Source organism: Microtus pennsylvanicus, chromosome X (assembly GCF_037038515.1).
Source record: "Microtus pennsylvanicus isolate mMicPen1 chromosome X, mMicPen1.hap1, whole genome shotgun sequence".
NCBI classification, from domain to species: Eukaryota; Metazoa; Chordata; class Mammalia; order Rodentia; family Cricetidae; genus Microtus; species Microtus pennsylvanicus.
Genome location: NC_134601.1, coordinates 37,747,133 through 37,875,846, shown reverse-complemented (window position 1 = coordinate 37,875,846; position 128,714 = coordinate 37,747,133). Strand labels below are relative to the sequence as shown.

The window sequence follows — 128,714 nt, the reverse complement described above, 5'->3', positions numbered from 1 at the left end:
TTTAACTGTGACGTGGCTTAAAATTGAAAAATAAACCCTAAACACAAGCTGACTACCAATCCCGTTACCCCCCAGTACACCATGAATTTCTCCTTATTAGACTTAATTTTAAAAATTGTGTTACATATCCTATTTGTATGTGTGCATGGATGCATAAAGTCAGATGACAAGTTGTGGAAGATGATTTTTTTTTCCTTTAGGGACCTGGGGATCAAATTCATCCTCAGGATTAGTTGCAAATGCCTTTATCCACTGAGCCATCCTGACAGACCAGATTTAATTTTTAATTGACAAATCAAAACTGCCCTTATTGACTTACACATTAGGTTTTTTTCAAATACATATGTACTATATAATGGTTAAATGAAGTCAGGTAACATAATGCATTACCTCACGTACTTACAATTTTGTGTTGAGAAAGCAGAAAATGAAATTTTTAAAGAACACACCATTAACTATATTCATCATGTTACATGATAGATCCTTAAGCTTATTGGGACTACTAACTTAACTTTTGGATCCTTTGACCAACATCTCTCTATTTCTGGAAACCACTATTTTACTTTCTGTTTTTAAACCATTTTAGATTCCAAATATAAGTGAGCACATGAAGCATTTAATCTTTTATGTCTGGCTTATTTCATTTAACATAATATTCTTTAGAACCACCCGTGTGGTTCTAAATGATATGAACTATTTCTTCATTTGGGGCTGAATAGTATTCCATAGTTAATATATGCCATATTTTCATTATATATTCATTGGTGGACACATAAATCATTTACCTATCTTGGCAATTATGAACCGTAAATATGGGATATGCACTGCCTCCTTAGGAGTTTATTTGAAAAAACATCTAGTCAGGATGTTGCTATATTCCATGGTAGTCCTATCTGCAAATTTTGAGACATCTCCACACTGCTTTCTACAATGGATGTCCTAGTTTACCTTCTCACCAAGAGAGTTAAGAGTTCCATTTGCTCCGACATCTACACAGCAGTCGTTATCTTTTCTACTTCTGTTAACAGCTGTTCTAACATAGTCCTTCTACATACACATTGTTAGAAAAAAGAGTTTTTTTCTTAATATCCGTTATTTAGATACTTATTGTTTGTAATTTATTTCCTATCTCACTCTTTAAAATTCCCATCTCTATGAAACAGATAGTTGTACTCTCTAATTAAATCTCAAATGCCTAAAATAGATCAACTGCTTCTTAAATATGTTTTAATTGAATTAATGAATCAAAAAAATCACCGTGGGAGATACCAAGAATATGTGGTTGATACCATAATGTATTTCATTACTCTCAGTTACCCGAAGCTCATAATGATTTTACAATTCATTCAGTTACATGTTACTACTGGGTATCATTTTTATTTATGTGTTCATTTAAAAATAGTAATTCACTGCTTCCAAGCTATATAGTACATCATGCATATAGACATGACTATTTGTGTACATGACCACACATGCATTATTTATAAGCAAGACATGCATACAAGAAGCAAAGATTTAGAAGGAAAATAGGAGTGAAATGAAAGTACTCTGAGTTGTCTCATGGAGTGCTAGAGTGCAAGTGGCTGATGGAGCACTGATGAGAGCATAAAGCAATCCCGGAAAAGAAATAAAAGTTGGCATAAAAGGCTATGGGGGAAGATCTCACCTGGATCTCTCTATAGTGCCTTAACTTTGATCTGGTACAGAAGAAGGTCACCCTCACTTAAGTCACTCCTCATTCCTTGGATTTCGGTTCTCCATCCACTAAAACTGATGTATCTCCCAAAGTTCCACATGCCCTTGGCTTTATAGGACTGCTAGGGTGCATTTCCTGAAACTAAAAGGGTGTGGGGGAAAGGTGTTCAGTTACTTTCCTTAAAATAGAACTAAAGCAGGAGAATCAAGCTTTTCTGGGTATCAGTTTTGACTTCTTGGGAAATGAGCCACACAGAGACAAGGGAGCTGCCCCACTGGATTCCCTGCAATGTTTTCCTTAATCATTTCTTATCAATGAGTGAGTTCCTTTCAAGTATATTGGCTGAAACAAGAACAAAGAGAATGCTGCCACTTGAACTTTAAAGAGCCATTTAGAAATTTCTCTCTCCCCCTTTCAAAAAACGTGTAACACAGCACATTCATGGAAATCATTAATGTTTTTTGAACAATTGGAGGAAAGTGTCAGCAATGTACGGGCCAAACTTGCCAAAAGTCACTTATCTTAATATTCAGGACATGCCTACAACTTTCTCCCTTGTAATTTTTTTCCTTGTTTGTTTTTATTTTATGATACCATGCTTTCCAAATAAATAATATAGGGACAATATTAAAGAGTACTAATGTGCCATAAATATTCATGGCAAAAAGACAAATTTTTAATTTTGTATTTATATTTGTATTAATGAGTTTCAAAGAAATCATTGGATTAGCTCAAACTTCTCAGCACGAAAAAGAAAATAAAGTGTATCTTTCTAAATCACATAACCAAGCTGGGGATGGTGGAATGAAACATTCCTCTAAATTGCTCATTGTCTAAAATAATTCTGGATATCCAACTCCTTAGTATGTTTGTAAATTGCTTATGAATTTATACATTCATTTAGTATATACAAAGGGAGCAATTACTGCTCCCCCCAAAAGAGTTACATTCTCTAGGAACAAAGGTAAGACAATTTCTCTCACATGGGTGTGTGTGTGTGTGTGTGTGTGTGTGTGTGTGTGTGTGTGTGTGCATGGGTGTGTTCGTATGTGTGAAGAACATAGAAAAGAAATGTAAATATATATTACATCACTACAAAGGTATTAGTATCAAAAGTTTTTCAATAATATATCATGCCATGTTTGTTATTTTAAACAAATTCTTGCAGGATACCAACATTAGTTTATAAATTACATACATGAACTTTCTTCACAATGAAAGAAAATATCTTTACCCATAAAAATTTACACTGAAAGCCGGGCAGTGGTGGCGCATGCCTTTAATCCCAGCACTCGGGAGGCAGAGGCAGGCGGATCTCTGTGAGTTCGAGGCCAGCCTGGTCTAGAAGAGCTAGTTCCAAAACAGGCTCCAAAACCACAGAGAAACCCTGTCTCAAAAAACCCAAAAAACAAAACAAAACAAAACAAAATTACACTGTAGATACAATTATAAAGCGTATGATGCACAGATTTATGTCAAATTTACACAAGGTAAGTCATTTAAGAGATGGTAATCTCAATTAAGAAAATACCTCCATATGATCAGGTTGTATGTAGAGCTGTATGGTATTTTCTTAATTACTGGTTTGTAAGAGAGGTCCCAGTGTGTGGTGCCATCCTTTGTCTGGTGGTTCTGAATGCTAAAAACAAGAAGTCTGAGAATCAAAGCCAGTAAGCAACATAACTGTATGGCCTCTGAATCAGCTTCTTCCTCCAGGATCCTTTCCTGTTTGTGTTCCTGTCCTGACTTCCTTAATGATGAACAGCTATATGAAGTGCAAGCCAAATAAACCCTTAACTCCCTCAGTTGCTTTTCCTCATGGTATTTTAGCACAGCAATAGAAAGAAGACACAGATCATAATCATTAAACAATTCTTGGAAACATTTTAATTTGGAGGAAATTTTACCAGGAATCATTGTGGTTTGGGGATATGGTCTGTATTTACCTTAGTAATGTAGCTGACCAAGGATGCTGTCAATTGACTCTCCATGTGTGCTTACATTATTGATAACACTGTCAATATTCTTTGTGAGTACTTTTTGAGGCAATGGCCTATGTATTTATTTCCAACTAAGTAATGACACTGAGAAATATAATCAGGAATATATACATGACAATACACTTTAAGATGTTGAAACCGAATTAATAAGTGTTTGTGTCCACACTGCCATACATTTGTAGCAAGATACGCCTTTATCCATGTTGAATAATATCCCATGTGATTTTCTGACAAATTACAGATCAAATGCTGGTAACCTTGTATTTAGATATGTATATGTATACAGTTATTATGCATATTTAATTATATGCATAAACCCTGAATTCATTATTTTCATAAAAACAATACAAGCAGAATTTTTTTTTCCTCTATTTACCATGTCTTTATCCATCTGCGCAAAAACCTTAGACCACAGATGTCTAAGTCTGGACATCATTGCTTCAGTCTGCCCAGTGGTCAGAATATAATTTTAAGAATTTTAAAGATTGTTTTTTTCAAAAAGTAATAACTGAGTTAGGACTGGAGTACAGTTATAAATTCATTGCTTATCATATGTAAAAAACCTGGGTTCTATCTCCAACACCACAACCACCACCATAACATGAGGTTGTAAGTTGAGAATCACAGCACCCATGTAAGAAACAGGGTGAGGGCATGTAATTGTAACCTGAAGACTAGAGAGTGAGACTGAGAAAGATTCCTAGGGATGAATAGCCAGAGAGTTTAATCAAATCAATATGATCAAGAGTCACTGAGAGATCTCATTTCAGAAAATAAGGCAGAGAATAATAGGAGACTTTTAATACTGTCCTCTTACACATACACTCACACACACACACACACACACAATAATTGAATGAAGGAGTAAATAAACAAACAATTAAATAAATAAATATGACAACATTTGTTTCTATTACTTTCTGGTGCCTAATCAGAAACTCGAGTAGCCATGGCATCCCAAATTCAATCACAAAGCTGTCTAGTGGAGCTTTATTGTATTTCCTCTATATTTTTTTTAAGATATCATTGAAACAATATAAGTGGAGTTCATTAGTTCATGAGTTGAGGTCAGTTGGTTCCAAGTTGACTAAGATTACATAGCTCCTGTGTAACTTTATTGAGAGATTTACTCAGTTTCAAGTGGCCACACTTTGCTCTGATTCATAACCTCAAGATTAACAAACATGACATATTAAAAGAAACAGTTTAATTTTTGTGAAAATATCATACATGAGTAATTTATTTACATAAGTCTACCCGTCTCTCTCTTATTTAATTCCTCCCTTGTCTCCTTATACTCTGTAAAATTCACTACCTCTTCTCTAAACACACACACACATGCACACATACACATGCACACATGCACACACACACACATACACACGCACACACACACACACACACACGAGGGTGCTATACATAAATACATGCCTTTAAGTACATTAGTGTTGTTTGTATGTGTATATGATTAGGCTGACCACTTTGTACTGGATGATCTATCGGGGACTGCTCCTTAGAGAAGAGTGAGTATCTCCCTCTCAGCAGTTATTAATTGCCTATAGCACTTCATGGTTGTGATCTGTGAGATTTCCCCATCAATGATATTATGTCAGTTGTTATTGTCATCTTTCAGATCTTGCTTAGGCATTCATATCACTGAGATGTCATGGGTGGAGTTCCCTCTCATACATAGGATAAACTATCTTACAATAGATCACCTGGTCTTCTTGCTCTTAAAATCTTTCTACTGCAGGAGCTTTAGGTATAGGGGTTTTGATGTAAATGTTATCAATTGTGGAAGGGCACACCATGGCTAGTTCTCTGCATTTTGACCAGTTGTGTCTCTCTGATGATCTCTAAATGGTGCAAAAAGAACTTTCTTTGGTGAGGGGTGAGAACTACACTAATCTATGGGTAGAGGGCAAGTATTTAAAATACAGTTTGTAATCATACTGATTTATTAAAGTGGCAGTAGTACATTCTCCTCAAGAATCCGGGGCCTCAGTAGGCACAAGGAGTTGGCTGCGTTTATACTACCAGAAATTAATTCTCTCCTACTGAATGAGCCCTAAGTCCAATTAGGGGACAGGTCATTTACCCCTAATATCTACGTTCCTCTGTTGTAACCTTGGAAACACCCTGACAAGGTGGTCACTGTTGTAGTTCTTAGGCTTTATGGATGGGACAAACTGTTGATTCTTTTTCTCCCTTGACAGCTTTCATAACACCTTAATACTGTGTGACCTAGTCTTTTGACAAGTTTTCAGATCAGTGGGAAGAAGTTTCCAGATCAGTGCCAACTTGTTTCTTTGAAGTCCTGTGCCCAAAGTGTGCAGTGGCTTCAATAATAGAGTATTATCTTAATGTTCTGGTAGGGTAACAGCAATAGCCTATATTATTTTGGGAGCCTTTTGTATTTCTCTAACCAGCAACCAAAATGGAGGTTAGTCATGTATATCACTGGGAATTTTATCAGCAGCACCACTGTAAATGTATAACATATATATATATATATAATATTTCTATATATAATATTTTAAGAAATTATAATATGATTGCTTCTCTAAAGATTTTTTAAACATCCTTACTCTTACTTACCTCTCCTCTATCCCGCTCCTTCCATATTGGTTTTTCTCTTTTCCAGTTAAATAAACACACACCCATTTTTTCTTATTTCCCCACAGAAATCATCAAAGTAAAAACACCCATGGTGATGTTGAGAAAAGAAGCTTTAGCAGTAAGGTGGCTGGTAGACCACAGGTTAGAGATGAACAAAACATTGCTTTAAGGCAGCAAATATATTAGGAAGTTTTAATGTCAGACAGGCTTCTCTCCCTCTCCCTCCTTATACCCTTTTCTCTCTTCATTTCTCCTCCTCTCCCCATGGGCTCTCTTCCAGATTAGGGTGGTGATACTAAAAGTCCTTCCCAGAGCGAAATTTAAGTAACACCCACCCCTTCTAAGGTCACAACAACAAAGTGAGGCACAATTCCCACCAAAGTTCTCTCTGGAGAACCAAGGAGTTAATTGGGTTCTTTTACAGAGGTGAGGGGTTACTTATAGGGTTGTTGACACTCTTCCCCTAACAGGATACAATGAAAAGCCTTACCCAGCATGGATGAAGACATTCCTGTAGCAGTATAGATGGAGAATGACCTGACTTTGTATATGCTCTAGTTCCTAGCCCAAGTCACCTGAAGAATTGCCAGTTGGTAGCGAGAAGTTGTATATTGGGAGAGCACAGGAACAGAGGCATGAATCTCAAACAATCCCAGCTGACATGAACTCTTGCAAACTGGGACTAGCCAAATGTTCCAAGATGATAGTGGCTTGACTCAGGGGACAGTCACTCACAAGACCACAGTTGGAAAGCCTTTAATTCACAAGGGGTTAGGGCTTTGGCTTTGTTAGAGCAGCAAAATGGAGCTCCCAGCCCCTAGTATTTCTAGGTTCTAGACCAGCAGTTCTCAACCTGCGGCTTGTGCCTTTGGGGGTCAAAAAAAAATCTTTCACAGGGATTGCCTAAAACTGTCTACACATCAGATATTTACATTATGATTCATAACAGTAACAAAATTACAATTATGAAGTAGAAATGAAAATAAATTCATGATTGGGGATCACCAAAACATGAGGAACTGTATTAAAGGGTCATAACATTAGGAAGGTAGAGAACCACTGACCTACACCTTCCAATAAGACCATGAGAATCTAAGGCAGGGTTGCACAAAACTGATGGTAGGGAGCCACTGGTAGCTCAGACATGGGGTTTATGATCCTGCCCTGCCTTCATCCAGGGGTGTCAACAGTCAACAAACCCTGCCGGCATAATCCTTTAGCAAGATAGTGTTTGCTTGACTTGGAGGGCAGTCACATACACCAGATGGCCTTAAAAAATAAAGTCTCTATGTTCTCTCTCTGCTCTAATATTTTTCAGAGTTATCCTGGTTCTGCCGGTAGTCTATATAACAACAGAACATAGGTGTTTGCACCACAAATATATATATTCTTTCCTTGCAAAATGGAAACTAGCTGGTTCTTAGAGAAAACACACACATGCACACATGCACACTCAAGTGTGCATACACACACAAGATTGGGGGACTGATTTGCTGAAAATTTGGTAGAACTCTTTTTTTGGAAAATAAAAGCCTTTCCAAGTTTGTTCCTAGATATGATTATAATATTTCTCTGAAAAAACATTTGAAGGTATGCTACCAATTAGGTATGGGAAGAATTTTCACAAACAGAAAGAAAAATCATCTTTTCCTAAAAGCAGAGTTCCCCTGGGAGAAAGGACTTTTGCTTTTTGTATCGATTAGAAGAGTCTCTATTCCTTATCATTGGAGTTCTGACACTCAAGGCTTTATACTTCCTATGAAGGCATGGATGCATATATATGTTTGGACATTCCCCTTAGCAGATATATGCACCATCCATTACTTGGCTACCCTGATGAAAGCACTGACATCTTCTACAAAGGCACTGACTACCACAAACAATGGCTGATCAGCCTGGGGATGCTGGCAGAACAACATTTGAGAAGGCGGTAGATATGAAAGTGAGGAGTAGTCACCCTTCTGAACCTGGAAAAGTACATTCCATTAGGCCATTAGTAATTAATCTTTCCGGCCTAAAAAGCATTCCAGTCTCAGAAAGCTTCATGTGCCCATTCTGGGAGAGGACAAAAACTTTTAGATAAGCCTTCTATTTAGTCTGTTAGAGAAAATAGTTAAGAAAGAGAAGATTGCTTAAGGGGGAAAAAACTCAGTCTGAAACTAAATGGAGAGATGAGCTTCAGTGGGATGGTACAGGTAGGAAGAGGTGGAAGAACAAAAGGTCAAAGGGCAAGCTCTTGAGTAGGATGTGATAGCATACATCTTCCCAGCTCACAGAAGACTGGTCAGCAGGATTGCAAGTTAAAGACAAGCATGAACAATTTAGCAAGACTGGATTATTTTTGTTTATTTTGTGTGTGTGTGTGTGTGTGTGTGTGTGTGCTTTAAAGAGGTTATGATGACATTTCTAACTTTTTATTATTCTCTTTCTTTTCTTCTTCCTTCCTTTCTTTCTGTTTCTCTTTCTTTCTTCTTTTTTTCTTTCTGTTTTTTTTGCAGCTTCTTCATGTTATGCTTGCTATGCATATTATATATTCCTTGACTCCTGATCCAGATTCAAGGATGACCCTGCAGATTAAAAAAAAAAACATAGTTAGGCCTAAGGTAGTGAATCACCATGACATAGCTGGAAATTAATAGAAGAGGTATACTAATGTGGAAAGGCAAATTGTAAGGAAAGAAAATACAGATAAAGAGATGCTGTGTCTCTTCCTGTTTGCACACTTGCTTTATAACTAAAATAAGTATCAAAATCAACATTACACCAGAGATTCTGTAGAACAGGGGGAAATAAGGAGGTGGTCTATGGGAGAACACAACAGTGATAGCATCTAGGCATTTGTTCTACCAACCCCGGCTATTTTACAATCTAAACACTAGAACTAGACAGTACAATTTCTAAAAGAAGGAACTTCCTTTAAACTCCTGAATATTCTAGGACTCTGGAAGTATTAAAGTTTCATGACCCCATTATCATCTGTAAAAATAAAAAAGTTCAAAATGATCAACACTATGTAGCTTAAAATTTCCCCCACTTTCCTAGGTATATGGACGGTGACTTGAAGAACCCTAATGAAAATACAGATTTTGTTACTGACACCTTCTCTAGCCTTGTTAAAATGCTGCACATATTATATTATTCATGGACGGCTCAGATTGTGATCATAATTGAGGAAATGTTCCCCAGAACCCAGTTTCCTTGGGTGTTGTTTATTAGTATGTAGTCAGTCGTACATGCTGCTCCTTGTCATATGCTGGCTATTTTCTCTCTTTGTTTCTTTTTATGTTTTTCTCTGCCAGAGGACTTATTTTTAGAATCTATTGAAATTAGATAGTTCAGTGGAAGTAGATATAATCAATAAAAACGGCTTTGACATGGAAACAAAGAAATTTGAGGGAAAAAACAAAATCCTTTATTTATTGTTATTGGAACTGCTTTAAGAAAGAGTTGGTTTCTACAGAAAAACAAACATCTTACCTAACCAGCCCTTGCAAATCCTTAAAATTTTGGAGGTAATTAGGGGGTAGACTGCATTTATGTGACTAAGAAATTAAGTAGGCTAAGTCATCTCACAACATATATAAAAGAATAGATATACAAGTTGAACTGGAACAGATATTCCTTTGAATTTTAACACAATTTTGCTTAGATATTTTAAGGACAGACTGTCAAATGTAGCCCAGGAAGTTACTTGTTACTGGTCATTGTTAGGTTATATTTTTGTCTCACCCTTGACCTGCAGCTTGTGTGCTGCTCATTTCAATCTATTAACTTTGATCCAAGTACATAAGAAAATGGTACATGGGATGTTTCCTTAGGTTACTAATTGTCATCACCATTAATGCTGTGATATAAAAACATCACAGAATATTCTTTTATCCCTTTTATTGAAAATAGATTTTTTTTCTCATATAATATATTCTTATTTGGTTTTTTCCTCCCTGTATTCCTTTCAGTTCCTTCTCAACTCCCCTCTCACTTGGATCCATCTGCCCCTTTTCAGAAAACAAATGGTATCCTACCATAGGAAAAGTACTCCAAAAAATACAGTTCATGAAGCCAGGATAAGTCCTGGTCCCACTGCCAAAACTCCTCAAACCACATAACTGTCACCCACATTCAGAGAGCTTAGCTTGGTCCCATGCAGGATCTCTAGCTGTCAATCCAGAATCCCTAAGCTCCCACTAGCTCAGGTCAACTGTCTCTGTGGTTTTCCAAATCATGATCTTGACCTCTCTCCTCCCTCTCTTCAGCTAAGCTCCAGGAGCTAGGCCCATGGCCTGGCTGTGAATCACTGCATCTGCTTCCGTCAATTACTGGGTGTAGGTTCTACAATGACAGTTAGGGTAGTCACTAATCTGATTACAGGGAAGACCAGTTCAGGCATCCTCTCCACTGTTGCTAGGAGTCTTATCTGGGGTCATCCTTGTGAATTCCTGGGAATTTCCCTAGCACCTGGTTTCTCCCCAAGCCCATAATGGCTCCCTCTATCAAGATATCTATTTCATTGCTGCCCATCTCTGTTTTTCCCCCACTTCTGCCATCTTGAACCCTCATGTTCCCATCTCCTATCCCATTCCTTCAATTCCCCTTCCCAGTTTGCTGAGCCTTGCTTGATACAGGGGGGAAGCTCTTGGTCCTGCCTCAACTTGTTATAACAGACTTTGTTGACATCCCAAGGGAGGCCTTACCTTTTCTGAGGAGTGGGTGGGGGTGGAATGGGGAGGTTTGGGTAAGGATAAGGGGATGGAGGAGGAATTGGTGCTAGCATGTAAAATTAAAAAAAAAATTCAAATATAAAAGAAGAAGAAGAAAAAAACCAAATTGTCTTTTAATGGATAATGACAAAATGGAATAGAATACAATAATATAAAACAAGAACCAACATAGCAGAGTAAGAAAATACAAACATACAGAAGGAGAAATGCTCAAGAAAATGTACAAGAAATAAATAAAGATATGGAAACACACTCATTCATAAAAATGCTACATACAACTGGAACCAAAAAATATGTACAAAGGGTTTGTATGGTAAAAGATGGGAGAATATGTATTAATACACATTTTATAATTAATATATAATGAAATGAAACAATAAAAACCCCCAAAAATCCTGACATGACCTTATAAGAAAAGAAACAAGCAAGTTGAGTTTATTTTCTGTTCGACATCTATTACTGGGCATGCTGCCAACGCTTAAAAGTAGTTTGTTTCCCCAGTGAGACGCTTTTTGAGATAACTTCTGGGTTAGGGATGGGGGCAATAGCCTGGGTTGTTTAGGGAATCCCATGAGATCCCTTTAGCCAACAACTCAATTAAATATAACCCAATTCCAGTACTGGGAGGTTCATTTGTTGACAAGAAATGGCCAGTTGGGACTGTCTCCCTCATTATTTGGCAATTTCATTTAGATTTCCTTCACTCACACACACACACACATACACACACACACACACATTAGGAAACTATGTGTAGACTAATGTCTAGGGCTTTGATTTGATTCCATTGATCCATTGATCGACATGTGTGGTTTTAGTGCCAATACCATGCTCTTTTTATGAATATAGCTCTATAGTAAAATTTGAGGTCAGAGATGGTGATACCTCTGGCAGTCCTTTTGATATTCAAGATTTTTTTAGCTATCCTCTCTCTCTTTCTCCGCACTCTTTCTCCACATGTGTATTTCCACATGAAGTTAGAAGTTGTTCAAGATCTGTGAAGAATTGTGTTGGAATTTTGATGAGGGCTGCATTGAATCTATAGATTGCTTTTAGTAGAACAGCCATTTTTACTATATTAATCAGTAGTAGGCTTTCTCAGACCAACAGCCCCTGAACAGAGACTTATTGTTATGATTTATGGACGTGTGTGTGACCCTGGCAGGTTCCACTGAAGATGGCAGAGACTGTGGTGGGTAGGAGACAGATAGATTAAGTCATGCAAAGATAGCTTGAGTATAGAGTTTATTTAGTGGGTATCGAGAGGATATAATGATAAAGGAGTTATGAAAAGGAGAGGGGGGACAGAGAAAGAGAACAAGGAGGAAAGGGGGAGGAAGGGAAGACAGAGGCTACCTTTTCAGAAGAACAGACAGCAAAAGGATGAGAGGAGGAGCCAAATCAGCTTGCCTCAGTGGGAAGGGGGAGATTGAGAGTTAACAGAACTTGTCTCTTAAAGGGACAGGGTACCCAGGTGACAGGGCAGGCCCACATAATTACAATTATACATTCCGGTCTTTTTCTAAAAAGGTAAGGAGTTAGGCATCACAGTTTAAGGGGATGAAGGCATCAAGTTCTCAAGACTGCTTCTGGCTGACTTTTGGGGAGAGTCTTGGGGGACCTGAGAAAACTAGGATATTAGTCATGGGGTAGCTGGTTGCTTAACTCCTGTCCAAGATTTGTGGTGTGGAACTGCCTGGTGTCTCTTGGACCTGGTGAGCTGTTGGCAGAGCAGAGGACTAGATTATGTTTAGGTAGAAAAAAAATTCTTTAGGTACTGGTAATTGAGGAGGATGGTGTCAGGACCAGGGAACTGATAGAGAGGTGTATTGATAGAGAGAGAGAGATTTTGAATAGGAGCGAGAAAAGGAGCATTTACAAGTGGTTGTAGGAGGCAGCCCAGTGGAGGGAAAAGCAGATGGGCATGGTATACTGGCTGGACAGAGTTTAGTATGGCTGGATAGAAACTTCTCCATCTGCCTGTTCACTGTTAGAAATTAGAAAGCTCCCATGTTGGGGTCTGCCATTAGGTGGCCGTTTTAGGTTGTTATTTAAGGGGTATGCAGGTCATTTCCCAGAGTTGAGGAAGGGATGAGAGACAAGATTCAATAGAAAATTTATTTTAGGCATCCCTAAAACAATGCCAGGATCGAGCAGATTGGTTCAAACCAGTACAAGGTCTATCGGCACAAGGATTGGGGACTAGGGCCACTCTGAGTGGCCTGAAGGACAGCAGTCTGAGATAAGAAATGATATCCCAGTCCTCGCCATGGGAAATTACCAGAGATGAGTATCAGCGAAAACTGTCTTGGAGAAGTGGATCTTACCATTTAGTCTACTTTGTGAACTCAGCGGACAGGAAGTTGGGAAATGGTCCGGGTCTAGGATCCCTGAGTGCCTCAGCCTGTCCACCTGTTGGTGGGAGCAAACATTGAGAGAGCCTGGCCAAGTCACATAACAATGTTATAAATTATAGCTGCACAGGCGACCCTTAAACTCTAGAAAACCTTTATTTCTTCACCCACTTTTCATTCACTAGTGAGTTGTTCAGTTCCCATGAGTTTGTAAGCTTTCTGTTGTTGATGATATTGAAATCTCCCAGTATGAGTGTGTGACAATATGTGATTTAAAATAGAGATTTTTTTTATATAAACTTGAATGCATTTGTGTTTGGTGCATAGAGGTTAAGAATTACAATGTCTTTTTGGTAGACTTTTCCTTTGATGAGTATATGGTGCCCTTCCCCATCTCTTCAGATTAGCTTTGGTTTGAAGGCTATTTTTGTCAGATACTAAAATGAGTGTATCAGCTTGTTTCCTAGATCAATTTGCACAGGATGTCTTTTTCCCATCCTTTTACTCTGAGGTGATGTCTGTCCTTGATGATAAGGTGTAAAGTTTCTTGGATGCAGCAAAAGGATGGATCATGTTTTCAGAACCGTTTTGCTAGTCTGTGTCTCTTTATTGGGGGCACTTGAGACCATTGATGTTGAGAGTTTTCGATGAGAAGTATTATTGATTCCTGTTAACTTTTTGTTCTCTCTCTCTCTCTCTCTCTCTCTCTCTCTCTCTCTCTCTCTCTCTCTCTGTGTGTGTGTGTGTGTGTGTGTGTGTGTGTGTGTGTGTCTGTGTGCCTGTGTGCTTTCTTTCTTTTGATTCACTGTGTTTCTCCTCTTGATTTTCTGCATGTAGAGTCTGGGCTGGCATTTGTAGTTTCTTAAAGTTTATAGATCTTATAATGTTTTCCTCTAATTTTTCTTTAGTATTTTAAAGTTTCCTTACAGAGACTTTTCATATCCTTGGTGAAGTTTATTCCAGGGTGTTTTCTGAGGTTATTGTTAAGGAGATTGTTTCTATGATTTTTGAGTTTGTCTCATTGAATAGCCAGAACCTGGAAACAACCTAGATGCCCTTCAATTGAAGAATGGATAAAAGAAAGTGTGGCACATTTGCATATTAAAGTACTGCTCAGCAGTAGAAAACAATATCTTAAATTTTTCATGCAAATGGATGGAACTAGAAAACAGTATTTTGAGTGAGGAGGTAACCCAGATCCAAAAAGATGAATATGGCATGTACTCACTCATCAGTGGATACTGGCTATAAACAAAAGATATTGAGCCTATAGTTCATGATCCTAGAGAAGCTAAGTAATTAGATGAACCCAAAGAAAAACATATAGATCCACTTGGAAAGTTGAAACATACAAGATCGCCTGATAAAATTGGGAGCATGGGGGTCAGGGTAGAAGGGGAAGAGGATGGGAGATGGGGAGTAACGAGGCGAAGATGAGGGAATGGGATATTCAAGATGGAGGAAGGAAGGACAGAGACAAAAGCAAGGAAAGAGATATCTTGATTGAGAGAGCCATTATGGGGTTAGCAAGAAACTCGACTCTAGAGAAATTTCCAGGAATCCACAAGGATGACCCTGGCTAAGACCCTAAGCTATAGAGGAAAGGGGACCTGAATTGGCCTTGCCCTGTAGTCAGACTGATGAATATCTTAAATATCACCATAGAACCTTCATCCAGCAACTGATGGAAACAGAGGTAGAGACCTGAACAGAGTCCAGGGCACTAGACTGAGCTGCCAAAGTTCAATTGAAGAGTGGAAGGAATGAGGATATGAGCAAAGAGGTCAAGACCATGTTGGATACAACCATTGAAACAGTTTGCCTGAGCTAATAGGAGCTCACCAACTCCAGCCAGACTGGGAAGGAACAAGCATAGGACCAAACTAGTCTCTCTAAAAGTGGTTGTCTGTTGTATGGCTGGGGTAGAATGAGGGGCCACTGGCAGTGGGCACCAGGATTTATCCCTACTGCATGTTCTGGCTTTTTGGGAACCTATTCACTTTGGATGGATACCTTGCTGAGCCTAGATATAGTAGGGAGGACCTTGGGCCTTCCACAAAGCAATGTGCCTTACCCTCTCTGAGGAGTGAATGAGGGTAGGGTGGGTGGGTATGTGGAGGGAATGGGAGGAGGGTAGAGAATGAGAACTTGGATTGGTATGTATAATGAAAAAAGATAGTCTGTTTTCTTTTTTAAAAAAATCTCTCTCTCTCTCTCTCTCTCTCTCTCTCTCTCTCTCTCTCTCTCTCTTAATTTTGGTTACTTTGGTAAGAGTGTTTATCAGTCCCAAGAGTTCTTACACATTTAATATCATGTTGACCAGAGGTTTGTCATGTAGTCTTTATGTCGAGACATACTCTTTCTATTTTGAGTTTCTTTAAGACTTTTAAATATTTATTTATTTTTAATTATATATACTTGTGTGGGGGATCATTGCATGAGATTAGAGACATCAAATTCTCCTGGAAAGAGAGTTAAAGACAGTTGTGAACTGCCTGAATAGGATGTTGGCAACTGAAGCTGTGTACTCTTCAAGAACTGTATGTGCTTTCAATTAGGTTGTTTTCTAAGTTTTTTGAATTTTTTTGTATGTTCTAGAAAGTAAAACCCTGCCAGATGTGTAACTGGTGAAGTTTGTTTCCCATTCTAGGCAGTCAACTGACTAGAACTATGGTGTCTTGATGAACAAAGAGGCTTAGTATTATGAGGTTTTATTGATTAATTGTTGCTCTTTTTTTTTCTTATTTGGTTTGGTTTATTTGAGACAGGGTTTCTCTGTAGCATTGGTGCCTGACCTGGAACTTGCACTGTAGACCAGACTGGCCTCAAACTCATAGAGATCTGCTTATGTCTGCTTCCTAAGTACTGGGATTAAAGACATTTACCACAACCGCCAGGCTAATTGTTGCTCTTTTTTTTCCTTTTTTCAAATTGATATTTATTGATCTCTACATTTTTCTCTGCTCTCCTCGATGTCTTAATGTCTGCATGACTGGGGTCTTGTTCAGAGTCCCTTTCTGTACCAGTGAATTCAATCATATTCCCGGCTTTCTCCTCTGTTAGTTTTTCAGGTTATTGGATCTTTTATTAATATTCCTGACACATTTGGGGTTATGCTTTGTGCAGCATGAGAGATAGGGATATAGTTGTATTCTACATGTATTCTATATTCCAGCCAGTTAAGCTAGCACCATTTGAAGGTGTTATCTTTTCTCCAATGTGTGTTGTTTACCTCTTTGTCAAACAATCATGTGGCTCTTGAAGTGTGGGTTTAATCATGAAACTGAAGATAAATAGATGGAGTTCAAAAGTCATTGTTAGAAAATTAGCCTTAACCCAGAAAGACAATTGTCACATTTCTCTCATTTATAAATGTTAGCTTTTAATCTTCAGATAGCTGTTTCATTTTCAAATACTCACAGAGGTCAATTAATTAGTAAAGGCACCACAGGAGTACTTTAAACTGACAGTAGATATATCACAGTGGTATAAAGGGTTGCTCTGGAAAAATGGATCACGAAGTGGGTAAACTGAATAGATAATATGATGAGAACAGGATAGATGAGGAAGTGGGGGCATAAACAGCACTAAAGGGTTTGAATAAAACTCATGGTGAGCTAATAATGTTCCTAAAATACAGACATACACATATTGCAAAAAGAATATAAATGGAACTACTTTAGTAGGGTCGCATTGCCCCTACTAGACAACATGGGCCAACAAATAAAAACCCCATATACATATTCAGGCTTACACAACACATCTGCAAGGTATAATTTTAATTACTATATCATAAGTCATTATTTTACATTTTTTTACATTAGAAATTAGTGAAGGATCTGAGTAAAAATTTTAGCAAATGTTATTTGTTTTTGAAAATACGTTTTATGTATTTACATATGTAAAATCTTATCTATTTCTCACCTACTTTTGTAGCCATGTAATTGATGTGTGTCAATAGAATACAGTGAAAATAAATAATTTTTTCCTGCCATTAAGTTGCAAATCAATAAAATTTATATATTTGAGAAACAAATAAAATATTATAGATTTAATAAAGGAGAAAGTAAGTCTAGTGCTTTGTAAAGATCACCCAAAATTCCGCAAGACACTTGGAATACTTTAAACCTCCTTTATCCAATAGCTATGTTCTCAAGAACTCATCTAAATGTGTAACTTTAAGGTAACTACAGCAATATTCTCTTCAACAGCATCTGGCAATATATAAATGCTCTACAATTAGGGTAAAACAAAATTATAAGCAAATAATAGTTACTTCAATAAAATATGTGGTTTTGGATTTATTTTTCGAGAAGATGTCTCATTATATATAGAAGATTGTAGTCCAACTCATTGTAATCCTCCTATCCTGAGTGAATTAAAATGGTGAGCCACAATGCCCAATTAAATATGAGCATGTTTAGAAAAATTACAATTGACAGTAAAAGAATACATTTCTTATAATTCTGTTGTATATGAAGCAGTAAAATGTGCAATAAAGCCATCACATAATGGTCTTCTCTATATGTTGTTTTAAATAAGTTTTCTTTTGTCAGAGAGCTTATGTCATACATTGATAACATTAGATTGAAAAAAATAGCTTAATAACTTAATATTTCTTAAACAAAATTGTCTTGAAAATAACATAGTGTAAAAACAATCATGAGCCTTACAACAATCTACTTCAGCTTTTGATATATTTGTTGCTGCTGTGCTTTACTTTCTGAGACAGAGTCTCACTTATTTGTTAGGCTAGCCTTACACTGCTGCCTTCAAGAGATGCTCTCACTTTAGACGCCCTAGGAAGCAAGATTCTAAGTGTACCACCATGCCCAACTAAAACTATATAGCTTATCAAAGCGTTGTTTGTTTAGTCAACAGTGTGCTGAGGTGCACTTATGGAGCGTAAGAACATGGGAAGCCACAATGAAAGGACAATTTGCAGCTTTCAGTTCTCTTCTGCCACCATGTGGGGCCTTGGAGTCAAACTCAGGTTGTCAGACTTCACTCACTGAGCACCACTACCAACACTCACAGAAGGTTTGAATATCCACCAACAGTAGGGACCACAGACACTAACTATCGAAGACTGACCAAAGATATTGATAGTCAAAGCGACGCTAAAAAGGAAGAAAAGGAGCTCCAGCTTGGATTGTTTTCATTTAATTTTATCCACAGTTTGCATCGGTAATATACATTTAGTGTTCCATTTTTTTAAATGCATCAGAAAATCAATTATGATAAATCTGTGACTAATACAAACATTTCTGAATTCTTCAAAAATTCAGTTAGAAAAGTCATTAAACTAGCGTTCTATAAAGATAAGTATTAAACAAATGGTTACGCATTTTTACTCATTTCAATTCAAACATATCCAACATCACTTCTTCCTTGTGCCAATGTGGTCATAGCGTTTAACAGAAGTAGCTATCTCGTGATGTTTTGGGCCCGATAAGATATTCTTCGATTATTCAATCCTCCTCAAATCACAAAACCATTCAAATAATGATATCCATTCTTAATTCAATAACTGATGAAGTAAATATATAAAATGCCATAGAAAACATTTAGGATAAAATTTACACTAAAAAGTTACTAACAGAAATATGGCAGGATCTTGGTATAAGGTTGTCATTGTGGACTATGCTGAAACTGCATTATAAGTGATATTGGTATTGCCTTTTGGCACAATAATAATTGAACTGCTGTGTTACAGGCCCCAAGGGGACCCATCTTGAAAAGCATTTTTATTTGCTATCAAGTATGAGCACTGAAGTTCGGGTGTGTTTTCTCTATAAGGTAATAGGTAACTGACAAGTGAAATGTAGTAAGAAGAATTACCTAAAGTTTCACAACTATTTCAATAATAACAAAGCACAAAATACTTGGAAAATAACACAAGATTGATTAATAAGAGGAATTTTATACCACAATAATCATGAGAGAAGTATGAGTGATTGTTTTGGTTGTTAAACTTTTTGAAATTTGTAATGCTGTCAACTGTCTAAATTAAAAATTCATCAGCTAAAGTACTTCCTAAATTACTTATATTATCCAAATTTCCGATAATGAGATTCATTATGTCAATGGGGATATTTTTCAGATCTGATGACTTAAACTTATCTAATTAGATCAAATATTTAAATAATAAATTATCAATACTTTATTTCTTAAAACTTACAGTAATAAAAACCTTTCACTCTTCAATAGTTCCAATTTGACTCATGGGGACTAAAAAGAAAATAGCTATATTCTGAAGCCAAGATTAAAAAATATGGCTCCATGACAACTGACCAGAATAATGTAGAATTATTCCTAAAATCAATCCTTACCATAGTATTTGGCACATGACATTTTACATTTTATAAATTTCCTTTGAAATACCCAGGCCAATGTTTTTATTAAGTTGCATCCATATTAAGAGGTAACAAGTGCAAATAATCACACAGTTAAGAAATGATACTTGTTTGGCTACTGCAAAAGTGTATATGAAGGCTCTTCTATAGGAAACTGAGTTATTCATCACAGTAATGTTTTGGAAACATTCCTGCACTACTATCACCATAAGTTTATCCATCTTCAAATCAAGCAAGGACTTTACTGAAAATACTATTTCATGAAACAGAATGTGTTTAATTCAACATCAATTTACTTGAGGATCATAAGAAATGCATGATCCAGAAATGGCCAAATTTTGAATCAAATCTTGCTTCTCAAAGGCCGCTCTTTTAATATGGAAGGCAGCGCTTATGTACTTAATGTTCTCATAAGTCAAGATATAAACAGGAACACTCACAGTTACATCAAAATGTCCTTGACAATTAGTACTTCCCTAGCCCTCCAAAGTCTTACTGCTTTGTGTAACGTTTTCAACACTGAAATAAAATACTCTTCAGATAAAACAATTAAAAGATGATTATGCTTTTGCAAAATTAAATAGCATAAATTAAGCATATTAACATTTTGACAACATGAAAGAACCAATTTAAGAAAAAATTGCAATGGGTTAACTAAGAAACCACTAATGTGAGGTAATTTAAACCCTCACATATTATTGACCGTACAAAACCTACCAAAATATTTTAAAATCCCATTGATTCTATTAATACATAAAAAGAAATTGCAAAATTCTTAAGACTATTTGAGATTCATCAATTACACAGGCACTTCACATGTAAACAACCTACAATATAAATGAAAAGATTTTGGCACCAACTGATAATACTAAAAGAATTGAATAATGCCAAGGTTTTGTTTGTTTCATTTTTTCCTGGGAAACAAAACAAAATATTGAAGAAATTGTGTACAAAGTAGGAGTATATGAAATAACTCAAATATATAATTGTTTTCCTAAAATATTACTTTTACCCAGATGATTACTTGTATACAGTGATGTAAAAATATTCAACTTAATGTGATTACTAAATTCAAAGCATGTTTTAAATTTTGTATCAATTTGCATTTTGAAAATCAGTCAAGGTTCTTGAATGACATAATAAAAGGAGAATTTCAATTTATCAAAAACTCCTATAAATTAATCCAATTTTCCTCAAGAAGTTATTTGGACAACTCAGTTTAAATCTGAGATCTTAACGTAATTCTGAAAAAAGAAACCTAAGGCAAACTATTTTTTTACTGGACATTCTTCATGATTTTGAGATATCTGAAATCATTTCAAATACATGAAATTATACATGTATGTTTTTTTCTTAATTGTCACATCAAGCCATAGAAAGCTGAGATGCCTTGGTAGTAGGCAATTCAAGGAGTGCCTGAACCGTAACACCAACTTTCACAAGCCCTCGTTCTTCCAAAATATGGTGAGGCAAGCAGAGTCTCTCCTGGGGAAAGAGAACAACAATATTTTAAGTCTGGAACAGATTTTAAAATTTTGCTTATTAAATTATTTATTTTATTTTTTGAGATTGCAATTGCACCATTTCATTTTCCCCTTCTTTTCCCTTCCTTCAAGCCAATCTACATCTCCCTTCTCTTCAACCCAATAAAAAGAGTCTGGTTAATCAAAATGTTTTATTAATTTATGAATTTTATATGGAGAAATGTTTTATCAGCTGTGCACCAGAAGAAGTCAATGGATTTCATGGGAATACAGTTATAGACAATTGTGAACTGCTATGTGGGTACTAGAAATTGAACTTAGGACCTCTGTAAAAGTAGCTGGTGCTGAGCCATTTCTCCAGTCCCAACAAGCAGATTTTTATATTTTTCTATTCAAATGAAAGGAAATTATATAATAATTCAACATTTTTCTTCTTAATTATAATATAAAATGTGAGTCACCATGTGGTTGCTGGGACTTGAACTCAGGACCTTCGGAAGAGCAAGCAATGCTCTTAACCTCTGAGCCATCTCTCCAGCCCCCTATAAATATTCTTTTCTTCTTTCCATTTGTGTGTTTGTGTTTGCTTGTTGAGGCAAGGTTTCTTTCTTTCTTTCTTTCTTTCTTTCTTTCTTTCTTTCTTTCTTTCTTTCTTTCTTTCTTCCTTCCTTCCTTCCTTCCTTCCTTCCTTCCTTCCTTCCTTCCTTCCTTCCTTCCTTTCATTCTTTCTTTCTTTTGGCACATTGGAGCACCGGACTGAAATCCCAAGGTCCAAATCAGGAGTAGAAGAAGAGAGAGCACGAGCAAGGAACTCAGGACCACGAGGGGTACACCCACACACTGAGACAATGGGGATGTTCTATCGGGAACTCAACAAGGCCAGCTGGCCTGGGTCTGAAAAAGCATGGGATAAAACCGGACTTGCTGAACATAGCGGACAATGAGGACTACCGAGAACTCAAGAACAATGGCAATGGGTTTTTGATCCTACTGCACGTACTGGCTTTGGGGGAGCCTAGGCAGTTTGGATGCTCACCTTACTAGACCTGGATGGAGGTGGGTAGTCCTTGGACTTCCCACAGGGCAGAGAACCCTGATTGCTCTTTGGGCTGATGAGGGAGGGGGGCTTGATTGGGGGAGGAGGAGGGAAATGGAAGGTGGTGGCGGGGAGGAGGCAGAAATCTTTAATAAATATATATAATATTTTATATAACATAAAATGTGGTTAGGTTCACAATTTAGGCTAAGGAAGGGATTCTAGAGATTAGCTTTGTTTCTAACGCCATCAATGTACTCTACTCAGAAGCAGGTTGTTGAGGAACATGTCACTATTACTCAGTCTCTACTATCTTACTCCTGCTTCTGAGGGATCTGCTCACTAAAGATGCTCTGTTAAAAATCACCACCACCTTCATAAATATCACAAAGTACCCATACATATTCGACTACTGTTACATTAATCTTCAACCAGTGCTTTCCTTGAAACCTCATCCCTGCTTTCTTCTCTGTGATACCGATCTGTTTAGTTCTTCAACTTGCCTATGCAATTGAGCTTTGAATTACAGTAGTCTTTACCCATTTTCTTCTAAAGTCCTACATATTTTCAAGAACTTTACACTCACTCTTCTCTTTTTTCACTATACCACCCCTTAGTATTGTGTCTAATAATTTTAACTCTCACTTCCACCCTGAATTCCAAATCTTTATTTCTACTAAAGGTACATCAAGCAATGCTAGTGAGTCATGACCACATATATGTCCTACAGATACATCTAAATCAACATATCCATGAAAGAACTGCTTCAAGAAATAAAATTATCTTTTGGAATTTGTATCTCAGGCATTTTTCAAAATACACTGATATAAAAATATGAAGTGTAAAAGACTCCTCCTTCATTACTTCTATAATTAAATTAGTATTCACCAAATACTACTAAAGATAGCTAAAGCAGGCTCAAAATGATATTTGTATCTGAAGTTTCATTGTTACAATTGGTGTTCTAGTATTTTACTCAAAAATTCAAATAATCAATATTATTATAAAAAAGTTTCAAAGTAAAGACAATACCAACATTCATAAGAAACTACAAAAGGAACATATTAACCCAATGTGGAACAACTTAGGTATTCTGCATATATGTTACAGTTGTATAGCTTGGTCCTCTTGTGGGACTCCTAACAGTAGGAAAAAGGGACTGTCTCCAACTCTTTTCCTGTTTTTTGGGACCCTACTCCTCATGCTGGAATGCCTTGCCCAGTCTTAATATGAGGGGATATGCCTAGTCTCACCAAGTGGTGGGTGACGTACACCTTAAATCCCAGCACTTGGGAAGCAGAGGCAGGCAGATTTCTGTGAAACTGAGACCAGTATGGTCTATAAAGTGAGGTCCAGGACAGGCATGGTTACACAGAGAAACCCTGTCTAGAAATAAATCAAAAACAAACAACAAGAAACTAAAACAAAAACAACCAGATCACAATGAAAGAAGAGGTTCTTTATTTTTTTTTTTGTCCTCAAAAGAGAAATATGGTTTATTCTGGAACATATAGGCTTAAACAGAGCCCAGGGACATACATTTAGTTTCCCAAAATCTAATATTCCACATGGAATCAGTTTAGTGTAGTCTTACAGTAATGGGTAACTTTCAAATGCAGTGGTGGGTGCATCAGAGAGGCAGTGAAACAAGGTGGGAAAGTCTCTCCAAGAGGCCTCAGTGCTGTCTTAGGGCAGTGCTTAGTTTGGGGTTGGTGGAAGCTAGTGGTCTGCTAAGTTAATAAATTCCAGGCTTTAAATCTAATAAACATGGAAAATTAGTATCACCAGAGAGGCGGGGAATGCATTACTGTTGGGGAGGTGAATAAAACTAGAAGAGTTTATTTCTATTCATAAAAAATATGATCAGAGGAAAGGGAGTGGGAAAATTACATAGTAAGATTGTAAATTCATTGATAAATATATGTTAGTAACAAAGGACCAGATTTTAAATTAATATCCAAATTAACTGTGAATGAAATTCAAGAAGACTCTACTAAGGACATACATTGTACACAGAAGTTAAGAAAAATATTGTTTTATTAGATATAATTTTATTTTGTTCCATTAATTTAACAAAATTTCTATAGTAATTTAATTAGGTTTTCTTCTTTTTCTATATAAGTTGATAAATCACTCTAAAAGTATATGGAAATGCAAACAACTCAGAATAGCTAATACTGCATGATTTCAAAAATCTATAAAGAGAAACAGTGATTTACTAAGGCAATTATGGAGCAAAAATGATTAATGAAACTAAACAATTAAACAAAAAAATGGATTTACAGACACACACACAGAGCCCGTGATACAGAAGAAAAGTACAGAGAAAATGGGATTTCATGCAAGAGACTGTACAACTATTAGAAAGAAACTTAGGAAAATGCATCAAGTCACTGGATGGACAGCTATGGTAGACACATAGATCACCCGGTGTGATTTTTGAATAAATCAGAATCAGGGTTTAATAAAGATATCTTAGTACCTAATGATATCATAATAGATGATAAAGGACCTAATACTTTCTCTGAAATAAAGACAGAAAAGACTTCTGATGGCACAACCAGTGTTCCTCATATGAGTGAACCCAGTCAAAACACTTAGACAAGAAGAAATGAAAAATGTTCAAACTGAAAACATTACACTTAGGTTATAAAACTATATCCTACTTGCAGACAGAAGTGAGTTTGGCAAGACTGAAGAGAAAAAGGTCAGGTGTATCTCTACATAATAGTAATAAAATTCTGAAAAGTTTTCAAATTAAGATAATAATTGCATTATAGCAGAATATAATGCCAGACTTAATTTAACCAAAGAGGCATTGTCCTCACATGATAAAAACTATAATGCATTGTATATATTCATTTTAGAAGGTATCAATTAATGAAAAGACATCTCAGGTTCCTGGACCAATAAAAATTTTAGAGAAAATAGCATAATCTACAAAAAAAAATCTAAGGTGGCCATTTTGCAGAACTTGGCAAACTAATGCTAACATTGATATACTGGTACAGAAATGCAAAAGAACCACTACAGCCAAAATAACCTTAAAATCGAATAAAACATGAGCATCCACACTGTCTTTCAAATGTCCCAACAGACTATAGTCACACAGGGTGGTGCTGCCATAAAGAAATCAGTGTGGAAAACGTGAAGCATAAAACTAAAGCCTTCCATTTATGAATGACAGATTTGTGACAAAAGAGTCAAGACAATTCAGTGGAGAAATATCAGCCTTAGCAATAACTTGTGCTGGGAAAAGTAGATACTAATACCCAGGAGAATAAATTTGTAACCCTATCACACATCAAACACAAAACTGACATTCAAAATGAAGTATACACCTAAATAACACTGAAGAATTTTTCTGAAAACATATAGATATAAATAAATACTTACGCCTTTGTATTAGGCAGTCCTTTTTTTAGATATAACATGAAAGCTATAGGGAACAAAAAGTGTGGTTGGGGACTATACTTCATCACCCCCCCCCTTTTTATGATTTTTCAAGACAGGGTTTCTCTGTGTAACAGCTCTGACTTTTCTGGATTTCACTGTATAGACTGTATTCAGCCTCAAACTAACAGAGATTCTCCTACTTCTGCCTCCTGAGTGCTGGGATTAAAAGTGTGTACCATCACGAACTGGACAGAATATTTTTTAAAGTATAAAGCATCAAATTTTATACTTTTATTTATGTGTATCTTATTATAGATTGGTATTATCCCAATAGAGATTTTAAAAATCAGAAAATGTTCTAGAGCAAGCAAATAATAAAACAATAACACACCATTAGTGCCAAGTTCAGGATAATACACATCAAACATAAATATAAAACTCCCCAAAACAAAAATGGTAAAAATGATGTGTGGGAGGAGGGGGAGAGAAATGGGAAACGGGGAGGAGGCGGAAATTTTTTTTCAACAACTAAAAAAAAAATAAACAAAAAATAAAACCAAAAATGGTAAAAATAAGAACATGTAATATCATATAATAATAGCTGGGATAAAACATCCTCAATTTTCAATTCCGTAAGAAATTATAAGCACACAAAAATAAACTTTAAGAAGTAAAATTTTAAGGCACCATATATAAATCACAGATAACAAAAGGACAGCGAGTAGTTAACAAAGTACACATGAATTCACTGCTTCTTTTAAACAAAAAAATGGTGTCTATTCAGTTGAGGACATGGGCTAAAGTCGGATTTGAGGGTCAGTTAATAATGTCACCTTTTAAAAGAGAGTTTAACACAAAGTAATTGTCGTCTAAAATATCATTTTTCTTAGTAGCCACATTAAGATTAGGTTCCTGAAGTCTTCAAAATTGGCAACATTTATTATACATATTAAATCTATTGACAGTACTGATTTGATTTTGTAATACTGCAATTATTATGTAAAATGTAATCCAATTTATACTCATTTGAAAGTTTGTTTATTACAAGATATTATCATATATAATACAAGTGTTGTGGGATTTCAATCCATTTAGCCAATGACTTTTGGGGCAGCAAGTCCATGGTCTTGTCTGCCTATATAACATGAAAAATTATAAGCTGAGGGTAATGGTCTCTTGCTCTCTCACTCACTTGGGTGGTAGAAGCAAAGCAGGCAGCCCCTGGGCAAATGACTGGATGAAGGAAACAGGATTAGCAATGACATCTAACCAGTTCTGTATCAGTGAATGCCTACCACTACTTTATACCTAAATTCTTGAGAACCATTAACAGACTCCTGTGGATTCACGCTACAACTAAGATTTATATTTGTTATATATTTTTATTTTTAGTGATTTACTTATTGTTATTTTATGTGCATTTTTGTATTCCCTTCATGTGTGTCTATGTGAGGGTGTCAGCATCTCTGGAGCTGGAGGTCCAGTCGTCTGCTGTCCTGTAGGTGCTGGGAATTAAACCTGGGTCTACTGGAAGAATAGCTACTGCTCTTAAGCACCGAGCCATCTCTCCAGCCCGGAACCAAGATTTTTTCAATTTGGCAGTCTCATTGTTCTAATATAGTTATACTAATGTAAACTTTCTTTTTTTAAATTTTATTACTTTAAAAAAGTATCAATCCAAAATCCATCCCACTTCCTCCTCTCCTCCCACTCTCTCCCACACCCTCCACACATGCTTCACCCAACCCCTCAAATCCTGAGAGAGGCCAAGGCACCCTGCCCTGCAGAAAGTCCAAGGCCTTCCCCACTACATTAATGTTGAGCAAGGTATACATCCAAAAAGAATAGGATCCCAAAAAGCCAGTACATGCACTAGAGATAAATCCCAGTGCCATTGTCATTGGCCCCTCAGTCTGTCCCAACTGTCAATCACATTCAATTCAGAATCGACTCATGAAGTTACAAGAGAGAACTAGAGTAATTATAACTAGTTAAGTGGTAGATTGTGTGCCTAGCATGTACGAGGCTTTGGGTTCAATCTCCAGCATGAAAATAAACAACAACAAAGGTGTCAAAGAAAGAAATAAACAACAACACAATGGTGTCACCATCAAATTTCAGTTCTCATTATTACATCCTGTTTACTCAGTGGTATCTACAATCCACAGACTTTGTTCACAAAGGCTTTATAAAGGACTTTTTGAAGTGTTTAAAAAGCACTTACTAGATAAATGCTACAGTTACATGAAGAAGCATAGGAGAGGAACAGAGAGAAGAAACTCAAATTTGTGCTCACAAAGCATGACTCATCCCTCACTATGAAGATGCTTCTACTCATTCTACTTTCCACACAATAGATTAATAACTAAGTGATGATGTTGTTAGATAATTACCTGGGAAACACCCAACTTTTTGCAAGCATCAAGAAAATTTTCTACATTTCTTCGACATTTCGCCATGCTCAGCTTGGGCTATAAAGAAAGAAAAGAAAGACAAACGTTTCTAGTATGTATATGCCAAACAATTTGATAATGAAAACTGTATTGCTTAATTGCAATAGTTAAGGACATTTTTTTAAACCTTGTGCTCTCCTTGGGAGAAAGAGTAATCTTTTGACACTACTTACCACTGCTGGTGATGGTACATGAATACTAGCTACAGAGCGTGGCCTTATGTGATTGGCCAAGTGGCAAAGAACAACCCCATCCATCAGTGCAGCTCCTATGTCATCAGGCAGAATTACTTTTAATCTGGACTCAAGGTTCTATAAAGACATGAGGATAAATTTTCAGGTCATATCAAAACGTATAGCATGCATTCATATTACCAATTATATGATCAAAATTTGAAAGAGCATTAGGAAACAAAATTACTATATGAATTTGTGAAATGAAATCTATTTCTGTAAAGCAGCTGTGCAAGGTCATCGTGACTTACATTGCGAAGCTGCCGTATCTGTTCACGCTCTTCCCGTAAATGCTCCATCTTTCTTCTCATTGTAAACCCTGGATCTGCTGCCCCATATTCTTGCCGAGATGCACGACTAAAGGCTGTATAGAAAGAGAAATTCCCTAACTTTTTGTAAAAAAAGAACAGACATCCATGGAAAAAGATGTATGATAAAAATATCAGTAGATAATTACGGAAGATATTTTTAATAATTCATTACAAATATTTTAATTACATGTAAATGATCGTTAGTTGCATGGATGAAAAGCAACAGGCAATTCAAGTGCAATGATTTCCAGCACTTACATATGTTCTTATTTAATTATATATTGTGACAAACTTATGACCCAGGTTAAAAGTGATGATACAACATATGACAGTTTTCTAGCTTTAAAGAAAAAAGGAAATTATTCTGGAAGGTCAAGGTGGTTATTCACTACTAAGACTATAATTCAATACCTTGCCAAGTAAAATGGATCCATTTTCTTTGGGGCATGCCAAATGCAAAAAGTTCCCTGTTTTAAACCACAATACAATGGAATGCTATAATTTCAAACATTTGTGTGCTGGCAGAGGGCTCATTCTAATCGCAATCACAGCAGGGGAGAAATAAAACTGCAGGATACCTAAGGCAAAAAGCTGAGGTTACAGGAGCTTGAAGGTAATGGGAAAGACAGAAATGGTGTTGGGAATTGCAAAGATAAATATGATCAAGAGAAAATTGCTTCTAGAAGAGGGGAAAGGATCATTGTATACATAAAATTATGGATTCTAAGTCATTTAAGCTGGGAAACTCTATAATGAACAAAGAAGACACCAAATTTTATTTGAAGACTATACTATATATTTACCTGATCTAGGCTTCAAGCCAAAGGGACCATGTGAAAAGCCATCAGTCCTGTCATATTCCTAAAAGAAAAAAAAGCAAAACCCTTGCTGTTCCAAAATTATCAAGGCACCTTTTCATACCTGTTTCAATTTTGAGAAATCTTTATTTCCAATGTTTTCTTAAATAGTGAAACTCAACCTAGATTTCAATTCAAGTTTATATATTTCACTGTTTAGAAGTCAATAAATATTCCTGATTTACCTGGGAATACAACTTTAAATCTTTATTTCACTTTTAAAAAGTAAATTATGTATGTTCACGTGTGTGTGTGTATGTGTGTGTGTGTGTATGAGAAAGAGCCAGAGGTGGGGAGATGGAAGTAAGAGAACAACTTGGGGGAGTAACTTCTTCAACCATAACGGTCCTTGTGATCAAACTGAGTTGGTAAGGCTTGGTGGCAAAAGCCTTTACCAAGAGAAGTATCTTACCAGCACATAATATTTTCTGATACTACGGAAAAAAAGGAAAATAATTAACAAGGTATGTAAGATTTTTTAAAAAGAAGAATTAAGTGAAGGTTTTTAAAATAATGAAGAACAAATCAATTAAAAGATAGATCAACATGGACTCTGTATGTACTACTGACTTGATACTTAGTGGAAAATTTGAGGCCAATCCACAATTACAGGAGTTTTAGAATAATAGATGAGAGCAAATCATTATCTCTTCCATCTGAACACACATTTTTTTAAAGTATTTCAGCAAGTCATGGTGAGCTATGGAAAGATACACATAACATTAAAGAAATTCCCAATTGGTACAAAAAGCCTAAAGTATGGTGTAGGAGGTCCTTCTGTCTATGTGTTGCTTTCAATGGTTAATAAAGAAACTGCTTTGGGCGTATAGCAGAGATGTACGAGAAGAGAGATAGGTAGTGAAAAACTAAAGGGGATACAAGAAGAAGATGGAGTCAGGGAGATGCCATGGATCCACTGTTAGAGGTAGACATGCTGAAAATTTCCTGATAGGCCACAACCTTATGATGATATACAAATTAATAGAAATGGGTTAAATTAATATGTAAGAGTTAGCCAATAAGAAGTTAGAACTAATGGGCCAAACAGTGATTTCATTAATACAGTTTCTGTGTGGTTATTTCGGGGCTAAGCTAGCTGGGCAGCTGGGATGAACAAGAGGGCCCTCCTCCTCTTACAAAAGTATATTTGAGTAAACATTTCATTTAATGTGATTAAGTCCATATACTTCAAATGGATTTAAATGAAGTAACTAAAAGTGTTTTATAAATTTTATAATTTATAAAAACATATAAATAAAACGCAGTTGTGGCAGCACCTTATGACTCTGGGTGACAACTGCCCGAAACTGTTAGGGCAAAAGTTTTAGTTATTTCTCTGCCACTTACTGTCTAGGCTTTTGGGGAAAGCTACTGGATTTTTCAGCTACAAAACAATAAAGGCACATTAAAATGGGACTCTATTTATGCTGAAACAAAACAGAGAGACTCTGTTAATGTGGTACACTAACAGGTTTTACCATTTTCTTCTCACATGAAACTGTGGCAGTAAGAATTCTGTACAGTGTCTAAATGTTCTCTAGATGTGCTAGACAGCTCAGTGTGAATGTGAGTGGAGCTAGGAAAACACGTTCAGCATCCCACCCATAGACATCCTATGTTTGGTCTTCTTTATGTTGTTGAAATTGTTATAAATTACTGAACAAAGTTCTACTTATCCAAATAAAAACAAAACTCATAAAAGCAGTAGAACTTACCTGAGAAAAATAGACATTAGTACACTTCCTGGTATACATAGGCCATAACATCACACAAAGCAGCAATGCAAACCAAGTGGTAGTCATGTCTATTCTTTCAGTTGTTATAACTTACAAAGAAAGGATTTAAAAAGCATTCAACTATGACTAATTTCAGGATACCATAATTAAAATTGTTTTCTAACACAATATATATTACTTTGTTTTCCATATAATTTAGTAATATTTTTATTAAACTCATGCTCATGGTCATAGAAAAGTTTTATAATACAAATCACACAAAATAATACAGAAAAAATCTCAGTTTTCTAAAAAAAAAATCTATGTACATATAATGAGAAAAATCTATATAATCAAGTTTATACAATAAATTCAGGTCAATCAAAAATTTTAAGATGTGAATTCTCCAAATGAATTATTGTTTTCCTACTAATAAAAATGGACTTTAGAATACTAAATAAAGTGATCAAAACTAAATGAGATAATATTTAAAATATTTAAAGTTCTTGTGGTAAAGCAATAAGATTAAGTTACATGAACTCATCATTCAAACAACCATAGTATTTAAACAAAATTTCAGAAATTATGACTTTCATATAACAGCTCTCCCATTATCCTCTAGATCTAAGATGCCAGGAAACGTGTGACCTTCTGTCGATAGGAACAATCCACTACAGGATTGTTTCTCGTGGAAAAAGGACATTTCTCTTGCATTGCTTTCAGACCTTATTAGTTACAAGGAAAACCAAAGGCCATTGCACAATGCTTAATGCATTTTTAAAATTAAAATTCCAAAGCTATTGTTAAAATCCAACACTTATTTTTAAATATAGAGGAATAAGAAGGCATACATCTCATAAATTGACTTACATTCAGTGATGTAGAAATATGTTCCACAGAAAACCACAACTTAGTGAAATTTACTAGGGATATTCATACACAGGAATAGTATTCAAATTTTTTTACAGATGAAACTTGTACATAGTAATCAACTACTGATTTCAAAAAGAAGTAAATAGATGACTTTGTATAAAAAAGATGAAGTTTTAGAAAGGAGGTAAGAAAAAACTCTTTATAAAACACAGAAAAAATACAAAGCATTAAAACAACTTGTACCTCGGATGATACTGGAGACTGTGGTGACATATGAGCATTATCACTCTCTTGCTAAAATATAAAAATAAAAACATGAAAGATGAAATTAAAACACACAATGATGAATTAAACATACAAAAGGACAATGGAAAATTGTTTTGATCAACTGTCAAAAGAGGAATTGACAATGTACAGTATGGCATCTTGCTACTTAAATGTTCTTGATGAACCACAGTACAGACATTGCTGGGAAATTTTAGACATAAATGATCCCTGGCTACAAGTAACAATGAATCAGATTTTATGTAAGAGCCTCTAATGATATATAAGAATTTTAAAGACTCAAAAATACAATCAAGGCATAATAGGTAAGATGTATTTCCCCTTCAGACACAGCAATGAAGCCTGGCAAGAAATCATCACGGTAAATAAGAAACTAACTAGGAATACCTGGATTAAGAAAGAAATAAAGAAAGAAATTAAAGTCTTCCTTGAATTCAATGAAAATAAAGAAACAACATACTTGAACTTATGGGATACTATGAAATCAGTCCTAAAAGGAAAGTTCATAGCACTAAGTGCCCACTTAAAGAAAACAGAGAAAGCACATATTGGAGACTTAACAGCCCACCTGAAAGCTTTAGAAAAAAAAGAAGCAGACTCACCTAGGAGGAGTAGAAGACTGGAAATAATCAAACTGAGGGCAGAAATCAACAACATAGAAACACAGAAAACAATCCAAAGAATCAATGAATCAAAAAGCTGGTTCCTGGAGAAAATCAACAAGATTGACAAACCCCTATCCAAACTAGTCAAACGGCAGAGAGAAAATTTGCAAATTAATAAGATCAGAAATGAAAAGGGGGACATAACCACAAACACAGAGGAAATTCAGAGAGTCATTAGATCTTACTACAAAAGCCTGTATGCCACTAAACTGGAAAATGTAAAAGAAATGGACACTTTTTAAGATAAATACCATTTACCAAAATTAAACCAGGACCAGGTGAACAATCTAATCAGGCCTGTCAGTCGCCAAGAATTAGAAGCTGTTATCAAAAACCTCCCTACCAAAAAAAGCCCAGGACCAGATGGTTTCAATGCGGAATTCTACCAGAACTTCCCAGAAGACCTAATACCTATACTCCTCAATGTATTCCACAATATAGAAACAGAAGGGTCATTACCAAATTCCTTTTATGAAGCTACAGTTACTCTGATACCAAAACAACACAAAGACTCAACCAGGAAAGAGAATTACAGGCCGATCTCACTCATGAATATCGACGCAAAAATCCTCAACAAAATACTGGCAAACCGAATCCAAGAACACATCCGAAAAATTATCCATTATGATCAAGTAGGCTTCATTCCTGAGATGCAGGGCTGGTTCAACATACGAAAATCTATCAATGTAATCCAGCATATAAATAAACTGAAAGAAAAAAACCATATGATCATTTCATTAGATGCTGAAAAAGCATTTGACAAAATTCAACATCCATTTATGTTAAAAGTCTTGGAGAGATTAGGGATACAAGGGTCATACCTAAATATAATAAAAGCTATATACAGCAAGCCTACAGCTAACATCAAATTAAATGGAGAGAAACTCAAAGCCATCCCACTAAAATCAGGAACACAACAAGGCTGTCCATTCTCTCCATACAACTTCAATATAGTGCTGGAAGTTCTAGCAATAGCAATAAGACAACATAATGGGATCAAGGGGATTCGAATTGGAAAGGAAGAAGTTAAACTTTCGTTATTTGCAGATGATATGATAGTGTACATAAGCGACCGCCAAAACTCCACCAAAGAGCTTTTACAGCTAATAAACAGCTTTAGTAATGTGGCAGGATACAAGATCAACTCAAAAAAAATCAGTCGCCCTCTTATACACAAAGGATATGGAAGCAGAGAGGGAAATCAGAGAAGCTTCTCCATTCACAATAGCCACAAACAGCATAAAATATCTTGGGGTAAATCTAACCAAGGAAGTGAAAGATCTATTTGACAAGAACTTTAAGGCATTGAAGAAAGAAATTGAAGAGGATACCAAAAAATGGATGGACATCCCTTGCTCTTGGATTGGGAGGATCAACATAGTAAAAATGGCAATTCTACCAAAGGCAATTTATAGATTCAATGCAATCCCCATCAAGATCCCATCAAAATTCTTCACAGATCTGGAGAGGACAATAATAAACTTTATATGGAAAAACAAAAAACCCAGGATAGCCAAAACAATCCTATACAATAAAGGATCTTCTGGAGGCATTACCATCCCTGACTTCAAATTCTATTACAGAGCTACAGTAATGAAAACAGGGTGGTACTGGCATAAAAACAGAGAAGTCGACCAATGGAATCGTATAGAAGACCCGGACTTTATCCCACAAACCTATGAACACCTCATTTTCGATAAAGGAGCTAAAAGTATACAATGGAAGAAAGAAAGCATCTTCAACAAATGGTGCTGGCACAACTGGATGTCAACCTGTAGAAGAATGAAAATAGACCCATATCTATCACCGTGCACAAAACTCAAGTCCAAATGGATTAAAGACCTCAATATCAGCCTGAAAACACTGAACCTGATAGAAGAGAAATTGGGGGGTACCCTACAACAGATGGGCACAGGTGATCGCTTCTTAGGTATAACCCCAGAAACACAGACATTAAGGACAACATTGAATAAATGGGAACTACTAAAACTGAGAAGCTTCTGTAAAGCAAAGGACACTGTCACTAAGACACAAAGGCAACCTACTGACTGGGAGAAGATCTTCACCAACCCTGCAAGAGACAAAGGTCTGATCTCCAAAATATATAGAGAACTCAAGAAACTAGACTTTAAAATGCTAATTAACCCAATTAAAAAATGGGGCACTGAACTGAACAGAGAATTCTCAACAGAAGAAGTTCAAATGGACAAAAGACACTTAAGGTCGTGTTCAATTTCCTTAGCAATCAGGGAAATGCAAATCAAAACATCTTTGAGATATCATCTTACTCCTGTCAGAATGGCTAAAGTCAGAAACACCAAGGATAGCCTTTGCTGGAGAGGCTGTGGAGGAAGGGGTACCCTCATCCATTGCTGGTGGGAATGCAATCTTGTGCAACCACTGTGGAAGTCAGTGTTTCGGTTTCTCAGGAAATTCGGGATCAACCCACCCCTGGACCCAGCAATACCACTCTTGGGAATTTACCCAAGAGATGCTCTATCACATGACAAAAACATTTGTTCAACTATGTTCATAGCAGTATTATTTGTAATAGCCAGAACCTGGAAACAACCTAGATGCCCTTCAATGGAAGAATGGATGAAGAAAGTATGGAATATATACACACTAGAGTACTACACTGCGGTAAAAAACAATGACTTCTCGAATTTTGCATGCAAGTGGATGGAAATAGAAAACACTATCCTGAGTGAGGTATTCCAGACCCAAAAAGATGAACATGGGATGTACTCACTCATAATTGGTTTCTAGCCATAAATAGGGGTCACGGAGTGTACAATAGGTGAACCTAAAGAAGCCAAGTAAGAAGGTGAACCCAAGGAAAAACATATAGTTATCCTCTTGGATAAGGGAAGTAGACAAAATTGCCGGGGAGAAAATTGGGATCTTGGGGGTGGGGTAGGATGGGGGTAAGGGTAGATGGGGAGAGAAAAGGTAGAAGGGAAGGAGGGGGGACTTGGGGATACAGGAGGATCGGGATAAAGGAAGGTTGGATAGGGGAGCACGGAACCACAATTCTTAGTTAAGGGACCCACTTTAGGGTGGGCAGGAGACTTGACCCTAGAGGGGCTCCCAGGTGCCCAAGCTGAGGTCCCCAGTTAGTTCCTTGGGCAGCTGAGGATAGGGAACCTGAAATGACCCTGTCCTAGAGCAATACTGACGAATATCTTGCATATCATCCTAGAACCTTCATCTGGTGATGGATGGAGATAGAGACAGAGACCCATACTGGAGCACTGGACTGAGCTCCCAAGGTCCCAATAAGGAGCAGAAGGAGGGAGAACATGAGCAAAGAAGTCGGGACCACGAGGGGTGCACCCACCCACTGAGACAGTGGAGCTGATCTACTGGGAGCTCACCAAGGCCAGCTGGACTGTTACCGAAAAAGCATGGGATAAAACTAGACTCTCTGAACATGGCGAACAATGAGGGCTGATGAGACGCCAAGGACAATGGCACGGGGTTTTGATCCTACATAATGTGCTGGCTTGGTGGGAGCCTAGCCAGTTTTGATGCTCACCTTCCTAGATATGGACGTAGGGGGGAGGACCTAGGACTTACCACAGGGCAGGGAACCCTGACTGCTCTTTGGACTAGAGAGGGAGGGGGAGAGGAGTAGGGGGAAGGGGAGAGGGGTGGGAGGATGGGGAGAAGAGTGGGAGGAGGGGGAGGGAAATGGGAGGCTGGGAGGAGGTGGAAATTTGTTTTTTTTATTCTCCTTTTATCAATAAAAAAAATTAAATCCCAGAGGTACAGATGGCTGAGGTGGAGAAAGAGGCAGAGAGGACCCAGGTGTTTCGGTATCCAAAGTCTTGTTTCTATTCTCAATTATAACATCATGTACTTCCCAAATGAATCTTAAGCATCAAAAGATCCATCTGTAAAATAAATATCAAAGAATGCAAAGCTGAAAGGAGGACAGGAGATAAGTATATGAGGACCCTACGCTGAAGATTCCTATTGCAATTACATTTGACAGTTATGGAGTTTCCCAGTGGTCAGGCAAAAATAAGAAATTGGTATGAAACTGTCTGGTAAGATCGACTGAGAACGCTATATAAGTTCTACAAAAAGAGACATTCTTCCACCCTTCTAAGCAGAAAGGCATGTCTGAATTGGGTACTTAGCTGGATCTGTGTGGCAGAAGACACAGTCTGGGGTCAGGAGAACTGTTAAAGGCTGGCTTTGATTGAGCTTCTGTAGAAGTCCACATTTCAGCCATAACATCACAATGGGCTCTTTGAGGATAATGAAATATTTCAAACAATAAGTGAAGTGAAATTATTGATGTCTGATTGTTGATGAGTACCCAAAGTGATGAGGAATCAATCTTGTGTTCTACAGCAGTACACAGAGCTGAAGCACAGGGTTGGGCACAGAGAAGGGAGTGTCTCTTCTCTTCCACAGAAACTGGACTCCTAAGTAATTTTAAAACAATTCTGCATCATTTCTCACTGGAACTTGATCTTTCTAAAAGTCACACTTTCTCCTACTATTGGAGAACTCATAACATGGTATTATGATATAGGTTTTTGAGGAGTTAGCTGTCTGGAATTCATGCTAAATAAAAAAATACATAGTGAAAAAAAAGAAACTAACTAGAAGATTACGCATATAGTGTAAGTAGAGAAATATTTATGAATTTAATGGAATAATATCAATAAATGGTTTATGGTATAGGAATGAATTAATGACAACCAAATGAAAGTATCTTGACATTTAACCCGAAAAATGAATACCACATTAAGCATGCATTCAACTGACAAGTGATTATTTCTCAGATACTATTCTAGAGACTAAGAACGAGGAAATTTTTGTTATTCTGTTTTTTTTGTTTGTTTTTCCATATGAAATTGAGTATTATTCTTTCAAGGTCTATATAGAATTGTGCTGGGCATTGCATTGAATCTGTAGACTGCTTTGGGTAAGACTGCTATTTTTATTGTTGATCCTACCTATCCAAGATCATGGAAGTTCTTTCCACTTTCTGATATCTTCTTCAATTTCTTTCTTTAGAGACTTCAAGTTTTTGTCATACATGTCTTCCACTTGTTTTGTTAGAGTTGCACCAAGATATTTTATGTTATTTGTGGCTATTGTGAAGGGTGATGTTTTACCACTTTCTTTCTCAATCCATTTATCATCTGTATATAGGTGGGGTACTAATTTATTTTAGTTAATCTTGTACCCTGCTACATTACTGAAGGTGGTTATCAGTTGTAAAAGTTCCCTAGTATAATTTTTGGGTCACTTATGTAAACTACCATAACTTCTGCAAATAGTGAATGTTTGACTTCTTACTTTCCAATTTGTATCCCCACGATCTCATTTTGTTGTCTTATGGCTATAGCTAGAACTTCAAGTACTATATTGAATAGATATACAGTAGACAGCCTGTCTTGTTCCTGATTTTAGTGGAATCACTTTGAGTTTCTCTCCATTTAATTTGATGTTGACTGTTGGCTTGCTGTATATTGCCTCTATTATGCTTAGGTATGTTCCTTGTATCCTCTACCTTTATCAAGAAGGGATGTTGTATTTTGTCAAAGGCTTTTTTTCATATCCAATGAGATGACCATGTGGCTTTTTTCTTTCAGTTTGTTTATATTGTGGATTTTCACATTTGAAACATTCCTGGATCTCTGGGATGAAGATAATTTGATTATGGTAGATGATTTTTTTCTGATGTTTTCTTGGATTGGGTTTGCCGGTATTTTACTGAGAATTTTTACATTAATGTTCATGAGGGAAATTGGTCTGTAATTCTCTTTTTCAGATGCATCTTTGTGTGGTTTGGGTACCAGGGTAACTATCACCTCAAAAAAAGAGTTTGACAATGTTCCTTCTGTTTCTATTGCATGGAACAACTTGAAGAGTATTGGTATTAGCTATTCTTTCAAATTCTGGTAGAATTCTGCACTGAAACCCTCTGGCCCTTGGGTTATTTGGTTGGGAGACTTTTGATGACTACTTCTTTTTCCCTAGGTGTTATAGGTCTATTTTAAAGTGTTTATCTATTCTTGTTTTAATTTTGGTATATAGCACAGAGAAATTTTTCCATTTTCTTTAAATTTTCCAATTTTGTGGAGTATAGATTTTCCAAGTATGACCTAACGATTCTATGAATTTTCTCAGTGCCTGTTGTTATGTCCCCTTTTTCATTTCTGATTTTGTTGATTTGCATATTTTCTCTGCCTTTTGGTTAGTCTTCATAAGGGTTGTCTATCATGTTGAGTTGGCTCATTGATTCTTTCTTTCTAATTTACTGATTTCACCCCTCAATTTGATTGTTTTCTGGCATCTACTCCACCTGGGTGAGTATGGTTCTTTTTGTTCAAGAGTTTTTAGGTGTGCTGTTAAGTCGTTAATGTGAGATTTCTCCAAGTTCTTTATGTAGGCACTTAGTGCTATGAAATTTCCTCCTAGCACTGCTTTCAAAGTGCTGTATAAGTCTGGGTATTCTGTGTACTCATTTTCATTAAAGTCTAAGAAGTATTTAATTTCTTTCTTTATTTCTTCCTTGACCCAGGTGTGATTCAGTTAAGCACTGTTCAATTTCTATGAGTTTATGGGTTTTCTGCAATTAGAGTTGTTATCGAATTCTAACTTTAATCCATGGTGATCTGATAATATACAAGGGGTTATTCCTTTTTTTAAAATATCTATTGAAGTTTGCTTTGTTACCAAGTATGTGATCAATTTTTGAGAAGGTTCCACGAGGTGCTGAAAAGACGGTATATTCTTTTGTGGTGTGTGGAATGTTCTATAGATATCTGTTAAAATCATTTGAGTCATAACTTCTGTTAGTTCCTTTATTTCTGTTAAGTTTCTGTCTGGTTGTCCTGTCCAGTGGTGAGAGTGGGGTGAGAAATGTACAAGAAAGGAACTTCCAAAGATATCCTTATCCCTGACTTCAAGCTTTACTATAAAGCTCTATCAATGAAAACAGCGTGGTACTGGCACAAAAACAGAAAGGTGGACCAATGGAATAGAATCGAATCAAAGATGCAGATATCAATCCACATATCCATGAATTTCTGACAAAGAAGCTAAAATTATTCAATGGAAAAAAAAGAAAGCATTTTCAACAAATGGTGTTGGCATGACTGGATTTCAACATATAGAAGAATGCAAATAAGTCTTTAATTTTCCTTTATTTCTTTCTTGACCCATTGATGATGCAGATAGAAGAGAAAGTGGGAAGTATACTTGAACGCATTGGCACAGGAGACCACTTCCTTAATATAACCTCAGTAGCACAGACAATAAGAGAAACAATTAATAAATGGGACCTCCTGAAACTGAGAAGCTTCTGTAAAGCAAAGGACATGGTCACCAAGACAAAACTGCAGCCTACAGAATGAGAAAAGATCTTCACCAACCCCACATCAGGCAGAGAGCTGACCTCCAACATATACAAAGAACTCAAGGAATTGGTTATCAAAAGAACAAATAATCCAATAAAAAATGGGTTACAGAACACTAAACAGAGAACTCTCAATAGAGGAATCTAAAATGACTGAAAGACACATAAGGAAATGCTCAGAATCATTAGCCATCAGATAAATGCAAATCAAAACAATTCTGAGATTCCATCTTCACCTGTAAAAATGGCCAAGATAAAAAACATTGATGAGAACTTATGCTAGAGAGAATGTGGGGTTAAGGGAAAACTCCTCCATTGATGGCAGTAATGCAAACTGGTACAGGGACTTTGGATATAAGTATGGTATTTTCTCAAAAAATTAGGAAACAACCTACCTCAAGACCCAGCAATACCACTTTTGGGTATATACCCAAAGGATGCTCCATTGTACCATTATGACATGTGCTCAACTATGTTTGTAGCAGCATTGTTTGTCATAGCCAGAACCTGGAAAGAACCTAAATGCCCCTCTATCAAAGAATGGATAAGGAAAATGTGGTATATTTACACAAACAGCAGGAAAAATAATGTCATCTTGAAATTTGCGGATATATATATATATATATATATATATATATATATATATATATATATAAAACATCATAATAAGTGAGGTAATCCAGAACCAGAAAGACAAATATCATATGTACTCACTCATAAGTGGCTTTTAGATATAAAACAAAGAAAAAGCCGCCTACGATTTACAATCCTAGAGAACCTGGACAACAGTGAGGACCCTAAGAGAGGCATACATAGATGTAATTGACATGGGAAGTACAAAAAAACAAGATCTCCTGAGTAAATTGGGAGCATGGGAACAATGGGAAAGGGTAGAAGGAGAGGGGAGAGAAGAGAAGGGATTGGAGAATAATATATAGCTCAACAAAAACAATAAAAAATAAAGAATGCAAAGATCCATATCTATTCCATGTATAAATCTCAAGTTCAAATGGATCAAATACCTTAATATAAATCCAGCAACACTGAACCTAACAGAAGAGAAATTAGGAAGTAGCCTTGAACGCATTGGCACAAGAGACCACTTCCTGAATATAACACCAGTAGCACAGACACTGAGATAGACAATTAATAAATAGGACTTCCTGAAACTGAGAAGCTTCTGTAAGGCAAAGGACACAGTCAACAAGACCAAACAGCAACTTACAGAATTGTAAAAAAATCTTCACCAACCCCACTTGAGATAGAGGGCTGAACTCCAAAATATACAAAGAACTCAAGAAACTAGATATCAAAATATCAAATAACCCAATTAAAAATGGGGTACAGATCTAAACAGAGAATTCTCAATAGAGAAATCTCTAATGGCCAGAAGGCACTTAAGGAATTGCTCAACATCCTTAGTCATCAGGGAAATGCAAAGCAAAATGACTCTGAGATACCATCTTACAGCAGTCAAAATGGCTAAGATCAAAAACACTAATGACAGCTTATGCTGGAGAGGACACAGAGTAAGAGGAACATTCCTTCATTGCTGGTGGAAGTGCAAACATGTACAACCACAAACATGTACTTTGGAAATCAGTGTGATCTTTTCTCAAAGAATTGAGAATCAATTTACTTCAAGACGGAGTAATACCACTCTTGGGTATATACCCATAGGATGCATACCCATACCACAAAGACATTTGTTCAACTATGTTCATAGCAACATTATTTGTAATAGTCAGAACCTGGAAACAACTGCGATGTCCCTCAACTGAAGAAGAGATAATGAAAATGTGGTACATTTACACAATGGAGTACTACTCAGTAGTGAAAAACAACATCTAGAAATCTTCAGGTAAATGAATGGAACTAGAAAAAAAAACATCCTCAGTGACGTAACCCAGACACAGAAAAACAAACATGGTTTGTACTCACTCCTAAGTAGATATTAGACATAAAGCAATGGATAACCAGCCTAGAGTCCACAACCCCAGAAAAGCCAAGAAATAAGGAAAACCCTAAGAGAAACATACAAGGATCCCCCAAGGAAGGTGAAGTAGTCAAGTTCTGCATAATCAATTGGCAGCATAGCAGTAGGGTGGCAGGGGCATGGTGGAGCGGAGAATGGGGAGTAGGGAGGAGAACATGAGGGTTCAGGAAGATCAAGTTGGGTAAAAGACAGAGATAGAGAGCAAAGAAAGCGATACCTTGAAAGACGGAGCCATTGTGCGGTTAGCAAGAAACCAGGCATTAGGGAAACTAAGGAACCTCATTAGGGAAACATTAGGAAAACCAAGAAAACCACAAGGATGACCTCAGTTAAGAATCTAATCAATAGTGGAGAGGATACCTAAACTGCCCTTCCCCTGTAATCATGTTGATGTCTACTTTAATTGTCATCATAGAACCATTATAGAGGAACTGATGGAAGCACATGCATAGACCCACAGATAAGCACTGGACCAAATTCCTGGAGTCTAGTCATAGAGAGGGAGGAGCAATATTATGAGCAAAAGCTCAAGAATATGATGGGAATACCCTCAGAAACAGCTGACATGACCTAAAAGAAGCTCATTGACTCAAGACTGACAGCTAGGAACCCAGAATAAGACTGAACTAGGTCTACTGAATGTAGGTGACAGTTGTGTGGCATGGGCAGTTTGTGGGGCCATTAGCAGTAGAACCAGTATTTATCTCTAGTGCTTGAACTGGCTCTTTGGAGCTCATTCTCTATGGAGGCATATCTTGTTCAGCCTACATACAGGGAGGAGGGTCTTGGTCCTGCCTCAAGTGATGTGATAGACTTTGTTGACTATTCATAGGAGGCTTCCCTCTGAGAAGTGGATGGGGGTAGGGCTAGGAGAAGGTAGTGGGAGTGGAGGATAGGAGAAAGAGGGAACTGGGATTGCTATGTATAATAAGATTGTGTTAAAAATAAAAAACGTTGGCTGGGAAGTGGTGGTGCACACCTTTAATCCCAGTACTCAAGATGCAGAGGCAGGCAGATCTCTGTGAATTCGAGACCAGCCTGGTCTACAAGAGCTAGTTCCAGGATAGGCTCCAAAGCTACAGAGAAACTCTGTCTCGAAAAAACAAATAAACAAACAAACAAAACAAAAGTTATAAAAAGAGAAAGATATTAGGAAATTTGGTAAAATATCATGCTTAAAGAATATCTCAGTCTAGAGAGTAGACGAAGTTAAGATAACATTTCCAGTCTATATATGGATCACACAGAAACTGTAGAGAAAAGGAAGGAGTGGTGAAAAATATAAGCTTCTTGAGAAAGTAAAGTTCAGTAAAAGTCAGGTAAATTATAAAGATAAGAACAGACACAGAGTCCATCCAATGGGTTATGACATAACAAGGAATAAAATGTAAGGGTCAAACTGATATAACAAAGTGCAACAGAAAGCCAGCAGCAGGTACACAGGAATTGACTGCAGTCATGAACAGCAACCTAGAAAACATCCCTACACAAAAACAAAAAAATCATTTACCACAGATACTAATGGAAATAATAGAAATAATGGAACATTTTGGAAACAACTGTCTTAATTTTTTTTGGAGGGGCTCTCCATAAATACTATCTGATAGACATGAAAAGATAACAGCATTTGGGTTAGGCAAAGGTAATTCACATAGATTACTTATTTTGCCAAGTGTAATTTTATTTCCAAGAAAAAAATTGTTTTCAGATGTAAACAGATGGGTTACAGGTCCAAAACAAATGATAAACCTCTAAAACTCTTAAAAATTGTGTTCTAGAAAACAAAGGGTTAAATTAATAACTATATGACAATGCTCAGAAGTTTTCATTATTGTAGAAAACTGGTGCTCAGTAGCAAAGAAAACAACAGCAGGTCTGCATTAACTCTCACTAAGCCAACTCAATATGAAAGTAAAGAATTCAAATCAATATTACCCTTAGTCTCACCTCCTCATTTTCATTGCCACTTGAATTCTTCCTTGCTGATTTGTACTGAAAAAACATTTTAAAAGAATACTTTATTCTTCCATAAACATGTGAATATTTTGTTCAAAATGACACCTGAGGCTTATTACTATGTTGGTACTTTTATTAAATTATCTGATATTAAACTGAAGTACACAGTCAGTTTAAACAGTCCTCCTATTCACACGTACAATGCTGTGAGTAACACTATTCCTTCCTAAGCCAGACCCACTTCTCATTCTTTCAGGTTTGCAATCTGTAGATTGTCTTAGAACAGCGGTTCTAAACCTGTGGGTTGCAACACGTTTGGTGTCAAATGGAACTTTAACAGAGACCGTGTATACAGATATCATGCATATCAGATATTTATATTGTAACTCCTAACATTAGAAAAATTATAGTTATGAAGAGGCAATGAAAATAATTTTCTGGTTGTAGGTCACACAACATGAGGAACTGTGTTAAAGAGTCTCGGCATTAGGAAGGTTGAGAACCACTGTCTTAGAGTCTTTCTTTTTCTTAGTTCACTGCATTCAACAAATCATCAAGTCAACTTTTTGTCAATCTCTCCTAGACTTGCTTCATCTGAATTCTTACAACCACCATCCTATCCAGGGTTCTTATCATTTCTCACATGGTTTGTAATTTCACTATACTAAGACCATAGCAATTGTTTTAAAAACTGGGCTGGAGATGTGTTTCAGTGGTAGCATGCTTTCTTACCACCTATGAACCCCTGGATTCAATCCTCTGCACCACAAAGAAGTAATCTTCTAATTTCAGGCTATGTTAAATGCATATGGCAAGTACACAATAATGGTAATAGTGCTGACAGCTAACATTTAGAACTATCATTTACATTACAGTAGTAATGATTGAAGTGCATTGCATGGATTGAGAAACTTAATCTTTATAACAACAGAATAAGTACTTTTATCCCAGTTTATAGTGAAATATTGAGAAAATGTGTACAACCTAAAGAATTTGAATATGTGACAAAGTGATTTTTAGAATCAAGGAGAATATACTGTGACAATCAGTAGAAGTCTTATTTTCTTATTCCTTGCCCAAAACTGCTTGAATTATTTTGCAAATCAATGATAGAACCAAACAGGTGTTCACAGAAGTTCTTTTTAAAAAAAAAACTACTAATTTTCAGATCATGTCACAAACTATTTTTCCTGATGTCCAGGGTTAAATTTAATTGCCCCCTTTATGTAACTCTGTCTTCCATACCCTGAGGAAATAACTTACCTAGTATCTCAGTCACAAAGTAGGCTGTATTAGGAACTGCAGACAAGTCACATATGTTCCCCTACTATAGTTTATAGCTGTGACTAATGTACTATTAGTTCCATTGCATATCTTTTTGTGTTGATGTTCAACAGCCTTTAGTATACTAAGCAAGTGCTGCTAATAATGAGCTACACTGAAGCCCTATACAATTTTATATTTTCCTAACTTTAAAGGAATAATTTGATACCGATTTTTCATGCAATGTCCTAACAGTGACATCTTCTGACAATTGAGAAGAATTACACATGTCCTTAACCTATTTCCCAGGGACTGAAGATTATATTTACACCCACTTTATCATGTATGAAAGAAATAAACATTTACTGACTGATGGTTACATAATAGTCATTTTATATATTATTCTATTTTATCTTTTAGCAACTAAATAATATAATTGATACAGTAGAAGGAACATATATGCCATGAAGACTAAATTTTTGAATGAACAAACGATGGTTTTAAACCGAGTAATAGTTGACTATGATAAAGATTCACAAACACCTCTATTAAGTTCACTTGAAGTATTGCAAAATATTTTGAAAAAAAAATGAAACTCTGTTAATGTTAATGTTTATCCCTTTCATATTATGCTGTCCACAGGACAAAGACACAGCATTAAAAACGCTCTGAATTCTAATCTCAATTTTATGATTAGCACACTATTGACTTTCTGGACCTTAATATTCTCATATGTAAAATACAAATGATAACTGCATTTTATGCTACTGAAGTTTCCTGAAGGACAAATGGACTAAAAATATTTGGCAAGGTTTCTGTCAGTTAATAACTCCAATACAAGTGTTTTGATAAATATAATCAGTATGATATTATTATATTAGGATAAAGGAAATCAAAGAAATATAAAGTACATCCTGTTGCTTAGAAATAACACATCATAAGTAATTCACCAAGGTTCACTTATAAAAATATTTTCAATCAGTACCTTTCTTTATGTTTTCATGACTTAAAAAGGGAAACTAAGATGAAGGCCAGATGTAAACCTAACTGCAGAGTTGCAAAGGGTTCTGATCATTGGAATGCCCTGCCCTTTTCCTTCCTATGTGTTTTTTCTTATTACCCAATTAACTCAAAATCCACTGGCTAAAAATAATCAGTAATCATTTATTCAAAGTTTAAGGTGATTACATATTTGCTAAGGCATATACCATTCTTATTTTGACCATATGCCACTTTCAAACACATATTGATTTCCAATATATGGATAGAGAAATATGCAGATTGAAAGAAAAACTGCCAAACACAAAGGTAAAAAATAAATTCTATTTATTAGTGGCATAAACTTGAAATAATGTGTAACTTAGTTGAGTATTACATATTTAGAGAAAATGGTTTTCTGATGAGGTTTGTGGGAGGTATGAGACAACAGAATTTGCTATTCATGGTGGAGGACAAAATTTGTACTACTCATCTGAGTCAATCCCAAGAGTAAATGATGATTAAAAATTATTCTAAATTTTGATCACAGTCCCCTTCAAATGTAACAAACTTGAAGTACAAATAAATAATTATGTAATAGAAAGTTATGATAATTTGCAAGCTCTATTATTTTATTATGTATTTATTTTTTATTTATGTTTTGGTTTTTCAAGACAGGGTTTCTCTGTGCCTTTTGAGCTTGTCCTGGAACTAGCTCTTGTAATCTTAGGCTGGCCTCGAACTCTCAAGTGTTGTAATTAAAGGCATGCGCCACCTCTAGTATTTTAATTTAGCTTTCATCTTAAGAAATCTACTGAATCATGTGTAGTGAGGCACAACTGAGAGTTGGGCAGATCTCTGTGAGTTGGTGGTCAGCCTGGTCTACATAGAGAGTTACAGGACAGCCAGACCTATATAGTGAGACACTAACTAAAAATAGCTCTGAACTATTTATTGAAACAAATCCAATGAAAATCTTTTTCTAAACTAGGCCTGGTTGTTCACTTCTGGAATCCCAGCTTATAGGAGACAGAGACAGGGGGTAGGGATTTGAGGCTAACCTGGGCTATATAGTGAAACCCTACCTCAAAACCAAAAGACCCACAGAATTAATTGCCTCAATCGGCGGTGTAACACACACACACACAAACATCCATCCTCCTTTGAACCATTCGAAAAATTATGATGTATATTGATGTACTCTTAATTTAAACTACTGAAATTTTGTGGCTATACTTACAAAGCATATCATTATCCTATAAACCAGGGCAATCAACATGAACAGAGTCGTGGAATTTAACTGGAGAGTTATATGTCATTTATTTAAAACAAACTTAAGAATAAAAGTAAAAACCAAACAAAATTAAAAATTTCTTAAGGTACCTTGAAATATTCTTTTCTGATCTGCTTACTCCGTCTCCTTTCTTCGTTTTGCCAGATTATAGGCTGAGATTCTGGCCACTGTTGTTCAACTATTTGGTCCTTTTGATTTTCTAATGGCTTTAATGACAAAAGTTCTTTTTTAAACTAAGCAAATGACAACAACAAAACAGTACAGGTATTATTATTGTTGTTTGCTCTTACCTGCCATGCAAGGGGTGATAATGGTGAATTCCCTTCATCTGCTGAGACACTAAAACATTAGAGATGCTTTAATATTACTTAAGGTAATATTAATCCTTTTGCATACTTTAAAAGTGGCAATTTTGTCTTTTCATTGTTTTAAGACAGCAATGTAAAGACTATTCATACCTATATGTTTCATTTTGTTGTGTTGTTTTGTGTTATATTGTGTTGTATTCTATTGAGACTGGGTTTGCTATGTAGTTCTGGATGGCCTGGTACTCACTACCATAGCCAGCCTCCCAAAAACTGCAATGGCAGATATTAACCACCACATGGTTGACTAATATTATATAAATTAAAGTTGATAAAAAACAACCAATAGCGAGTGCCTACTAACTATTGCACCACATGAAATAACAAAATGAGTTTATTTTATATTCATCATATGCATAACCCAACCCTATTTTGTAGAGGCCAAAAGGCATATCGTATATATAAATATATAGTAAAATAAACATAATATTATAAAAAACAAGTTACTCTTTCTTTCAAATATCACAATGGTATCAGTGAGATGAGTGAGCATGTAAAGGTACTAGCTTGCCAACAAGCCTGACAACCTGAGTTAGATCCCTGGGATTCACATAGTGGAAGGGGAGAACCAAACCCCTGAATTGTTGACAGTTGTCCTCTGACATCCACACCTGTGCCATGGTAACATGCATATGCATGCACACACATAATAAACAAACAAACAAATAAATAAGCAAACACATAAATTCCTTCATCTACATGCCAGAGTTCAGAAGACAAATACATTATTTCCTGTTGAATTGCGATCATGAACTTCAGTTGTGATGTAAGAGGGCCTACAAAGGACTGAGTTCAACATTGACACATGCTTCTTCTAACTCCAAGGGATCCAACATCTTCTTCTGGCAACCATTCACACACAGAAACATGTGGCATACACTTACACAGACAGACAAACACATACACAAACAGAAACACACTAAAAAGTTTAAAGATTAAATGAGAGAGGGGGAAGAAGGAGGGAGTAAAGATGAGTGTCGTGGCTCATACTGGACATCTTAGCACTCACAAGGTGGAGCCATCACCATGAGCTGGAGTCCTGATTGGTATCCACAGATAAGGTAAAGGTCAGCCCAGGCCACAGAGTAAGAACTTGTTTCAAACAGACATAAAGGATGGAGAGGAGGAACAAGAAAAGAAAGAATAACAAGAGAGAAAATAGTAAAAATTTATAAGAGTACAAGGAATATCCCTATCCTCGGGAAGTAAAAAAAAAATGTACAAAAATGAAAATATAGTAACAACATTCCAGAATTTTTAGATATTTTTCAGTGGAAGATAGAGTACATTTTTTTGGTACAAAAACTTATGGTACAAATGTATAGAAATTGGAGATTATGTAGCAAGTAAAATATAAACAATATAATGAGTACTTGTAAAATACAGAAAGAAAGAAACAGCAAAAAGGGATGGGTAAGTAAAAGAAGGAAGAGTAAAAAGGAAGACAAAAAGCCTGCATCCTAACCTCTTATCAATATACAGAAATCTATTAAATAAATTTATTTTAAATGTAAATAAAGAATCATAGAAGTGGATAATGAAAGAAGAATGTCATGCTTGTCCCAAGTTGCAACATGGAGAGCATTTCCATGTCACAGACCAGAGAGAAAAAATTCAAGGCAGAGTCCAGACGGTTCCTCATTTAGAAGTAAGAGAAAAAGTGGCATACATAGTCCACAGGATAGTATAATAAAGAAGCAGGTTATCACATAGAATAGCATCCTGGGACTCTATATGGTTTGGTAATGCACACAACCATACAACCACACACAGCCACACACATACACACACAGATGGAGGGAGGGAGGCAAGGAGAGAGGGGAGAGGGAGAGAGAGAGAGAGAGAGAGAGAGAGAGAGAGAGAGAGAGAGAGAGAGAGGGAGGGAGGGAGGGGGAGAGAGAGAGAGAGAGAGAGAGAGAGAGAGAGAGAGAGAGAGAGAGAGAGAGAGAGGGAGGGAGGGAGGGAGGGAGGGGGGGAGAGAGAGAGAGAGAGAGAGAGAGAGAGAGAGAGAGAGAGAGAGAGAGAGAGAGAGAAGAGAGAGAGAGGGGAGAAAGAGAGGAGAGAGGGAGAGTGGAAACGTGCACAACACTTCTAATAATTATCAGTCCAGCTCTTTCACTTTCCCATACCATACTATGCACACACACCTCCCTGGACAAACCATCTAATAATAGTCTATAACCCCACCTTCATTGGACTACACATAGAGCCCTCTCGGAACAATGGGATAGCATTCTACTCTTCTACTGACTATCAACACTTTGACAATTTCTATACAAACATACTCTCAGTTTTTTCAGGAACAAAGGAGTATACGCTGATCTGACCTAAAGAAATTTTTAGTGTCTGTACAATAAAGCAAAACTGTCTTCCCCACGTAAACTCTTGGGGGAAATCCATGTTTGCCACCTTATGCCTGTGCACAGTTGGGTGTGTAGAGAGCAAGATTGACAGAAGTGGAGTTGGTAAGATGTGATCAGGTCTCACTAGTCAACATGATTTGGTAATGGGTTAGCTATGGGGTTTGAGAGAAAGTGACAAACTAAGGATGAAACTTTTTCAGGTGTTGTACAATAAGAATGGAGTTAGCATTTTCTGAAATGGGGAAAAATCCAGAAAAATCATGCTTGAATGTGCAACAATACTGAGTAGAAGTATGATTTCCGGAAATCAGACATTCCTACTATGCATCTAAATGGAAAGTAAAATAGAAATTCCACCATACTGTGGTAAATATCAATGCACAACATACATATAAACAGTGTAATATATATGTACAACTTATATATAAACATTGTAATATATTTATGCACACTGGTATATAAATGCTGTGGTATGTATCAGTGCACATTCCTATATATATATAGTGTTGTATATAGTGATGCACACACCTAGATATATAAACAAATGCAAATACTCATATGTACATATAGAAGGGTATACTATACCTTCCATACAGTGTGTTTCCCACAAGGTATATATTTAAAAAATGGCTTGAAGCGTGGTGGTAAAGAAGTGGTGAAATCAATAGGAGTAGTGCTCAGTACAATACAATATGGTCATTAAAAAGCCTGGCTTTGGAAGAGATTAATGTAGTTTTCTAGGAGCTCCAGTGGCTTCTATGAGAATAAGTTGCATTATATAAAACCTAAAAGTGAACTTGATTATTAAATCCTTCTGTCTTCCTGTCTTACTGTGTGACCTCTTCTATACATGCTCCCAACACTGTGCTGCTGTCTACTATGAAGCTCTCACACAACTATGCAGAATTGATCTGACTTCTAAGAGACGATGCAAAGGAAGGAAGAAACATGGGCAGTATGAAAAGGAGACCAAGATATAGAATGTAAAAATAGGGAAGCAAACGGAAGTAAATAAAAGAGTTATGCTTCTAAACTTAAAGGCTGTTACTCTATAGAGTGCAAAGATGAGGCTCTGAGCTGAGATTGAAGACAAGTAGAAGCCCATTTCAACTCTATGGTTAATTTCAACATTTTGTCCTTTATCATAAAAGGTTAGAAAATAAGAAATAGGGGTTGTATTGGCTGATTAAGTTTTAAAAGCCTCTGTTCTTTAATAATACAGAAAAGAAAGGAGTTATGTGTGGAGGCTGTCACAGAAACTCAGATGGAAAACAATGGGAGCTGAAGCAATACAACTAAAATAGTAATGGAGAGGATGGAAAAAGGGTTAACGGGATATTCATGTCGCAGGAGGAAGACATAAGAGTAAGGTGTTTCCAAAGTTGCTGGCTTAGGGGACTACATAGTACCTGCACATTCACTAGGGTAGATGACACAGGAAAAGAGGTTTGGAGAAACAAATCTGCACACTCTGCAGAAATATATCGAGTGATATGCATGGATCTGAAGTAAATTTACTGTTACTATATATGAAGTCTTCAGGTTCTGCAATAAGACACACCTAAGTATGAATCATGACTCTCCCACTTACAATGTGAGCTAGTTATGAAAATTCTTAGCTAGTTATGAAAATTCTTAGTTTCAGTTTGCTCATGTGTAAATGAGTATAGCAAAAGTAACAACTTCACAATTTTATTGTGATGACTGAATAAGACAGATCAGTTACAGAGCTAAAAGAGTACACATATACACAGCATCCAATAAATTATCCTTCAGTGTGTGCCTCTGTACTCCTATCTTTGAAAATTTATACCCAGGACTTGGGTAAAACCAATGAAGAACAATAAATAGAAATTTTCAGATCTAGTAGTTTGAAATCCATATCTGTAAACCTATGTTATTTAACAAACAGCTTAGTAAAACTCAATTAAAAGAAATTAAAATGCAAACAATAACAAAGAATAACCATAACCAGTGATAAAGAAATACATTATTAATGGTGGTCATATCAATTGGATAAACATTTGTGAATGAATCAAGACAAACCACAAGTATAAACAAAAAGAATCAGAATTGGGGCGTTTGTTTATAGAAAACCCAATTGGACACAAGTTTTGACATATTTGATCTTTAAATTATCTACCTATATGACATCTGCATCATATATCAACATAACATCGTTTGAGGAAAATTGCTATAAGAGTATCAAGTCTCATTTAAGATACCAAATATTAAAATGACTATGATATGTTTATACCTCTTTTCACATTCCACAGTTTGTTTCAGCTTATTTCTCATGACAGAAGTTGAATGATTAAGAATCCTAGAAGTAAATCAACACATTAATTACAAGCTATACTGAAGATAACATTGCACACTTATGTCCTAAATAAACTGCATCTATGTCATGAAGATCTTGCTAGAAAATAATATTTCAGTCCCGTTTGGACATAAGTGCCCATCAGCACATCATTTATGAATGATGTTCACAAAATGTGTCTTGCATCTTGTTTTAGAAACCACTCATTAAGTGTGGGTATTTCCTAGCCAATGCATGATTACTCTGTGTATATCTAATTCTAATTTACACAGAACATAATGAAATATTTTAGGTATCATTTTGAGTCATTTCCTTGTTTCCAGGACAGAAAATGACAGGAGATATGTTGGTACTTCATAATCACTTTGACAGAAGCCAAATAGCAAACTTTAATTATAAATGCAAAAATCAATTTTAAAGGTCAACTCCTTTTTTAAAAAAATGAAAAAATTCTTAAAGCTTCAATAGGAAAGAGTATTATAACAAAAATAAACAAAAATATAATAATTTCCTATAAAAGAAAACTATTTGTTTAAGGCTTTATCTAATACGAAGTATTAACCTCAATATCAAATGTGGTAAATTAGTAACTGTCTTTCATTAAAAAAAGTAATTGTACATATTATAACATTCTTATTAATATACATATAAATGTAACTTAATTCTACAAATAGTGCTACAATGAATAAAATATCTACTTTTTAAGGAATACTTTAGACATCAACAATCTAAAGACTATAAAAAATAATTTAGTGAGTTTAACATTAATTAAATACACACTGGTTGCTGGGCGGTGGTGGCGCATGCCTTTAATCCCAGCACTCGGGAGGCAGAGGCAGGCGGATCTCTGTGAGTTCGAGACCAGCCTGGTCTACAAGAGTTAGTTCCAGGACAGGCTCCAAAACCACAGAGAAACCCTGTCTAGAAATACCAAAAAAAAATACACACTGGTAATTACTGCTCTATGGTGAAGATAGAGCAGTCAGTTGATGCCGGGCTCTCTTCCTTACTAGCTTGACTCTAAGCATAGCCTCACTGAGTAAATACAATGATGTCAAAAGGTCAAGTATTGACACAAACCTGTATTTCTGGGCCAAAAATCACAGAATTAAGCACATTTAAATATATTTTCCTATGTACATAAAATTTATTTAGATCCAAAAATGTAAAATTATGGTATTGAAATATCAAAGAAAAATATACTTAAAAAGAAGATTTAAAAAATAGAGAAATAACAATAAATACTACTTAGGAAGGAAAGTCAGAATCATTGTTAGAGGGAACTGGTCAAGCTATTATGACCTTCATCATGATAAAATAATGCTGTTCCACACCGCTTACTAGTATGATATATGTATCATACTGTAGCAAAAAGAAAAATAGTTGAAACCAACTTACATATAAAAATATGGATTATGTATTTGAAAATTCAACTATATAGCACTCTGGAATACACCCTGATATTTCATTTTTTTACTCTGTGAAAAAGAAAAAGTAAACATCTATTTTATCTAATTTTCTGTTTGCTATTATTAATATGCTTCCCTAACACAGTTCCCAGTACTTATTTTAAGAAAAATGTTACATAATCCTGGCCCCTTAATACTTATGGCTTCCACCAACTCTAGATACCTTGATTTCCGGCCTGCTGCTCTCGTCCTCTGGAAGAGTTTGTCACTGAATGATGTTCTATAACTTAAAGGCCTCCATCTATATTCACATTTCACATATATCAACCAAATCAAAAGATGGGAGAAGGGAGATATTTTTGGAGAAGACAAGGAAGTCATTAGTAAAGAAAACAGAAAAGAAAGAATGGCTAGGTTTCAAGAGTTAAGAGAACTATTGAAGTAGTTATAACAAACTAGAGGTTAATACAATGCTCCTTAACCTGAAATGCTGATTAATCAGATAATAATCAAAAGACACATATCATAATGCATTTTATAATTCTAAACTCATTCCATAATCTTCTCAAAACCTGCTTTTAATTTCTTCAGTTATTTAACCTTTAAAAATTGTTCTTTTGTTGTCCAGCTACGTCACAAGGTATTCAGAAGTACATTCATTCACAATAAAAAAAAGTTCTCAGGCCATAACTAAAATCAAATAAAACATTTACGAAGATGTACGACATATCAAAATAGTATAGAATACATTATCAGAGAAACATACAATGAGAATCAGTTAACTGAAACTGTTGCAAAGTGCACATATACAATAATCTTTACTTTAGGATAATAACCAAATATTAAGAAGCTAGCTAAGGACTCACTTATCATGACAATGAAAGCACTATATGGCAAAGTATAGAATCATTTTTCTACTGTTAACATACATAAGTAGGACTGGTAAAAATGTAGGGAAATGGATCAGTAGTTATAGAGTATCATTAAAGTGTTTTTATCAGAATTTCCTTCATTTTATTCTCAAGTCAATATTACAAATATTCTTTTTACGATAAGTCACACATTCATATGCAAAATACTAATACTGACATTTTATTCACAGCTCCTTTTTCAATTCTCTTCCTAATTCAGAGAATCATACCTATTTTCTAAATTTAATTTAATTGTGGCAAAAATGTTTAATTATCTAGTATGCATGTGGTCTGAGATTGACCCCAGGAATATAATAGAAAATTTAAATTTAAAAAAAAATTAACATGAGATCTCCCCTGAAATCATTTTTAAATGTGAAGTGCATTGTTAACTATAAGCACAATGTTATAAGCAGACATCTACAATCTATTCATCTCATAAAATTATTTTAAGATACTAATTTTAAAACATATTCTTTTCATTTGAAATTCTTCCTTGGGGAGTGCCGGGTTTTATCCTTTCAGCTGCATTCTCCAAAAGGATATGTTTCACAAACACTGGGCTCAAGAAATGCACTAGTCTTTCTTCCCAAGGAGTTAGACAACAGACACACAGCACCGCAGTAGCTTCACAGAAGCCTACCCTGTACATCAGAGAAAGTAGGGCTACCTTATAGGCAACTTGTCTTCATAATCTGAAGCCTTGTGGGCTAGCTACACAGTACTCTATTCACTGAGCACTTTCCCCACTGTTTTTGGTCAATAATTTTGTCTTCTGGATACTTCTGTTACTTTCTTTGGACAGTATCATTCACCAAATAAAAGCACACACTTCTGTTACAAAGTAATGATTTGTATTAACTAGTATAAGCTAAGCAAGCAGCAAAACAGCCATAACAAAATCATCATGGAACTCAATATCACTATTGCTCCAGTCAACCCTACTTTGAGAGTATAACCATCGCTTCTTTTAGCCTAGACCTAAACATATGTTCATTTTGAAACAATAATAAGTAAAAGAACAGTACAGTATACAGTCAAGGTAGGAGTCTTGGAGGACATTTTCTGGTACTTGGAGTTAATCTCATACTACATACATTACTTTTAAATGAAAATAACAATAAACAAAAGAAATCCCAAAATATAATAATTGTATTAAAAACTGATACGTAGATTCTACACATTCTCTATAAAACTTTTAAAAAACAAATTTGTTTCTCATTTACCTAGCAGGTAAGAGTTACATTTAGCATTATGGCAAAGAATTCCATATTTGTAAAGACTACAATGCTGAATATTTTTCTTATACTGAAGTATAAAAGAATGAGTGCCTCAAACATACTTAATGCCTTCAAAAGTTAGACACATCAGTACATAAAAATTCTTAACCTAAATAGTTCTTATATTATCTGGTAACACGTAAAAAGATAAAAAAGAAGAAAATCAGATGGAGACAAAATTAGCTTTGTATGTATCTTGAAAAATAAAAGAAGTTTTATGTAGAATATAAAAATTTCAGCTGAACTGATGACTTCCATTAAGTTAAAATTTGACAAGTTTCAAGAACTCAATTAGCAAACAATAGTGAAACCCTGGGTCCTCTGTGTTAGAAAACAAATCTAGGTCTCGCTTTGTACTAGTTATAAAGGTATTGCCAAAGCAAACCCCACAAAAGATGGACTACTTAGATAACCCGTAACCTAAACTATGAAGGATAATCTAAGAAACATAGATAGATAAAAATGAATATAATAATAGTAGAGATGAAAATAAGGAAAAACTGTATGGCAAGGTTGAGTCCAAAATTAAACTCCCAAACAGAAAATGGATATTATTGTAGAATCTTAAAAATATCACTATTCTCTTCTCATAGTGAAAAATAAATAAAACTTTACTAAGTAAAGGAAGAATAAACTCAAGCATTTTTAACTTCCAAGATCTGGTGGTAGTATGCATCATTAAGTCAAACCACACAGGTGAGGAATACTTAGGCTACATATAACCTTACTGCAACCAGTTTGAAAAAGGCATATTGGAGCACACCAATTGATTATCCAATATCAAATGATCAGCCCTGAAAACATACATACAAGTTATATAGACTGAGTAGGTTATGTATATGCATATGGGAATGTATGTGTGTAGCTACATATATACATATATAATACATATGTAAAACACATATACCTATGTATACATATAGACATATAACAATTTTTTAAAGGTTCATGAACTTGAAACCGAGTAAAGTAGAGAGTTATATGGGATAATATGGAGGGAGAAAGAGGAAGGCAAAAATTATGTACCACAATATAACCTCAAAAATTAGAAGTTATTATAAAATGGCATAGTAGAAATGAATTGTAAGAAACTATTAAACTGTAAAAACCAAGGAAACATTTACATAAATAAGTGATATGAGAAAAAAGGAAACAGAATGGGAATTCATCAGATAAAGAAATGATAGACAGATAAGCGATTATTTTATAGTGTGACAATTTTAAGAGAAATTGTAGTAGCTGTGTAAATATTAGATGGGTACTTATCATATTATCTATTTGCCAGCTTTTTTTCATAAAAGCAGATCCTATACTCCTCATTTGATATGTTTGCTTATTTTGTCTTTTGGTTTCATGTATGAATTTATTTCATGCATGTCTCTGTTTATACACTTGCATGCCTCAGCTTTCGTGTGAAACTCAGAAGACAACTTGTGGAAGCTGGTTCTCTTCTTCTACCACATGGGTTCCAGGGATCAAACCGAAGCTGTCAGGCTTGTCTGCAAGCACCTTTATGCACAGAGTCATCTCACCAGCACTGGTCTGCATTTTGTTTGTTTTGTGGTATTGGAAATGTAACCCTGACCCCATATAGGATGGGCAAGAGTTCCATTACTGAGTTATGCAGTCAGCACTCGCTTGTGAGTACTTTTCAGGGTTGGTTTTGTATTATGAGACACAGTTTTATACAGCCCAGACTGACTACCTTCTTGTGACCCTCAGCCTCCCAAGATCCGGGATTATGGGCATGCACCACCATATCCATATACAACGCATTTTTTAAAGAATACATATGTGTATATGTGAGTGTATGCCACATATTTGTGGGTTATGTGGAAGCCAGAAAAGGGTGTTGGATCCCCTGGAGGTAGAATTACAGGAGCCACCCACCTTGGGTCCTGGAAAAAAAACCCAGTCTTCTAGAAAAGCAAAATGTGGTCCTAACCCCTGAACCATCCATCAATCCAGTTGCCAGATGCTAGGTTTTAATGATATTTTTAAAACAAATGTCAATATCAAATCTTCTCAAGACATAGTAACCATGTTAACCACAAATATTTATTTTGAATAAGTAAAATGAAATACTAATTATTCATGCCAAATATACCAAAATTATCCTACTAATTTTCTCATGAAAAAGAAAGAAAAACTTCAGTCTATTTCAAAACTACAAATGCAAGATTCTCAGTAAATATTGATAGCAGTAAGAGTAGCACATGGTCCATTTCATCTACTAAAAATGGGCTTTGAGCTCAGTAGGCAAAGAGCCTGCTATGCATTTAGATTTTCAGCAACTGTAAACAATCCAGGGATGGCTGTATGGATCTGTAAGTCCAACCTGGTGAGGGTGGTGGTTCCTCAAGACTCAACAATCAACGACTATAGTCAATCAGTGAGTTCTAGGTTTAGTGGGAGACTGTGTCTCAAAATGCTATGTGGAAAGCAACTGAGGAAGATACCTGATGTGTCCCTCTAACCTCCATGGGTGCACACATGTCTGTGAACACATTTTTACACTACACACAAAAAAATGTTTAAACAGACTTAACTAGATTCTATGTTCATGCTCATGCAATGCCTTGCTTGTTGGCAAAAACATGCACTTTGAAAAAGCAGAACCAGAGAGGGGAAAAGTTGTTCACCCAAGAATTAACCAATTGTAAAGGTGGGATACTAAAATTGTCACACTGATTTAAGAACCAATTATATAATTCACATCAATTCTGGAGAAACTGCATATCCCAAATAATTTGTAATCTGATAAAAATCTAATAAACTTTACCAGTATACTATATACTCATAAAGAAGTGCTTATACTGCAAATAATGCTACTGTGAGCTAAAAATGAATATAGTCGAGCAAATCAATTACTGTAATTTATCACAGACATAAAAATTGTAAGTACATTAACTAAGGCTAGTGTACAGTGCAAGAGCAGAAGCCTTGCCTAGCATGGATGAAGCCCAGAGTTTGATCACCAATACCATAAAAATAGATAGAGCCAAATTGTGAATATTCTATTAGTTATATATTCAATCTCATATTTCTTTTCTAAGTATTTCCCACTGGCTTTCAGCAGTCAACCTCTTGGCTACATATATTTCTATATTTAAAGATCCCTATTCGTTACTTGCAGCTTCATTTCCTTAAGTTGATAATCTTTCACTGATAATAATATTTGCCTGTTCAAATCTTATTACTAAAAAGAATACCTGTTCTTCTGTTCTTGCTTCAATAACTGAGCAGCTATCTTCCTCAAATCAGTTACTTCTTTCAAATCATCATCGTCTTCCTCCTGAAGTAACTGTTCTTTGTCAAGTCTGAAACAGACACAGTGATTCCAAAAGTAAAGGGAACTATTCTTTGTCAACATCTAGATATGGAAACTATTGTTAGTTTTAATTCCATGTGAGCAAAAATGTTTAAGCCTTTATATTTAAAATACTAAAGTAGAAAATAAGGAATATTTAGGAAAATACAACCGCATTCTCAACTCAATATAACTACAGCTAACAAGTGATATTGAAGTATAGATCATTTTTTTAAAATATTTATTTATTATGTATACAATATTCTGTCTGTGTGTGTGCTGGCAGGCCAGAAGAGGGCACCAGATCTCATTACAGATGGTTGTGAGCCACCATGTGGTTGCTGGGAATTGAACTCAGGACCTTTGGAAGAGCAGGCAATGCTCTTAACCACTGAGCTATCTCTCCAGCCCCAAGTATAGATCATTTTAAATTTTTTTGAAACATATAATGGTCACAAGTTAAAGATAAAGGTAGCTTTGGGTATATAAAGGACTGAAAAATTCCAGATAGCCAATTTTTAGAAATAAAGAAAAACCAATATCAAAAATTTTCATTTTGCAGCACTGTTTCTAAAGTTTACTTGTTTTGGTTTTTAAGATCTCTATATAAAACAAATAAAATAGTTTAAATAGGGGGAATGTTAAGCAGGTTCAAATGAGAGTTTAAAAATTTCCAGAAATTGCTAAAATAAATCATTTTAACATTAAAAACTAAATTAAAAGTAAGTTATTCTTGAAATTGTAACTATTTGGTATTAAAAGCACTTCATTCAATAACAAGAACCAAAATAACAATAATGACAATAACAATATTGCATTCTCATTTGATGAAGTAAGAAATTAATAGAAAAATGGAATCTGAAGAGTATAGCAAAATGGTGCCACAGGCCTGTAATCTCAGCTACACTGGAGCCTAAGGCTAGACAACCACAAATTCAAGGCAGCTCCAGGCTACAGAATGAGTTCAAGGCTAACCTTGGCAATATGGCAAACCGTATCCAAAATACAAAGTAAAAAAGAGCGCTGTAGGTAAAAACAAGGCATTTTTATTACCACTTCTAAGGCTCTATTTGGGAGCAGGGGTGGAGGGTGGGGGGAAAAAGGTGGTTGAGGAGAACTTGAGGGAATGGGATTTTCAAGAGGAGGAAGGACAGATATGAGAGCAAGGAAAGAGATATCTTGATTGAGGGAGTCATTATGGAGTTAGCAAGAAACCTGGCTCTAGAAAAATGCCCAAGAACCCACAGGGATAAACCCAGCTGAGACACTAAGCAATAGAAGATAGGGTGTCTGAACTGACCTTACCCTGTAGTCAGACTGATGATTATCCTAAATATCACCATAGAACCTTCATTCAACAACAGATGGGGAACAGAGGCAATGAACCACATCAGAGCACTGAACTGAACTCTCAAGATCCAGTTGAAGAGTGGAGGGAGTGAAAGTATGAGCAAGGAATTCAAGACCATGAAGGGGTCATCAGGAGACAGTTTGCTTGAGCTAACAGTAGATCACCAACTCCAACTGGACTGGGAGTGAACTTGCATGGGAACAATCAAACCCCTCTGAAGGGGGACAGCTGGGGCAGACTGAGGGGCCACTGTTAGTGACACTGGGATGTATCTCTACTTGCATATACAGGCTTCATGGGATCCTATTCTCATTGGATATAAACCTTGTTCAACTTAGACATAGTAGGGAGGGCCTTGGACTTTCTACAGGGTGGGGTACATGGCAATCCCTTAGCGTTGGAGGGGGAAGGTCTGTGGAGTGAGAGGGAGGGGACTGGAAGGAGCGGAGGGAGTGGGAATTTGGATTGGTATTTTTTAAGTAATAAAAAAGGAAAAAAAAGAAATTAGAACTAAAAAAAAAAAACAAAAAAAAGAATATCATAGAAGATACAGAGGAAAATAAGAGCCAAAATGTTGGGTGAAGGGCTGTAAAATGTCACTTTCTGGATCATTGGTTGTCAGCCATCTTAATGCTGTGACATTTTAATACAGTTTATCATGTTGTTGTGACCCCTTCATTTATAAAATTATTTTTGCTGCTACTTCAAAATTATAATTTTGCTATTGTTATGTTTCAAAATGTGACTAATTTTGGAGATAGAGATTTGTCCAAGGGGTCATGACCCACAATTTGGGAACAACTTCTCTAGACAATATAAAACTCCAAATGTTACTTTGTAAAACACATAGTTAGCTTGATTTGGGCCAACACAAGACAGGACCTACTAACAATAAGTCAAGGAAAAGGGGAACTCATGGAGTTCTACCCATTTCTTCTAAACTATTGGGAGAGGGTGAACCACTGTGTCGAGGTGTGTATTCACTGCTGAGCCAGGAAACTCCAACAGCTATTTTTAAACCAATGGTTGACACAGACAGGCCTGGTTAATCTGAGTGGGCCCCAAAACAAAATAAAACGACATGAACAACATGAAGGAAAGATCTGTGGGAAGTGGGGATAACAGGGATTGTAGTGAGAAGGGGGATGAGAATGACAACCATGCCTTGTTTACATTTGTGAAATTGTCTAAAAACTCATTAATTTAAAAAGTAGGACTTAGGCTATAGCTCAGTGATAGAGCACTTGTCTAGCATGGTGAAGGCTCTACAGTCAATCCTCCACATTAAAAAAAAAGACTACAAGACAAAGCAATGTACTACCTCATTGGGTAGTAGAAGTATAAATTAAAAATTGCTTATAAATTACCAAATGAAGTTTCAAGTGTGTAGTTTAGAAAATATGCATTTAGCAGGCATAAAACCTTGAGTCAATCCCTAGCACTAAACATAATTATCAATAAAGTCACTTGAAGGAAGCACAATGTGCAGAGAAAACTAAGGGAACTGGGAGAAAGTTCAGTTCAGATGCTAATAGGCATTACCTATGTGCCTTTATATACATAATATAAAGCCTTTTAGTAGGTAATATAAAATCACTGAATTGCACCTCCCATATGGATAGATATAGAGTCAATTTTGCCCAAAGCAGGACTTTAGCCAAGATTAAATGAGAAACTTGGAAAATCACACAGTGCTGGTCCTGATTAGTGAAGCTATAAAGAACCTAAAGCGATAACTGACTCCATCATTTTGTGAAATGAAATATAAATAAAAGATAAAAATCTCAATTACTGTAATAAAATATGGAAATATCTAGCTCACCATTTCCATAACCAGGCTACAAAATGCAAAGTATGTTAAATCAAGAGTCACAAAGCCCAACTTGCAGAGATTCAGAACTCTAAGTCTCAGCTTCCTTATTGATAAAATGATGCTGATGACATTTATATGAAAGGGTTGTTAAAGAACTTAAATGAAATAATATTCATGAAGACATAGTCCTCTTTGGTAACCAAATAATGCACACGATTAGTATTCTACTGCAGGGGGGACCAAATGTCTATTAGAATTATGAATTTAATTAAGGAATTCGAAGTACTAGAAAGTTAACTATCTCCACATGACATGGGGGAAAACATGGCATATGAAACAAATTCTTTCAAGTGCTCTCAAGTAGGAATACATAATGACAGGTCCAAGAATTCATAAGAAACATTTTGAAAATTTTTGCATACTTACTTTTTTTCATTTCCCAGTTCTTCAATTTTCTGAGATTTTTCAGAGCACTTTTCTTTCCCCTTATAAAAAGCAAAGTTATCATTTTAAATTGCATGATATACTTCTGTATGATCAGCAAGAAGTGAATGTTATTAATGTTTGTTCAGTTTTGTTTACCTTAAGGAAAGAGACAAATGATCCAATATGTGTATCTCCTTGTTCAGGAACTGCTACATCTTCTGTGTTGGGATCAATAAAATCATATGCTTCCTGGTCTAGGTTCAGATTAATATTATGAAATATTATAAATGCTCTAATACTTTATACTCATGATAAAAGCTTAGCTGTGAATATAAAATATATCATAAAATACTGCACACTTTCAAAGTCTATTTTAATAAAAATCTCAGTTTTAATATGCCATGCATACATGAAATAAAACTAGCAGATATCACATGAAGTACCTTTCTGTGAATCAGGCTTGCTTCCTATTAGATGACTGTCATTTCTTGACGTTTGCTCTCTGTTAGATTCTGAGACTTGAGAGTGAAGACTGATTGTATCATCATCTGATGGCTGAAATGAACAAGCATACTGTATAAATGAGACATTCGAAACACATTTCGAATGTTTGTGCTACTTTAATTAAACAGGAATTACAAATCATCTGATTTCCATCTCTATATTTCCAACCAAAAATCTATGTTATGATGAATGTACTGCTTTTAAAAATTAATAGGCACTCCTTTCGAAATCAGAAAATATAACAAAAATTAAAGTTTCATGTATATTTAGAAGCCAACATTGTCAAGTGCCTCTTTTTCGACGCTCTAAGAAATAGCAGGGCAGCATGGATCAGCAAGAGAAGAGACTCACTTCTGTTGTAGACAATCGCTTCTCTCCATTATCACTTCCAATTCCAGAGTCAGGGCCATGATTTTTATTTGGATAAAAATCTTCCATACTACAGAAAGAGAAATTCTCAAAGCAGTTAGAATTTTCTCTTAAATCCACAATGCACACTTGAGTTAAAACACCCTAAGCTACACAAAATGCATAATTTTGATCTCCAAAATTCTTAAAGGAGGAAATAACATAAATTTTTCTACAATGTATTTCACTCATGACATTTAAGCAGTATTTTTTTATTTTATGTTCTCCATAACTTAGTAGTTGGTAAGATTATTTCTCCCGAGAGACTGAAAACAGAAAGAGAGGAAAATGGACTGCCCTGCCAGAAAATCATTTTGATAAAGACATTTATTCAGTACTTTTGGCATTTTATAACGTCACGCAATTTCTCTCTTGTTGACTGTTAAAATGTGTTAGTTGTATAAATAATGTGTATAATGTTGAATGTGTACAAATGCCTCCATTTCAAAGCTCCATGAAGTGGGAAACCACCCAACAAGAGAAAAGATTCACTTCTGTTGTAGACAATTGCTTCTTTCCATTATCACTTCCAGGGTGAAGACTAACAAACACTAGTTTACTTCATAATTAAGAAAAGGAGAGGGAGGGAGAAAGGAGTGGGGGGAGGGGGCGAAGGGTGGGAGGAGGGGGAGAAGGATGGGAGGAGGGGGAGGGAAATGGGAGGCTGGGAGGAGATGGAAACTTGTTTTTTTTTCTCATTTTCTCAATTAAAAAAAAGAAAAGAAAAGGGAACACACACATACACTCTGTCTGCAAAGTGCTGAATATAGAACTGTTTTGTGTGAGACTAGAGCTGTCCTTATAAATTTTTAACTTGCAAATTATGCCACCCAGATAGCAAAGAATTTATTGCACACTGTGCAATAACTACCTAGTATGTAGCAAGTACTGGGCTAAGTGTTTTAAAGACAATGTCAAATAAACTTTATGTAAAGTTCTAACAAAAATGGTTGGTGTTTTTCTATTTTATAGGCAGGCAAACAAGAGCAATTTACCTATATAGTTTGCAAATGTTAATGTAAATATGGTCCCTAGATTTCACCTAAGCCTGAACAGTCCTTGATTTTAGCACTATGTTAAAATTCCTCAAGAGCTTCCTGGACCTGGGTCATTTCCCTCTTTCTTTTTTGTAAGACAGGTTGTCATCACCTTAACCCTAGCTGCCTGAAACTTGCTATGATGTAGCCCAAGCTTACCTGAAAGTTTCCATCCTCCTGCTTCAACCTCCTTAGTTCTTGAGTTACAGGCATGTGCCTCCAGCACTTGACATTCTTCCTGACATTCTCCCTACCCCATCCCCACTGTTCATACAACTGGATTTTCTTAGTTTATTTGAAACTCCACCTCCCCATAATACTTGGTTGCAGGCCTGATGGCACAAGCCTGTACCTGAAAACATAGACAGGGAGGCTCCTCAGAGGTATCAGACTGTACTGGTCTATATAATGAATTCCAGGCCAGACAGAACTCCACAGCGAGAACTTTTCTCAAAAATAGAAAAACAAAATGCTAAAAGTCTTCAACATCCCAAATAGATATTCCTTAACCAAAGTCTTGGAATATGATGAGAAATATTTGTCTGTCAAAGTGTGTGTCATAATTTCAAATTTTAATACATGTTAAAATGTTCCAATAAACTAATTGTAAGTTAAAAAATATTTCAAATAAAAATTCATTTACCATGCATTTTGAACATCACGCTTTAGCAACACAGAGTCCACTGTAGAGTAATATGTGTTTACCCTCAGCTCATTGTCACTGCCCATCAGCAAGGGTATACTCATACTATATATTGAAATCCCTGGAAATGATGAAAATTCCAAAATGAAGTATGGTTTCTGCTGATTGCATGTAGCTTAAGCACCATGAAAAATTTTTAAAAAAATGGTAAAATGTACCATCATATGCCAGCCATCATGTGTGACTCTCTCTGTGTGTGTACATGAGCATACATCTGTGTGCGAGTGTGTGTGGGGGTGGGGGTGTGTGGGTGGGTGTGAATGTCATGATCTAAATGTGTTGTAAACTTAATTCCCAATACAAATGCATTGTCATGTGAAGTCTGGTAGGAATTTGGGTCAAAAAAAGTTTAGTCTTTGAAGAGATTAACCTCTATTGTAGGAGTTAGTTTTGTCTGAGAAATAGAGTTGTTACGGGAGTAATCTGACATCCTGTTCACATCTCTTACTTTCTTTTTTTTTTAATCTGTCACCTTTTGACATGCTGTGGTGCAATAATCGGGCCCTCACTGAATGTGCCCTGCCTATTTTGGACTTAATCAGTTTCCAAAACTATGAGCCATAAAAATTTTCATTATTTAAAATTATATGGTTTCAGGTATTCTTTATAGCAGTACAAAGTTGACTGAACACTTATTTATATGGTTTCTTGTTCCACCTAGACTATGAGTTCAAATAGTTGCCAAAACAAACATGTACTGCTTTCAACAAAATATGCCCTGAATCTAAGAGTAGGCATTCAGCAGCTATGTATAACAAAAATGATTGGAGAAAAAAATGAACACCATTACTAACCTCACTTGCAAAAAAAATAAAACATACTAGTAGATATTACCCTAGATATTAATTCTAACTTTAATAGAATTTTAATGATATTCTGCTACTACTATCAAACAAAATATACTTTAGGAAATAAATACAATATGCAAATAATTTATGAAAGGAGAAGAAATAATTGTGAGAAAGTCCTATTTGGGAACTTACGACTTCACTCTTAACAATATTACTACAGTCACATCCAAAACAATGTAAAATTTATCATATAAATCAATGACAAACCTTTAAATATTTAGGTGGTCAGAGATTCCCTTTCTGTAGTCTTACCCCATTCCAAGTTTTTTTTCATATTTCTGGATAAAATTATATTTTCAAAAGTCTTTCAGACCAATTTACATCTTGAAGTTATGAATTAAAAAGAATAACATATCTACCATATCAAAATGTTATAGAGGACAGCACAATCAAAGAATATCAATGATATGTTTCTTTTGCCCTGGAGATAGAGTTATAGTTTAATGGTGGAACACTGGTCTAATATACAACAGGCTCTGCATTCAACTCCCGGCACTGCAAAAAGAAAAAGAACACACACACACAAAGGGCTGAGGTTGTAGGTCAGTGATAGAGTGCTTGTTTAGATTGAATACTCAACATCAGAAAAAGAAAAGAACATTGGGAAAAGAAAGAAATGCACCTCCAAAATATCTTCTGCTTGCATCAACTTCAGCTCAAAGTCAAATTCTACCTGCTAGTTACAAGTATTAAAGCAGTGATTAAGCTACCAGTTGTCACAGTCAGGAAATCAATGCTTTTACCTTTACTGTCAAACATATACATTTTCTGTGCTAAAATAATGCTATCTGGGGAAAAATCTCACATTTAGTTCTGTATCCCAGAAATTATTCAATAAGCAATGATGGTCAGCCAAATACATTTTTGAAACACTAGTGTAATCAGACTAGATTCATTCTGCATACCCCAGAGAGTTCTAACAGAGGAAAAACATCAGGTGAAATAAGACTGTTTATGTTACCTGTCTGTGAGGGGCTGAGAAGGCATTCTTTTACTCAGTGATGGAAGATCCAGGGAATCTGGTTTCTTATCCATTCTACAACATGCTTGTATATTTAAGTACTTAAATATATGTACTTTACCCTTTAAGCATATCTGTAACCAAAAAATGAAGTAGATTTAGTAATAACTCCAAATAGAAATATTTATTTATTTATGTGTATGAGTGTTTTGCTTGTATGTATGTACACATTGTGCTTGCCATATGGCAGAGGCCAGAAAAAAGATATGTGATTCCCTAGAATTGAAGTTCCAGGTGATTATAAACGACAATGTGAGTGCTGGGAAACAAACTCGGATCCCCTTCAAGAATAGAGAGTGCACTTAACTGCTGAGCCATCTCTCTGCTTTTTAATTGCAAATATAAAAGAACACTATCAAGTTATTTGTATGTTAAAATGATCTCAAAATAGGCTGAGATATCACAACCTTGGTAGTTTGTATATTTTACTGAATTATATGTGTGGTGAAAGGAAGGAAAATGTGACAATAATGATAACAAATAAAAATCTTTTATCTTTTATGGTTGTGAGCCAAGGCTTTAACAGCTGAGCCATCTCTCCATTCAATCACAAGTGGAAGAAGATGCAGAGATGCAGATGCAGAGTGGTTAGTTGTGGGAGCTCACTGACTCCAGACAGACAACCAGGAAACCTACATAAAACCAATCTAGTCCCCCTGAAAGCTGGTGGTATAGGCAGTTTGTGGGGCCTCTGGCAGCAGAATCAGTAGCAATCCCTAATGAATGATCTGACTTTTTGGAACCCACTTCCTATGAAGAGAAACCTTGCTCAGTCTAGACTTGAGAGGGAGGGCCTTTGGTCCTGCCTCAATGTGGTGATACAACAGAATTCATTTACTCCCTTACCCTCTCTGAGGAACAGATGGGGAGGAGGAGAGAAGATGGGGGAGCGGGGGAAGGAGGGGGAATTGGAATTAGTATGTAAAAATTAAGAAAATCTGATGTGGGAGTGTCATATATCAATCTGTTGATTTCTTTGGTTAAGCAATAAAGAAACTGCTTGGCCCTGATAGGTTAAAACATAGGTGGGAGGAGTAAACAGAACAGAATGCTGGGAGAAAGAAACTGAGTCAAGGAGTCGCCATGATTCTCCTACCGGACACAGACGCAGGTTAAGATCTTCCCTGGTAAGACACCTCGTGGTGTTACAGGGATATTAGAAATGGGTTAGATTGATATGTAAGAGCTAGCCAATAAGAGGCTGGAACTAATGGGCCAAGCAGTGTTTAAATGAATACAGTTTCCGTGTAATTATTTCGGGGCATAAGCCAGCCAGGCAGCCGGGGTGCCGGGGACGCAGCCCCGTTGCTCATATTACAACAAAAATCTATGATCATTTTATCAGAAAATATTCTGTATATGTTTTATTTTTCTTTGTTAAGAATAAGGGTATTTTCTTTTTTTTAACTGAAGATGGGTTTTTTTGCACAATATCTTCTGATTACGCTTTCCCCTCTGCTAACTCTCCCAGATACTCCTCACTTCCACACCCACCCAAATTCACACCCTATCTATCTATCTATCTATCTATCTATCTATCTATCTATCTATCTAATCATTATTATTAATAATTATTTATTATAAGACAAAATAAAATAATAACAAACCTAAATAGAACAAAAGAAATAAGCAAAAAAAGAGCCAAAGAAAATACTCAAAAACACATACAGACACTGAGATACACACATTCATTCACACACACAGAAAAGCCATACAAACAAAATTGGACAGCATTATATATTAATAAAAGATCTGTAAGATAATAAATAGGGCCCAGGCAAAGCATCATGAAACAAAACAAGCCCCCCTCCCACAGTGGTCAGCCCCACTGTCTCAGTGGATGGGTGCATCAACAGCGGTCCTGGCATTCTTGCTCATGTTCTCCCTCCTTCTGCTCCTCTTTTGGGCCTTGGGAGCTCAGTCGCACAGACATTCCTCATCCCCCTATAAACCATTTAATTTTTAAAAGATTTATTTATTTTTGCTTTATGTATATGTGTGTTTGCCTGTGTGCATGTAAATATGCCACATGTGTGCCTGATGACCATAGAATCCAGAAGAGGCTTTGGGAGATGCTACAACTGGAGTAAGTATTCACATACTGGAATACTGAAAATTTTTCTGAGTCCTCTAGAAGAGCAGAAACTATCCTTAACTGGTGAGCCATCAGATCTCTAGCCCCTATTTTTTATAGTTCACTCACATTTTCTTATTAAAACTAAAATGTACAAACTTCTAAATACTATAAAATATTGATAATCCTTCACAAATATGTCATAATTGATACCTACATTAGAAAACAAATACACCATTCAGTGGATTAATGAGAAAAGAAAAATAATATATGTAATTTCACAAAGACCAGAAAAATGATGTAAAATATGAATAAAACTAAAATAAAACCATAACAATCACAAGCCAGCTAGAATGAAGTTCAACCAGGAAAACACCCTGAAAAAATATTTCTACTGGTCATAGAGAAAACCAATGTTAAGAGGTAAACACAACACAGAAGAAGGGATGCTGGCTGAAGAGATGATTTGCTGAGTAAAGCACTTGCCACAAAAACATGAGGGCCTAAGTCTGAATCCCTAAAATCCACATAAAAAGCCAAATAGAGTAGCACAAGTCTCTAATCCCAACACTCATACAGCATGGTAGAATATGGAGACAAGAAAATCCCTTAAACCTGGCAAGGAGCTAGCCTAGTATATGCAGAGACAGAAGAAGTGAGCCTTTTACAAACAAGGTGGAAGGACTAACTCGTGAGATTGTCCTCTGAGCTCCACACATGAACTGTGGTATGAACACAGACCCACACATGCATGCACAAATGGCTGCACACACAATACACACACATAAAAAACACACAGAGACAATTCTTAAAAAGAGATAAAGCACTATTAAAAAGTAGTCATGTCAAAAACAAAAAAGCAAGGATGGCCAAAACAATGAAAACAGTGCTGGCAATCACCATCCCCGATTTCAAATTACAGCACAGAGTTATAATGATAAAATAGCATTGTACTTGCATAGAAACAGACATGTTGATCAACAAAAGACCCACGTATAAATCTACACTCCTACAACTAACAGATGTTTTACAAAGAAGACAACACACACACACACACACTAGAGAAAAGACCTACCCTTCCATTCCTTACCCCCATTTAACCTTTATTCTACGATTCTTCTTTGCTCTTTCATCCCGCCCATCTTCTATCCCCGTCCCTTTAAAATATCTTCCTATGGTCACTTACTAGTTTCCTGACTTCTTTGGGAACTACAATTAGAACATGCACATTAAAAATGCAATGCTAGCATTCACATGTGAGAGAAAATGCATGGCATTTCTTTTTCAGCATCTGGACTACCTCAGCAAGGATAATTATTTTCAGCTCCAACCATTTTTATCAGAATATAGGTGAATTTTCATTATGTATGTATATCACACTTGAATTGTCCATTCATTGCTTGATGGACATTTAGACTGCTTTCCTTTCCTGACTAAAGCAATGGTGAACATGGGTCACCAAGTATCCATAGTAGGATGCAAAGTCCTTTGGGAATATGTTCAGGAGTGGTATAGCTGAGTCATATAGCAGATCTATATTTAGCTTTTGTGAGGAAGCACCACACCAATTTTCATAGTGGTTGCATCATTGTGTACTCGCACTACAGTGGATGTATGTTTTCCTTTGTCCACATCCTTACTGGAATTCGTGGTCATTTGTTGTTGAGGCTTTGTTTTCTTTTGTTTTACTTTAGTCATTCTGACTTCAATAAGATAAAATCTTAAGTAGTTTTATTTTTCCATTTCCGTGATAGTTGAGGATGTTGAACTTTCTTAAATTATTTGTCAGCTATTTGTATTTTTTCTTTTAAAAATTCTGTGTTTACTTTCATGCCTCAATTTCCTTTGGCTATTTTCATGAAGTTCGGGTCCTTTTAAAGTTTGGTTTTTAAGAGGATGGTCTTCTCATAGAGGTAAGGCTTGGAAAGATTTTCTTCCCATTCTGTATGACAGCTCTCTACTCAAGTGATGGGTGCCCTTTCCCACACAGAAAAAAATTTCATTTCATGAGGTCCCATATATTATCAGTTTTAGTGTCATGCATTATTAGAGTCCCATTCCTAAAGACCTTTATGGTGACAAATGTGCCCAAGAATGTTCCTTACCTTTTCCCCTATGCACTTCAGGGTATAAGGTCCGACATTGAAATCATTGGTCCATTTTAAGTTATGTTTTGTGCAGGATAAGAGATGAGAATCTAGTTTTTTTTTTCTTTTACGTGTTGCTATCTAGTTTGACTAACATCATTTGTTGAATTCCCCATCAATTCATTTACCCTTATTTCCCTGTCTTTTCAAAACACAGTACAGTATAGCAATTAAAGAGCATAGATTCTGGAGTCAGGCATAGTAGCCCTCAACCCCCCACCAAAAAAGAAAGAAAACAATGCACAGAATTAAACGACTTATTCAAGAAAATCCTTGAGACAGTTCCATATAACTGAAGCTGGCCTCAAACTCCCTATGTTTGAACTGCTGATCCTCCTGCCTCACCCCATCAGGTGCTGGGATGACCACGACACTCACTATTTTTTTTTCAGGCTGTCACTGTTTTTTTGGTAGAAATATATAAAGAATATCTGGCTTCATACAGATACATCATTAGAAAAGAATGTAAGATTTTAACAAGTTCCTCAGATTCTTGTGAATAAACTTTTTTTTATATTACATGGACTATGGAGTATATGTAAGAGTGTGGGGGGTTAATTAAAGTTACACAAATAGGGGAGACAATGGTCACCCCCAAAGTCTTGACTATTTAACAAAAACCCCGTGCCAGGCATGGTAAACTTCCTTTTAAATTTCTGATTAGGGCTATCAAAAGGACCCCCCAAACAATATATACTATAGTTAGTGCTCTTAGTGCCTTACAGAAAGAGAAAGTAAGATTCAATTGCTGAAGACAGAACATACTTTACACACAGGATTTGAAGGAATACATCTAGAACTGAACTGGAAGCCTCCTCAGTGACCTCTAGCAATTGTAGTTTCAGAAGGAATCATACATGCAAGCTACCAACAGATCAGAACAAACAATAGCCCTATACAGTTGTAACACAATGAACAATAACATTGAAGAGTATGGCAGAATACTCTTAAAAGTGCAATAATGGCACTAATATCTTTGGAGTAATCAACAGTCACTTCACATGGCTTAAGACTCACTCAATAGCAGGGAATTCTTGCTTGGCACTGTAAACTTAGCCAATTTCCCATGACTGAGGAGCCCATGGAAGGTAGAGGAGAAGTTACCTAAATCAGTATAATGTCTACTGCATTACAAATCAACATTTGTCCTTATACCCACAAATAAATGTAGCTCCCACCCTCATTAGAAAGCTTCCTTTTGCAGTTGATAGAGATCATTTAGAAAAAAAGCCACAACTGCAGGGAATCCTGTGAAAGAGAGGAGAATATTATAAAAGCCGGAGGTGATGGAGGACACCAAGGAAATAAGGCTTTCTAAACACGACAGGACCAGTACACATATGAACTCACAGAGAATATGGCAGCATGCACAGGCCCTGCACATGTCTAAGCCAGATGTCTTAGCATTGAGAGGGAAGTGGACACAAGCCCTGATCAATAACCCAGAAGTTGTCCTTTGCTTATATATTATGGTTTCTGATTTTGTGTTTATAGGATATTTCTGTATGTGTATGCAAGTCTCTACATATATGTGTGTTTCTTGTGCTTTTTCTTTGACTCTTTTCCGTTTGCTTGCTTGTTCGGACCTGTTCATGTTTGTTTATTTTTATTTTAACATTTCATTATTTCTTTAGATGCCTGTTTGTTTTTTAATAAGGAAGAGCAAGAAAGGATGTGGATTTGAGTGTGTGAAGGGGTGGGGAAGATCTGGGAGTTGCGGGCAAAAGAACCACTAGAATATATTGTATAAAAATAGTTACAATAAAAAAGAAGGAAAAAAGAAGGCCACAACTAGTCAAAATGCAGAGATCATCTGAACATTGGATGTCTAGCCCTAACAGACACATGTGCAGCATAGCTGGTATGTTTAAGGCTCAGAAACATCACAGAAGAAGGTAATAAGAGGGTGTAAGGGACAGAAGACCCAGACAGCTGCTGGGAGCAAGTTTCTTCTGATAAAAAGCAAGGAAAAAGGAAGACATGATGGGGAGTAAGTGGATCATGGAGGATGAAGAGGAAGAGTGGAGGGTGAATGTGAATATAAACAAGACACATTATATAAAATTCTCTAAATCTCAATAAATATATAAAAGTAAAATATTTATTCCCTTTGTAATGAATGCAATATATCATTGTTGAAAGAAAAAAGGCACTTCTTCACATGCCAGGGACCAAAGCTTGGAGTTAGTACAATTTTCAAAATCCTGCTGTCTGCATTTTATGAATTCTCTGTGATCTGTTGAATTTATATCTTGGATTATTCTTTATTGTTTTAGTGGAAGATTCCTTGGGGCTTTATTACTCATTATATTAAAATACAAAATTAATGTTTTCCACTTGTATCTTTTTATATGTTATACTTCTATCTCAGCAGCAAAAATATACTGGAGAGGATATGTAGCTAGTCTTCTTTATGTGAACTATCTTTCCTCAGGCAAAGCACTCTTGGTCCTGCAGACAGGCCATCTTAATGCCCATCATGAAATTTTCCTAGAGGAACTCTAATTCCAACCCACATCTCAATACCCATTATACCAATAGTTCAATAAGTACCAAGCAAATGTATACCTGAGAGAGTTCAGAATCTTTCTTTTTAAAATAACACAGTCAGAATTGTAAATACACACAGAGAAAGGGAGATTCTAGGTTTTCCAAATGCTTGTCTATAACCTACACTGAAACTATTATCAAAATAAAATAAAAAAGTTTCTAGCAGGCCATGGTGCCACAGTTTTCCAAGTTCATTATTTGATAGGTAGAGACAGGAGTAGGATCAAAATTCATAGCCATCTTGTTGGGCAGTGCTAACACACAGATTTAATCCCAGTATTTGGGAGGCAGAGGCAGGTGGATCTCTGAGTTGTAGGACAGTCCTATCTACAGAATGAGTTCAAGGATATCCAGAACAACGCAGAGAAACCATATCTCAAAAAATAAAAAAATTAAATAAAATTCATATCCATCCACCACAAAGAAAGTTTGAGACCAGCATAAAAATATGAGACCACCATAAAACAAAACAAAAATATCAAATGTCAGTTCATAGAAAAACTCTAGATACTCCTATGTAAAAGATAAAATTGACTCATAAGATACTGTATTTAAATTTAATAAAAATAAAATCATGATAAAACTAAAAAGAAAGAAACATCATATTCTTATTACAAACCTGTGCTGGCGGTACTTGCAATGGATTGTTATCCAAAATTATTACTTGTAAATGGTGTAGCTTCCTATAGCAAACAGGAATTTCAGTCACTTTATTACAGGAGAAATCCAACTTCACTAAGGGAAGATCTCCTAATTCTGTTAAAAAATGAGACTAAAGTTAAAGATTGTATGGTTACTCTTTTACTCAAGTAAGTAGAAATAGTGAATATCTTACCATCTGGCAAAACATGGAGATTATTTCTTCTTATATTTAGCTCTTTAAGTGAATGTAATTTTCCCATTTGTTGGGGAAGGACCTGAATTTCATTGCAGCTAATATCCTAATGAAAACAAGAAAGTGAAACAATATCAAATTAAGAAATACAAATATACTTTCAATTTTAAAATTTAAGAATATGGATAAATTGTTAGCAAAGTTAATTATAATGTTTTTTTCTGGCAGATCTTTATTTGAATTAGATCATAGGCCAATATACCACAGTCAATAAATAATTCAATGAAAAAAATTGATATTAAATTTAGTAAGTACATGAGCAAAACTCTCAACAAAAGAACAACTTTGTTCATTGGAATTAGAAGGAGCCAAATATTCAAGCATAGATAAAACACTGTAGATAACAACAGCCAACTTAATCTACCATCTACCATAGATCATTTCACATTATTTAGGAGAATAAAAACGTAAAGAAAATCAGGAACATCAAGATGTGAATTAGAGAACCAGGATCCATAGTCATGGTAAGTTTAAATAAATTACTCTCTACAAAAGAGTAAGATGGATGGAAATAGAAAACACTATCCTGAGTGAGGTAAGCCAGACCCAAAAAGAGGAACATGGGATGTACTCACTCATATTTGGTTTCTAGCCATAAACCAAGGACATTGAGCTTATAATTAGTGATCCTAGAGAAGCTAAATAAGGAGAACCCAAAGAAAAACATATAGGCATCCTCCTGAATATTAACCTTCAGCAAGCGATGAAAGGAGACAGAGACAGAGACCCAAATTGGAGCACAGGACTGAAATCTCAAGGTCCAAATCAGGAGCAGAAGGAGAGAGAGCACGAGCATGGAACTCAGGACCGCAAGGGGTGCACCCACACACTGAAACAATGGGGATGTTCTATTGGGAACTCACCAAGGCCAGCTGGCCTGGGTCTGGAAAAGCCTGGGATAAAACCGGACTCTCTGAACATAGCGGACAATGAGGACTACTGAGAACTCAAGAACAATGGCAATGGGTTTCTGATCCTACTGCACGCACTGGCTTTGTGGGAGCCTAGGCAGGTTGGATGCTCAACTTACTAGACCTGGATGGAGGTAGGGGTTCCTTGGACTTCCCACAGGACAGGGAACCCTGATTGCTTTTCGGGCTGGGGGGAGACTTAATTGGGGGAGGGGGAGGGAAATGGGAGGCGGCAGCAGGGAAGAGACAGAAATCTTTAATAAATAAATAAATTAAAAAAAAGAGAGTAAGAATATAAAACAGTTACAAGCACATATGCATGTAGTCCGAATTCCACTCAAAGATATCTAAAGGAATAAGAATCTGAAGTCTCTCAAGGTTATAAAAAAATATAACCCTGATTTAAAGGCCACTTGTCTAAAGACCTTTTGGTAAAGAGATCATATAGAAACCTACTACTACAGAAACTTTTTAAAATATAGATAAAATCACATGCATATATAAAATGAGTTAAAATGGAGTCACCCAATAATAGGTCAAAAACGCTATTAGATGTAATTATTAAATAAAATGTCTAGTGCAAGGAATGGGCCATGTCTTTGAGAATTTTTGAACAATGAGGGCCTAAAGACCCACAAATGTTAACAGCTATTGCTGTTAACTACCCTCAAACACTGACAGTAAGACCTTTTACTGAAGATGGCACCTACTTGAGACACAGGATAGGAGGAATCAAGCTGGTACTCCCCTGGAAACTTCCTTCCTACTGGCTAGCTTTCATAGTTCTAAAAGGTACTATGCTTGCTACCAGAAGAGAAAAGTAGGCATAAATAGTATCCAGCTACAAACCCTGTGGACTACCATAATAACTGGCCTGCCATTGTGCAATAGTGGCACGAACACCATCGGAGTAAACTATGAATTTATGGTAGAATTTAAAGTTTCCTCCATAAGATGAAACTCATACCTGGCGCTATTATCAGACCAGTAACTTGTGGCTAGGCAGGCCATAGCCCCTAGGAGAAAAGCCAGCTACTACTATTCTGCTAGATGGACACAGCATTAAATTGATTTCTTATAATTTATTATTATAAACATAGATTAGTACATCTTTTAACCCTCATCAGAGAAGCTTCTGTTGACAGTGGAGTATAAACCAAAATCCCTATAACTATCAAGGGTTTAGAGAATATGTAGTTGTGTAATGATTAGTACTAAAGGGAACATGTATACCACACCCTCTCCTTCCAAGGCTGAGAGAACATTGTGGAAGATGGTATAGGATAATTAAGGATGACCACAAGAAAACAGTGTTTTCCAATATAGAAGGGAAGTTGCACATATGAATCCACAGCAAATGTGGCACTGTCCACTAGACCTGTGTAAACTCAAGCAAGATAAATGACTGCATGGAGAGGAGAAATGAACAGGAAGTCCCACCCTTAGTTAAGGTGTGATTGAAAATGATGCTAGTTTACTTTAAGCTGTATCCTCGAGAACATATGAGTGTAGGTGCTGATTTATTTAAGTTGCACTGAGAGATTTTAACTTCTAAAGATAATTGAACTGTTCAAAATATCCCTGGATTACATGATGTCCAAAAGTAGCTTTCTGCAGAGAACTATGAACTGTGAAAGAAATTAAGCCATTGTAGCCAATTTTTAAAAGCCTTTTAATAAACCAGGCAATGGTGGTGCACGCTTTTAAAAACCAGAACTTAGGAGGCAGAAGCAGACAAATCTCTGTGCATTTGAGCTCAGCCTGGTCTAGAAGAGCTTGTTCCGTAATAGGCTCCAAAGATACAAAGAAAAACATGTCTCAAAAAGCAATATAATAAAACCACTTAAAGAAATTCTAACAATAGGAAAATATCGAAAAGAACTGCTTCAACTTCAATGAGTGAAAGTGTACTATGAAAGACCTGTTCGACAAGAATATGGTCTGAGAAGAAAAAAACTGAAGAAAATACTATAAAATGAAAATATCTCCCATGCTCTTGGATAGGTAGAATCAAGAGAATAAAAATGGCAATCTTATCAAAAGCAATCTATAGATTCAATGCAATCCCCATCAAAATTTCAACACAATACTTCATGGACCTTGAAAGAAAAATAATCAACTTCATATGGAAAAACAAAAAACCGAGGATAGCCAAAACTATCCTGTACGATAAAGGAACATCCAGAGGGATCATAATACCTGACATCAAGCTCCATTATCGAACTACATTAATGAAAACAGCTTGGTATTAGCATAAAAACAAACAGGTTGACATATGGAATCAAATCAAAGATCCAGATATAAATCCACAAACCTATGAACACCTGATTTTGACAAAGAAGCTAAAATTATATAGTGGAAAAAAGAAAGCATCTTCAACAAATGGTGCTGGTGTAACTGGATGTCAGCATGTAGAAAAATGAAAATAGATCCATATCTATCGTCATGCAAAAAAATTCAAGTCCAAATGAATTAAAGACCTCAATAAAAATTCAACCACACTGAACCTGATAGAAGAGAAAGTGGGAGGTAGTCTTCAATGCATGAGCATAGGAGACCACTTCCTAAATATAACACCAGTGGCATCGACACTGAGAGAAACAACAAATAAATGGGATCTCCTGAAACTGATAAGCTTCTATAAAGCAAAGGACACAGTCAATAAGACAAAAAGGCAGCTTATTGAATGGAAAAAGACCTTCACCAATCCCACATCAAAGGACTGATCTCTAAAATATATGAAGAGCTCAAGAAATTGGACATTAAAATAATAAATAATCCAATTAAAAATCAGGTATAGAACAAAGCACCATTTTTTGAAAAGCTTTACCTTAATACAAAACAGGATATAAAAATAAATAGGATGTCACAGTGTAAAACTGAAGTGATACAAATATATGAAAACATTTCAATGCTTAAGCACTCTGTTTTCCTCTAGACATTCAATGTCCTTTAAAAATCTAAAATGTTATTATTCAGAGGCATTATATCAATTTCTACAATCAATTGTATATAATTGCCTCTTTACATTTACTTTGGCCCTAAAGGGGTTATAAAGTCATGTGAGCATATTAATTGACTTATAATTATGTTATCTTGTTAATACTACTTCTGTTTGTGAGCCTCCTACATTTTGCCTTTTAAAAACTGATTATTTGTTAATTTGTTTGTTTGTTTTGATGAAATGAGGTCTCAATAATGTAACAACTACTAAGTTCAAATGATTATCTTACCTTCCCCCAAAGTAGCTGAGAATAATGGCATGAACCACCAGCACACAAAGCTGCATTCTCCACTTTTACCATTCTGTTCTAACTAACTCTCCCCATCAGCTCCATAAAACATTAGGAAAAAATATCATTTCCTTAAGAACTTCTCTGTCTTCAAAGTCAAGTGATAAATATTTCTTCACTTGATACATATTCTGAAAGCTTGTAACCAATTCTCCTAAAGCATCTTTGTCTGAGGAATTACCGAACTTTTCCTGTGTGGGCTAGGAGCTAAATTCAGCCATAAATAAATGTAGCTGAAATTGTTATCCAACTGAATTTAGACATATACCAAGTTATTCTCTTTTAAAAAAATACAGTGAAATTCTACAAAGGAATGACTATAACTCTAAAATAAAATGTATATATTAAATGTGGCATATAAACTTATAATTATTATTATACTCACCAGCTCCATCAAATCTTTTAACTTTCCAATTTCTTCTGGAATGGATACCAGCTTATTATTGCTGACAACCAAAACTTTAAGTGGAAGGTCAAATAAGTATTTTGGCAATGTTGATAAAAGATTTCGACTGAAAGAAATTAAGAAAATCTCATTATGAAAAATGTCTGAATCTTTATGTTAGGCTAAAAAAGTACAGAGCACATCAACAGTAAATAATAAGCATTCACTAAAAAGTACCATTTATTGAGTATTTCACTTCAAACAAGAACATGTAACTTACATTCATACACTGGCTAATATTCACATTAACCTAAGATAGGTAGTATTAGCTTCAATATACAAATATGAAAATGAAGGCTAAAGCTCCCTAAGTGACTTGTCTATTGTAACAGAGATACACACACAAATCTGATAGCAAAAATTCTGCTATTACATATGGTAATGCTCATAAGTAGCCCATGCAATAATAACTCAGGGTTTTTCTGAGCTAGAGAATGCCAGAACTTTCTGGGGCATATTTTAGCACACTTGATACCTTTATAAGTCTAACCATGGAGAGGATCTTGGCTGAAATTTGCGGACATTGTGCTTAAAATGATGTAAGAAATCTATCTTTTAAAATATCAGTAGCTTGAAGCATGGAGAGATAGCTCAGCAGTTATGGACATGGACTGCTGTTGAAACCCACCCAAATTTCCTTCCCAGCACCTGCATGGGGGCAGTTCGCCATCTCCTGTAACTCCAGCTCCAGGGAATCTGACACCATCTTCTGGCCTCCACAAGTACTGCACTCATATGCACACTCACATACACATGTGTGACCCACTCATACATCCAATTAAAGATAAAATAAATCCTTAACAATAGTAGTAGTTTTTAGATAGTTTGCATCAGAACAACAGGGTAGAGCACTTCTATTTCAGTCTAACATTAATGAAATATTCCTTAGAGTACATTTAAATACAGTAACAAATAACATTTTATTGATTAATTACAATCTGCCAGTAAAAGTTCAGAATAAAATCAACTGTTCATCACAGCAACCTACTTTAGGTAAACACTCATCGTGAACCCCATTTTAAAAAGGAAAATAAATCACAATGAGAGTAAGTAAAATGTTCTAAAGTTACAAAGTTGGTAAGCAGGAAAGCCTGGATTGAAATCTGGTCAATCTAGATTTGGTATTCTTACACTTCACATTCTATACTCAAATGTCAAATTCAGATGGATTGACCCAAAATATCTCAAAATCAAAAACATAGAGAAGAAAACATTCCAATTACATACTAGTAAGCACTGACAAGGAATAAGATATCATTGTTTTCCTATTTTTCAAGTCAGTATTTAGAGACTTGTACCTAGCATTTTATGTAATGTATACAAGAACAAAAGATCTATGTTATTCAAGCAAGAATAACATAAGATCCTCCATCCCATCTTATCTCTGCAGAGAATTTCCATAAATACTAGGCTGGCTTTAAAGTACTGTGTGTGTGTGTGTGTGTGTGTGTGTGTGTGTGTGTGTGTGTGTAACAAAAGAGGACACTATTCTTCAATTAGTAAACCTCAAAGAACTTCTGAAATGTCTAATTTCCTATGTCCCAGTCACAATCCTCCATACACTATGCTTTTTTATGTAAAGGAATTGAATATTGACAAACATTAGTATTTTGGGGAATGTCATTCTCTCACAGCCATCAAAGAACAAATGTATGAATATGTGGGTTTTTTTTTCTGGAAACAGATTAATCCAGTGTTCTCATATGGAATAAAAGAATAATATGACCTATGTCAAAATGATGTTGGAATATTAAAAGAAGTAATATGGGTCAAACATTTGTAATATTGCCTAGTACATAGTAAAGCCATATTAAGCATAAAATGGCTAGGGATGCCATCCAGTGATAAAATGCTTGCCTAGCATGGACAACACCCTGGATTGATCCCCATCATTGAAAGAAAAAAAAACTACGTTAAGTTAAAAGATGCTCTGTCACCTCCAAACATTCGAACCTTCCATTCCAATTTGCCCATTTTTGAACTGGCAACACATCACATGATAAAACTTTACTTGGTGTTTCATTATAATGTTTGACTAGTGTAACTAGACTGCCATATAAATGAATTCAGAAAACTGGGCAACAAATAAGAAAAATATTTATGTTCTAAATCCTTCCTCTCAAAGTGAGATCTAATGATCAACACACATGCAGGTAAATTACCAGGGGACCTTTTAGAAAATGCAGGTCCCTCAGCAGACCTAACAAGATCCCCAGATAATTCCTGTGTATGAAACTTTGAGAAACATTGCCTTAAATAACAAGACCAAAAGCTTATAGAACAATGAGAACATAAACAAAATACAATCTTTTATTATTAAAAGTGATTAAAGATTTAAGAAAATGCAAAAAATTTTAATAAAGATTTATATTATTATTACTAACATTATTAATTATTATTAATTGGTATTGAGTGTTTTACTGCATGTATGTATGTATTATGTGTATTCCTAGTGCTTGAGGAGGTTAGAAAAGGTCTTTGGATCCTGGGAAACTGTTGCTAAAGGTGGTTATGAGCCAACAAGAGGGTGCTGGGCATCAAACCCTGGTCCTCCAAAACCAACAGCCTGTTCTAGTAACGGCTGAGCCATCTTTCTAGACCCTGAAAAATTGTATTTTTTAAAAATTGTTTGCTTACCTAATGTTAAGGTATGTTAACATCTGCAAATTCTTAATGGCTTCAGGAATCGTTTTAATACAATTATGATATAGGTTTAAAGTTTCAAGAGGTGCAAATAACCATACATCTGAAGGAATTTCTGTAAAGCGATTTCTGGAAAGATCTGAAAAATAAAAACAATTTTGAGTAGCAAGTATACACCTATATATACAGTAATAAACAGAACGACTTTCACTCAGAATCTAAGTAACTATTGGATATATTGTAAAATATTATTTACCAGCATCTTGAAAAACTATTTTAATATAGTGGTATAAAATGTTTACTAATTAATTTATTTTAAAATCATTTTAACAAAATAAGCTACTAAATGTATTGAAAATGCAAATATGCTATTTATCTTTAAATATATCAATAGTGGGAGGCATAATTTAGTGGCATTTTACTTGGCTAGTATTTAAAAGGCCATGGATACATAACATGGGTGCATAACGATATACACACAACATACACAAAGAAAAAAAATGTTTTGAAAAAAATTAGTACATCACATGATGGACTAAAAAATAATAACCAGAAAGAGTTTTTTTCTCCATATCAATAGTATATACCCTTTTGGATAAGAATCTGTTTATGGAGATTATGTTGAGCATTATGATAGTAGCTATCCACTCTCTAGCCATGACTGCCAAACAAACAAGACAAACAAACAAAAAACCATAAAATACAAGTGGTTCTCAACTACCTAAATAATTATCAAATTAATTACCTTATGGAACTATCATTGTTTGTACTAGTTTATTATACTTAATTGACTTAAAAGATAATAATCTTCAGAAAAGGATTATCTGTATCAGGGAGAACATCTACAGTCTAGCCTGGCCCACCATCTGTTCTGTTCTCAGTAGGAAAACAATCTCCTATTAATAGTGTTCAACATCCTCACTGCTAAAAAAGAAAGCTATTTATTCATCAAGAGAATGAATTCCCTCTTTAGAACATCAATATGTATGTGTTAATACAAATGAATACAGAAAATGGAGGGAGAGGTAAAGAGCTGATTCACATTCTCATCTAATATAACATTTTGTAATTAGCAAAGGAAACATAAACTATAAATCTCTAACTCTACAATACAAAAAATTTATTTAAGTTAATTTCACGAATATTATTGATAACTTAATGAAATTATGGAATTACTAGAAAACAAAATCTGAACACTATCAGAATACCCAAGTGTGACGCAAAGAGAGAATATGAAGTCATCATTTTTCTATATTTATGGTTTCCGTCTTATTCTTTTCCCTTTTGTTCAAGGCAGGGTTTCTCTGTGAAACAGTTCTGGAACTTATTTTGTAGACCAGACTGGCCTCAAACTCACAGAAATCCTCTTGTCCCTGCCTCCCTAGTGCTTAAATTAAAGGTATGTGCCAGCACACACAGCTTTTCTTATTCTTCTACTTTCAGAATATTAGAAGTTAAAGTTACTCCTTACAATTAATTTTAAATTTTAATAATAGTATTATGCTTAGTACACTCTTCTAGACAGATTCACGTGTGAATTACTAATAAATAATTCAATGGTCCCAGAGAGAAGTATAGATATTTTGAAAGAAGATAACAAAACTAGAAAAAAAGAAAATGGATAGAATTTAAAATATATTTAACACTGTCACATAATAGAGAAGAATAAGGGACGGGCTATATGGACTATGTAAGAATTAAGAATCAAAGATAGCCAGAGGACTCTAACCTAGCCTTTTATTGATATTACCTAAAATCAATGGGAGTGGAACCAGATTTTTGTTACTACTGCTAAAGATGGGATATTCTTCTTTTTGAAGAAAAGATATAATTAAATTTATCTGATGATTATTAATCTCAAACATGATGTCTCAAATGAATAAATAAAATTAGAAGTTATAGAAATAACATTAATGCTACAAAATCATAGAAACAGAAAATGTCACTTAACCAGAGTATTAAGAGAGATGAAGAATGGCCATCAGCTAGTGGGGGTGTGCACATATTTAATCACAGTATAGCATTACATGGCATGACAAGATGCAATAGAACTAGGCACAAATCCTCCTATTAAAGCTGGAAAAGAAAACACAATAGGAGGAAAGGGGTCCACAGAGTAAGCACAGGAGTTAGAGACAGCCCCACTCCCTGATGTGGGAGTCCCATCTGTGCTTTGCTTCTATTGGTTAATGAATAAAGAAACTGCTGTGGCCTAGTTGATAGAGTGGAACTTAGGTAGGTGGAGAAGACAGAACTGAATTCTGGGAGGAAGAAAGCAGTGTCAGAGAGAAGCCATGGATCCTCCGCCTGAGACAGACACCGATTAGAATCTTTCCCGGTAAGCCACTGCCACATGGTGATATACAGATTAATAGAAATGGATTAAATCATATGTGAGAATTAGCCAATAGGAGGCTGAGATAATGAACCAAGCAGTGATTTAATTAATACAATTTCTGTGTGGTTATTTTGGGGCTAAGCTAGCTGGGCAGCTGGGACAAACCAGCAGACTTCCAAGCAGCTCAGAGGCACAAGTGTGCCCTCCTCATTGTAACAACTCCCATTGTTAGGAGTCTCACAAGCACCCCAAGCTAAACAACTACAGCATGTATGGAGAGGACCTAGTGTAGATCCATGCAGGCTCTGTGACTGCTTCTTTCATCTCTTTTTAAAAAAAAAATTATTTATTTATTTATTTATTTATTATGTATACACTATTCTGTCTGTGTGGATGCCTGATGGTCAGAAGAAGGCACCAGACCCCATTACAGATGGTTGTGAGGCACCATGTGGTTGCTGGGAATTGAACTCAGGACCTTTGGAAGAGCGGGCAATGCTCTTAACCTCTGAGCCATCTCTCCAGCCACCTTCCATCTCTTTGAGCCCATAAGGCTGGCTGGTCTAGTGTATATCTTCAGTTCTAGAAATCTTAGGTGAGGTGGAGGCAGAAACAAGAGAGCCCCAGGCACTTGCAGGCCAGATACCCTGGAGTAAGCCACAGGAACTATAAGTAATCTTGTCTCAAGTATGGGGAAAAGTGTGACTCAACACCTGAGGTTATCCTGTGACATACATACACATACACTGTGACACGTGTGACTGCAATCACATGAAAATGTACATACACACACATGCTCACAATATAAAAACAAAAAAATAAAATAAAAACGGACAAAAAACGTTCTAGAAAAGCCCAGCAGTGGTGGCGCACAGCTTTAATCTCAGAACCTAGGAAGTGGAGGCAGTTCAATCTTTAAGGCCACCCTGGTCTACAAAGTGAGTTCCAAGACAGCCAAAGCTACACAGAGAAAACCTATCCAGAAAAAAAAAGCAGAAAACCAAGCATCTATGAAAATTCTCAATGGAAAAGGTAAAAACCACAAAAGATCTCAAATGTAACAAGGAAAAATATTACTACTAATAATTAATAACAATGATTTTAAAATAATCTTAATATACTATTTTAATAACATATGTTCTTGCTTTCAAATATGGTAAATTACAAACAGAATAATCTCCCATTGAATTTTAGTTAAATTTATATTCATAAACTATTATCTGAATCTATTCCTGTTTGTTTACTAAAAGACAGTAAAATTACAGGAATTATTATTCTAACTGAATGGAACTAAAACAAAGCATAACAAAGTCAAAATTAGAACTTCAACTATGACATAAACCCTAATTAAGGAAATCTACTTCTAGGGTGTTTCTGATTGTAAATTAGTATAAATAAACATACTTTTTAAAAACTGGGGGGCAGAATAACATTGCCAAAAGAATTTAACAACTACAGAAAGAAGCAGAGGAAGTAACATAAAATAATTTACCTCTTAATTTTGTGAACTATTAATAAATCACCAGAATTTCTTTTTCTTATATAAAAAACCCTCATTTTTATTATTAATTTATGTGCATGTGTGTGCCTTTATGACTTTGTGATTTTATATGTACTGTAGTACATCGGTACTTTATAAAGCTAGGCAGGGTCATTGTATCCCCTAGATCTGGTGTTTTAGCATCTCTCAAGTATGGCATCCAGGAACCAAGTTTGGTCCTTTGCAATTACATCAGCACTTTTAATGGCTGAGGCATTTCTCTAGCCTCAGATTTTACTACTTGTAAGTATCATCAGTTTAGGGATGAATCAAGTCTGCAGAGTGAAAAGACTATACTGCCTACTGGAAGAAAATCTGTGACCTAACGTTCAAGCATCTCATTATCATACATTAAGATAAATATTTATACATACAGCCATTTTTGAATGTGGAATCTTTAGTTGTTTTTCATATGTCACATTAAAAAATAAAATGAATTTATGAAGATAAAAAAATAAAAAAAAATTGTGAACTATTTCACACTACCCACATGTCACGCTTAGCTTGAAAAGAGTAAAAATAAACTTACAGAGATGTAATACATAAAACTAAATTGAGATAAAATTTTTATCTTGTGATAGAAAACCTAATAAAAGAGCTTTATAATATTAAAAAATTATTTAATCACTATTTATATTCAGGAAACTGGTACAACACAATAATGAACATATGATTCTCAAGAAATATACATAAACTTAGTGTTTCAAAGAGAGTTTCAGTAAAATAAATAAACAGATAAATAAGTAAAGATTTCAAGAAGACCAGGAAAACAAGCTATTAATATGTTCCTTACTGAGATTCATTTTATAGCACTTTCAAAATGTACCTCCTTAGGAACAATAAGGGCTTGGGAAAAAACAATTATAAAAATGTTCATCTTTTCAAGATTAAAATTCATCATCTTTCAATTGTGAACTGAATGGTGGGATCTCAAACCTAGTCCAATTACAGAACCTGTGTTACCTTGTAAGATAAATATTTTGCAAATGTAATTAATAATCTTGCCATATGGACATATTATGGATCATCTAGGTGAGCCCTATATGTAATTACATGTGTCTTTGAAAGAAAAAAGGCAGAACATGCTTAGATCAATGATACAAATCTGTAACCCGAACATTCTAAAACCTGAGGCAGGAGGATATCATGTTTGAGACAAGCCTGAACTAGATATTGATACTACATCTCACAGAACTGGAAAATGGGAAAGTATACAGATATATGGGAGGGAAACCCACAAGAAGAGAGGTCAATATTTGAGTAACATGTGCAAGTAGGCTCAGCAGCCACCTGAAGTTAGAAAAGACAAGACATGGGGTGTCCCTTACAGCCTCCAAAGGGAGAAAGACCTTGCTGAAACCTAGATTTTCATCCCATAAAATTCACTTCAGAATTTTGTGATCTCACAAACTATATCAGACTCGGATTATACTACTGTGGACCATTAAGTTTATGATAACTTTTTTATAGAAACAACAGGAAACTAACAGAGTCCACATTAATCTTTTACTCTTACTTTTGGGTAAATGCCTTTACATTTTTTTAATAGCTGTGTACTGTCATCTTTGGCAGAACATATACTAAGAAATAGCTGTGCATTTTTTTCTTGTGCATCAAGGTGACACTTTGTTTAATTAATATCCTTAGGGACAATCCCATTTATAACAACTAAACAGTTTTCCCTTTGTCTCGTTTCTAAACATAAATCATATCAACCATTATTGGCTGTGAGTCAGCAGCAGACAGATTGCAGTTTACTGTTTCCTTCCTTTCCTACGAGACATTCCTTATAAAACACTGGCGGCCTTTTAGAGATGTTAATAGAGCCTGTGATATAATCTGATCATAATGCTATTCTGTGTCAATGTTGAGCTTCAAAGAGCAAGGAAATTGGGGAAAGAGGAGTAAGTCAGATGGAATGGAAGTCTGTTAGCTGCCTTCCAAGCTGCAGCCACAAGCACCACAGATGGGGCCATCTGCTGCCCACTGTAATGCCTGGCCGATCAGTAGCAGTTTTGCCAAAGTACAGGAAAAGATCTTCAGAAATTATACTAATTATACTACTTATATTCTGATCTTATTCGGTATATAAAAGAGTGTGGTGTTCCTGGTGGAAGAGTTGTTCAAGTTGTCAAAGTGTAAACTAAGAAAGGAGTCATCTTTTAGTCTACTGCTTTTATAATAGAGTCCCTTATTTTTTAAAAAAATCTACTAATATATTCAGCCCTGATAATTTTTATCTCTAGTTAAATTTCTAAAATTTATGCGAACTTTTGGAACATATCTCCCTCATTAATAGATATAACCACATCATCATATATTTTCAGCTTATAAGGTGTTTAAGATAAACCCAAAGAAAACAATGGCATGAGACAGACAGGAAGAGGAGGAGGGCAGAGGAAAGAAAGGAAATAATTTTCTGCTTAAAGAACATAGATTAATATATAAGCCATTTGAAGTCAGAACTCAAAATTCCTATCAGTGGGACAGAGGTGCATACACACACCATACATTGATCTGGATCCATTCACTTGCCATAGAGTATTTCTAATCCCTATGTCAATTTTCTGTGCTAGCTAGCATTCCTTATTATACATATGAAGCAAAGACTGATTGAATGACATGTCCAATATAGATAAAAACTGAAAACAATGGGGTTCTGAATTCAAATGTGACTTCAAATCCCATAATCTGTATGTAATTTACCTCTCCTTCAGTAATAGAGCCTACTGTCTCACATTTTAAATATTCTGTCCTGTTCCAATCACAAACCAAGGTCAGAGAAATGATAACCCTTCTAACCATATACATACCAAAGACTGATTCTTGTAACAGAAAACCAAACATATAGAAGCTAAGTCCCAAACTCAGGCTTAAAAATTAATCAAATGTATTATAAAGTCGTCAGCTGTTCCTGATTTTACCAATACACAATTGTTTGCTTTGAGATAAGATAGATCCTACTTAGCTCTTAGAAGAATGAGCCCTTATTAATGTTTCAATATTTTTAATCAATTCACTAAACAAGGATTAAAGAAAACTAAGTAAAGCAATTTATCCTAACGAAGGATAGCACAATAGACAAAACCACTGAGTTTATGTACAGGACTCCAAGGGGTCTGAAATTTTACCCTACTTGTAAGTCTATGTATTAGCTTAAAGTTGTTGTATGGATGCTAGCACAAGGCACAAGATTTGTGTGTAAAAAATAAGACTTTAGAACTCACATCCCACATCATGGAATGAACAGATTATTTGTATTTGTTCTACTTGCTCCTAAAATCCTACTGGGTCAATGTAGATGTGTGTATTTGGATACATCATGAGAGGAACCTGAGTAGAGAGTAGGTACACCAATTATAGCAGTCAGCATAACTGTCCTATGTGTTAAGGAATATATCCTTACTTTACTGGACAATAAATGTGGCTCTGCATTACTCTAAAGACACAATAGCATTCTTCTTTGAAGGATGCAGCCAGTCTGACCTTTGCTACTGAAGGAAACTGATGTGGAAACTATCAACCAATCATATCTACTTAGGATGTGGCTACCTGTAGCCTAGGTAGCAAAACTGGTAGGACACAGGCATGCTCTCTCTCTGCACAGTGCCAGCAGGACCAATTGGATTTCCGACCTCCCACTCTTGTAGCATGAGTTTTCCCTTATCAACTACTAAAAAAAAAAAACTGTTATTCTTGAGCTGGTCTGGTTATTTACCATACCAACCTAATTCGTCAACACTTGGCGCCCAACATGGGGTCACTACAGTTCCATATGCTCAGCGCCATTTGCATGCACTGCAGCTGCAGACACAGAACACCCCCTCCACCAGCTGCTCATGTGCTCCGGGGTCCCCGTGCCCCCTTGGCTTCCCTCGGCTCTGCACCCTGCACCCAGCGCCCCACTCCTGGCAGCCACCACAAGCTGGACCCCAAGCACTTCCAGATGCGTGCACTCCTCCACCCGGAGACGCACTGCAGGCTTTGGGTTCAGCCACAGCTGCGCTCTGTCAGAGCGGAAAACTATTGAACAGCCGAACACATTCACAGAGCACACGGTCTGTGATTTTTAACTTCTTGATTTTAGTATATTTTTCATTATTTTGTTTACATTCAGCCATCTAAAACCAAGCATGTGGATTCAGGTACACCCTGACACCTATTGGCAGGCAACGGTTATCGCACCTATTCCAGCTGATTGAACCACAGGAAAGATTTATTATTTTGAATTTTAAAAGGGCAATATGTCAGACAAGCTAACCATCCAAGGTTTCCATAGCTTTTTCACTTACACCATGTGTGAGGTCTTACAAGACACATATGACATCCCTCCTACACTGCTATTTCCAGCCTATAAACTGGAAATGTATGTTGAGGGCAGAACAATTATCTGACATGCATGAACCCTTGGGTTCTGTCCCCAGTACCAAAGGGGAAAATCGTTGCAGCCTAACCACAAAAATTTTGCAAAGAAATATCTAAATAGTGTAAACATCAAGTCATCTGTAGCCATATAAGAATATTCAGATAATCACCTTCCAAGATTTATTCTCTATTTTTCAGTTAACATTTTGAATTGATTCACTGTTATTCATGTAACTGATTTAAATAAACATTAACAAGGAATGTGGAACTAAGTGTTAATGTTAATACAAATCTCAGACCCCAACTACAGACAATAGTAATTCTTGTTCACCTTGAGCATCAAATAATGTCCACTTAGATAGTATTAGTACCATTGCAATAAATGGAGTGATACAAAAAGAATCACCTTCATTTATTTCAACTAATATTGTTAACTTTTATAAAGGTCTTCTGACTGAACTATATGCTACCATTCTTAGGGTGTACTTTTGGGGATGCATTTTAAATGTCACAAAAGCCTTGGGAACCAAAATGGAAAGGTAACCTATAGTGGCATTTCACTTGTATTGTAATAAATAAAGCTTGCTTGAGAATCAGAGATTAAAACAGCCCCACGATTCAGCCTTGCAGACCAGGTAATGGTAACACACATGTTTAATTCCAGTAGCCAAATAGTTTGCCATACAAACCAGGTAGTGCACGCCTTTAATCCCAGTGGTGCATGTTTTTAATTCCAGCTCTAGAGAGGATTATAATATGAGAGGAAACAGTTCTCAGGCTCAGTCTCATTCTGAGATTCCCAGAGGCAGGATCATAATTTTGGACTGAGGTCAAGGTAAGAACCAGTGTCTGCCTGTTTTGCTTTTCTGATCTTCAGGTTGAACTACAATTTCTCTCTCTGAATTTGTATTAATCATGCTTCAGTAATCTACTTAGAAAAAAGCAACAGACAAAATAGGAGCAATATTTTTGGTTTTGTAAGAGACTGCCAATATTGTTTAATACCTCATTATTTTGGTGCTACTGAAAATGAGTAGACATTCTATGACAACCTAAAATCCCTAGAAGATATAAACAAAATAAATAAAATGCAATTCATCAATTTGCACATAATAAATGAAAAGTAAGGTTTATATCGATACAAAAGAAAATAGAAGTTGGACTATTATATTTTTTTGTGAAGTAGAATATATATAACAAAATTAAGCTATAGGTGAATACATAAAAATAAAGAAGATTTTTGTTTTCTAACAAGAAATTTAAAAAATTACATTTTTTACTACATTTAAAAAACTGCCATTAATGACATATAAATACACATGTATTGTGTAAAATCTGGTCAATATGCTCTCATACTTTATCTATACAATATGCACTCATTCATCTATTTTTCCATCTACAAGAACTATCAAAACTAGAAACAAAACCCAATGAAAACACAGGAGGTAGCACAGCTGCCCATTGCTACAAGACTGGAAAGTGCCTTTGAAGTATAGAGACTGATGCTGGAGCCTGATGAGAAATGACAACTCTATGGCTCTGACATCTGTTTTCAACACATGCCCTCTCCAAAGGCAGGTGATTTCTTGATTCAGTATTCTCATGAAGGGTGTCAGCATGCCATTCGGAACAAGACAATAAACAGTCTACAAGGCCTAAGCTTTGTTAAATGAGCAGAAAGCATGAGTCAGAGAACTTCCAATCTACTCCATGAATAAAAAAAAATGTAAACCATAGTATAGTGGAGGGAAAGCAGTAACAAAGAAAATGAAGACAAACTTCTTTAAAGCCAACAATTACTAGAATCAATATGAAGCAGCTAGACCCACTGAACAAGAAGGTACAGTGATGGAAGACTCATTCTGCCACAGGCATGTTGGGAAGCAAGGGCGCAAACAAAAGCAGATGCTGCAAGAAGAAACCTCAGCTGCTAACCAGAGAGGCAAATTACATGCATGCTCTGTGAGGGAAAGACTGTGAGTCATGCATCAGTTAAGTCACATGAAAGGACAAGACTTTATTAAAAGTGGTGAGGGGGCTCTTTGCAGAGCTTTCTTTAAGAATATCAACAACGTTCTTCAGTTTCACAAGAAGTAACACCCAATGATTCAGAGTAATGACAACAAGCATCAAAGTGACGTTTAAGAGTGGCACTGCCCTTAAACCCACATAAACTATAGAGATGGCAAATCTGGCATTTTGAAATGGAATGGTGTTATTTATGAAGAGGCTGTTGAATTAACTTTTTTAAAAGACAAATGATATAACATCATCACATAACTTCTAAAATCCACATGAAAAGAAAAGATAAAAATGAAAAACATTTTAAGCGTCCTTCACTTTTAGAATGGGTTAAGGCTTTCAAAGTGTTACATAAAGAAGTCAATCACTAACAAATGATTATTACGTTTAGACCGTCTGAAGAAAAGTATCAGTTTATTAAGAAACAATAACTAATGTACACTAATGAAAATAACACCATGTCTCCATTGATTATATTACAAATTCAAAACTAAGATTTATCAATAACCAACATTCACATAACAACGTATTCAAATAACTTTTAAAGAGTTAAAACTACATGGGTGGATAAATGTTGCTCCCAAAAGACATAGGTATGGGATGCCTCACTTAAGAGTTGTTGGACCAGGAGAACCCAAAAGACCCACTTGCCTCCCCACAAAAGTACCACAAATGATTGCAATTGCTCTTTGATAACCCACCATAACTAGATGGCACATTTTTGGTTGCACAACATAGAAAAATTAAACTAGATCTGATCTGGAACTTTGCTCCTTGGGGGTTAGATTCTATAGTATGGGAGGGTTCTATGTAGGTTGTTGAGGAAAGAAAAGTCACTAATGGTCTTAGTCAACTGTGAGCCCTGCAAGCCACAGTATCATTATGCCAAGCAAGTTGTTTTCCCTTGTACAATAATGACAAGTCTATTATGCGGTAATTAATTACTTTCTGATTGGGGCTGATGCCCAATCCACTGAAGGGGAATCCATACCTAATACTATAAACCGAGTCAAAAGTCTATGGCTGACTGTGTCATAGGCCCTAGGGTGGAACCTTCTTCTGCTGTTTTGTTGAATGTACATGGTGTAAAATTTCTATCCATAGATTAGTACTTGACAGAAGCTTATGCCTACTGTGGTCAACATTAATAAAGTATTGGGAAAAAATGGGGGATGACTGTTGTGGAATACTACTTTAACAATACAAAGGTGTGTTACTTTTTTTATGCTGTAGAATATTACTTTAACTAGACAAAGATGTGTTACACTTGTTTATGCTGCATCTGTTTAATTATGTAAAGATGTGCTGCTATTTCACCTTGCCTGCCTAAGGCATCTGTTTGGTCTAATAAAAAGCTGATAAGCTAATACCTAGCCAGTAGAGGGATAGATAGGTGGGGCTGGAAGGCTGAGAGACTAAGTAGGAAGAGAAAAAAGAGAGAGAACAAGAGAAGAGAATGAGGGAGAAATAGAAGGAGACACCCAAGGCCAGCCAGCCAACTACACAATAGTACATGCAGAAGGAAAGAAAACCCCAAGGCAAAACATAAATGAAGAGAAACAGGTTAAGTTGTTAGAGCTAGCAAGAAAAAAGCATAAGATAAGGTTAAGCATACCTAACTAATGATATGTCTCTGTGCCATGATTTGGGAGCTGGTTGATGGCCCATAAGAAAGCTGGCTACAGATGATAAAACAGACTTTTTTGGAAAGAAAGAAAAGACTTCATACTGTTTCTGATGGACAGTTGCCTTTCATTTCACATGAAGCAAAAGTTCTAGAACTAGTTTTACCCAATCTTTCAATTAACCATCAGGGACATAGGCTTAGTGTTCAAGGAAGAAGTCATTAAACTAGGCATAGGTTCCAGCAGCAGTCCAGGTCGACATATCACCATGTCACCAAGCAACAATCAAGTCACTCAGCTCAGCTGCTCCTCACTGGTTACACTTCTTCAAATATGCCTCTGTCCACGAGAAAAGAAACCCCATTCCCTCTCTCCCTTCTTTCCTCCCTCTCACTCCATTTCAGTGCCCCAACTGCCCACTGTGTGTAGATCTCTTTGCCCACTCAATCCGTCATGACTCTGGGAAGGAACATGCTTCTTTCTTGGAACCCAGGGCAGTCTGCACTAGGCCTTTTGTGGGTCTTTTTGCCCCACTCAGTCATGCTGCTGGGCCTGTCGTGTGTACTTAGAGATTGATTCTCCAGCCATGACTTCCTTATCTTGTCCTCCTGACCAATTCTTTTATTAGGAAGAAATGTTATGTAAAAGCTGGGGACCAGACTACATCTTTCCCCTATTTAACCTCAAACACAGTTCTCTAACCAATGGAAGTTCACCAGGAACATTCATCTTTTCTGCTCTCCAATATCTCCCATTTAATAACCAGTCAGGTTTCCTCTCTGTTTGGGTCACATCAAACACAGCAGAGTCTCTCTTATTCCTACCATTTTCATCACACTTAAAGATATATTCTATTCCTCAAGAAAGTTTCAAAGCTTTGAAAGCACTCTACCCATTATTACAAGTTCCTGAATGGTAACCCCATTCACTTTCCATATTAAATTACCATTATCCCTATCTCAATCCCAGACGGCTCTTAACATATAAGTTAAGATCATAGGGTTATTGAAGAGTTTGCTGTTCCCTTACATCTTATCACCAACTCATACTCTCATCAGTAATATTATCCCTAACACTCCATCAAAATTTCACTATTTTAGATATTAATGATGTTTTTCAACACCCCATTTCCACCCGAGTCCCAAGAAATTTTTGCTTTCACCTAGAATAACCCTGACAGCCATTGTTACCAACAACTCATTTTTTTTCTTTTCCATGGATTCTAAAACGCCTAAACTTATTTGGGCAAGCACTTGCTTAAGATAGTTCTTCCTTCCTTTCATTAGTATCTGTCGCTAATATGTGAATCACATATTCATTTGTAGTTTTCCTGCCAAACATCACTCCAGGATGCCATCACCCTCCTAAATTTTCTAGGCAAAAGGGATGCAGAGGTTCTCCAACTGAGGCCGAAGCCAGCCAATAATCTGTTACTTAGTTAATTCAAATGAGCAAAAGCAGACAGTCATCTGTAAGTCATCTGTAGGACTGAAAACTGAAAGAGTTGTTCCCTTGTGCTTAAAGGCTGACCATTAAACTGTCAAACAAGCAGGGTCTCTTATGGAAACTAGCAAAACTGTCATCATGACATAACAACTAATCTGAATACTCCGTTGATATCTTCAAGAAACTAAACTACCACTGCAAAGAGCATTAGTAACTCACAACTCCTGCTTCAGAAGGCTCTACTATAGTCATAACCACTCTAGGACACTCGCACAAACCTTGGAAGACTCCACACAGGACAAAACTGGTTACACTCCAGATGAGCCCGCTTGGAGTGATATTTCATTTGTATTTTAATAAATAAAGCTTGCCTGGAGGTAAGAGAGTAAAACAGCTGCACTGATCAACCTTAGACATCAGGCAGTGGTGACACACATCTTTCATCCCAGTAGCCACACTAGTTTGTCATAAAAACTGGGCAGTAGTGGTACATGCCTTTAATCCCAGCACTAGAGAAGAATATAAAACAAGAGGAGATAGGTCTCACACACAGTCTCATTCTGAGATTCCTGGAGGCAGGATCGCCATTTCAGACTGAGTAAGAGCCAGTGACTGACTGTTTTACTTTTCTGACCTTCAGGATGAACCCCAATATCTGTCTCTGGGTTGTTATCAGTTGTGCTACAACTGCTTGTACTGCTGTTACTTTTACTTGAACTCTACCAGTGATGCCTACCTGGTGAATCAGCAAAAGGATTACTCCCTATATGGGACTTATGATTGGTCTTTACGTAGCTTAAGATTTATAAGCTGGAAACCATGCTGTTGCCTATGGAATTAAAAACGAACAAGCATGCCACATCCACATCCTAGCTATAAAAACAGGCTGTTTTCCAGTCTTGCTGGGTTAGGCTTAAGGCTTTTCCTATGGCATACTACATTCAAGCCTCTGTTAAGACCATAAAAAAAATGTTTCTCCAAAATGTTATTTTTTTCCCACAATGGTCCTTATCAGGAGCAAAGCAGATTGAGCTGGATGTTTTAAAGTTCAAACTGCAAAAAACTAAAAAGAATAATGGAAGTATTGAGAAGGTAAGAGATCACGAAGAAAAGTTGAGTGTGTAAAACATAAAAAGCTGTGGAAAACCAAAGACAGGAGCAGAATTTCAAGACCTGAAAGCCCTGGTTGCTAGAAGACTTTGAGAAAGCGAATGAGGAGTGAAGGCCCAAGATTTCTGATATCCAAACTCAAAATATGGAACTTCCACCCTTGGTTTTGGTTCTCTATACCCTGGGCAATAAGCCTAAGCTTCCAACACCAACAGCAATAAGCTTCAAGCTTTCATACTTTTAAGCCATATGTTTCTAACTCTCAATGATAGACTAAATATGACATATAAAGTTTGAAAGTCTAGACAATAAACCTCTGTAACTCATGGCTGCCAATATTAAGGAAACTTTTGTGCTGCTTTTGCCTTGATTCGTATGTGAATAAGAGTAAAAGAACCCAGGGTAAGAAATTCATGAGACCAAAATTAAATAAGTAAACGTAAGAAAACCTCAGTCATTAGGTTTTGATGAAGGTGGAAGAGAAAAAGCAATGAACATGGAGAACTGTTGTTTGTGAGAGCCTAAGCTCTCTGATCTACCTATACATAATAACTCTTCCTAGCTTAACTGAGTTTATGGCAAAAGGAAGACAGCAAACCACAGCAAGAGACAGTTAAGTGATAGAACACATCATACTACAGCAAAATGGGAAATAATTCATTCCAAACCAAACCACAAATGTACATTTGTCTCTCAGTTTTTCCCGGTCATCCTCTCTATGTAATTACGACGTTCAAAGCTGAGTCTGTGGCCCAGCCAGTCTTGTTGGCTCATACTTGTAATCCTTGCATTTGTGAGATTGAGGCAGAAGAATGAATATGCATTTGAGGCAAGCCAGTACCACAACCTGAGTATCAGAGCATTCTGGGCCATAAAAAAATGCTGACTCATAAAAAAATAAAGATTGAATTTCTTAAAAGTATATTAATATTATTCTTTAAAATGCTCTATACTAGTTTAAATGTCATCCTTATTATTTCATATCATGAAAATTTTAAATCAATTATGTTAAATAATTAACCTAAATATTTTAAATTACCTAATTTCTTTTTAAAAATCCTATTATATTACAATAATTAAAAACCAAACAAGAAAATGTAAAAAAAAAACTACTCTATTTACAACCTATTAAAGTGTGATGATATTTCTGCTTATGAAACAATAAAATGTTCCCTTTTCTTTCTAGTGCTTTTTTGGGGGTTTCAAGACAGGGTTTCTATGTGTAGCCTTGGCTGTCTTAGAAGTCATTCTGTAAGCCAGGCTGACCTCAGATAACCACCTGCTTCAACTTCCTGGGTTCAGGGATTAAAGATGTGCACCACTACTACTGGGCTTTTCTAGAACTTTTTTGTCTTTTTTGTTTTGTTTTGTTTTTATATTGTAGGCATGTGTGTATGTTTGTACATTTTCACTGGAAGGAAAAGATGCTCATTTTAAATGTTGAAGTGTACAAGTTGCTTTGTTACAATAAAACCAATGTGTACACACACACACACACACACACACACACACAAAGAATATAAAGTTGCTTGCCACTGAACCCAATGACCTGAGTTCAGTAGATGGAACCCAAATGATGAAAGGAGAAAATTAACTTCTGACAGTTGTCATCCAACTTCCACATGAGGTCCACACATGCACAGATGTACACCCATGAGTGTCCAGAAAGGGGCCACAACAAAGAGGCTACCAGCTATCAAATATTTTCGCTTGTCACTCTCTAACTTTTATTTTTATGGTGGGGCTGGACACGAAACTTAAAATTTCGGCTTGGCCAACTGCACAGTGAGCTCCTGGAATCCATCTAGCTTTATGTTCCCAAACACTGGGGACACACAGACACATACGATGTTCTTGGAAATATAAACTGTAAACCAATTGGACATTAACATACAACCTGGCAATTCCATTAAAAAAAGGTTTACACATATACAAGAGAAATGTTTAATATTTACAGGTAGATTGTTTGCAAGAACAAAATGGGAAAGCATGAAAGTAGTCATCAGATAGAAAGAAAATAAAGATAATAGTGTAGCTACCCAAAAGAATGAATTACAGATACACACACACGCAAACTGAATAAATCTTAGCAACTAAATACTGGGAAAGAAAATATAAAAAGTACTACAGTTAAAGAAAACATAATATAATATTGGGTTTCATATGTTTAAGCTTTGAAACAAAAATAAGAAAACGTTTTGTTAGAAAACAGCCTACCTACAGGCTGAGTGTGTTTTGGCAACAACTGACAGTCATAGTTACACAATGCAAAGCACAGTCTAACTAGGGAGAAGGAAAAACCGAAACAGAAGCAAAGCTAAGGCAGACAGATAAGAAGCAGTGAGTAACTGTTGAAGAGCTAGTTCAAGGTGAGGAAGAGAGGAACCTGAACAACAATGGCAGTAAGAACAGACAGGAAGGAAACACATCTGAAAGCTATTCAGAAAGTGCTGGTGAATAGTCACCAGGTTCCAACTGGCAGAGAGGGTGAGAGGAAGGGAAGAGACAGGAATAAGCCCTGCATTCCTGATGTGAGTGAAGAGTTGGTTCAGAGTCAGGAAGAGGAGTCTGATAAGCTGAGTTTGAGGAAATTCTGGGATGACAATACTCAGGGAGTGCCCTCCCATTTCACAGAGCGATGTGATTCCCTTTCTAAGCCAAGCTTGCATATTCTTTCTAAAGCTCCCTTTGATGTTCCAATAGTCCAATCAAATGTCATCCCAACCTCTAAGCGTGTAATATACATTGTTTCATTTGCAGCACTTACCTTCTTCAAATTTAAAGTTCTGAAATGATAGTTACCCCTGATGTATTAGGATAGAAAAAAATCTTCATTGGGGGCTTGTTCTTTTCACCGAAAGCTGCTTGGCAGTATCCCTCATCCCTAGTCACTAATTAATATTATCACTACCCCACAATACCCCCAAATTATTAAAATCAAAACTGTTTCGAGGCACTTCAAAATATGCCATGAAGGTGAATTAGCACCTCCCCGACACACACACTTAGAACAATATTGAGAATCTAGCCTGTGTAATATGTATGAATTCTTATTCTGTGGGACTATTCAATAAAGTCTTTGAAAGCCGCAACTTCACAACCTTTACAAATCCTTTTTTGCATTCTCACTATAGATGAAAAAAAGTTGCTAAACTTAAATTACTACTTTTAATTTGTAGTGGTGTGTGTGTGTGCGTGGGTGTGTATCTGCATGTGTGCATGCTCGTGCACGTCAGCGCAAATGGAGAACAACAGATACCTCTGGAGTTATAGATGATTGTGAGCTACTAGACTTAGGTAGTGGGAACAGAAAAGAGATCCTCTGGAAGAAGAGCAAGTGCTCTCTTGCCTGCTGAGCCATCTCTCCGACCCCTAATTTACCATTTTTTTTATTTCACAAACATCTGCAAATGTAATTTATTACAGACAAGCATAAATGCACCCAACCATGTAACTCCTCATATTTTCTTTTTTTCCTGATATATATTGAGAAAAGGAAAAGAAAAAGAAAAAAAGTTTCTGCCTACCCCCAGCCTCCCATTCCCCCCCCCCCTCCTCCCACCCTTCTCCCCCTCCCCCCACTCCTCTCCCCTTCCCTCTCCAGTCCAAAGAGCAGTCAGGGTTCCCTGCCCTGTGGAAAGTCCAAGGTCCTCCCCCCTCCGTCCATGTCTAGGAAGGTGAACATCCAAACTGGCTAGGCTCCCACAAAGCCAGAACATGTAGTAGGAACAAAACCCCGAGCCATTGTCCTTGGCTTCTCATCAGCCCTCATTGTTCGCCATGCTCAGAGAGTCCAGTTATCTTAAGGATTGCTGTATTTTGTTTTTAAAAAAATGGGAAAAGTCTAGACTCCACATGCAAAATCATCAATAGAGTCATTTTTAACTGAAATCCAGAGTCATAAATATTCTAGAATTGTATACTCTCTATAGCATTCAAATAAAAATTTATATCATAATTATTTAATTGAATTTCTCATCACTTTAGATGTCAGATACTATGCTCAAATTGCCTGAATTAATTAATTTAAAAGTAAACACATGGGACAAATGAAGTAGCTCCATGAGTAAGGTGCTCATGTCTAGAGACTTTTGTTTGATTCCCTTAACCCATGAAAAGGTGGAAGGATAGAACCTACTCCACAAAGTTGTCCCATGAACTTCACACACATGCTATGGCATGTGTGTCTAAACACACACATCATGTACTGGATTCTTAGGCTTTCAGTTTGTAGACAGTCATTGTTCATCTAGCTGTAGAATATCCTTTAATCCACTCCAATAAATAATATATATGTGATTATTATATATAATATGTTATATATAAGTATATTGATATATTCATTGGTTCTATCAGCTCTTTTCCTCTAGATAACCCTAATTATAATCTAAATTGAAATGTAAAAACTTAAACCTTAAGCAATATATTCCACCCAATATACCAATCATCGATTTCTGTGTTTATATTGTACTACAAATACATAGCCTACTTTTGTTTTGTGGTACCAGAATCATACACAGGGCTTCATGCATCCTAAGCAAACAGTCTAACACTAAACTACATCCCTAGATCCCTAGATGTTCCTTTTTTTTTTGCTTTTAACATTGTTCCCTTATTTAGTCTAGGTTAGCCATATGCTCAAAATATTACTTCCTGGGGTAGAGAGATGGATCAGTAGTTAAGGGTGATTGCTGTGCTTACAGAAGGGGACAAAGTGTGGTTCCCAGCACCTGTGCTTTCTAGTTCAGATCTAACCCCAAGAGGTTTGACATGCTCTTATGGACTTTGGTACAACTTAATTCACATATATAAGTGCCCACAGAGACACTTGCACATACAAGTAACATTATATGGATTGAATATCTTATATTTGCAAATATATATATATATATTCATATACATAGATACATGCAATAATAAAAGTGAAAAAAGAGGCCGTGAATTTAGAGGAGAGAAGGGTTTAGAGGGAAGAAATGAAAGAGAGACATGTAATTATAGTATAACCTCAAAAAAGAAGAAAGAATACATTAATCTCTTAGCCTTCAGAACACTAGGATTACAGATTTATATCTACATACACACTAGACTTGTCTCTTTCTAGTCTACTGGGCATATTTCCAGAGTTAAAGCTCTAAGAATGATTTTTATTCTGTTCTAAAGTTTTCAAATATAAAGGCAAGAAAGGTTATGCAAGCAAGTGAAACATGGCATGACACAGACAATGATGATATCCATGAAGTTAAGTACTGACTGTCACAAGAAGTAATTTTTTTAATGTTTGCATTACCAATTCCATAAAAAGAAGAAAACAATCATAGTGCATACAAAACTGGGCTAATGATGTATCCTAACCAATGCTCTGCTATTCACTCCTGGCAATCACTGAACCTCTGTCAAACACAAGGAGTACTACGTATTGTTGTAGAATACTATTTTAAAATGTGTTACATTTGTTTATGCTGTGGAAAGTTTGTTTAAGCATGCAAAGTTGTGGTGCATTCTTTTATGTTGCATTGGTTCAACTCTGTGAAACTGCCTTACTTTGCCTGTCTAAAAGACCTGATGGTCTAAAAAAGAGTTAAATGGCCAGTAGCAAGGCAGGAGAAAAGATAGTAGGGGCTGGCAGGCAGGGAGTATAAAAAAGGAGAAAACTGGGAGGAGATTGAGGAACAAGGAAAGGAGGAGCACATCGGGGCCCAGCTACCCAGCAAAACAGCCAAACACAGGGTCAGAAGAAAAAAAAGATATATAGAAATAGAGAAAGGTAAAATTCCAGAGGCAAAAGATAGATGGGATAAGAAAAGCTGGCAAGAAACAAGCCAAACTAAGGCAGAGCATTCATAAGAAAGATTAAGTCTCTGCATGTGAATTTATTTGGGAGCTGGAAGGCGGGTTCCCCAGAGAGTAAAGAGAAAAAAGACTACAATGTATTCTACCAATATCAAAAGATTATTTGCTTCTCTGATTTCCCTCTCTGCTTCCATATCCTTTGTGTATAGGAGGGCGACTGATTTTTTGGAGTTGATCTTGTATCCTGCCACAATACTAAAGGTATTTATCAGCTTTAGGAGTTCTTTGGTGGAGTTTTTGGGGTCGCTTATGTACACTATCATATCATCTGCAAATAATGAAAGTTTAACCTTTTCCTTCCCAATTCGAATCCTCTTGATCCCCTTATGTTGTCTTATTGCTATTGCTAAAACTTCAAGCACTATATTGAAGAGGTATGGAGTGAGTGGACAGCCTTGTCGTGTTCCTGATTTTAGTGGGATGGCTTTGAGTTTCTCTCCGTTTAGTTTGATGTTAGCTGTCGGTTTGCTGTAAATAGCTTTTATTATATTTAGGTATGACCCTTGTATCCATAATCTCTCGAAGACTTTTATCATAAAGGGATGTTGAATTTTGTCAAAAGCTTTTTCAGCATCTAATGAAATGATCATATGATTTTTTTTCTTTCAGTTCCTTTATATGATGGATTACATTGATAGATTTTCGTATGTTGAACCAGCCCTGCATCTCTGGGATGAAGCCTACTTGATCATAATGGACAATTTTTCTAATGTGTTCATGGATACGGTTTGCCAGTATTTTGTTGAGAATTTTTGCATCGATGTTCATGAGTGAGATTGGCCTGTAATTCTCTTTCTTGCATAAAATATCTTGGGGTAACTCTAACCAAGGAAGTGAAAGATCTATTTGACAAGAACTTTAAGGAATTGAAGAAAGAAATTGAAGAGGATACCAGAAAGTGGAAAGATCTCCCTTGCTCTTGGATTGAGAGGATCAACATAGTAAAAATGGCAATTCTACCAAACAAAGGCAATTTATAGATTCAATGCAATCCCCACCAAGGTCCCATCAAAATTCTTCACAGATCTTGAGAGGACAATAATCAACTTTATATGGAAAAACAAAAAACCCAGGATAGCCAAAACAGTCTTATATAATAAAGGAACTTCTGGAGGCATTACCATCCCTGACTTCAAACCCTACTACAGAGCTACAGTATTGAAAACAGCTTGGTATTGGTATAAAAACAGAGAAGTCGACCAATGGAATCGTATAGAAGACCCAGACTTTAACCCACAAACCTATGAACACCTCATTTTTGATAAAGGAGCTAAAAGTATACAATGGAAGAAAGAAAGCATCTTCAACATGTGGTGCTGGCACAACTGGATGTCAACCTGTAGAAGAATGAAAATAGACCCATATCTATCACCATGCACAAAACTCAAGTCCAAATGGATCAAAGACCTCAATATCAGTCCAAACACGCTGAACCTGATAGAAGAGAAAGTGGGAAATACCCTACAACAGATGGGCACAGGTGAACACTTCTTAGGTATAACCCCAGAAGCACAGACATTCAGGGCAACATTGAAAATGGGACCTACTGAAACTGAGAAGCTTCTGTAAAGCAAAGGACACTGTCACTAAGACACAAAGGCAACCCACTGACTGGGAGAAGATCTTCACCAACCCCGCAACAGACAAAGGTCTGATCTCCAAAATATATAAAGAACTCAAGAAACTAGACTTTAAAATTCTAATTAACCCAATTAAAAAATGGGGCACTGAACTGAACAGAGAATTCTCAACAGAAGAAGTTCAAATGGCCAAAAGACACTTAAGGTCATGCTCAACCTCCTTAGCGATCAGGGAAATGCAAATCAAAACAACTTTGAGATATCATCTTACACCTGTCAGATTGGCTAAAATCAAAAACACCAATGATAGCCTCTGCTGGAGAGGCTGTGGAGGAAGGGGTACCCTCATTCATTGCTGGTGGGAATGCAAACTTTTGCAACCACTTTGGAAAGCAGTGTTTCGGTTTCTCAGGAAATCGGGATCAATCTACCCCTGGACCCAGCAATACCACTCTTGGGAATATACCCAAGAAATGTCCGATCATATGACAAGGGCATTTGTTCAACTATGTTCATAGCAGCATTATTTGTAATAGCCAGAACCTGGAAACAACCTAGATGTCCTTCAATGGAAGAATGGATGAAGAAAGTGTGGAATATATACACATTAGAGTACTACTCAGCGGTAAAAAACAATGACTTCTCAAATTTTGCATGCAAATGGATGGAAATAGAAAATAGTATCCTCAGTGAGGTAACCCAGACCCAAAAAGATGAACAAGGGATATACTCACTCATAATTGGGTTCCTGCCATAAATAAAGGTTAGTGAGTCTATAATTTGTTATCCTAAAGAAGCTAGATAAGAAGGTGAACCCAAAGAAAAACATATAGCTATCCTCCTGGGTATGGGAAGTAGACAAGATTGCCAGGCAAAAATCGGGATCTTAAGGGTGGGGTGGGAGGGGGTAAGGGGAGATGGGGAGAGAAAAGTGAGAAGGGTAGGATGGGGAGAACTTGGGGCAACGGGATGATTGGGATAAAGGAATGTTGGATAGGGGAGCAGAGAAGCACATATCTTAATTAAGGGAGCCATCTTAAGGTTGGCAAGAGACTTGGACCTAGAGGGGCTTCCAGGTGCCCAAGGCGAGGTCTCCAGTTAGTTCCTGGGGCAGCTGAGCATAGGGAACTGAAATGATCCTATCCTATAGCCATACTGATGAATATTTTGCATATCACCATAGAACCTTCATCTGGCAATGGATGGAGATAGAGACAGAGACCCACACTGGAGCACTGGACTGAGCTCCCAAAGTCCCAATGAGGAGCAGAAGGAGGGAGAACATGAGCAAAGAAGTCAGGACCACAAGGGGTGCACCCACCCATGGAGACAGTGGGGCTGATCTATTGGAGCTCACCAAGGCCAGCTGGACTGGGACTGAAAAAGCATGGGATAAAACCGGACTCTCTGAATATGGCGGACAATGAGGGCTCCTGAGAAGCCAAGGGTAATGGCACTGGGTTTTGATCCTACTTCATGTCCTGGCTTTGTGGGAGCCTAGCCAGTTTGGATGTTCTCCTTCCTAGACCAGGATGGAGGGGGAAGGACTTTGGACTTTCCACAGGGCAGGGAACCCTGACTGCTCTTCAGACTGGAGAGGGAGGGGGAGAGGAGTAGGGGGAGGGGGAGATGAGTGGGGGGAGGGGGGAGGAGCGGAGGAGGGGGGAGGAGTGGGAGGCTGGGAGGAGGCGGAAATTTTTTTTCTCAATAATAATAAAAAAAATTTAAAAAAAGATTATTTGCTAGGATAAAATAGAGTAATTAATTACATATGAAGGGCTACACGAAGAGAATAAGTTTAACAACTAATTAGCCTTTTAATTTTAGCTAAAATTTTATTTTACATTGCAAATTTGCAAAAGAACGCAATTAAGGGATCACTGTAAGACTGGTTCCAGAATAAATCAGTTCAAGATTCTGCAGCTCAAAAATATAATCTACAGCTCATAAAATATGAGCCAACTCTTAAATATGTGTTTCAAATTCCATTTTTTCAAGAAGACATTTCATAAGAAAGGAAGATATTTGATTCAGGTCAAAAAATTAAACCACAAACTTGTTCCAGTAAATGTACTAGCAGAACCTTCAACCATGAGACCAAGTCAGATGTTGTGTTTATCTGGCCCCATTTTACAATCAAAGACCCTACAGTTGAAAAGGTGAGCCAACACATGTAGGAAATCCTAGAGTCAATTCCTGGTTTACAGGAAAACATGTGATTATCCAGGACACAGCACAATCTTGCAAAAGAATTTCTCAATCTGTTTTACAGACCTACTGCTCATGGACATAACATTTACTGTATAATGCATCAGACAGAGTAGCTGCAAGTAGGCTCAAACACATCCCCTTAGTTGTATCACTGGTGACAGAGGATCTGTGAAAATGATTGAGATTTGTTTCAACAACCAATAAATTCTTTTTGTTTGTTTTGTTTTCCAAGACAGGGTTTCTCTGTGTAGCTCTGACTATCCTGGAACTCACTCTGTAGACCAGGTTGGCCTCAAACTCAGAAATCTGCCTGTCTCTATCTCCCCAGTACAGGGTTTAAAGGCATGTGCCACCACTGCCTGGCTCAAAAAATTCATTTTAAGGTGACAAATTATCATAGTATCCAAAAAGCTCATACCATGTCTATTAAGCAGGGCACTGGAAAGAAGACATTACACAGAGAATAACTGGATTTTCCTAGAAGAGGATGATGACTTTTGAATCCGTCTTTATAGATCTGTTCGTGGGTGTGAAGTTTTTTTTTATTGATTTTTTATTTAGCTCTACATTTTTCTCTGCTCTTCTCCCTTCTTCCCTCCTCCCCTTTAACTCTCTCCCAAGGTCTCCATGCTCCCAATTCACTCAGGAGATCTTGTCTTTTTCTATTTCCCACGTAGATTATATCCATGTATGTCTCTCTTAGGGTCCTCATTGTTGTCTAGGTTCTCTAGGATTGTAATTTGTTGTTTTATGAATGAAAGATGAGAAAGAGGATATACTGAAAGAGGTCATGAGGACAAGCTGCCAACTGATTTCAAGTAAGGGTGCAAACTCCTCTTAGATGGTAGTCTTACCATGAGCTGGCCATAACCATGGAGCTTCGTGCTCCATCCTAGTAAAGGAGGAACGTTTACTTGAAGTTGAAAAGAGAACTGAGACAAGGGACCGGAGAGGTAACTAAAAAACAGATACCATAAATGCAGAGAAATTGTAAAAAGACACCAAAGATACACTCTGCCAACAGCTCTCTTCTCTCCAATCTTGGCAAACCTGTTATAGACAGCAAAGCTTTGTGGCTGCAAAGTTTAGGAACATGTGCAAAATTACAAATAGGATGAGTTCTAAGCCAGGGATCTCCAAGAAAATTATAGGTTCCCAGTGAACTCATATCATACACTATGATAAACAGATACAAAATAGCACTGCACTATAACTTAAACACTTCCTAGCTTTGGTTTTGAACCTTAATCACTAAATTTCTGCCTGCATTCTCATTCATTCAAACAGAAAGTATTTATATGACCTTGATTGTACACTGGAATCACCTGAGAAGATTTTGTTTAAGTATCTTGGCCACTGAGACCCTGATTTAATTGGTCTGGGGTAACGTCTTGACATAAAAAAAAAAAATTGAAAAAAAATCCTCCCTTAGGATTTTAATGTCTAGTCAAGGCAAGAAACACTGGTCTATTTCATCTTAACATGTAAAAGGGACAGTAAAATGACAGAAAAAACCCTCCCCCCTTCTTCTTTTGAAACTTGTCGATTTCCCTTAAGTCAATATTCCAAGCACCATTTAATTAGCAGAATATCATTTCAGCTATTTTTAGCTCATTTTCCAACCCCTCTTAATTAGGAGAATAACATCTATGCTATTTTCTCTTCTTCAAGTCTCTTCTCCATACAATAAATCATCTCATGCTTGTCTAAATAATCAGTTTGGTTCTGAAACATTACTCACTAAGAGTCATTGTAAATACATAGTAACAATGCCACCAAAGAGAATTATTCTGAAGAAGATAGTGTGTATTCGTACATAGATACTTGTGTATGAGTACATGTATAACCTCAGACATGCTCAGTTTTCATTTCTGAGGTGTGTACTTTCATCTATATAAAATAAACATGATATCTGTTTCAAAACTATTGTTCCTAAATACTTCATGGATACTTTTTGTGATAAAAAAGGACAAGTGACACACATACTCATCTAAATGAAAAAGCGAATACCACAAGATCTATTTACTCTACCTGATCTTGACATGGTCTCAATAAGAACATATATTCGAATGGCAAAAATATTAAATGATTGGCTTTCCTTTTCTTTTTGTCATTTTATTCTATCTTTAAATAAATCGTTTTGTTCTAATTAACTCAGAAATAAAAATAATTTTTTGATAAAACACAGCTACTCTAAGGAAGCCACTCAAACACTTGCCCAGTCCCAAAGCCTGTTCATCTCAGTGAACAGGCTGCCATAAATTTGGAATGGCAATTTTGAAGCGATGGAGCTTCACTTAGGCTTTTATCCTTTTGCTATCAATTACATTTTTATTCACTTGTTAACCACAAAAAAATTACAAAACTATGACTGACTTGAAACCAGGAAAGAAAAATGTATTTATATCCTCTTTCATGACTCATGTGTCCTTTTACCTGAATTCCATCCTTTCTCATCACTTAATTTTAGCCTCTTTCTTGCCTTTCTAAATGTTACAACTCTACCAATACTTAAGCAGTTAACATATATACACATACACACTATAAGCTAGGAAATAAAATTGTGAATCAACAAATAGGCTAAGTAAATCAGCAGACACTTTTTCAAAAAAGAAACATAAATAGCATGTAATTTTAAAAAGTTCTTAACATCTGTAGCCATTGCAAATTAAAACTACTTTAAGACTTTACCTTACACCAGTCAGAATGACTAATATCCAGAAATCTAAAGGCAAATGTTGGAGAAAACAAGGTAGGTAGTACAGGTGTGGGGGGGGAGCAATCCTTATTTACTGCTGGTAGAAATCAAATAAATACAGCAATTATGGAGATTAGCTTACAATTTTCTCAAGAATTAAATCAAAACAAAAAGCTAACCACATGATCCAGCTATACCACTCCTCGGCATATACTCACAGGACTCTGTACCATGTAGGGAGGTGCACATTCATGTCTATTGGGCTGTAGTTACAATAGCAATAAAAATGAACCAACCTAGATGTCCAATTACAAATGAATAGATAATGAAAATATGGCACAGACACAATAGGGTGTTATCAGCTGTTCAGAAAAGGGAAATTTGCAGGAAAATAGATGGGCATAGAAAGCATAATATTAAGCAGGAACCCAAACTCAGAGAGAGAAAATATGCATATTCTCCCTCATGTGTGCCTTATAGTTTATAATAAAGCTGAGTTATTTTGACAAATCCTACAGTGCCTATAATCAGGTGAGTTTGAGTCAAAAGGATTATCTCAAGTTCAAGGCCACAAAGTGAATGGCTTGCTAGTGGAAACACAGTCTCTGAATCAAAGAGGTAGGTGGGGAGAACAGAGGAAATGACAGTGAGTAAAGTCTTGTCAACAGCATGACAACTGGAGTCCAGATCTCCAGAACCTCTGTAAAGGACAGACACGATAGCTCTGGTATCTGTAATCCCAGCACTCCTTTAGAGAGATGGAGAAAGAGACAGCAGAGTCCCTGGGAGCTCATGGCCAGCTAGCCTAAAAAAATTAGAGGCCAGGAGACCCTACCTTAAGGTGGAAGGTAAGAACTGATACACAAGGTACTCCTCAGATGACCACGTGATAACCCATGTGCTTGCCTTCTTATGTGCATGTTTGTGCAATGGGTATCACACACAAAAGAGGAATTCCACGGAGAAAGAATGAAAAAGAAAAGGAGCAAAATACACCTTGCTCATTAGGTAGTATGTTTGTCAGGCAAGCACGAATATCTAAATTCAAGCCCCAGACTCTACATAAGAAAGAAAATACGTGGGCATGGTTGTTTATTTGTAACCTCAGTCCTAGAAAGAGGAAGATAGAGGGATTCTCAGTGTTCTCAAACCAGCCAGCCTAGCCTACTTGACAACCTCAGAGCAACAATAGGCCCTGACAAGAAAAAGTGAATTGCACCTTAGTTTGACCTCTGGCTTCCACATTCACGTATACATTTACCTATGCACCCTCACAAACATGTGCACTGGCACACACAAGCACAAGTACACACTCCAAAAGATATACCATACAGACAGCAGTAAAGATTAAAATGGGAACGATCTGAGTGTGCAGATTTCTGGAATAGCATGTGCAAAACACTACACCACCACCACAAAAAGATTGTGGTGAGTAACTGTTTACCAAGAACAAATATGGTTCTGGGTTGTGCGGAAGCTTGCCTCGAAAACCAACTGAAGGAAAACTTTGGAAAGCAAATGATTATTGTTAAAATAACCAGGCTAGTTAAGGATAAAACAATTATATTTTATTTATTATAAATATTTATTATAAGGGGAAAACTCATGAAACAGGAAACAAGAAATCTAAGCACAGCAATGTCCCGCGGAAAAAGGTGCAGAGAGAGAGCACCTGGAGGTGTACACATTTTACCTTGGGTCCCAGCGAAGCCATGCCTTAACTAAGGCCCACCTCTTAAAGATGATTGGCCAACAAAGTTCCCCATCAGGTTATAACTGAATAAAATAATGGTCATGTTTGTGAAAACGTCATGATACAATAAAAGCAATATAGAATGGGAACACTGAACAGGTATACTCCATATCCTCAGGGAGAGCAAGGCACAATAGAAAAGGAAAATAAAGCCAGCACTGTCAAATAAGTAGTAGAGACAATAAGCACCCTGGGAATTCAAAGAAGCAGAAGACTGGTATCGATCATGGAAACAGCTTTTGGGAAAATCTCATGCATGCACACAGCCTCATATAATGATGAGACAGAATTACACAAAATATTTATTTGAGGGGCAGCAAGCTGACTTAGTTGGAAGAAAAGAAGGTAGGAACATTTGTGAGATACAGTTGCAAAAATTAACCTGGGGCCAGACAGTGACAGCTGGAAATGCTTAAACTTTGCCCCACAGGTAGAAGGAATCTTTACGGGTTATAAAGAGGAGTAAGAAAAAAAACTATAATGATACATTCTGGAGCCATGTTTTTTCTTGAGGCTTTTGAGGCACACACCAAGGAGCATATCTTGCCAATATCTATCCATGAGTCTGTGAGTAGTGTTGGGCAATCTGTTCTGAGTAAAGGTGTAAACATTCAAACCAGTTTACCATAATACATAATCCAGTATTGATTCTGCATTCATAGTTCCTTAAATGCTGCCTGAGGGAATTACTGCATAGGAAGCTTCAATTTTAGATTTTTTTCCTCCTTTTGCTGTCTTCTGCCTGCACACATATCTTGATTTGATGTCTAGAAACCAAATGCACTTAAATTGTCTTGTTTGTAAATATGGATATTTACTGCTTCTCACTATGGTGCTTCAAAATCACTACATCCATACAAATATCTTGGTGCACAATTTATTTCAGCAGAGTAGATGGGACACATAAAGCAAAAAATAAAAATAAAGATTATGAAGAGAAAAAACTTTCAGCAAACCTAAACAAATATAAAAATAAGCAGCACTGGTTTAGAAGGAGAGTGAATTCACAGCACCACCACCAAGATGCCAGCCACAACAAAGACTAACACAGTATAGGGCAATCCATTAACCATCAACCCCATAAGAAATGGAATTGTTTTCTCAAAAATACCCATACATTTTTTAGCTTTCTGCTATAAAAATCCAAACCAACAACACTCAAAAATAGACTACCTTTCACCCGGTAATCAACACTTAAGTGATTGATGATTTAATTTGCTAGTGCAACAAACACTAATCTAACCACCATCACCTCTTAGCACCAAGAAAATGAAAATAAAATAAAAGTCACTCTATAAGGCATAGATGAGATAAAAAGGAAACAAAAATATCCTAAAATGATTAAACAAATCGACCAGAAGAACACAGACAAACACCAAGCCTTACTCTAAAAAGGACTATCCAATGCCTTTCAAGGAATATGTAGAGATTATGATTTTTCGGCATTGTCTGTTCCCAACTCCCCTCACCTCCTCCCACCTACTCACGGTTAAGGTGGAGGAAGATAGGACCAAGAGTTGAAGGAAGTGCATTAAGGAAGGTGTCAATAAGTCCCTTCTGTCTGGGTGCAACACTCTGGGTACAACACTCTTTAACAATAATGCCCCTAATATCCCAGCCAGCTTCTCCATCATCCCAGGGCTGCTGGCGCCCCTCTTTCCCGCTGCCTGCATTGCCCCTCACAGTCAGAGGAGGCTGCTAGGATTCCGGGACTCCCGCCGCCCCTGCGCGCCGGCCCAGCAGAATCCAACAAGGCAGCCACGCAGTCACCCACTCCCATCCTCCTTCCAGGCCCTGCTTCCCCTCCCCCCAGCCTGTCACCTGCTTGGGTGGTGTCCGTCAGGTCATAGCCGCTGCCTGGGAAGTCTCTGAGTTTCCTGCCACTGAGGCTCAGGATGCCAGAGTTCCCCGCCTCCTCCAGGGCCCGATCCAGGCTCCTCACTGTGTGCTGAGGCTGCAAGCTCCCCGGGTGCCACTGCGGCCCATTGGGGAACGGCTGACCGAAAAGAGTCGGTACCGGGATGGGCACCGCCACGGTCCCGCCACAGCCACCACCTCCTCCCGCCCCGGCCCCGCCACCTCCTCCTCCTCCTCCACCACCTCCTCCTCCTCCAGCCGCACCACCGCCACCGCCACTTCCACCTCCACCGCAGCCGCCGCCCCCACTGTTCCCACCGCCTCCCTGACTCGCCGCCATGTTCCTGGGAGAGAGAATAGCCCCCGACAATACTCTGGGCCGCGAGTGGAGGGGGTTCTTAGGACGCATGCGCAGGCTGGGGGTGGGAGGGGGGGCCAGGGAGATGGTGGGAAGAAACCCAGGGCCAGTGGCTAGGAGGTGTCGTGCACACAGAGAAGACGCTGAAATGTGCCCACTGTTTGTTTAAAGAAAACCGAGGATCCAAGAAAGGATGCTAAATCCAGGGTCCGCTGTTTTGGGTACCAAAATCTTAGCGAAGAGACCACCAGGCTAAGTAGAGGTCGCTTGGACTCTGTCTCCTTCCCAGACCCCAAATCTCTCAGATTGCTTCCTCTTCTTGTTCTGCAAAACAAAAACAAACAAACAAATGTGAAGTGGGGATGAAAGAACTCTTTTCAAGATGTATAGAAACAGCTCTTGGGAGGATTAGGGGGCAACTGCCTAAGAAACAAATGCCTCAGGAATCATCTTTCCATGCTAATACGTTAATAGAATCATTGGGGAGAAAAAATGAGTTCAGTAGTGAGAATGAGGCGTACGTGAATTCTGCTATCCTTTAGAAGCCCAAAGTAGGAAAAGAGCTTAAATGTTTTCAAGGGAGCTTCTCCTTACTGTGAGTCTCAGCCAATGTGCTGCCTTCCAAACATGGAAGAAGAACTTTCTACATTCTGCTCTCTTACTCTTTGAAGTTGTTCCAAGAACTCCAAAATATCTCCAGTTTCTTCTCATCACGTCAGTATTGGATGATAAAAATGCTTTGATCACCAAGCAATCTTAGAAAGTATTTTTTGAAATACAGGTTTTGGTTTAAATGGAATTCTGACGATGTAATGCTGGGAATTGGAAGCCAATCAATCTTGGGGTTTAGGAGTTCCTTCTTACAACTTAGATGTTTAATGTAGAGGCCAAGGAAAGCTGAAAGTCATTTATGAGATAGCTTGGGGCCTCCATAATCTGACCCAATCTATTTAGGCAGATAAGTAGTGAGCCCTTTAAGCTGCTGCTCTGGTTTCCACTATCTGTTCCACTCCCAAAGAGTCGTTCAAATCCTTTCACTAATACTCAATGAAGTCTGGGGAAAAGAACCAGAATGCTTTGGCATGTCCCCTTATCTTCAACTTCAACATTTTGTGCGTGTTAGTCACATCTTGTGAACAAGGCACCATGCAGTCTCAGAAAAATCTCTGCCACAAGAAAATCGATCTGTCATGTGCTATACTTTGACAAACAATACAGGGAAGAGAAGAAATTCTTCTGGATGGCTTTGTGTTCATAGAGGGTTAATTTAAATGATTATGCTAAGAGAAATGGCACTTGCCTTGTAGATGAAACACAGAAAGAACAGGACTTAAACCGAACTTTGTACTGGGAATTAGTAAGTAAAATGATTTATTAAACCCAATGGTAAGAGGTGGGGATTTAGGTCAAAATAGAGCATTTGCCTAGCAAGTTTAAGGTCCTGGGTTTGGTCACCAATACTGGACAAAAAGATTCCAAAACAGTCACCTTTTTTTTTTTTTAACTGAAGCTTGTATTTTGTCACTGCCAAGACTGCCATCCCAAGAGTGTATTCTGACAATGGGGATGTTCAATTGGGAACTCACCAAGGCCAGCTGGCCTGGGTCTGAAAAAGCCTGGGATAAAACCGGACTCGCTGAACATAGCGGACAATGAGGAATACTGAGAACTCAAGAACAGTGGCAATGGGTTTCTGATCCTACTGCACGTACTGGCTTTGTGGGAGCCTAGGCAGTTTGGATGCTCACCTTACTAGACCTGGATGGAGGTGGGGGTTCCTTGGACTTCCCACAGGGCAGGGAACCCTGATTGCTCTTTGGGCTGATGAGGGAGGGGGACTTGATTGGGGGAGGGGGAGGGAATTGGGTGGCGGGGAAGAGACAGAAATCTTTAATAAATAAATAAATTTATATAAAAAAAGAGTGTATTAAGTAAACCTGTTTTGGTCCAAATAAATAAACTGAACTCTATCACAAAGAAATACTGTATATTTCTTATTCCTTATATTTCAAATCAAACCAAATATTAATTGAGACTCTATAATTAAGAAGGATGGAGAAAGATACTCTAAATTCCTTACTAAGAAAAAAATTAGAAAAGGAAATATTTTAAAAATTACCCAGGGGCTGACTCAGTGGTGGAGTGCTTCCCTGGCATATGGGAGACCTCGGGTTTAATTCCTAGCGCTACAAAATAAATAAATGATACTGAGACAATAAAAATTTTTGAGGTTATTTAAAACAGTGCATAGGCTCCAGTATAAAGATGTCCTGAGGACATGGATACTTGTTAAGTGTAATGGACCATAAATGACCAAGTTTAAGAAGTAAAATAATCTTCCAAAGAATTGAAAGACATTCGAAGTAATAAACATATGAAGCATACAAAGTTCTCTAAATATACATGAATGTTAGGCACAATAATGCTTATAAAGGTTTTGGCAAGAACATTGAGTTTCAAAAGAAGTTAATAGACATAGAACAGCTATGAAGTTCAGAAAATTCTTCCAATCTAACTTCCTCTATACTTGGAAAATAAAATCTTTGTGCTTCAATGTCTCTATATAACAATATATAAAAGTAATACCTAATAACGAGAATTAAATAGCATTTATCACCGTGATAGAATATTGTTCTCTGATCGTACTAACCATGAATATCTTATCAAAGTAGCTAGAATTGCACAGAAGAAACCCCCAAGACTCAGCCTGTCGATATTCTCTAATATAAAAGGAAGGGATAAGAAAGGTCATCAGATCCTCACAAGAATTGCTACCACTCTTTTCTGTGTCCCACTCCTAGTTATATTGCAATTCTGCTCAAGCTGCATGTGGTCTCAGGGAGAAGCATAGAAAGCCAAAGGTTAACTGAAGAGGGGACACCATCTCTATAGTTGTCGGAAAGGCATCAACTATTCTGTGGTGAGATATTTAGTGATGTGGCTATTTGGGGGTATGCCCCACAATCCTGCAAGTAGATCCCATTCATGATCTGGAAGGAAGTCCAATAAACTTATTGGTTCACCTAGGTAGAGATAGCCAGAATCCTTACTTTGGTCTGTCATTGGTGTTCTTTCTGAAATGAGGTGCTGGTTTACATTTCTCCCAAGAAATATGCACACAACATCCAGGGACTGCTTAAATTATCATTTGATATTTCTAGCATTCCCAGAAAACTGGTAATATGATTCATATTTTACACACTATGGAAAGCAGTATGTTTTGCTTAGTTTAGTATTAGAATAGATCCAGTCACTATGTAAAATGTACAAGCACAGTACCAAGAATTCATTCAATTACTTAATAAGTAATATTGAGCAATTATTCTGTGCAATAAACATTCTAAGGTATAAGGTATGTAACAAATATTACTGTCTTCATTACATCCTGGAATTTCAAAAGAGATGAAATGAACAAGAATATACAAAATTTGGGCATCTAAAGGAAATTTTAGTTAATTCGTAGATAATTGTGAGTAAAGAAATAATACACAGCATGATTTTTTACTTCAAGTTTATAACAGGATATATTATCGTGTTTAACACTTTGATATTATCCCTGAGAGGACACATTGGTAACTGGATAATTAATGCCAATACTCAAAGTTATTCAAGACAGACATATGAAATAAATGATGATAAATCACTAAGACTGAATGACATATGTCAAAGATAATGCAAGGAAAACAAGGAGGGAGATTTTGAAGAAAATTTATACCCTTTAAGCACTGGATGAATTCAAATGCAATTTCTGTTCAAAAGACATTTGCAATACCAGGATACTTTATAGTCACCACCATTTCAAATTAGTAGCTCTCAGTAGTTAGAAATAATACAGAGGAGAAAAGGAACATTTTTTCCAAAACTAGAAATTTTCTATTAAATATGAAGCTAAGTGAGTTAGAATAAGAATGTTCTTATGAATGTGTAAATTTAAAAAGAGATAACTTTTGACATAGGATCTAGAAAAAACAATGAACTTAACGTTCAAAGCATAATATAAAAATTTTAGAAACATTGATCAGATTTGAGGAATGAAACAGAAATCTAATTTATTTCTCAAAAACATCAGCATAATTTCTAAATTCAGAAACTCTAAGGGTATAGAGTAGTTGAGGGCTTGCCTAAAATGGATGAGACCCTGGCTTTGAGACTATGAGATGCCGAGTGTCATTAGGATATGTTTCAGGACCCCAAAAGAGCATATGAAATAACCTGTACTGAAATATTTTGCACCTGCAACTGAAATATTATGAGCACTTCTGACCACTCCAGCATCAGTATCAATCCAGAATTAGAAAAATCCCTGAGAAGTGCACGATTGGAGACTTAGGAGAGGAAGAGACACATGTGGTCCTCCTACATATGATAATCTGAATGTAAGGCTACTTTAAAAAGCCCTGTTCCTAAGGAGTTACCAAGAAGTTATAGATTATTTTAAAGGTGTTATTTAAAGATGACAAAGGAAGAGTCTGAGAGTATACATTCCTAGCAGTGTACTTTAAAATAGCATTATGAAATATATGATATTTAGATGTTCTATGCTTGATATTTTAACTCAAGGGTAAGGGATCTAAGCAGGCACAGAAATTAAGACAATTGAGAAAACATGAACATTGGATTTGATATTATTAATCAGCAGCTTTTCAGATGAGTTAATAGTATCATACGTGTGTTGAGGTAGATTTGGTTTGGGTTTTTGGTGTTTCTACTTTTTTCCATTCTTGTTTGTTTTGCTTTAATTTCAAGTGTGTTTTGTGTGTGTGTCTGAGAGAGAGAGAGAGAGAGAGAGAGAGAGAGAGAGAGAGAGAGAGAGAGAAAGAGAGAGAGAAGCAGAGACAGAGGTGTGCATTGGCCATATTCATGACACATTATGCATGCGTAGATCAGGTGACAACTTTGTCAAATCTGCTCTCCTTCCACCATCTCTTGGGTTCTAGGGATTAAACTCAAATTGTCAGGCCTGCATATCAAGAGCTTTATTCCCTGAGCCATCTTGCCAGCCCTTGTTTTCCTTTTGTTGGGGGAAGGACTGACTGAGAAAGGGCTGGTATCAAAATTATCATCCAACTGTGTCAGTCTCCAACATACTAGGATTACAGGCAAGAACAATCAGATAGAATTTATCATAGGTCCTAAGAGATTTTTTTTGTTTGACTTGATGCAGTTCTCTCTTTGTGTGTGTGTGTGTGTGTGTGTGTGTGTGTTTAATTTTGAGACAGCATCTCGCTATGTAGTACAGATTGATTGTAAATTGTGATAGTACCCTTGCTTCTACCTTCTGAGTATGAGGATTACAAAAACAAACTACCAGGCTGAAGGAAAGGGTGAATTTGGAGCTGGGATTTTTATTTCTTGCAATGCAAGATTTGAAAACTGGGCCTTGCATATTGCTAAGCAAGCACTTGACTGCTGTGGTATATACACAGTCTTTAGGGATTCTTTAGTTTAACAAATATACATAGAAAAATATTTATAGATGAAGATTAAAAGGCACCCTTTTCCTGCATGGGGATCTCACAGTATTGTTGTAATTTATTTTAGTTTGTTGATAGTATGTTAAACACACTATCACAGATTGTCCTTCACCTGTTAGGTTCTGCCCTTGTTAAAGCCCTTTACACTGCTTTGAACAGCAATGGCATTCATTCTGAAGTATAAACATTGATGGACTTGAATGAGATTTGGAAAAATCAGTCAATAGAGAGCACAGGAAGAAAACGTTTATATGTCTTATCTTTATTGTTCCTATCAGTCAGCGCTATTATGTTCCATCAGAGTAAAATCTGTCTTCGGCCTTTTACCGAATGTCCTAAGTTAGATGTATCTTTTAAACTCTCAAAATGTCACATTTATCACCTATAAATTGGAGATCATAACACAATTAGATATTGTATATGATGGTAGTAAAGATAATGAAATGATATTGTTTAATATGTTATGATTATTTGTATCATTTGTTCTAGGTACCCTTTGCCAGAAGGAACCCTGAACTAAGAGAAGGAGCTTTTCTGTTCCAGTCCTCATAGAGAATATCTCTCTGCATCTCATTGGCAAAGTGGCATATCTGTTGTTTTTCCTCATATTTTTTTTCAATATTCTTTCTATACCAATAGATAACATGACTCAAATTTCTACTTTGTCCCTCAGGTGTAATCCCAAATATTGATCTCTGACTTTCTAATATGTTAATTTGTTATAAAAAACATTTAAATACATAGTCTTATTGCAACTTGATACACCACGCTTTGTTGATACTTATAGGAGGCCTTCTTCTTTCTGAACAGAAATGGAGGAGGAATAGACTGAGGGGGAGACAGAGGGGAGGTGGGGAGAGGGAATGGGAGGAGATAATGTAAAATTAATTAATTGATTAAATTTTAAAAAGAAATCATTTAAAAATCTGTTCCAAATTCACCTTTTAAAAAGCAGGATAGAAGTATTTTAAATGATAATCAGATTCTAGGTGACATGTTTCAAATACTTATGTATGAATTTCTTGTTTTTTAAAATAGTTATAAATTCTTTAGGTTTTTTTTTTTTAGAAAAAAAAAGAACATGACTGGAGAGAAGGCTCAGCAGATAAGAGCCCTGGGCGCTCTTCTAGAGGAAATGAGTTCAATTCCCAGCAGTCTCATGGTGTCATACAACCATCTATCATTGGATCTGATGCCCTCTTCTGGCATAAAATTATACATGCAGATACAGCAATCATATACATAAATATACATATATGCTTTGGGCTATAGATGTAGTTTAGTGATAGAGCACTTCTTCTATACTCTAGATTTGATTCCGAGTCTATCCCTCACACACAGTGTGTCTCTACAACTGTATAGAGAATAACATATGAAACACACATACACACACTCATATATATATATATATATATATATATATATATATATATATATGAAATGTCTGTTTTTCTGTAAGCAACATAAGTCTGTTACAAATTCTGAAGAAGTTTCTTAGCAAAGTAGTAAGTAAAACATGCAAGTTATTAAATTGGACACAGTAATACTTGCCTGTAGTCCCAGCATACTGGAGGTGGGGGCAGGAGGATCAGGAAATTAAGGTTATCTTGTAGTCATGGTGACTTTGAGGCAACTTGGGATATATGAGACCATATAAAAAGAACAAAAAAGAGAGATAGAAATTACAACTGCTGAAAGATTATTTTATTGTATTATTATAAGGCTGTGGTGGTACTCTAAGACGGGGCCTTGAATATGCTGGGCAAGCACTCCTAAATTGAGTTATACGCCCAAGCTTACATTGATTTTTGTCAATTTAGATTTTGCAAAATGCAAAGCAATAAAACAAAACAAAGAAAACGAGGTAAGATATTGTGAAAAACCATTTAAAACCTGCTGGTTTGATTAGGAAGTATATGAATAAGGAAGATTTTGGGTGTTCTTTAGTATTCCTTTGGAATGCTACATCTTTACACAATGCCTTTTAGGACAAGTTTATCTCTTATTTTTTTCTTTTATAAGAGACTGAATGATGAAATAGAGTATTTTTAAGCAAAGTCTTCATTCCTAGTAGTACAGAGGAAAGAGAAAATTGTTACCTCTAAGCAAGTTATATCTGTGAGACAGAAAAATAGGCTACTAGAATTTCAATAAAGCATATAAAAGGAATTATAATATCAAGATATATTAAAACTTTAGGAAAAATACATGTTCCAGAAAAGTTTAAAGTCTATATTTTAGTAACTAAAACAAGATATATAAACATTTGAGACAAAAGTAGTATATGAAATGAATGCTGATATTAAACAATGAAGAATTCAATTGACATATCACTAAAACCTACTTAAACAATTTTTACTTTAAAATTTGCTTGAGACCATCACAGTTTCACATAGCACTTGATTCACATAAAATGTAGCTGGTTTGCAATACCACTTTTGGGTATATACCCAAAGGATCTTAATTGTACCACAAGGACATTTGCTCAACTATGTTCATTGCAGCATTGTTTGTCATAGCCAGAACCTGGAAAAATAGAAATGACCCTTGACCGAAGAATGGATAAGGAAAATGTGGTACATTTACACAATGGAGTACTACACAGCAGAAAAAATAATGATATCTTGAAATTTGCAGGCAAATGGATGGATCTAAAAAATATCATATTGAGTGAGGTAACCCAGACCAGAAAGACAAATATCATATGTACTCACTCATAAGTGGCTTTTAGACATAAAGAAAGAAAAACCAGCCTACAGTTCACAGTCCAGAGAACCTAGGCAACAATGAGGATCCTAAGAGAGACATTAGAGAGGATCTAATCTACAGGCAAAGTAGAAAAAGACAAGATCTGAGTATATTGGGAGCATGGGGATCATGGGAGAGGGTTTAGGGGAGGGGAGAGAAAGGGGAGAGTAGAGAAAAATGCATAGCTCAGTAAAATCATTAAAAAAGAATCTATATTTTAGAAACATCTTAAATACCAAAATAGCAGCTGGTTTAAAAGTTTATAGTTTGTAGTTTAACTTCATCAAACAAATAAAAAGATGTGGATCTCAATGGAAACATGACCAAGGTATCCATGTTAGCAATGTACCCTAATTAGAAGTGCCTTTATTTTGTTGCTGTTTCTTTTGAAGAATTATAATAATCTTTGAGTATGTGTGTGTATGTGTGTGTGCGTGTTTGTGTGTGTATCTCTCTGTGTGGTGTGTGTGTGTCTGTGGTGTGTGTGTGTGTCTGTGGTGTGTGTGTGTGTAATGCTGCCAAAGACTGAACCCAAGGCCTTATGTATACTAGATTCACACTCTAAAGTAAGTTATATTCCTAACTCTTTTCACTTTTCATTTTTAGACCTGGAATAAGTCACCCAGTCCCACTGTGAAACTATAATTTTTCTGTCTCAGCCTCCCGAGCAGCGTGTGCTTAAAATTCTTTTAAAGATGGAGTAAGTAAACTTAAATGTTTTAAACCTACATGGCCACAGGACCTTAAAATACAGTTTCTCTTATAGCTCCAAGTCTTATGTTTTCTAATCATGGAATTTACGATGACACAAGTAAGCCTATTAATAGGATATCAGAAGGAAGTGTCAAAGGTCTGTCTCTTAAGCAGGAATGTTTGGAAGCCAGTGTTTTGTAATACTCTAAAGTGTTTGTTTTGCTGAGTCAGTTGGAAATCTCAACCCTCAAATACACCATAGGTTGGACAAAAATAAACATCACGAGGACATTTATTTAAGCTTTAGTACTTTGTCTACAATCATGGCATGAATCCACAAAGCAAGGGAATATGGATGGGTTGTGATAACCTCATGTTTTACACTACCAGACTCTCATAGGTATAATTAATGTAGAAAACAAAAGGCTTTCAGAATTCCCTCTCTGCTGTGGTTATTTTGTTTAGACTCTATGAAGAACTGATGCTGGCTAAATAATGGAATAGATAGTTAAGAATTATTAGTATTTCAGAATTAAGTACTAAGTGTATCACTAGACACTCCCTACCCACCTTGCATGCATGCTTAGCTTAAACCTAAGGTTTTACACGGACTTTGCTGTTGAGCCACATTTTCAGGCCAACAAAAATCTCCACTCACACATCCACTTATCTTCTGTTTATCTTACGTGTCCCTTAATGGAGTTGTCAACTTAAATCTATTACTTGATGCTAAAAAGATTATCCAGTGACATGTACACAAAGTTACAAAGAAGTTATTTTCTGTCAATAGCTGATTCTGACTACTCATCAAAAGTGATAGTCTTGTCATTCGTTTGTGAAACTAGTGATGTAAATAAATGATCTATACTAACTCCTCTACTACCATAACCTTTGTTCAAGTTACTGTTTTCTTAGGAATTCCTCAGTACCCTGCCAACTTAGGCCACTTTGCTTTATTCTTCTACCATTTAGTAACTAACTATGTGGCCGTGACCAAGTTATCTATCTTGCCCGTGCCTGTATTTCCTTATCTGTAAAATATGGGTGATATCACAGGGAATATTCAAGTTAGTTTAAGAATATCTGTGAGAACATCTAGCATTGCTATCATTATCATACTTTACTTGTTCAAAATAGGTTACATAGAAAGGTAAATTATCTCTTATAATTTTATAAAAGACCTATAAGGAGGCCATTATTGTTAAGACGGTTTTAAAAGTCAAAAACCTAGCATTCAGCTAAGTTAGGGAACATGTTTAAGGACTCAGCTGGGAAATGGCAATGAGAAAGTTTGGCTAGAAGCATGGCTGACTCTGAAACCCAATCTCTAAACACTGGAACTCCTAGAATAACCTATCTACATCACTGTTTTTTCTCCATTCAAATTTCCTTAGTTCTTCATCTAACTCTTTCTAAGCTATGCCCAAATAATGTGATGGCAACTTGCAACATGATATGTGGTTTACACACACACACACACACACACACACACACACACACACACACACATATATATATATTAATATTAATATTAAAAAGAACATGGGTAAACTTAACATTGAATACACCTCTGAAGAAAATGTCTCTCTCCTTCAGGAACCATTAACTATCTGTAGATGCTAAGAGCAGACTGAGGACGCATGGCCTCTTCACACCTAGCAACAGTTAACTGTTGAGAAATAAAGGTTCTTTTCTTCTGATGACTTCTCTACAATCTTTTCTCAACTACAATCAAAGGCAAGTACTTGCCTGTAATATTTTATATATTTTCTTTCATGTTTTCCCAGTGATATGAAGTTTTGTCTTATCATTAATTTTATTTAAAATATTCATACTTGCTTCACAATAGCATACTATAGACACACATATTAATTGTTATATCTACTTTACTGATATCAAAACCATATGTAGTATATAATATGTCACATGGCTCAGATACTTCTTACCATAACTTTGCTAAGAATCATTTGTTTTCTTTGGTGAAGCAACCAGGAAAAAAAATAAACAAGAACTACAGGTTCAGGGAGAGGCTTGGCCTCCAAAGAATAATCTGTTTGTGACAAAGGAAGACATCTCATGATCTCTCCTGGCCTTTGCGTGCATGCGTGCACACACACACACAGACATGCATGCACACATACACTCACATAAACAAGCAAATAAACACATAAATAATGTTACTTCTTAGAGGAGTATTGGGAAGATCTAAATTAGTTAATATAAGCATAACATCTGGAACGATATCTAGCACACATACAAATGTATATTCTTTCTTTCCCTCTTGTCTGTCTCTCTCACACACATACTAGGATGTATGAGTGAGAGCCTAAAGTACCATCCTTCTGAGTCTGGTTTACCTCATGTAATATTGGCATTTCTAGACCCATCCAGTTTTCTTCAAATATCCTTGCTCTTTATGACTGAATAAAATTCCACTGTGTATGCTTTAAAAAAATAAACTCACAGTGTACCCAGTCTTGCCTAAAATTCACTATGAAGCCCAATCTGACTTCACTCTTATAGTAAGTTTCTTTCTTTAGCCTCCGAAGAGGTAGGATTAGGGGCACATACAACCAATTCAAGTGATTTTCATTTCCCTATTTCAGATGCTATCTTATCAACCATTTAAAGTTCCTGGGAAAATAAACTTTGAGTTAAAGCAATGCAAAAATAATGACAAAAAGAATAGTGTTCCTCTGCATTCTCAACTATATCCTGTGTTGCCATCTTCCTTCTACTACCTTTGTTGAGAACATTTCCATCTCTCTCCTGAGTTATTAAATAGCGTTTAACTAGTCCCCCTTCTTTGGTAGTACCTGCTTCCATTCTGCATGCCACTGCCAAGTGACATACCACAAGTGGTGGCTTATTCTCTCTCATACTGCTTAAAACGTCTGGACACTTTAGAAAGATATATGGGCCTCCCACTATACGGCTGAGGCCTATTTCTCAATTCTCATCTCCTGCACATCTGCTTTGTACCTCCTTCCATGCAACTCCATAGCACACTAATTACAAGGCCTACTATTATCTCAGTCCAACTGACCTCCCTGTATTCTTCCCATTAGGGTCCTTCAGGGTTTAAGTTATATGTCATTACCCCCCCCCAAAAAAAAAGCCTTGTAGTAATAGGGGGACAGCGGCGCTGCGTTCCCCAATACCCCAGCCACCTGGCTCGGCTAGCTTATGCCCCAAAATAATTACACAGACACTGTATTCATTTAAACACTGCTCTGGCCCATTCCTATCTAGCCTCTTCTAGGCTAATTCTCATATCCCGATCAACCCATCTCTAATAATCTGTGAGCACCGGTCTTACCGGGAAGATTCTAGCCTAAGTCCATCCTGGGTCGGAGCTGGGGCATGGCGTCTCTCCTGCGTCTGCTCCGGAGAGCAGAGCTGTGGAGTCTGACCTCACTTCCTCTTCCTCCCAGCGTTCTATTCTGTTTACTCCACCCACCTAAGGGTGGGCCTATCCAATGGGCCTAGCAGTTTCTTTATTGCTTACAATGAAATCAACAGATTGATATATGACACTCCCACATCAAAGCCTTTCATGAAATTCTCTTCAGTTGGCTCCCCTCAAATTCAGGGAGTTCTTAAAAATACTCTGTGCTCATCTCTAACACTATCCCTTTTAGTTTTGTTGAGACATGGTCACCCTGTGTAGTATCAATGCCCATAAGTTTGTGATTCTATTGATTTTTTTCCTCCAAAGTGGTAGGTTTATAGTGAGTACCACCACACACCTACTTTTTGTCTTGTTTGTTCTCACTTCAGTGGGAAATATGAAAGGCAGAGACAACACAAAATTTAGTTTTATGTTCTGGTACATATAGGATACCGAAAAATACAAATTTGTTAAAACAAATGAAATGGTGGCTGTTATTTAGGCCTCAGAGGGATGCTTCCTTCTAGATTTTGCTTATAAAGACCACGTTTAAGTAACACACGTGTGCGTATGAGAAGTAAACTCATTTAATATTGCAGGGAACTAAAGTATGATCTCTTTCTTCTCAGTACCACATTCTAAACTATCCCATGTCCACATTGTAGCTGAGACTATCTCCCCATCCTTTAATTGAATATAAAGCTGCTATGCTTCAAAGTTTTATTTACAACCTTGACTCTCTTCTCAAGACTGGCATTTCCATCTAAAGATACTAAGAATTAATTTCATCAACTGAACTTTCACTCAGTGTAACTGCTCTGTCCTCCACCCCCGACTCCTCATAGAATCATACTCCCATTCTATGAGCAAATTAATTTCATTCTTTTCTTCCCTACGGCAAAATCTAAGAAACATTTTCTGTTTCATAAATTTTTCCTAATGTTTGTAGTCAAGGTCAGAGTCCGGGTGTCATAATAGAAACTGCTAATCTGTACAATGGCTGTACTGAGGAATGTAAAGCCAATTCATAACCCTCAGTGACACTTTTATGAGCTTAAATACATCTTTCCAGACTTAGTCAAATTTTATGCATGTGGAAGTATTGTACTAGTAACTATTTTCAGAGTTGAGATTACCCTCAATCATCTGTTGAAGAACAAAAACATTTTCAAAGTAGGATGTCAGGATTCCAGAAGCTGAAGTAGGAAAGGCTGGTTACAGAATGTTAATTGTTATTCTGAGTTAAGGGGACAGACAACAATTCTTTCAACTTCCTAATAAGGGATGAAACAGATCATTTTTCTACTTCAGGGAGTTCAATAGGTGACAGTGAGCAGCAGTTCTCACAAAGGAATAATAGTGGGGAAACTGTCTTTGGTTGTGAGACAAGGAAAATTAGATATTGAAAAGGTTGCATGGTAGGTCTGGAACACATTGTCACTACTTTTGATGATATGCCTTCAAAGAGTGTTATTTCATCCCCATTTGTTCTTGCTTGTTTATTTGTAAGCTTGGGGTCATGACTTTCCCATCATTTATTCTTGCTCTATCAGGTTTTACTTAACAACAAAATCACAAGGTTTGGGGTTACAGCTGTCTGAAGTCTTGGGTTAAATCCTGAATGTCAAACACACACACACGCACACACACACACACACACACACACACACACAGAGAGAGAGAGAGAGAGAGAGAGAGAGAGAGAGAGAGAGAGAGAGAGAGAGAGGAAGAAAGAAAGAAAGAGAGAGAGTTAATAATGTTTGATGTCTCCTAAAACCTGGAGAAACAATTGTGTAAAATTTCAGTGGAACATAAATAAGGCTAAATGATATAGCACAATTCCACTTTATATTATTGAAAACGTTACTGATGATGATGCACAGGCTGGCGTACACCTGTAATTACAGCTCCCAGGATCAGAAGTTGAAGTCTAGGCTCAGCTGAATCTAAAGCCAACATTGGCTGCTTGAGACTATTCAGGAAAATAAGCTACAGGAACAAGAAAACCCTGGATATTGCACTCCATTTCAAAGACTACTCTAAACACAGACAGCTGCAAACTCTGAGAATCAGATTTTATAGCTACTCTTAATTGAGTGACGTAAAACTATTTTTGCCTGGCATTTCTTCTAACAAGCAGTCTATGAATTACTGCATCAAAATTCTCTGGAGTTCCTGCTAATATTTCTGATCCACTTAATCAACCCTGCAACTATGGAATCAGAGTCTTGGGGGATGAGAACAGAACTCTGAATGAACATATTTCTTTAAAACTTCTGTTGCATATTAAAACTTCAGAACTCATTGTTTAGGGAATATGTGACAATACCCTTCCAATTTGAGAGTACACTTTTACAGAAAAGGATAAACATTAGTTTTTGCTCAAGATGGCCAAGCTTGGATGAAAGAGAACTTAAAAAGAAGATGAAAGTTATAACAGTAACTGGTTCAAATTTAAGGGAGAAATCTACACACACACACATACACACACACACATTCTCTCTCTCATATATATTATAGTATAGTATAGTATAGTATAGTATAGTATAGTATAGTATAGTAGATAATCAGCTTTAGATAAATTCCAGTAGTTAACATAGATTCAACAAACACAAGAGCCAAAAATTAACTATAGTACCAAAATTAAAAAGTATTTATACTGAGGCATCCAAAAGGTCTTTAAAATGCACCCTGAGAGTTTCC

The 128,714-nt window shown here is 36.4% G+C and overlaps 1 protein-coding gene and 1 non-coding gene across 7 annotated transcripts; both read right to left on the bottom strand.

Moving 5' to 3' along the window:
- Positions 1–18,530: 18,530 nt before the first annotated feature.
- Lrch2 (leucine rich repeats and calponin homology domain containing 2) lies at positions 18,531–113,687 on the bottom strand. Of its 6 annotated transcripts, XM_075957380.1 has the most exons (22): positions 113,312–113,687; positions 82,947–83,091; positions 80,250–80,376; positions 75,601–75,706; positions 75,385–75,521; positions 67,935–68,068; positions 64,326–64,413; positions 63,914–64,025; positions 63,627–63,724; positions 63,471–63,529; positions 59,783–59,890; positions 54,603–54,680; positions 52,908–52,973; positions 48,213–48,261; positions 48,012–48,128; positions 44,379–44,423; positions 32,345–32,395; positions 29,460–29,517; positions 28,597–28,709; positions 28,286–28,423; positions 28,053–28,130; positions 18,531–21,228 (listed from the first exon to the last, which is right to left on the bottom strand). In XM_075957380.1, exons 1-22 carry the CDS (start codon positions 113,685–113,687, stop codon positions 21,109–21,111), a joined length of 2,403 nt encoding a protein of 800 aa, XP_075813495.1. In that variant the 3' UTR covers positions 18,531–21,108. The 6 variants fall into 6 exon arrangements, with proteins under 6 accessions (XP_075813495.1, XP_075813496.1, XP_075813497.1 ...); XM_075957381.1 differs by lacking the exon at positions 32,345–32,395; XM_075957382.1 differs by lacking the exon at positions 54,603–54,680.
- Positions 31,868–31,996, bottom strand: LOC142841896 (small nucleolar RNA SNORA35). The gene has a single exon (XR_012909138.1). It is a non-coding gene; the product is annotated as a small nucleolar RNA SNORA35 (small nucleolar RNA).
- Positions 113,688–128,714: the final 15,027 nt, after the last annotated feature.

What these genes read in the sequence shown, in the direction of transcription:
- Lrch2 (XM_075957380.1), bottom strand. Translation starts at nt 113,687, where the DNA reads ATGGCGGCGAGTCAGGGAGGCGGTGGGAACAGTGGGGGCGGCGGCTGC. An exon ending in TAAAAGATTTGATGGAGCTG is followed by an intron (nt 75,707 to 80,249) that starts GTGAGTATAATA and finishes TGTTTTCATTAG; the next exon opens with GATATTAGCTGCAATGAAAT. An exon ending in AGATACGGCAGCTTCGCAAT is followed by an intron (nt 28,424 to 28,596) that starts GTAAGTCACGAT and finishes ATGTCTTTATAG; the next exon opens with AACCTTGAGTCCAGATTAAA.